Source organism: Leguminivora glycinivorella, chromosome 14 (genome assembly GCF_023078275.1).
Source record: "Leguminivora glycinivorella isolate SPB_JAAS2020 chromosome 14, LegGlyc_1.1, whole genome shotgun sequence".
Lineage (NCBI taxonomy): Eukaryota > Metazoa > Arthropoda > Insecta > Lepidoptera > Tortricidae > Leguminivora > Leguminivora glycinivorella.
The window spans coordinates 7,261,837-7,383,732 of NC_062984.1; the positions used below are offsets into that span (position 1 = coordinate 7,261,837).

A 121,896-nucleotide genomic window follows, 5' to 3' on the forward strand; every position below is an offset into this window, starting at 1 on the left:
TTTTTTCTACTCCCGTACTGTTATTCGTGAGTTACAAGGTCGTGCATAGAACTTTAAAACCCTACATAAAAGATGTCAGGACAAGTCTATCTAGTCTATTCCCTGAAAACATTTAGTAGCAGTAGCACGATATAGCTGTTACAGTTCAGTAAATACATTGCTACCAACTAAACAAACCAATTCGCAGAGTCGAGACTCCTTCGTTTTCTGCTGCGTTCATTGGCGACGCGTCGAATCGCATTCAAATGTATGAGAACTCGATTCAACTCGGCTCGATTCGTCTTAGTGGCCAGGCTTCAAAGAACCATACCATAGACAGTTTTATTTTCATGTTTGCACTCAAACTGCATATTCAAAATGGTAGGCGGTCCACTAGATAACTAAGATGACTGAAAGTAGGTATTTGTAGATTTATAATTTTCTTTCAAAATAAGTGCTTGGTCGTAGAAAAAGTATTGTATGCAACGGTGTTTAACTGAGTCAAAAAATGCTCGTGGCGTCTTTATTAACAATTTTCGGCTTCGCCTCAAATTGTTACCCACGCCACTCACCTTTTTTGACCTCTTTTAACCACCAGTTGCATAAAGTACTATATTGGCAGGGATGCAATTACGTATTTTTTCTACTCCCGTGTTGTTATTCGTCATTTACCGTGTCGTGCATAGATCGTTAAAACCCTACATAAAAGATGCCCGCCCCCGGCCGGCGCCCCGCGTACCCACGCATACGATATAGCTCTTACAGCATTGTTAGGTAGCCGTTAAGGGATATAGCGGGCCGCGGGGCGCCGGCCGGGGGCGGGCGGCGGCGCGGGGGAGTGCGAGCGACAGGTTGAGTGCAGAAACATTGCAGAGGACAAGTCAAAATACTTGTAGGAAACAGTGCGAATTTCACGAAAGTTATTCTAGAAAACTATTCAAAAGTATGTGCATGGTCGTAGAAAAAGTATTGTATGCAACGGTGTTTAACTGAGTCAAAAAATACTCGTGGCGTCTTAATAACAATTTTCGGCTTCGCCTCAAATTGTTACCCACGCCACTCGTCTTTTTTGACCTCCTTTAAACGCCTGTTGCATAAAATACTATTACTTACGTATATATTTTTTTAAATAGTTACCTACTTACTTTTTTCCAAGAATATTGTTTAATTTATTGTTATTACATTTCAAAACTTTTTTCCGGTTTGCTCACGGTCAACCTAACACGCTCCTCCTCGTTTCGCTCGTCGTCGCCCCTAACTGGACTCTGTCATATATGATTATACTGCCAACATAGTCTGTGAACAGAAAACTGCTACTTTGCTCCCTCTTAACAGGGAAGAAAAGTTAAAATTTGTTTGTAAAAAGTTGGCATTACTTTTTGTAACCATTTTTAATCCTTATAGCAATCTACATTCAATAAAAAATGTCATTAAAAGTGTAACAACGATGAAACGAAGGTACTACAATAAGTAGGTACATAAATAATGCTATCAACCAGACATGGCCTGCTTTTTTGGCACAACATTTGGGCATTCACTAGTTCACATTGAAAATTACAAATTTACTTACTAGTACTTAGTTTAACTTACTTAATATTTATGAAAAAAAATAAACCTCTAAGTAGGTATATTATACGTAGACAAACATCAGTCAATATTTTGATCTAAACATAAGTTGAAACTTAAAATAAACTTTGCGGTAACTAACAGTGAATAATTAAATACTATAAATACATTTTGAAATCTTCAGTAGTTTTATTACAACGCTTTAAGTTCTCGCGCTTTGTACAACGTTGGGAAAAAAGGTAAAATAATGTTAATCAATCGTACGAACGTTAAAACTACTTACGTTTTTGAAAAAACACACAATTGTAGCGAAATAGAATTATTTTGTGCTAAGCGGCCACGGGCTACGCGTGGGAACGCGGAACCGTTTTAAACATGACGTAAAATAAGTTTATTGAAGTTAATTACGAATTTTATTGCAGATTTTTTTATCTGCGGACCGCAGCGCTGGATCCAGCGCTGGCTGCTGGATCCAGCAGACCAAAAAATGCGCTGGATCCAGCTGGATTGCTGGATGCTGGATCCAGCAATTGCAATCCCTATATGCAACAATGATATGTATCCCACTACGTTTCCTCTTAATTTACACATACAAAACTTTTATATTACCTATCTCTGTGTATTGACAAATAAAGGTAAACTCCTAATGTTACAAAGAAATTTATCCAATATCTTTAAATTCAGAACAGAATCCAAACAAAAGATCTTCAAATTTGAATACAAAAATTTCTTCTTTACACTAAAATCCATAATCCTACGGACGAAATTGACAAGTGTGAACAAACGTTTGACGGCCGGTATGGCTCAGTTGGTTGGTAGTGACACTGCCTGCTAAGCCGCGGTCCCGGGTTCGAATCCCTGTAAGGGCATTTATTTGTTTGATGAGCACAGATATTTGAGGAGTGTCTTTTCAAAAGGGTTTATTTCCATTTTTTCTTTTTTTTCAACTATGAATGCAGTTCTTTTTAGTATAGAAAATTACGTGTTGTTTTGAGATTAAAGCTCAAAAAGTCTCGCCTTGATCTTTAAAAAAAAGGGTAACATCAAAGTTTAGAACACATTTTGAAAAATGTGTAATGATTATTTATGTGGTTAAACCAATGTATGTTATGTAGTACAACAACATTGATATCAACTAACTTAATACAAAATCCAAAAATAAAATACAACTTTTTTAAAATAATAACATTTACGCTTCAAGGCCACAATAAAAGGGCTTAATTCCCAAAAGTTCGCATCAAAAGTGCTTAATTCTCAAAAACATATGGTAATTACATATTTATTTAGGTACACATGTTACGTTTGGTGTAATCATAGCATTAACGTCAACTTACAATATTACAATTTTGCAAATTAAATATTAATTTCAAAATCAATACCGTTGAATTATGTTTTTCTCGATTTCCCAAAAAAAGTACAAAGTGGAAATAAGCCCTTTTGAAAAGACACTCCTCTTAACCTTGGTTGATTCCGTTTCGCGCTACTTAGATAGAGGGATGCAGGTGGACGTGCTGTACTTTGATTTCAAAAAAGCCTTTGATCGCGTAGATAACGACGTACTCTTAAGCAAATTATGCAGCATTGGTTTCTCGCCTGAACTGCTTTACCTTTTTGCTAGTTATCTACGTGATAGACGGCAATATGTGCAGCACGGATGCTTTGGTGTTATGGTCAATGATCTGGCCTTGGTGCCTAAGCATGCGCAATGCCTACTCTATGCTGACGACCTGAAATTAATTTACAGGGTCCAGGAAGATTCTGACTTACAATCTTTACAAAGTGATATTGATCGGGTTTATGAATTGAGTCTTGTAAACAAACTTCTGAAACTTCAGTTCAATGTTGACAACTGTGCGGTTATTACTTTTTGTAAAGCGTGTAGTCCCCTGTGTAGGCAGTATCTCCTGGGGTGGACTTGGGGGTTGTTTTAGATTCCCAGCTTAACTTTCATGAGCACATGACAATGCTTGCTGCAGACTGTTACCGCAGGCTTGGGTTTGTTGTCCGCAGCGCCAAAGAATTTGACGATCCCAGGGACATAAAGCTTCTTTATACTGCCCTTGTGAGAAGTAAGCTTGAGACAGCCTCAGCCGTTTGGAATCCCCATGAAGCGCCCTACATCCTGCTGCTCGAAAAGGTCCAAAAAACATTTATGCGTTTCTTTTACAAAAAAATGTACGGGTATTACCGATTCTTGTACCTAACAGAATTCCTTTTGGGGACGTTGGGTTTCTTCTCGTTAGAAGTCAGGCGTAATGTCGTGCTGATGTCTGTTGCATGTGGTATTTTGAAGGGGGAGTCAGATTGCCCGGTTTTAGTATCCCAGCTGGTACGTCTATTTGTTCCCCCTGTGACGAAATATGCTTTTCGTGAATGTAGGCACCCCCTACTGGCGGTGCCGGCCGCTCGAACCGTGTTTTGCCGCAAGTCACCGCTAGTTTGTGCACTGCAAATAGTGAATGAGTTTTTAGACGTGGCACCTAATGTTGATATTCTTGCGAGCAGATGGGCGTTTATACGTGACGAATGCATGAGGTTTTGTGTGTGATTGGATGCTAGGCCTTCATCTGTTATTTATTAGTTATGTTATGGTATGTAATGTTTTGATTTTGCTGTTTATTTAATATTTAATTTTGTGTTACTTGTTGTAATGTTTATTTAAAATTCACGGTGCTTTAGTTTTGTACACTGTCATACTGTGTAATTTTCTTTGTGTAAATAAATAAATAAATCTATTTAAATATTATTGATCCTAGCGAAAAAACGTACAAAACTTTTACTGTAGCAAATTTTATGTTTGTTATTCCCGTTAAAGATTGATTTAGCTGTGGACCACCGTTTTCGAATTATTTGCAAAAAACGGCTCGTGTAATCTATTTAAAATACTGTCCTACTAAAATATTGATCCTAACGAAAAATCTTACATAACGTTTCTTGTAGCAAATATTATATAGATTATTTCTGTTTAATATTATTTCCGGTAATGGGGCACCGTTTTTGATGTTATTAACAAAAAGCGGCCCATGTAATCTATTTCAAAATTTTTTCCAACTAAAATATTGATCCTAGCGAAAAAACGTATAGAACCTTGCTTACAGGAAATTTTATATAGATTTTATTCTCGTGAACATTTTATTTAGCTGTGGGCCGCCGTTTACGAGGTATGTATTTACAAAAAACGGCCCATGAAATCTATTTAAAAATATTTTCCAACAAAAATATTGATCCTAGCGAAAAATCATATAGAACCTTTCTTGTAGGAAATATTATGAAGATTAATTCTGTGTAACATTAGTTTTGACTGTGAGCCACCGATTTCGAGTTATTAACAAAAAACGGCCCATGTAATCTATTTAAAAATACTTTCCAACTAAAATATTTATTCTAGCGAAAAATGTTATAGAACCTTTCTTGTGGGAAATATTATGTAGATTAATTCTGTGTAACATTAGTTTTGGCTGTGAGCCACCGATTTCGAATTATTAACAAATCTATTTAAAAATACTTTCCAACTAAAATATTGATCCTAGCGAAAAATCTTATAGAACCTTTCTTGTAGGAAATATTATGTAGATTAATTCTGTCTAACATTATTTTTGGCTGTGAGCCACCGTTTTTGAGTTATCAACAAAAAACGGCCCAAATATCTATTTAAAAATACTTTCCAACTAAAAAATTGATCCTAGCGAAAAAACTTATATAACCTTTCTTATAGGAAATTTTATGTAGATATTTTCTGTTTAACATAATTTTTTGCTGTGGGCCACCGTTTACGAGATATTGACGAAAAACGGAGCATGTAATCGATTAAAAAAAACTTTCTTACTAAATTATCCATTTATATATTGATCCTATCGAAAAAACATACATAACCTTTCTTGTAGGAAATTTTATGTAGATATTTTCTGTTTAACATATTTTTTTGCTGTGGGCCACCGTTTACGAGTTATTTACGAAAAACTATAAAATTGACTTTCAAGATCGAATGGCAGGGTACGGACCCCACCTCATGTCATGGCACTATTTTTCCATGGCTATTTAGACCCTCATCTTTCACTGGTAAAAATGACAGACTGCCTCAAGAACCTTTTTTGGAATTATTTTTTTTACCACTTTGTACCGTTCTGGCACGGTGAAGGACCCGGCCAAATGATCTGGCATAAATACTATGCGACTTCTGAGGAACTCTATTTTCACTTTTTAATAATTCCAGGTTGCCTCAAACACCTTTTTTGGGCCTCAAAAAATTAAATCTTTAAAAATTCATAGCTCGATAAAGCCCCGCTCCCCAGCTGCCAGACTTGCAGACCTGATGTTGGCTATGATCAGAGAAGCATCTGAGCACCTTTCCAGGTTGCCTCAAGGACCTACTCCAAAATCCTGCCAGCTCTCCGTCTATTCTGTTGAGCAACGTTACGAGGCAAAAGTATTACTTTTTATCTTCCTGTTACAGCCAATGTTATCAACTTCTTATACATGCTTCTTGTGGTCAAGTTACATTTTGTTCCTAGTATTTTTCTTCCTGGGGTTAGTAACTGTCGGTGTCAATAGATGGAGCCAGCAACGATTGTTTTAAAATCTTATTGCGATTCATAGTACATATAAGTTAAGCTCTTCTTTTCTTCCAATAAGAATGTTCCTAGTATTTAAACATATTTCTTCCTTAAATTATTGGTATCGATGAGAATAATTTAGAATATTTGTTCAATGCTTCATATTACTCGTAACTTCATAAATTACTTCCTTATCTTCTTGTAATAATTATAAACATTTTTCAAGATAGTAAAACTGTATTTAGTTACTAATTCTAACTTTTCCCTACTGTCCAGTTTTCTAAAGACATAATCATATTTATCCAATAAGAATTTCTGTATTTATGTCTAGATTTCTTCCCTAATTTTCACCTCTTGAGGAATAGGTGTCCGTTTTTTCTTTATTGGAAGATTTCAGTAAAATTTGTAGCGGATATTGAAGCGTGTCAGCCCCACGATTATTATTAAAGGTAAGGCGCCCCCGTTGGCATTTAGTTCGCCCTATCGCTTTCAACGGAATAATACCCTGCGTGGAATGACAATATTCCGCACTTTCAACCTTTATCTCCTTAAACCGGGTTAGTACTCAATATTCTTATCTCTACATTATCGGACGAAACTCGCATGCTTCCAGTTTCTTAGCTGCATCTTGTTCCTCACCGTTTGCTTTCCGCATGCCGGCAACCGCCTTGCACCGCCAAAATCCTCGGCAAAAACAAAACACTCACACAAACCCACTTGCATACACACTAGGAAACACAGAGGACGTCTTGGGTAAATATTTAGAGAAGCACCATGTATTGGAAACACTTTTCTGGTGTTGATAAGGATGAAAACATAATATTGTTTATCGGGACGCGATCTACGCCTACACGTGTATTTGAGCGCGCGTCAACGCGTGACTGCAGTGTCGCCGGCTGACACTTGGGCGCTGCGCGCGGTGGTCATAATCGGAACTACAGTTTAGCGTCACGGGCGTATAGATGGCGCTATAGTTAATATAAATAGTGTTTACATTTCAGCGGCCTTTAGTATTTCATCTATAAATATATATGTATAAAAATATTCTATTAATCAACTCCAATAGATGTATAAACTAAAATAATAATTTATATCAATTGTTATGATAATTTATTAATTCATAGTACAATACGATGTGTAGCAGAACATACCTTTTACATACTATTAATATTTTTAATATTGAATAAAGTCAAATTAACTGCTTTTTTTAGGTGAACAAAATTATGGTTCATTTATATTGATGAGCCTGAATACCACTTTTTAGCACAGTAGTTATTATTTATCATTTTATACTTGATCCTTAATATATCTTAGTCTTAGTTTTTTGCTTAAATGTTTATAAAAAAACTTTTTCTTAAGATTTTATGTATACTGAAATAAATAAAGGTTAATTCATGGATATAATGACTATTAAAAAAAATCTATTGTAATATAACTCACCTTAAGTATTTTCAGGATCCCAAACACTCAGCGAAAACTGTGCACTGTAAATATATAAACATCACCTCACTTCAGCCAATTAATCTTCCAAATACAAAAATATAATTCAAAGTGTCTCGGCGTATTCACAGCGAAAATCCACATCGAACTATCTCACGTAAAACCACAACACACCCTTCGGAAAACGGTATCGGGTTTTCCACTAAAGCGATTTCTATGAAGAGGATTGAAGCATGTTTCACCGCGAATAACAAGCACCGATAACACTATCCATCACCCCATTAGAGCCGCGTGAAGTTAGCTGCGAGCGTTCACGTCAAAATATATCGTAAATAACCCTCAATGCAGTCTTTGCCAATGAAACGGCGACGGTTCCAAAAAAAAACAAATGAAACGCTAACTTCCGGTTCGAAATTCGAATTTTAAGAGAATTAAAATCGATGCCGGCCGGCGTTGCTTTGCTAGCGTGCGTGAACGGGCGACTATTCCGTTCCGTTGAGCTATGGTGTAGAGCCCCCGACTAAAGGGGGAGGCCGGGGTGGCGCCTCATATTACAATACGTTAAATCGCCTCCAGCCCTCGCAGACTGCGGTCGTAACGTTACCGGCGACATCCTCGAGTACTCTCTCGTACCTAGAGCCAATTAACTTCAAGTTTAATGACGCTCTCCCATTTGAGATGAGGCTTTTACAGTTTAAGCACTTAACCCTATTTTGTAATGAAACTTTTGCGCTACTGTAAATCTATTTTTATATTCATGGTAAAAATGTCATGATGCATACTATAGACCCAATTGCAACCTGAAGGAAAAAACGCGTTGAAAGGAAAAACCGACAAAGGGAATCGGGACGCGGATAAGACGCGTCGCGAAGAAAAAGACGACAATTTTTCCGGTTCATATCTTTCTGTACATTTCATTACTTCCGCTATGTATGAACGCTCGGGCTCCGTCGGGGGCGTTCGTGTGTGATCGGGCGCCTTCGTGTAATTCCGGAGCACTAATCGATAGCTGTCAGGCATGCTACGCTACGTAGTACCTACTACGCGAGTCTACAACTGTGTAGCTTACGCTACAACTACTACCCGGCTGAGTTACGGAGTTCCTGATTGATCTGTAGTTGGTGCCAACTTCAGTTGCTCTCATCCGGTTGTGCAGCCTCTTAATTGTTTCAGTCGATGTCGCGATGGAAGATAATAGGGTTTAGTTGGTTTAGTAAGATAGCGCGTACAATTTACTCAATTTTCTCGACGGATAGTTCACAATTCAATTGTTTGCAATTTCTCTTGTGAGAATGAGCTTTGAGCGTCGCTTTGTTTTGTATCTACCTACGTTCTTTATAGTTTACCTTCAAACATAGAAAAAAAAAATAGTTTTAAGTACAATATTTGGTTTAGTCGGTTTAAGTTTCTCAATAAAGAAGAAATACATCATGCGGGTTATACATGCAAGATGTATGTAACTCATGTATTTAGTGCACTGCTAAGCTACGGTCGTAGCACTCGTAGCACTCACGTATGTAATGTACGTATGTAGTGAATTCTTTCTCGGTCTTCTTCAACCTAGCCTTTTCCCGGCCTAGCGCCAGGGTCCGCTTTCCTGCTCAGTCTTCTCCACTTCGCCCGGTCTTCGGCATCCTTAGGCGTGAGATTGTTCTCTTGCATGTACGCTCCAAAGACCTTTACAGGGGACAGCGCAATCACATTTTTTGCCATACTAAATTGAACCTTATTACTGAGAAAGGTGATCGTATCAGACTAGCGAAAACGGTCCACATGAGAGGGCATTGTTTGGGCTGGTGTCCCTCTCGCACGTGTAGCCAGTGATAATGAGGTTACCATAGTAGTAGTATTTCTATCTGTATATAAGGTCCTAATTTATTAGTTGCAGATATTTTAACACATGATACTTTACATTAAAATAACTTTAAATTAACTTTAAAGCGCTAATGAAGGGTGACCTTAAATATATAAATTAAGAAATCTTTTCATGTAACTTTTTTGATTTCATTTTCCTAACAAAAAAATTAATTATAATTTCGTCTAAAAAAATCATCATGTGCATTATCATGTCATGTCACAATAACACTGTCTGTCATGTCAACAATTGCTTGTTGTAAATGTCGTAAAGGTTCGGCGGGAAAACTGAACATGTCATTGAAGTGGCCAGTTACAGTTAAGTGGTACGTAAAAGAGGTACTAGAATCTGTTCAATGAGTTTTCATTTAATAATCACATAAACAGGGTATTTTTACGTAGCAAATTTGTTTTTCCGTTTTCTCCAAAAAAACATCGTAAAAGCTATAATGTTTCACGGTTTAATATACTCCAGAGACCGAGTACTATCAGCTGTAAAAATATCTGCATCTAATAAATTAGGACCTTATATTACCTGACTTTATAACTTCTTATATTATTTTAGTGTTATATTCAAACTAGGGTTTCAATACTAATGAACACAAGTTAAATTATAATCTATTGCCAGCCTCAGGCACCAGAGGACTTGGTCACTTTTTCTTTCATATGTGTAATTTATTTCGGTTTTAATAGGGTTTCAATATATTTTAAAGAATTGGCAAATAAATATAATGTAATTATTTTGATGCCAGTAAATCAAAGATTTGTATAATTAAAAAATACCTTTAATTGGGTATTAGTAGATTTGGTAGTAACTTTGAAAATTGACTGGTATCCCCAATGTATGACAGTGATGACGTCACTGAATAATGTTGACACTGTCAGTAAGTGCGAGAGCGAGAGGGACACCATCCCAAACAATGCCCTCTCATGTGGACACACTTTTTGACCTAACTACTCATTCTGGCTTAACTATAATTCTGTGGTACGCTCTCACTCACGACGTCCAGCCAGCAGCGCTTCTTAAGGCCTACCGGGGCCGCGTGACTTAGGGCCTTGGACAGTGAGATTAAGGCATCTGTTTCCGTCGTAGCAAAAATGCTGCGTAGAAGCAAAATGACAAAGTTTCTCGAGTTAGCGATATAGTTATAATGCCAACTACTATTACGATATATACTGGTAGTAATGGAAATAGGAAATACATAAATAATCGTGTTTTGATATGTATTAATTTCTCGCACGTTTGTCAAAGGTAATAAATCAAATCTATCTAATACCTTTAAACGAGCGATCTCGGAAACAGCTCTAACCATTCCCTGTGTTATGTGGGAATTTTCGGGGTGAATAATCGATTTAGCTTTAGTATTAGGTCCGGGGAAACGCGAATTTTCGTGTGCGTGTGGATTGAGTGAGCACCTTCCGAAAATAAAAAAAAATATGCTGATCATTTAGTAAAAGTTCTAAAACAATTGTAAAACGAATCTCTGAATTTGTAAAAAGATAAATCAAAAGATACAGTCATTAACATGTGCTCACTCAGTTCTCACAAACTACCAACGAAAACAGTGAATGTATTCATTTAACATATAATATTTATATACTAACATTTAGTAAAAAATGTGCCAACTTACCTCTATAAATTTTAGATCACCTAGTGACGTATTTAATTTTTTGTGAATTTTTTACAAATAGTTTCTTATGCTCACTCAATCCTCACACTTTTGAAAAGCCGAATTTTGATGAAAAACATAAGATTTAGACCGCTATTATATGTGTATAGTTTAGTAAAAGTGAAATGGGAATTTGTAAAATACAAAACGAACCACTAACGTGTCAGGTTTTTTTATAATAATTTTTTGTAAGTGCTCACTCAGTCCACACGTTTTGAGAAAGTTAAAAATGTAAAAATCTTAAGATTTGTAGCACCACAGACACTCGAAAGTACTTCAACGTTTAGTAAACATTTTTACTAAATATCCACCATCTAATATTTTATATTCGTTGTCTGGTTTTAAAGATATTCAGACATAAGTTTTCTCAAAAGATATTTACATTTTTAACTTTCTCAAAACGTGTGGACTGAGTGAGCACTTACAAAAATGTATTATAAAAAAACCTGACACGTTAGTGGTTCGTTTTGTATTTTACAAATTCCCATTTCACTTTTACTAAACTATACACATATAATAGCGGTCTAAATCTTATGTTTTTCATCAAAATTCGGCTTTTCAAAAGTGTGAGAATTGAGTGAGCATAAGAAACTATTTGTAAAAAATTAAATACGTCACTAGGTGATCTAAAATTTATGGGTTCCCTCTATTTGGCATAACTTTAATTGTCCGAAACGATTTTCGCATAACAGACTTCGCATAATCGATTTTCGCCGAATGTTAATTTGGCAGAAAACATATTTGTCATAATCGAAAATAATACGAATAACACATTGTCCGAAAATAAGTTCGCATAATTCTGTTTACGCCGATTGTTTTTATGAATAAAATTAATTCGCATAATTGTATTTGGCATATTTCTTAAAATCAGGATATCCACCCATACTAAATGCTGTTAAGAGAGTCGGTTTGATTAGGTTAGAACTGCGACCTCAACAAATAAAACATTTTGTCAAGAATTTCGGTTAGGTTAGGTTAGAACTGCAACATTAATATAGTAGTATTACCTATGATAAACATTCTGCGTAGTAAATTTCCACTAAACCATGTTATGCAGAAATAATTTATGCATAAAAACCATTCGGCGAATAACCTTTATGCATGAAATATATTCGGACAAACAAAAATATGCCTAGACAAATTATGCGTAACTATACTATGCCATAACAGATTATGCGAAAGGTGAATTATGCCAATATAGATTATGCCAAAAAGAATTCTCGATTGTAAAATTATGCCAAAACAAGGGGAACCAAAATTTATAGAGGTAAGTTGGCATATTTTTTACTAAATGTTAGTATATAAATATATATGTTAAATGAATACATTTACTGTTTTCGTTGGTAGTTTGTGAGAACTGAGTGAGCACATGTTAATGACTGTATCTTTTGATTTATCTTTTTACAAATTCAGAGATTCGTTTTACAATTGTTTTAGAACTTTTACTAAATGATCAGCATATTTTTTTTTATTTTCGGAAGGTGCTCACTCAATCCACACGCACACGAATTTTCGAGTTTTCGTGCGTTTTTCTTCCGCATTACTAAACTATACGGTATATCATTGTATGGTATATCATCTAAAAACACGATATAATAAAATAATGATTCAGAGCGAAGCTCAGTCGCCTAAGTCACAAGTACTACTTAATTACTAAAGTGACATGTCCAATGTCCATCCATGGCAAGGTTTGAGGCATCAAACCGGCGTCTTCAGTAAAAGCGGTTAAAAATGGTATCTATATGTGGCTCTACTGAAATGTAATCTCTGGTAGTCAGAAGCGATTGAGCAGAACTATTATAGTAAAATTTCAAGATAAGATTATGGTGTTGGTGATGATGATGATAAGATGACAGAAGGTTTTAGAGATATTGGAAGAGGAAGACAGGCTGCACTGACCCCAAGTGACCGGGGCAAGAGAATGATGACGATTTAGTGAAAACTCAGCTTTGATCTATTTTCACTATATTAATTTCACCATTTTTAGGGTTCCGTACCAAAAAGGTACAACAGGAACCCTTATGGTGCGACTCTGTCCGTCTGTCTGTCCGTCTGTCACATTCCTAAATATCTCGAGAACTACTAATGCTATCAACTTGAAATTTGGAATAGTTATGAACATTGTAAACCTCTACAAATAGAAAGTATAATTTTTTTAAATATATTAATTTTAATTGTAGAAAATGGCCAAAATGAAAGGGGGGCAAACTGTAAATTTCAAGTTACTAGGTCAAGTGGGGTATCGTTGGAAAGAGCTCAAATTGAACGTAAATAAGCTATTTTTTATAATTTTTTTGTTGTGGAAAAAAAAAAAGAATTTTGAAGGAAAATGTAAAAAAAAATACCGTTCCCCCCCTTATCTCCGAAGTTTACCAACGAAAAATTATGAAAATTTTAGTAAACATTGGTTTTATGCTAAATATTACAGGAAAAATATAATCGTGTTTGTATTTTGAATACTTTTTTTTTAATTCACAAAAAACTTTTCAGATTTTTACTTTCAATTTACCCACCCTTGCGGATGTATATCGTACTTCAAATTAATACGAGATGTTACGTGAACCATCTTCTGTCCAATAAAGTAAAAACTGTTTAAATCGGTTAACATTATAAAGAATTATCCCTGAAAAACCAGGTCGCGCAAATTAGTTAGCAAATTGACCGGGAGATGGCGCTATACACAATAATACTCATTAGTGCCTATACTTTTGTCTTCTAGTCAAGTCATTAGAGTTATATGAAAATATGAGATTATTTTTACTAGGTAGTTTGAAAGAAAGTTTGTACGGAACCCTCGGTGGGCGAGTCCGACTCGCACTTGGCCGGTTTTTATTTTTATCCTATCGCTTATTTGTTTTTTCTTTAGTGTATGATATGATATCATTGATATCATCATTCATCAGAAACAGAGATAACCAGAATCCCACTTATTACTATTTTATGGGATTAGTACATCCATACTAATATTATAAATTGGAAAGTGTGTGTGTCTGTTTGTTTGTCCGTCTTTCATGGCAAAACGGAGCGACGAATTGACGTGATTTTTCAAGTGGAGATAGTTGAAGGGATGGAGAGTGATATAGGCTACTTTTTGTCTCTTTCTAACGCGAGCGAAGCCGCGGGCAAAAGCTAGTTACGATATATATTTCACTTTTTATAGCACTAGTTCGCAAAGTAGCACATTTCTTGTCAGGTCGAAACTTCAAAGTGCCATATGTACTGAAAAATGTCGATAGATCGTGCACGTTCTTTCCGCACTTGTATCGTAATGTAGGTACTATTCGAGGATAGCAATCATGTAGCACACCAATAGATACTTCGATTGCACTTCAAAAGTAAATAAAGGTTCCGAAAACCGTTTTCTGATTCAATAAATACTTTTAGAGACAATAACCCGTGGTTAGATAGCTACATGATTAAAATAATGTATTAGATAATTGTGTAGGTAATTAATAGTTATTTGTTTTACGGGGAAATGTTGAACCACACGCGCTAATATTAATAAACGAGCAAGTGAAAGATTTGGATATTGAACCACGAGCGTAGCGAGTACCTAATTACTAAAAGTGGAATCTTGAGCGTTGCGCGGGTTTCAAGTTCAAGCCACGAAGTTTAAACAAATTTTGCCACCGAGGGAACACATAATTTTTCCCCTCACTATCTCGGAAACACGTGTTTTGTCCTTTAATACCAGCGGGTAAAAACGCATTTTATCCACTAGTGGATAAAGTAATTTGACCTTGAATATAGTCATTTTTCTGCTTTAAAATTGATAAAAGTGAAGTGAATCTAGTGATGACGATGATTTACCACCTGTGGAACTACTGGAAGCAGTGATAAACGCGTTTTTTGCGTTGTACTTTCCTCGCTATAGTGAGGGGAAAAGTTTTGTGTTACACTCGGGTGCAATTGTATTTTACTTCTCGTGTGTTAAAAAACTCGCAAGTTCAGGATTCTATTCTCGAACCACTCGCTTCGCTCGTGGTTCAACTATAGAATCCTTTCACATGCTCGTTTTTCAATTCCACACTCGGCGTTAAAATACAACTTTGCCCCCTTGTATAACAAATAACTATTTAACTACATATCAACACGTAGATAATACTATACTAACTAGGTACTTATAAAACATCAAACTGAATGAAGTCATCAATTTTTAAACAAATATGATTCAACAAATCAACACTCATTTAAAGGTAAATTCTCCCATTCAGCTTAGGACATCAAGATAAAACTTGCATGAAATTACTTTGCTTTCTTTAAATTAGGTACTACTATTGTGGATATAACGGAACTTTCTTCTCCGTTTTTGAAGAGTCTTTAACAGTTGGTGCCGTGAAGTGAAATAGTTATTGTTTTACAAAGGGGCAAAGTTGTTTATCCGCACGTATGTTCACACTTGACCAAGCGAAAAATTCCAATATTGAACCGCGAGCGTAGCGAGTATTTAGAAAAGTGGAATCTTGAACGTTGCAAGAGTCTCAAGACACGAAGGTGAAACTAATTTTGCCACTGAGTGAAAGTAGTGAAACACGACATTTTTCACCACACAAACATCTGAAAAAATCTAATTTTAATTTAAAATATCATCATGATATTTAAAATTAAAATTAGAATTTTGTGGAAATTGTGGAATGTGGATAAAATGCAACCTTCTCATCCGCTTTCGAATAATCAAGAGAGCTTTTACGAGTTGCTGTGGAGAAAAATACACTGTGTGATATCAATGTCCAGGGAAGAATGTGGGGACTTTGTATGGAGAAGCCAACGTCCACTTACCTTTGAAGCCAAGTAATAAAATGCTAATTTAGTACATACCAATTTTATTTCTGTTGATGTTAAAAAGAAAATTGTGATTTTAGTGTAGGATATTCATTTTTATTACTGCACAAATACGCGGAACAATATATTAAAAAATAGTTATTAATATGTACGCTGCGTTTAGAGCACACGATCGGTAGAACTCATTTATTACTTTAGAAAGTAAGTAAGCAATATCTAACATAACCAATAAATTTTCTTGACACTTAATATTTTTCAACAGACGCGCGAAAAGTTGAAATAGTTTTTTTTTAACATGAGATTGTTGCCAGTCGTTGCAATAAAGGCGTCTCCAATCGCCCCAATCGGACACACAGAGTGCAATAGTTAGAGAGCGCGTACACGGGCAACTGTTGCCGGCGACTTTTTTGTCGCGACCATGGCCTAGTATGAAAGTGCGCACACGAGGCGACGCAACTTTTCATACAAATACGAAAGTCGCCGAGCACTGTTGCCCCCGTGGGCGCGCACCGTTAAAATGAGTATTATATTCTTTGAAGTGAGGCCATCAAAAACTATTAATAAAAAGATCTTAAGATCTGATTGAAGACCAATCTAGGGAAGATAACCTACTGATGATTGTCATGTTGAAAAGTAATGCTAATAAAATTTATATTACAAGTGAGCCTGATCAACCTAGATCGCAGTCTGGGACACCAGTCTGTTACGTCATTAATGTTTTTTTTTTAATTTTCACATTAAGGCAACACTGTACCTTTTTTGACAGACGTCATAAAAACAATTTTATTCTCCTGCGTTGTCGGTTGTCGGTGTAATTGCTTTGGTTATAAAATGAATTATTTTACAAATAAGTGTAATATTGTTAATAGTTCTCTTTTCTACCTATAGATAAGTTTAATACTGATGATATGGATAAGTTTAAGATGTTGTCGTAAGTATAAATAACTAACTTTATTCAGATTACAAGGAATACCAATTCGCAGAAATTGATAGCTGTTTTAATGTTTTCAGCGGTGATGAGCTCGTTATTCAGGGAGCTAAAAAGGTGAATAGTTCTTTACCTGAACTAGGCTTGAAGGATATAATCCCAAATGGTTCCTGGTTGGAACAGAAACAGATACAGAGCTCCTTGGAAGCTCGTAGACATATTGTTGAAGTCGAACGCATAGAGAAGTGGTAAGTTTTATTTTATTTGGTTACGGTGTTTGTAAATACGCTTCAGAAAATGGCAGTTTAGGTCAAATTTGAGCATTTACATCTTGAATCATTGTGTTGGCACTATTTATCAACATATTCATTTACTTTTTTTTCCTATTAACATAATCCATCATCATATCTGTTATGCTACTTGAGTGAATAATGTCAACATCCCTGATTTATGTACTTTTTGATAGAAGTGCTGTCTTATACAAATTTTGTGTATTGTCCTATATTCGTTTTGACATATAATGCTGTTTCATATATATATAGGGATGGAAGAGTTAAAATTCTTAATTCAGTGAATAAATCTTTACATGGTTCAAATTTGTTTCTGCCACACATTGAACGTATACATTTCTTTTGACTTATAAATGCTAAATCTCTGTCTGTTGAGTTTCCCCAGAAAATTAAACCATATCTTAAAGTTGACGTGACGTACGCGTGATAGGAGGTTAGGACAGCAGATTGGTTTACTACCTTTCTAAGGTGATAAAGCGCATATGAAAATTTACTAAGTTTCTTACATATATTGTCAATTTGATACTTCCATGTTAATTTATTATCTAAGCTTAATCCTAAGAATTTTGTTACGTCAGTTTCATCAATTATATGTCCCTTGTAGGATACGTTTAAATTAGGGCTCTGGATACACGTGATTCACGCCGAACCGTAGCTACGTGATCTTAACACCGGCGGTACTAAGATCACGAATTTCACGAACACGGCAAGGTACGTACCTCGTACGCACGTACGTACGTACTTGCCTTAGCGCCCGGATTCACGTGACACGCCGCGGGCCGTGACACGCCGCCGTCCGAACTACGTTCGTGTGCAGAGCTTCGGGTGGCGGTTTCGTTGGGTACTTATCGTACGTTTTGTAGATTCAACGCGCCCGGGAGAAAACCAAATCATGACTATTATTGAATTATCACTTAATACTGGACGAAAGTTTTTTTTAACATATGAATTAAACTTATATTTATGTTTTGCTTCGATTTTTATACAATACAATCAATACATATAACTAGCGGCCCTCCCCGGCTACGCACGGGGATTATGATAAAAATTGTTATAATAAGTTATCCGTAAAAGATAGACATACGCCATCGCGGACTTTTTAGTAGACCTATTAGAGATACACAATTTTTCAGTACATTATTTTAATACAGCTCAAACGGTTTCGGCAGCGTTTTCGATTAAAGCTCTCAGCCAGCGGGATTTTGTCCAACTCGATTAGAAAATATCGTCATATTTCAACCAATTCAAACAAAACTTTAACAAATTATATACCTAAACTTTCCTCAAGAATTACTCTATTCATAAGTGAAAACCATATGAAAACCCGTTCAGTAGTTTTTGAGTTTATCACGAACACACAGACAGACGCGGCTGGGAAGTTTATTTTATAAGAGAAGATTAAGTGATTTATGGCGTTATTCTGTTTCCGATTTTATTGAAATTAAAACTAGCAAACTGTCCGATGCCTTACACTATATACCTGTATGGTAAATGTCAACCTGTGTTACGTTACGTCCTAATATTGTTTATTTTTTGACATGTGCCGTCAGAATCCTCAAATACTCGACACTAACTTAAAACTGTATGTGGTGACAGTTTAGTATAGTATGGAGTAAATATTGTCCCGGAGGTGTAAGAAGTGTAAGAACCTCTTTTTCACACATGACAGCGTCCACAAAACCTAAAATCCTGTAATAATGGTTAAAAAAATCAAGTACTTAAAATAGTATTTTATACAATCGCGATATAATACAAAGCTTTTCAGTCGAGTACCATGTTTAGGCCACGAAGCTTTGCTGTGGCCTAATAGTACGGTACGAGAGTGAAAAGTTTAATTATATCACTATTGTATACAATACTTTTTCTACGAGTCATCATCTTCATCATCAATGGACGGAAATATCATCATTCTTGCAAGTTTAAATTAATGTTAATAGCGTCGTTCACCGTTGTATCAACATCGAATTACCTAGTAACCAATTGTTTGTAACAACCGTCTCTGATTGGCCGATAACGCGACAAATAAAAAAATGTATTTCAGATGCAGAAAAATTTGCCAGGTATCGCAAATTAGTATATAAATTGTATGATCTTTTATTTTTGAAATTATTACAGTTAACTTAAAGTCAACTATAATGAGATTACATATATTATTATAATTGAGTCGGAACTGCCATAGAGTATCCAACACTGAAAAGTTAGCACTTATAAGTTTAGTCTGTGGTGTCCTAATTGATAGATTACAGTCGACGAGTAGAAAAATAATATTTCGCTTACTTTAAACCAAAAATCATTGAATCACTACGTTTTACTTTAAACATAATCTAAAACATGTTACATTTTTGCGGATCTTCGTTAGTAATTATTTTACGATATTAATTTATAACGCAAGATGAAAAACAAGAGTTAGTAAACAAGACAAACAGCAGTGTAGGTGAACAAAAGAGCAAGTTTACGATTACTATTATACTCCAGGCAAAAAAATATGCACACACATGTGCGCGGGGCCACGGCTAAGACAAAAAAAACGACAGCTGCAGTTCTTATCAGTTTCGGTACATTCAATAATACTTTTAGATAGTATATTCCTTTAAAGCACTGTATTGTTTGACGAACGAGCTCAGCTATCTTACTGTGGTGGTATTTTGTAAATAATAAGTGCAGTTCCACCACGTGGTAATAAAGACAGTAAAATTTACGAGCAGCCTTTTGTACGTGAAGCTGAGTGAAGTGAGCGATGTGTTATTTTTACATTTTAGGATTTTTTTTATTTTAATCTGGATGGGGCAGTTTAGCATTTTAGTTTATTTCAATTAGTCACTTGTAAGATCCCAGTTGATCAACACTTGAAGGCCTTGACATTTTACTTTAGCGGTGAATTTCAAAGTTATTGTCGTTGTTGTTTTGTTAAGTTTTTGTATTGTTACTGTTAATGTTTGAAACTCTTAACAACGAAGAAAAGTTTGGTGTGGAGATGGAGATATGCCACCAGAGTCGGAGATTCAACTTTATGTAGTCTCTGCAAGGATCGGACAAACAATGAGTTTCCGTGTCGTCATGGTACTACAGGATCTATCGCGAGGCATTTGACGTCAGTTCATTTGAAATCTGCTGTTACTGTTACGACATCAAACGAGTAAGTTAAATAAAAATTTTTTAAATAGGTGTAATCCATAATAAGTAAATGAAAGCAGCAAAGGTCTAAGTTTAAATACCATGAAAAAATAATTTTAAAGTTATTGCATGTAAATAGTATAACGAAGCTCACTTTATTAAGCAATGCCTATTAAGCAATCAGTAATAAATGGCTTAGTTATTATATTAATTATTATTTTTGAAACAATATATCAGTCATAAAACAGTGTTTACATTTTAATAAAATGATAATCCTGCGCCTTGAACACTCTTAAAGTAGACTTTTTTTTTACTACCATCAATCTTATTACTATATAACGTAATTACCTAATTAAATAGTGGCTATAACAGTTAAGTAAGTTGGCGTAAAATGTATAACATAATTATTAACTAGGTATGTGTTAAAATTACGTTTCCGTGGATGTCATCCTATCGTCACATTCTTAATTTTTATACTAAATTGACAAATTTCTTACTCCGTGCATCAATAATTGAATGGTACCGTGGATACTTATCTACTTATTAAATCTTATTAATCAGAGGGTAACTAGAGAGTTTTTGTCAACGAATATTGCAGACACATAATAAGCAGATTCAAGGGTATCACGGTGCACGGTTAAGCCCATCCCATATTACCACGTTAACGCATGGTATTTTTCAGCCACAACCACTCAACAGATAAGCTTAACAAAGGATAAGGTATAGTCATGGTATAGTGCCATTTTACTAAACATAAAATAAAAGTAATATTTTAGTGAAAGTATAAGCATTTTTTGAATTTGTACTCGAAGCGGCGGTTGTAGCGTAGAGACAATGCTAACAGTGGTTATTCAATAATAAGTCGAATTTAGAATTACAACTGTTGAAAACCTTTGGATAGAGTAAAAAACTCAAATGACTGGAAGGAAACTTTATCTGAAACGGTTACCAAATCTAGCAGTTACCCTTACAAAAGGTTACCTACCCATATCGTTGGTATTTTAATAACCACTTCTAAATTAAGCCTATCGGAAACCCCGGATCGTTTATTTGGTTAAATTTATTTATTACTTACATATTAATATTTAAAAAACCAGTAGTGAATATAAATTTTAATTCAAAAGTAATTAATATATAACCTCACGATACCTACATTTTTATTCATAACTTATAGAGACTGCATCCGATCTTATCTTCTCTCATGAAACGCCGCTGGCGATGGCGGACCGAACGGGCGTGTCACGTGAATTCGTACGTACGTACGTACGGATCTACGAACGTACGTACTCTAATTTCACGTGATTTATTTTCACGTGACGAACGAACCAGAAATCCGTTGCCGTGTATCACGGCAACGTGCGTACGGCTACGTGTTCACGATACACGGTCACGACCGGGAGCCCTAGTTTAAATCCGTCACTTTGTCTGTTCTTTGTTTAAAGTGCATTATTTTTGTTTTGTCCAAATTAATACAAAGATTGTTACTGTTAAGCCAATGAATAAGGGATTTTAAACAATTGTTTATTTTTGTTTCGTATGTCAGTAAGTCTTCTCCAGTGAATATGACGGTACTATCATCGGCAAAGAGAATCATGGGTTCCTCGATAGCTAAAGGGAAATCATTTATATAAATGAGAAATAAGAGTGGTCCTAAAACACTACCTTGTGGGACGCCTGCTTTTATTTCCCTAAGATCGGATAGAGCAGTAATTTGGTTTTTTGACTTGACACATATATAGTCCAGTTGGGTAAATTGCTTTCTCCCGGATAGGTAAGATTCAATTAAACTATAAACGTTTCCTCGGATTCCATATCTGTATAATTTAGTCAATAGTATTTTATGATCAATAAAATCGAACGCTTTGGTCATATCCATGTAGAGAGCAGACACGGGTACCTTATTATCTATATTGCTCATGATAATGTTCAGTAAGTCATAGATTGCCATATTTATTGATTTGTGCTTTCGGAATCCTTTTTGTTCTTGTGCGAATAAATTTTTGGTTTCAAAATAATTATTTAGATTATTATATATAAATTTCTCGATCACTTTTGAAAACACAGGTAACAAAGCTATTGGTCTGTAATTATTCATTAATGATTTTTCACCCTTTTTGTGTAGTGGTCGTAAGATTGATAACTTGAGTTTATCTGGAAACCTACCATATTCTATACATAGATTTACTATGTGGCTTATTGGTGATGAAACTATATTCGCGACATTTTTTATTATTACTGTGTTTATGCCGTCATAACCGGTACTTTTAGAGTTTTTTAAGGAATTAATTAGTATTCTTATGTCATCAGGAGTCGATGGTTTCATAAACATAGAATTGGATGAGTTGTATGTCATTGTCATCTTGGGATTAATTACATTATCATTCAAATTATTTTCATCGCTTAGGTGTGTCCTATTCAATTGGTCTAGATCGCAAATGTCGGTAAAGTAGTCATTAAATTTCTGGGCAATTTGAGTAGGTTCTGTAATAGATACGTTGTCAACAATTATTTCAGCAATATTATCTTTAAGGCGTTTATTTTTTGACGATTGTATGATGTTCCAGGTGGCTTTGGACTTATTTGCTGAATTTTTTATGTAAAAATCGTTTTGTACTTTTTGTGTTGACAATATAATTTTCCGAAGTCGTTGAGAGTATACTTTAAGGTCGCTCTTGTTACTTTTGTTTGGCTCTAGTCTACATTTCCATAACATAGTCCTTTTTCTTTTACAACACTTTCGTATGCCTTTTGTAACCCACTTCGGCTTATTTAATGCTGAGATCTTAAGTCTAATATATGGAAAGCATAAGTTATAAAATAGTTCAAATTGGTCGCTAAAACAGTTATATGCTTCATTGGGGTCATTTGATTTGTATACATCGGCAAAGCTCAACTCTTTTAAACAGTTTATGAATTTTTGAACGTTGCTGTTGCTAAAATCTCTTTTTAGTATGAACCAGTGAGATAGTATACACGTAGGTTTCACAGGACACTTAAGAATCTGGGCAGTGTGGTCAGAGATCGCTAGATCTATTACATCAGATTTTACACCTCGAATATTATGGATAATATTATCGATGCAGTGTTGCTTTGTAATCGTGTAGGGGTAGATATTGCAAACTTAAGATTAAAACTAGATATCAGAGTGTTAAATTCAATACTTTGTCTCGTTCTGATCATTATATCTATGTTAAAGTCACCGCAAATTATTACATTTTTGCGGTTACAGTTTAATTTACACAGTAGGTCATTTAGTTTATTAAAAAAGATGTTAAATGACGCTTTATCATATTTAGGAACGCGATAGATACATATTATGATAATATTATGCTCGGTTAGTTCAATGGCTGAGCATTCTATTATATTACTTATAGATATACTATCTGATATGTCTGACAAACTTTTGTATTTATGTATATTTTTTACAAGTATACATGAACCGCCATTTCTATTTCCGCGGGAGAAGTGTGATGCAAGTGTATAGTTACTTAAAGCTAATTGAGTTTCATCGCCTTGGCTCATGTTGTGTTCTGTCACACAGAGTACATCAATCGGTTTGTTAGAGGACGATAGATCTTGTAGGTGAACAGTTAATACATTGGCTTTATTTATTAGGCCGTAGTAGAACTTACTTTTCATAATACACTGCTCAGAAAAGTCCTCCCATCACTTTTCAAATCTTTGTCAGTTCCTTTAATGATGCATGTTAATTAGCATTTGTACATACATACATACAATCACGCATGTATCCCATGAAGGGGTAGGCAGAGCACATGAAACTATTGAAGTTTCAGTGCCACCCTGGTTGAAAGAAAACACATACTAATTAAAAATAACTATATTACTTCCAGTGGTACTTTAAGTCAAGCAGATTGGAATGCCGAGCTGCAGCTAGCCGAGGTGACAAAGAATGCTGGTGGCCACTGGCAGTATGTCGGCCACAACATCGGCAGGCAGTTATACCTCTACCCAGAGGAAGCACTATATTTGATGGAAGTTGTAAGTACATACATACACACATTCACGCCTGTGTCCCATAAAGGGGTAGGCAGAGCACATGGAAACTACTAAAAGTCTCAGTGCCACTCTTGGCAATTAAGGGTTTAAATAAAACTAAAATTGTGAGAAGAAAACAAAAAGGGAAAAATTGAAAATTGTGAAAAGAAGTAGAAATTGTGAAACGAAGGATGAAAATAACTTAGTACAATACAATTCAAATATTCTGTAATGCTCACCAATATAACATGATTACATCAAAAAATTAAGCACATATAAATTTAACTATGTAGACAATAGACATTGTAGACAACAGGTGATCTTATCGCTAAAGACTTAGACAATCTTGGGTAGTGCTAATACATTAAAATCCTTGAAATAAATCAGTTTACATGACAATTTCTAGTTAGTGGAATTTTAAGTGGAGTCACCATACATTATCATTCTTTAAATCAAGAGTACACACATACATAATAAGAGCATAGTCATAAGTTAACTCCCAATAAATAGATACTTACTTACTTTGCTGGCTCAGCGACCCGAAGTGGATCTTGGCCTCCGACACTAGACTTCGCCATTTGCTCCCTTCCTGTGCGTTCTGATGCCATTCAGTCACTTGAAGGGCACACAGGTCTTTCTGACCTTGTTGATTTCTCAGTACCTAGGCCTTCTAGCCGAAATAGATACTGCCTTTTTATAAATCCCTATTTTTCATATTTATTTTTGTTTGTTACAGAGTTGTCTTCAGTTGAAGTATAATGGTGTCACAGTATCAATCCAGCAAGCATATTCCTTACTTTTGAAGGATAATAACTCACTAGTTCAATATAAAGTATATGCTTCACTAAGTAGACTGGGATACAAGGTGTTAAGACACTCTTATGTTAAAGCAAATGAAAATGAAAAAACTGAAGACAAAATGGAAGACTCTTTGAGTAGTGAGAAAATATGTGATATAACAGACACCAGTAATGAAAATATAGATATCAGTGAAGTAACAGACTTCCAAATGAGAAACAATTCTGATGATGAAAATGGTGACAGTACTAAAAAGTTAAAACAGAAGGTAGTGCAGGTGATTTAAAAAGTGTTGTTACAATTAAAGTAACTAATGTAACTTCTATCACTGGAGGTGGAGGAGGATGGAAATAATATAGACATAGATCAAGAAAAGCAAGAAGTTTCCGTAAAAGAGAGTGCTCGTATTACTGACTCTCAAATGAATAATGCTTCAAGTGAAAAAAGTGAAATTAATAAAACTACAAATCCCTCAGGTCAAGTATGTGAAGTAACTGATATTACAGGAGAGAGAATGGATAATATAGTATTAGATAACAACACTGATGAAAAATGTGCAAAACAAAGTGGCGAAATTACTGACTGCCATATGAAGGATATTTCAATCAATGACAGAGGTGATACTAATGAAGTACCTGTGGTATCAGATGAGAAACAAGAGAAAAGTAAAGAAATTGGTCAGAAAATGGAAGAAGATGCGAACATTGCAGAGGACAATGATATGATTGGATCTGATAAACAACAGCACAATATAGAAGATATAAAAATAGAATATAAGACTGAAGAATGTACTGTAAGCAAAGATATAGTTCAAAATGTTGAATATAGTGATGAACCAAGTTCATTAGACATTAAAGAAAACTCCAAAATGGATGACTGTGAAATTATATGTCTGGAAAATTATACAGTTGAAAATAAAGTCAGCTCAAGTATTGATTTGTGTGATGATGACTTTAAAGAAAGTAAAGAGGAAGATGCTGAATTACATAGAGAAATTGGTAATAGTAGTTCTGCAGTTATTATACAAAATAAAATAGAATTATTAACCTGCAGAGAGTTGACACCCAGTAACTCGGTTATGGTAGATCATTCCATTACTGAAAACTTGCCTGATTTTTATCAAAAACAAGTTGTTACCGTTAAAGCTCCAGATGAACAGCTCATACCCAGAAATGTGTTCCTAAACAATACTGCCTATGTTTTGAATTTAGAGAATTTGAAGCTAAAATCTGTCACTCCAGCACCATCATCTAGTACCAGAACATACAGTGTTTCTGACGAAGCTAATGAACAACATGTGAGGAGAATTGGGGGTGCCTTCCCTGAAAGCAACTTTCATTTTAATTCACAATTTTTCCCTAATATGAGATTCCCGCAACAACCACAGTTTCGACAATATACTTACTGGACTCCATACCAATGGACCTACCAAAGACCGTTTTTTACTAACATGCCTTTCAGGTTTCAATTCTTTCCAAGAATGCAACCCATGTTCAGGTGCATCCCTTTGCGTTCAATGATTCCTAACCCGATCGAAAATCCTGATTCAAGAAGAGCAAAGAAAAGGAAACGAGACAATCCCAAGATGTACCATTTGGAATCCATCAAAAAGCTGGCTTTAAAGTTGAAGTGTCTGGTAGCTTCAGGGAATAGGCAAGAGCAAAATATTCAGGCATTACAGAGACTGATACAAACCTACAATGTAAGATACAAAGCGAGAATAGAACTCACACCTCAACTGGATATAGTAGAAAATGAAATCATTCTGGAGACCATTGACTTGGATGATGACGATCAGTCTAGTCCAAGAAAGAAAAAGAGAGAAGATATGCAGTCATATGATGAGAACTTCAATGCATTGAAACAGTTTTCTGTGAAGATTAAAGATCTTGAAACTAAGAAATTGCTTACAACGCGGCATAAAAGAGCATTTTCGAATGTTGTCAAAACGTTTAACAAATCTTATAATGCTGATGTTTATGTTGACTCCAATTTCGATGTCATTGATAGAAGACGTATAGTTATTGCGTCATCATCTGACTCAGACTGTGCTGTGGAAGAAGTTCAGACCTCTAAGGAAGATGCTTCAAAACCAGGAAAAAGTAAAAAGCTAAGAAACCCGTTTTACATTCTGAAGCAACTGTCAGAGAAACAGAGTCCAGCCAAAAGTTCACAAGACGTGAGTGAATCTAGTCGAATTACTTTAAAAAAGAAGTTCGAATACACTGATCATTTGAAAAAGATGTTCAGTAAATATTGGTTGCCCAGTGAAGACGATTTTGGTAGAGCGGAAGTGCCTCTTAGAAGCAAGATTATGTATCAAATGGACCATAATGAAGAATTTCTTTACCAATTTATAAAAAGTCAACCAGTAAGGTTCAATAATTGGTTGGATGCTAAAATAGCCTATTGGCAGTCATGTAAAGAAGCAGCCCTAAAATATGAAGCCCACACCCAAAATGAGAGCATCCAATTAGACTCAATAATAAAACCCGAAGACTGTACAGATCTTCGTAATGTTTTGAAGAAGTTGAGCATCATAAAGACATCAACTGACGTGGAAGAAGAATGCAGACTTAGTGTACATTTTGATGTTTATAACAGAGATGTGGCGAACTTTAAGAAAACCAAGAAACCAACACCGCACTTCAGGGTTATCTGTATTGCGTGAGTATCTTAGTAACAGTATAGGGTCTCCCCAAATTCACTGACAGGATCTATCTATACAACCTAACCACACAATTAAAATCTTTAAAAAACCCCCGACCGCGACATAGTGGACCGATTTTCATGAAACATGGCTAAGAACACTCCCGACTAACTCAGCTTCCAAACAAAAAGAAAACTAAATCTAAATGTTTCAGGCGTTCATTATCCGATCCGATATAGGATGTCGGAAGGATTTCAAAGTCAAAAATCAAAGATGGCGGCTTAAATGTATGGGATATCAGTCCTACATCCGATATCTGATAGGATAATGTGAAAACGCACTTAGAGAGCGTATTCCGATATTTGTGAGAGCTTTGGCAGCTCCGATGTATCTGAAAGCAACTGTATTCTAGCTTTAAATCTAGGCATAAACTGACATCTTCTATTTCTTCCAGGGAGTCCTCTATATTTCCATCAGGCGTGGAATTCGCTTCGCTCCACTCCAAATTCGACGACGACGTAGTAATTCTCTTCGCCATAGTAGGAACGTCATCCATCTCATACCTTCAGATGAACCCAGTGGACTTACCTATTTACTTACCTAATAACGAACTACCATGAATTTTATAAGAGGGAATATAATAAAACTGTTGATTTTTATTAACTCTTTTATTTCAGTATACAGTAAAGGCAGTAACAGCGGGCTAGTTTATCGTTGAATGGGATAACTGCGAAATATATGGGGTGACTTTGACAACTCATAAAAGTTCTTAATCTGTAGATTTTTAATGAAGCAGATTGCGTATTTTTTGGCCAAAATATGTAATTCAAGTAAAAATAGTATGAAAAACATGCGAATTACTTTTCAAATGTACAGTCAACCAATTTGAATCCTAGGCCACTGTAGGACTTTTGCCACAGTAAACGTCAATGTGACTTCTATGGCAAATAGAACACGGTGTAAATAAGGTAGGGTTCTAGAGTGAGTGACACTGATAAAATTACATGTAGGTCTTATCCGCCTTGTCCGGGTGTACTTATAGCTTTTAAAATAAAGTAATGACATACATATCCCACTTTTCTACTACCCCGCTGTACCATGAATAACAAAAAAGATTAAAGCTTTTATTCTTAAATGGTAATCTATAAGCGACTATAATGGCACGTGTTTTCGGATGGCTTAGTGCAAGGTCCTAACTAAATGTGCTACTACTTACCTTACAAACTATAAAAGTTTACAAATTGTAATAATATTCATGTAGACACTTAAAAATAACTATTCTGCCTGCACAGTTACACTGAAACATACCCTTTTGAATAAAAGGCATGAAATCCAAATTGTACTAGCTATGGAAGAGGGGTCAAGTGTCTAGTCCGTTTTTTTTGAAATCAAGTTTGGCACATTTGTGGCCTATTTCACGACAGTGACACTTCGCCGTTCATTGCCTGTTCAACAAGAAAATATTGACGCTGAGTAAAAATTACTTTATCAAACCAGAAATAGGCACAAAATTGTCAAGTGGCAATGTCACTATGGTGTAATAACCCACTGGTATCCATGGCGCACTTGATGTTAGAAAATCGGACAGACTGTACTTATCAATGTCAGCCTAACTAATGCAGTGAAGATTGAAGAGATTATTATACTTTGCGCGTCGAATGATAATCCCTATTCCTTCCTCTCTTATGGATAGACTTAATTTAAATATTTGACAACCACTCCATCCATAAAAAAATATTCAAGAATGTGGCAGATTCGCTCCATATGGGTTTGTTTCTGTAGCTTTTGGTGCGGAACCCTAATAACTGCCATGGTGATAATCATTCGACGCACTAGGTATAAATATAGTTACCTACTTGTCTCGATCTTAAAACTAACATCAAATTTTCGTTGTAGTGAACAAGATTGTATAACTAGATAGATGGGAGTTTATTTCAAAATGGCACTAATACATATATTGTATGTTATGCAGAACCAAAATGAGTTTTAGATGGATATTCGATACAATTATATAAGTTGACAATATTTGAACTTTGTGATAATAATACAATCGACTTTTAGAGAACTGTCATATACAAATACTACTTTGGAAAGCTCGTTTCTCATATTGCTATTCAAAATTGAAACGCAATAACTTTTTGTATTTAATAGATATCTACATACAGTCACTAAATTTCTTTTGACAAAACAAGACAAGGTACAGCAGGGCAAATCTCGACTGGGGGGCATTGTAACTAATCCATTTTTTCCATTATTACACTATGATGTTGAGTTCTACATGTATCCACTGAACACGCCTACCATGAATGCAAACATTGTAAAACATGAAAAATGGACCAGTTACATTTGCCCCGCTGTACCTTACTTAAGAGTTTCACAAAGTGGCCAAATAAATTTATTACTATATATACTAATTATGAATCATTGCAGCTCAGGATACAATCACCCGCATAAAGAAGTGATAATTTCGGTACCTTGTTGCTTTCAATCGTTTGACAATTTCGTATGACAGAAATATGACATTTCAAACAAGACGTTAATATGACAAGGTACAGAAACCATCACTTCTTTATGCCGGTAACTGTACAAACGGTATTGCAAGTCATCAATATTTACCATAGCCAAAAAACAAAAACAAAACTTACATAGTAATCTAACAAACTACTTGATTTAACTAATGAGGCAGATCAATTAGAAGTAAAGCAAAGTTAGAAGCCTACTTATGTTATGTTATGTACTAGATATGGGCCGAATATTCGGTAAATATTCGGTATATTCGGCAAGATTTTTAATGTTCGTATTCGGCCGAATAATTCGGTTACATTGCCGAATATTTACCGAATAAACAAAGTAAATAAATAGCGTAACTTGTTTCGTAATTCATCGGATAATGACATCCTATTTCAGCATTCTAAGTCAATAATAGTGTAAAAAGGTAAAAATAACGTAGTTTAAGAAACAGAATCCAAAATTTTCTTATGCAGTAAATTATAAGAACATTAAGAGCCTTTAGTAGATAAATGTACCCATTACCAATCATTGAAAAGTTCTTAACTCAAAGAGTCTAAGCCAGAATTGAAAATATGGCGCAACCGGATATTCGGCCGAATGTTCGGTTCGGTAGGTAACAGCTGAACCGAATGTTCGTATTCGGCCCATCTCTATTATGTACTATAAAATGCCTTAAAATAAAAACACTAAAATTAATTGCATATGATGCATAACACTATATTAATACTGTAAATTTCAGGTAGGTATTGCACTTGAGGAACAAAATTGCTTTAGTTAGGTACTATTAGTACTTAAAATTTTAATACTGTGATATTTAAAAAATATAAAATTTTTAAATATTCATATTAGTGATTTGTGCTTTCTAAAACTAAATAAGTAATAGAGTATCAGAAAAAGTTGTCAGCGATATAGCTCGTATACTCAGAATTATAATTCGTATAAATAATACAAAAAAAATCGGGATGTTTTGCCCGCCGCAGACAGAAATGTGATCAGTAGGCAAATACTTGCGTGAATTACTTAAAATGGAAGAATAGGAATTCATCTATGACAACTAGGAACTGGTATACCTAAATACAGATTTATCAACTCTCCTACGGAAAAACAGTGTTAACTGTATTTTCCCTGTTTCTTGCTATATATGAGACTGATGTTTATCCTAATTTATTGCTAACCCATTCCATTACAAACCCTTACAAAATGGAAGTTTTTTTAATTACTAGACATTATAATTTCTAATAAGTATCTAATGCCAACAGGCTGAAACATTAGTCATTTAAAGCGTAACTTACTTTCATAAAATAATGTTTTTGTCGTTGCAACAATGACGCATATTTAGCGTGGTTTTAACTGTTTCCACAGGCACGTGGATTGACTAGTGGGAACTATAGGTATATAACAAGTCATATTAACCTATACTGTAACATGTCCAACGTAACCATGTGCAGATATTTGTGAACACCTTATAGCATAGCATACCCTTTTACCCTTAATCCACTTTCAAATTCGTTGTTTTGTTAAAGTAAAAATTCGCCCAAATTTTTCAATACAATAATAGTTTTGAGTACCTACTCTGTGGCTTTGATCCGTAATTGGAATAAAGCGAAGGTCACTCTTATTGCAGTTCCTTAAAAAATCTTACATAATCTCTATGTGTCCTTTAAATTTTAAAAGCTTACACAATCTGTAAGTGTTACTATGATAAAAAATAATTCCATTCCTACTATGTTTTTGCCAAGTTATACATTGAACCGTTCGAGGATAGGATCTTAGTGCTACTTACTGTGTAAAGTCCAAAAATTTAACTAACTATAGGTATAGTTACTAAAATGGGGCATTCAAAGCTAAAGCTAAAGATCGGTGGGCTCTGAGCTTACATTACTAATGACGTACCTAAATCCCTTAATTACTATTTAAGTACAGCTTTTGCATTTTTCAATCAAATCTTAAAACATTAGTTTATATGTAATGCACGATAGATGGCACTGTTTCATATGAGCGTATACGCTGATTCGCGCTACTGACATTTTGTGTGTAAGGTACTGGAAGGCGCCTAAGTTTTTCCGGTTTTTAAGCTTTCCCACTTTGAAAATGTCATACTTTGTGGTGTAAATGAGCTTAAATTGTTAGTACTTACCATCAAGGTTTTATATAGGATTGAAAATCTTTATACTAAGAATCGTACCTCAACTTTTTAGCGCCACTTATTACTATAGGTACTATCATAACTACACGGATGATTTTAACTATAAAACTCCCGTGAGACTCATACATATTTAAAAATATTTTAAGCGGGTTACTCACGTATTAAGTCGATATAGCGTTCAACATGTTTCGTTTCGGTCCAATTTCGAGAACCTTTCTCAAGAGTAGCGACCCCGCCTTTACTTGTCGAGAGCGCGACGCATACCCAACACAAACATGTCGAACGCTATATCGACTTAATACGTGAGTAACCCGCTTAAAATAATTTTAAATATACACTGATGATGCCTACAAATTTCTACAAACTACAGATGTAGAGTGCGAAAATATTTCCTTCGTAATTTTAGGGAAACGTTACGAAAGTGTCATGCTATTTCAGCCAGCCTCAGTACAAGACGTACTGACACTGTCTGAACTAGCATGACAAATACGAACGTTTCCGGAAAAATACGAAAGAAAAGCTTTCGCACTACATATGTACACTTTTTATGTCGCAAATTTTTATATCTACCTTCATCGTAGAATGATATAATTACTAAATTAGGAACAAACTACCTTACCCAGGCAATAGCCAATAATCACAACACATCAAGGCCACCCAAAATTGATACCAGATAATTCGTAAAACTTCTCATTGAACGGCCTATAGAATTCCCTCAGAGTCTGAATGGTGGCCGGGTTGATGTAAGGGTGGCTCCGGCCCTTGGTTTTGCCCAGACAGTGGGGGGTTGAGCGGCTTTCGGACTTTAGGAGACAGGGGAACCCTTTGGAGGAGTTGAAGTAGAAATGCTTCTCGGTGATCACTCGTTTGAGGCCGAGGAATTCCTGGAATTGAAAAGGATGCATTTTAATTCGTTTATATAAAAACTTGGCTGAGGAATCTACACATCTATAAAACCCACACTTGTTTACCAGTGGGTACTGTAGTAGTTCCAAATAGCTACTGTCTTTGCCATTTCCACAACAGGAATGTCTACCAGTTGCTTTTTGCCAGAAATGTATTTCGTACAAGTTTCTCATCCTTCATCATACTCAAAGCTGGTTTGTGCAGTAAAATAGACAGAAGTACCTGTACCCTCGCCATTTCAGCGCTTCGCGGTTCTGCGGGGAGCGCCGCAGCGGGCGCGCCACCGGCCACGAGGCGTCTCTAGTGCCACCACATACCTGCACCCTCGCCATCTCAGCGGCAGGATCCTCCACCAGCCTCTCCCCGCTGACGAGCAGCAGCCGGTCCCGCGGGAAGCGCCGCAGCGGGCGCGCCACCGGCCACGAGGCGTTAGTGCCACCACATACCTGCACCCTCGCCATCTCAGCGGCAGGATCCTCCACCAGCCTCTCCCCGCTGACGAGCAGCAGCCGGTCCCGCGGGAAGCGCCGCAGCGGGCGCGCCACCGGCCACGAGGCGTCTCTAGTGCCACCACATACCTGCACCCTCGCCATCTCAGCGGCAGGATCCTCCACCAGCCTCTCCCCGCTGACGAGCAGCAGCCGCTCCCGCGGGAAGCGCCGCAGCGGGCGCGCCACCGGCCACGAGGCGTCTCTAGTGCCACCACATACCTGCACCCTCGCCATCTCAGCGGCAGGATCCTCCACCAGCCTCTCCCCGCTGACGAGCAGCAGCCGCTCCCGCGGGAAGCGCCGCAGCGGGCGCGCCACCGGCCACGAGGCGTCTCTAGTGCCACCACATACCTGCACCCTCGCCATCTCAGCGGCAGGATCCTCCACCAGCCTCTCCCCGCTGACGAGCAGCAGCCGCTCCCGCGGGAAGCGCCGCAGCGGGCGCGCCACCGGCCACGAGGCGTCTCTAGTGCCACCACATACCTGCACCCTCGCCATCTCAGCGGCAGGATCCTCCACCAGCCTCTCCCCGCTGACGAGCAGCAGCCGCTCCCGCGGGAAGCGCCGCAGCGGGCGCGCCACCGGCCACGAGGCGTCTCTAGTGCCACCACATACCTGCACCCTCGCCATCTCAGCGGCAGGATCCTCCACCAGCCTCTCCCCGCTGACGAGCAGCAGCCGCTCCCGCGGGAAGCGCCGCAGCGGGCGCGCCACCGGCCACGAGGCGTCTCTAGTGCCACCACATACCTGCACCCTCGCCATCTCAGCGGCAGGATCCTCCACCAGCCTCTCCCCGCTGACGAGCAGCAGCCGCTCCCGCGGGAAGCGCCGCAGCGGGCGCGCCACCGGCCACGAGGCGTCTCTAGTGCCACCACATACCTGCACCCTCGCCATCTCAGCGGCAGGATCCTCCACCAGCCTCTCCCCGCTGACGAGCAGCAGCCGCTCCCGCGGGAAGCGCCGCAGCGGGCGCGCCACCGGCCACGAGGCGTCTCTAGTGCCACCACATACCTGCACCCTCGCCATCTCAGCGGCAGGATCCTCCACCAGCCTCTCCCCGCTGACGAGCAGCAGCCGCTCCCGCGGGAAGCGCCGCAGCGGGCGCGCCACCGGCCACGAGGCGTCTCTAGTGCCACCACATACCTGCACCCTCGCCATCTCAGCGGCAGGATCCTCCACCAGCCTCTCCCCGCTGACGAGCAGCAGCCGCTCCCGCGGGAAGCGCCGCAGCGGGCGCGCCACCGGCCACGAGGCGTCTCTAGTGCCACCACATACCTGCACCCTCGCCATCTCAGCGGCAGGATCCTCCACCAGCCTCTCCCCGCTGACGAGCAGCAGCCGCTCCCGCGGGAAGCGCCGCAGCGGGCGCGCCACCGGCCACGAGGCGTCTCTAGTGCCACCACATACCTGCACCCTCGCCATCTCAGCGGCAGGATCCTCCACCAGCCTCTCCCCGCTGACGAGCAGCAGCCGCTCCGCGGGAAGCGCCGCAGCGGGCGCGCCACCGGCCACGAGGCGTCTCTAGTGCCACCACATACCTGCACCCTCGCCATCTCAGCGGCAGGATCCTCCACCAGCCTCTCCCCGCTGACGAGCAGCAGCCGCTCCCGCGGGAAGCGCCGCAGCGGGCGCGCCACCGGCCACGAGGCGTCTCTAGTGCCACCACATACCTGCACCCTCGCCATCTCAGCGGCAGGATCCTCCACCAGCCTCTCCCCGCTGACGAGCAGCAGCCGCTCCCGCGGGAAGCGCCGCAGCCAGCGCCGCAGCGGGCGCGCGTAGACGCCGAGCCGCACGACCGGCCACGAAGCCGCCACCGCCCCGCCCCAGCTACCGTTCACTATGGCTAGCTCTTCGAATCGCGGGAGCGAAGGTGTTTTACTGGAAAAAAATCGTTCCTGTTACATACCTAGTAAATTAAGGAATGATCGAGCGGCCTGCTTCGGCCGAGGCATGTCTACATTACGTTTAACATTTGCCGTAGCCGTACAACGTGCCTCGATCTGCATGTGTGAACATCATTGTCAAAAATGTGACCAGCGACCAGCACACTAGAGTGGGATAAACTTTATTGCATTGGTGCATCCCTATTGTACTTACAAATAGTGCGAAAAGGACGGCCTGAGCCTGACATATCGTTTATTACGCGACTGTGCTTACCTGCTAAGTTTCCTAGTTTACTGATTTGTATTAGTACATTTAGTACACAGGAACAAGATTTATCAGTCAACTAAGTGTTTCAATTTAACTAGTGAGGGAATGAATAATTACCTTGCAGACTGTGTATAATCACTAATAGCTCTTGTGACGGGATCCCGGACAACTGCCAGCAGTTTCACCCCAGGGTTCATGGCATGCACTCGCTTAGGGGCTGTCCTTGTTACCCAGTATGATGGTGTTTTTTCCATCGTGATCTGACCTTCAAGGGTTGGTGGCATTCTGTCCCTGAAATTAGGAAATGTTTATTTAGCTTATTTAGAAATCTTCCAGGCTCAGCTTAGTTATCAAAAATTTTAATTTAAAACTGGACTTCATATTAGGACCAATTTATTCAAAGTTTGGATGGTGGAAGTGGTCTGGATTTTGTATGTTTTGTGTGGTTTCCACTCAGAATCGCGAGCTCTTTCGATCCTGATAGTAGAAAAAGTGTCCCAAGGTTTTTCCCATTCTGTTACAATTTTTTCATACATTTTGTATGGCAGTGGTAACTGAAATGGTTTGAAAAATGTATGGAAATCTTGTATGAATAGGGTAAAAAAAAATCCATGGGACAAAAAAGTGGGGTGGACAACTTTGAAAAAAAAAATGGCAAATTAAAAGTATTTGCCTTACTTTTAATTTGCCATTTTTTTTTCAAAGTTGTATCTTTTTAAAAATGCCTTGTTTAAACACTGACCTGTACCATTCAAAGCCTTTGTGATAAAATTTATCAAAAAAATGCACTTCAGAACCCGCTGCTCTCACATCGGGGTGTAACCTGCAATTAAAATGATATTTATGCATCAATTTTATTATGTATTGATTTTCGTTATGGAAGTCAAACATGCTCACTGACCCCAAAATTAATGGGATAAGGAAAATGATGATAAAAATAAGTGTTGCTGTTTAATGTTTTGATTAAAATTGCGCAAAATTATATAGGTTCCAATAAAGGAAAATAAAATCGGTTAGTAAGAATATTAATATCTATATTATATACATATCATTCACGTCCAACATTGCAGTGCAGGATTGCAGAGTTTGCAGTAAAAAATCCAGTAATAGGTCATTAGTATGCTGTGTCAGGCTTCTCTGCAGCAGGCACTATGGCAAGTTGCCAAAAACTCAACAATGCTGTGTTGTGGATAAGTTATTACCTGTCCATAGGTAGGTCACTGCCTAGATAACTTTAAAGTGCTTAAATCTGGGACTGACACACTTGATCTTGAACATCTATTTTAATGAACATCCGCTTTAAAAATATGGCGTAACCGAATATTCGGCCGTATGTTCGGTTCGGTAAGAGCTGAACCGAATGTTCTGCCGAATATTCGTATTCGGCAAAGTCCATATTCGGCCCATCTCTAATCTATAGTATATATTGAATGACAAATTAAATATTGACTAGAGATGGGCCGAATACGAATATTCGGCCGAACATTCGGTTCAGCTGTTACCAAACCGAACATTCGGTTGAGCCATATTTTAAATCCTGGCTTAGAGTTAAAAACGTTTCAATGATTGGTAATGGGTACACATTGTTCTTACTTAAGGCTTAATGTTCCTTTAATTTAGTGCTAAAGAAAATTTTGGTTTTTGTTTCTCAAGATACCTTATTTTACCTTTTTTACAAAATTATTGTAGTTTATATTTTAACACATTTTTAACTCCCTTTGGAGTTCCTTAGAATGCTGAAATAGGATGTCATTATTATTCGGTAAATATGTATATTCAATGTAACCAAACTATTCGGCCGAATACGAACATTGCCGAATTTGCCGAATACCGAATATTTACCGAATATTCCTATCCATCGCCACTTCCGTGCGCGTATTTCCCGGCCTACGGGTTTTTGTCCCGTCAACAAAATACTCTAATATTTACCTTAAAAATTCCAAGAGTGCCCTGGTTCCACATTTTTTAACGCCTATAATGAGTGCATCAGGCAATCTTTTCACTGGCATAACATTTTGATTTTTAAGTCTGCGGTATTTGTAATCAGTTGCATCTAATGTGTTGAAACCCAGTAGAGAAACAAACCGAACCGCTGCACTTTTATACTTGGAATAATGTTCCTTCAGCAGGAAACGTTTCAGGGAAAACTGCAATCAAACATGCATTTTTATGGAAGTTATTCAAGTTAATAAGAATTTTTTTTAAGTAATAAAATCACAGCAATGCTTACCTTTCTTTCGTCAACTAAACAAGTATTCAAAACATAGAATAAATATAATAGAAATAATAATATGAAATATATAAACAATGTTCGTTTCGAAAAAGCCGGAATCCATTTCATTGCTGTTTTTCGGTTTCATTCCTAGTTTTAGTGTTTAATGTAAACAAACTGTTCTCATGGTGCACATGATTTAAGCTGGAGCTTTTGTTTACTTTTAAAACTAATAAGATTAACCACAACACAGTTCTACGAGATTGCACGATTGTAATAAAATTATATCACAATATCCCCAAAATAACATAAAATCAATTCGGCGGACATCCGATCAGTCTGTTTTCCATTAAGAGATTTTATTTTCCTCTAATTTTCATTTATTTTTCTTTCCACAACGATTGACACAACTCAGCATGTTTAAGCAACAAATTAAAACGCTTAGAATAGTTAGAATATATACAGGATTTATTTGAATGGCAATATTATGTTTAAATTTTAAGGCTGGCTTACCTTAATATTACCTGAAAATGTTGCCATAGTAGTCTATTTACGGAACTCTCAAGATTTCTGCCAAAAAATACAACTTTTACGAATCAAGAAAGGTGGTTGAATTTAGCTATTCTGCTGTTGTCACTATTGTTTTTACTTTGGGAAAAACTATCTTCATAACAGCATTTTAAAAGAGCTGGTAAACGTATCAAACGAAGTAAAAAAATCAAGGCTATATTTGATACTTTTCTAGACTTAATAAAGAAGTTTAATCCGTAGTTAATGACAACACCAATCTATTTTTTTTAATCTATTCGAGCCACATAGCTTGGGTTGACGTATGACGATTATTTTATAATCACATAAGCACCAAACCAAGTACGCTACGCTACGCTATAATTTTGTCATAGTGTCATAATTAAGTAATTCTCTTTTGTTTCATTGCTTGTGTCGAACTGTCGATAATAAATTCTTCAATTTTACGTTGTTGTTCTTAAATGTTTTCATATGTGGTTAGAAGATAGCATTTCTAGTCATTATCTAAATTTCTGTACAAGTTAGAAGTCAAAAACAGGTGCAATGGCGGTGCTGGCTGCAGCTCAGTTGTTAGATGAGTTGATGGGCAGGCATCGGAACACCAATCCAAATGAGAAAATAAAGAAACCTAATTGGGAAGACCAGGAGGTAAGATTTTATACCGTGTTTCGATTTAAAAATATAATTGTGCAGTGCAGTTTATATTCAGGAACATTTTGAGGTTATGAATTTATTGAATTATGTACGCTGTCTCTAAGGAGATTGACCGGTTTGCAGTGATGCATGACTGCATTGCCTATTTTGAAATTAACTTAATTTACTACAATGACCGAGATTTCAACATGGATAATAAAATAAACCAATATTTTATTATATTGGTGGGAGTATTATATTATATACCAAATACTAAATGGTTCTACAGAAAAACTGTCCATGCGAACTATTGAATAGGTACTTTAGAAGTAGTCTAATTGTTGTTTCGGGTCTTGTTTCAGTACTGCAAGTATTACATGGTGAAGTTCTGTCCCCATGACCTCTTTGTGAACACGAGAGCTGACCTGGGCGTATGCCCCAAGGTCCATGACGATGAGGTCAAGGACCTCTTTGAGAAGGCTGACGCTTCTTACAAGAAGTCGCAATATGTGGAGGAATTTCTACGATTCTGTCGGCATATGATAAATGATGTTGAAAGTATGTATTTTAAAATTTTAATTTAATAATATCATGTCTATATTATAATAATGTTTTTAAGAAACTAAACTGAATATTAGAATAGCATTTCTCTATTTTCATGTATAAATTAAGGGCCAGTTGCATAAAGACTGTATCGTTAAGTATAAATACAAAAACCAATTGCTATATTTTTCGACTTTGTATTTTTATACATAAATATCTAATTGCCTATGAAGATAAATACCACACACCAAAATATGTTACAATGAAACAAAACTGATTAGTTTCTGGTCAGTTTTCTGACTTTTTGTCTTTTTTTTTTTTTTATTATAAATGGGCTTACTCTTGACCACAGACTAGCCAAAGGCAAAGACGTGGCCTACGATGGAGTGAGCTCGCCCAGAAGATGCCTGTTCACTCTTGATTTGAAGGTTGCCGGGTTATATGAGCTCGGAAATAGATCCGTAACAAGGAATTCCACTCCTTGGCAGCGCATAAGAACTATCATTAAAGATCCGGTAACCGCTTTAGCAAAAGTATAGGCTACCTTGGTCCAGTCTGATTGAAACTGCTGCTCTGTATGGGCTTTCATTATAGCCCAGTAGTGCTTGATGGGGCGAAGTTCGGGACAATTTGGATTCAGTTCTTTGGCCACAAAACGCACATTATTCCATTTGTACCATTTTAGTTTGATCTTTGTACCATTTTAGTACCTTCGCTGCATAATGGCAAGATGCTGTCAGGTCAAAATATAGTTTCACAGTCATGCTTTTTTATCATAGGCAACACTCAGCTTCTGGAGACACTCCTTCATGCACTCAATTTCAGTCCACATTCACAAATGACCTGCTGAATCATATTTATTTTTCCAAATTTCTCAATGCAAGTTGACTTTTCAGGATGTAAAACCTCTAATATTTCACAAACTGTGTAATATTGAGAACCTGGCAAAGACTTGTAGTCCAGTTTCATGTAAGTTTCGTCATCCATTATAACACAGGTGTGATTTTTAGACAAAATTGAGTAGTATAACTTCCAGACACGTTTCTTGACAGATGCATTGCGCTTATCGCTCCTTTTCAGTTACTTCTGTTTTTTGGATGTCTAAATTATTTCTCTTTGTAGCACGATGGACCATTCTGATACTCGTTCTCAATTTTTTTGCGATGTCTCGAACAGATAGATATATATTAGATGCAAACGCCTTTAGGGTCCCCCCACATCTAGCAACTCGCTAGCGTCGCGTCGGGCCAACTGTATGGGCAAAGCCTGACGCCGAATTTTTCCATACAGTTACCCCGACGCTACGCTCGCGAGACGCTAGATGTGGGGGGACCCTTACTATCTTTTGGTCCAGTTTTGGGTTGGATGGACCTGGTTTTTGCCCTGGTCGTTGTTGGTCATTGAAAGTACAGTATTCACCGTACTTACGAATTGCAGTTTGAACTGCCCCCACACTATCCCCTTCCGTTTGTGCTAGTTTTCGGTACGTGATACCGTTTACAGTTCACCATTTGTCCACAATCGATTCTAGCTGTTGCGTAGTAAGGCCTCGCATTTTTTTATGCACATAAAATGTGAACACCAAATTTATGAAATCAATTCTATTATTAATGTTATACAATTATGTCTAATCAGCTTTCTTTTTAAGGCTTTGGATCATTTATGATGCCAGAATTAAGTTGTATTTATACTTAACGATACAGTCTTTAAACCACAGTTAATAGACACGAATGTCACACACTAAAAGAGTATGGAAAAAACTTTTCCAATGCAAAATTTAGTAACAGACTGGTACAACCAACCCGAATCATAGTCTCTTGTATATCATATATGTATAGTCAGTAGAACAGATAACTAAACCTACACATGCTACTTTTAAAAAATCTGTATCTCACGCTGTTCCTGTATAAGTCTATATGCATTCCATACATACTACAATTTTCTTTTCATTGCAAGTTTTTTAAAAGTAGTGCCAGAAATGATACTTCTTTTTGGGAAAAAGTTATTTCACTACTTCTATAATTTTCTTGTTTTTAATAAATCCTGTTACCCACTGTTGGGAAGTCTTGGGCAACTTCTGTAGTATACTAATATTTTACTATTCTTAATTTTAGGGAAAATCCAAAAAGGAAAGCAAAGGTTGGAGTTGATGAACTCCAAACCAGAAGGTCCACCAATGACCCAGGCGCAAACTGAAAAGAATCAAGAGCAGGTACTATCAGCGGCAAAAGTGCATGGCGAATTTATCAATGAATTCATTCATAATTTCTCCATGCAATTTTGCACTTCACTGTACCACATTTAAATAAATATGTCAATGTGGGTGTCATAGAAGTCCACTGTGGGATATGGGTTAAATTGTGGCGTAGGCGAGAGGCTTGCAACCTGTCACTGCAATGTCACAATTTGGATTTCTTTCAACCCCTTTTTGTGAAGAGTGGCACTGAAACTTTGTAGTTCATGTGCTCTGCCTACCCCTTTATGGGATACAGGTGTGATTATATGTATGTATGTAATGGCAATGTACAAAATTCTTTGTGCTTAGCAATCTTACTTTTTCCAACAAAGGGGATGGATATAAAGGATTATTGCTGAAGTGAAATTTGTAGTCACAGTTTACTACTATCTCTCGACACAAGGTTAAAACCGTTTTACCGTTATTAAAGGGTTTTACAGATATGTATTAAAATCAAGAAAAGGTGTGGCATCACTTCAATGAACATATTTTTTTCTTGATGTTTCCATGATACCATTTTAGGGTTCCGTAGTCAACTAGGAACCCTTATAGTTTCGCCATGTCTGTCTGTCTGTCCGTCCGTCCGTCCGTCCGTCCGTCCGTCCGTCCGTCCGTCCGTCCGTCCGTCCGTCCGCGGATAATCTCAGTAACCGTAAGCACTAGAAAGCTGAAATTTGGTACCAATATGTATATCAATCACGCCAACAAAGTGCAAAAATAAAAAATAGAAAAAAATGTTTTATTAGGGTACCCCCCCTACATGTAAAGTGGGGGCTGATATTTTTTTTCATTCCAACCCCAACGTGTGATATATTGTTGGATAGGTATTTAAAAATTAATAAGGGTTTACTAAGATCGTTTTTGATAATATTAATATTTTCGGAAATAATCGCTCCTAAAGGAAAAAAAAGTGCGTCCCCCCCCTCTAACTTTTGAACCATACGTTTAAAAAATATGAAAAAAATCACAAAAGTAGAACTTCATAAAAACTTTCTAGGAAAATTGTTTTGAACTTGATAGATTCAGTAGTTTTTGAGAAAAATACGGAAAACTACGGAACCCTACACTGAGCGTGGCCCGACACGCTCTTGGCCGGTTTTTTCTTAGACTTTATCAAAGTATAATAAAGAGTACTATCATACAGTATGGTCACTCAAGCTCCCCGCTGAAAGTGCCGCACACTCTCTCAGTTATCTTACAGCTACCACCTGTCAAAAACGCGAACAGTCGTCCTGTCATATTTCACTTATACAAGCAATGCTTGTCAAGCATAGTACGCGTTCATCTACACAAGCTTAGACTGTGTGCTAGGAACGCGCCTCTTTATATATTCGATCGCCAGTGTCCGAGGTGTGACTTTGTTTATCTTATAACTTTTTTGTATCTTTAATACAACAAGATACAAAGTGTTGATGTTACCGATAGAGTGCATGTGTTAGGGCCTCTCCATATCTAGCGTCTTGTGAGCGTAGCGTCGGGCCAACTGTATGGAAAAAGACGCCGCGTAGACGTCGCGCCGACGCGGCGTCAGGCTTTGCCATACAGTTGGCCCGACGCTACGCTCGCGAGACGCTAGATGTGGGGGGGCTCTTAGTTACACAATTCTAAAAATCTCTTGACAGGTCCAACTTCTCTCCGAGAAGATACAAGCGTTAGTCCAAGAAGCAGAGGAGGCAGGTACCAGAGGCGATGTTGAACAAGCGCAAGGCCTCATGAAGCTGTGTGACCGGCTCAAAGAAGAGAAAGATACGCTACTGAAGCAACAGGAGAACAGGTAAATAGGACACTATGACGTAGACCAGTTTCAAGACCTGTACAAGCGCAATAATAACACCTGTCTGTGAGGGGTGTCCCTCTACATTCCTAAGAACGTTTGTTCTATTATCACTTGGCCTAACCGTTTTGGCCTAATGGGCTTGTAACATAATAATCAATTAGCATAACATCATACTTGGCATAGTGTAATGGATGGCCTAATCTTTATTTGTCCTATTTATTATTACTATATTACTTAATAGGCCTTATTTTATTAGCAATAAAATTGATGATCATAAAAACTCTTGATCTATACTAATATTCCATAACTCTTTTCGCCTCATATGTATTAGCCTAATAAATAATGGGCATAATAATGATGGGCCACATATTAATTGTTCTAAAACATGCCAGGCTTTATAATATGTGGCATAACTAACTAATCTTTTGTGTGCTGAATTGTTGCTTGCCCGAAATATAACCAGTATACTACCTATTTACTTGTTGTTGTTGTGTGTTTGTGGCCACAAAAGTGGGTTAAGTTAGGTTAGAACCGTGACCATTAAAGAAACAACTTGCTGCAAGAAAAGTGGGTTAGGTTAGGTTAGAACTGCGACAACCACAAAATCGACTGGTTGGCACAAAATTGGGTTAGTTTAGAACTGTGGCCATTAAAGAAACGACTTGTTGCAACAAAAGTCGGTTAGGTTAGGTTAGAACTGTGACCATTGAAGAAACGACTTATTCTCAGAAAAGTCGGTTAGGTTAGAATTGTGATCATTAAAAATTATAGTAGGAGCAAAAATATTAGGACACATAATATTAATTGGAATCGCTATAGGAGTAATAGTTATTAGGCCATACAATGCATTAGGGAGAAAAAGGATTATGACAATGAATTATTATGAAAAACAGTATTAGTATAACTAATGATTATGCAAATTAACATTAGAACACAAAATTTTAGGACATAAAATGTTAACGCAAAACTGAATAGGGCAACCACAATTAGGGAATATCATCGTTAGGCCAACTGATCATTATACCATAGAGTTTTAGGCGAAACAAAAATAGGAGAAAAAACTTTAGGAATCTAGATATACATCCGTCTGTGAGGCCACTAGTACAATAGGCTTGTGTAGGATATGCACTAATTGTACAACTACAAAAGACACGATTCCCTGCACTGTACTAGACCAAACTACTCCCAAATGATTCTGCTCTCTAGTACATTTAGTACACACACGCGCAACAGAATGGGAGCGAAAAAAATGAAGAGCCGAGAAGTGACAATGACAGCAAAGCGATCCGTGTGATCCGACCGCAACCGAACTAGAACCGACTGACTCGGACGGAGAGCGCGCGAAAACGGCCGATCAGCTCTCGGCTAGTATACGCGAGCGTTACTGTTACTCCATATGCTCAATTTGTCTCTTGCTCTCTCGGTGTACTACTGTATTAAATGTCCTAAAAGAAGGAACTAGTACACTTCGGAGATCGTACTGGTTGGGAGCGATCTTTTCAGTGAACGAGCAGGCACAACTCTACAGTACAAACTAGAGATGTTAGAGTTTTTAAATCTAAGCCAGGATTTAAAATACGGCAGAACCGAATATTCGGCCGAATGTTCGGTTCGGTAACAGCTGAACCGAATGTTCGGCCGAATATTCGTATTCGACAAAGTCCGTATTCGCCCATCTCTAGTACAAACTAATATCTGAACTGTCTAAAAACAAAATAATCAAGTACAACCGTGGACTTAAATTTCTGTCGGGTCATGACCCCTCCCCTCCCTGGAGCCTAGGCTGGCCATACAAATAGACCACGTGACCCCCCGCCGGGGGGCCTGGGCCTTTACCACGTGACACCCCCCCCCCCCCCCCTCTGGGCACGAAGCTGGATCCGCGCTTGGCCGTGTCTCTTTTATTTGCACGGGAGTGCTTATCTTTTGTTCGTTTTTATAGCCGATAGCTCATAGCTTACTAGCTCGCGGTGGGACCAGTGCCAAAGCCTATTGTCAAGCATCAATAACACGTTTAAAAAATTACACGGTGCAGTGCCTTTAAGATTTCTGATGTAGTTTGCACTACATTTGGTACCACTGACATTACCATGTTAAGATTTTAAATAAGTTAATGTTTTCAGCCATTGGTCCATGACCGCTGAGCTGGCTGCCGCCCAAGAGAAGCAGATGGAGGTGTGCCCGGTCTGTGGCGCCTTTCTCATCGTCGGAGATGCTCAGCAGCGCATCGATGACCATCTCTCGGGAAGCAGCATGTTGGGTAAGTTGTACTTTAACCAATCAGCTTGGAACAAATTACCCTCTGAAGTTGTGAACTACCAGTGCTAATCAATTTGAAAGTAGGCTAGACAAACTATCTAAGAAGTGAAATCGTGCAAAGTGAACTATGATTTAGACGTACCAGCATCAGCTGCCTGTCTAGAACGAAATAATAATTATTATTATCATTACGACATACCTAAACATTAATAGTAGTGTTACTACTTAAAATAACAAGTTAAAATATTTTCTATGAAAGTAATTTAATTTGTTCTTAGAGGGACGACATATAGTACGTTGCTTCTGGAAAGTTATGTATGAAAATATTGGCATAATTAATGAAAGATTTTTTTTGGTTGGGATATGTACATTATAGGCCGAAGTTATTTTTCATCAACCCTCCCCATCTCTCCCCCCTCTGCGTCACCCCTCTTCCCCCCCTTAAATAGCCGAAAATGTAGTTTTTCGCGATTTCTGACAAAACCGTTGAAGATACAGAAAAAGCGTGTAGGAACAAAGTAATCCTTAATAAATTTACTACAAATCATTCATTAACACTTTGGTTCTAGCACTTATAGTTTTCGCGTGATCCATCACGAAAGTTGGTCCTTTGCTGCAATTTTCTTTAGTGAATGTTAAGTTTTCTCCCAAATTGCTTACGAAATCTGTTTGATATTACTAAAATATTATAAACTGAAAATGAATTTCAGGGGGAAAAATCACTACCATGGGTGGAACTTGAACTCACGGCTTCTGGATTGAAACTCCAGGGCTCTACCAACAGCTACCAAAAGCTCATCCCCAGTCATCGATATACTATATGGATCAATGGTACTCCTAGCGACTACTACCGTGAAAATATTACCGTCTTAAATAGTTACTGGAATTCCAAGACATATTGGAAATTCCACCCATGGTAGTGATTTTTCCCCCTTAATTTTATTTTAGTCATGGGTTACAATATTTTAGTCATATCAGACAAATTTCGACGATTTCGTAAGCATTTTGGGCGAAAACTTAACATTCATTAAAGAAAATTGCAGCAAAGGACCAACTTTCGTGACGGATCACGCGAAAACTATAAGTGCTAGAACCAAAGTGTTAATGAATGATTTGTAGTAAATTTATTAAGGATTACTTCGTTCCTACGCGCTTTTTCTGTATCTTCAACGATTTTGTCAGAAATCGAGAAAAACCGCATTTTCGGCACTTTAAGGGAGGGTAAAGAGGTGACGCAGAGGGGGGAGGAGTGGGGAGGGTTGATGAAAAATAACTTCAGTCTATAACGTACATATTTCAATTAAAAAAAACCTTCCATTAATTATGCCGTAATTTTAGCTAATTTCCCCCTACTAATACCTATGTAGCTAAGAGGAAGGGGTATAGGTAATGATATTTAACAGGGTTTGTTCTTGTCGTTTGCCATTGCCATAGTGCATAGCGATTAGCGACAATGCTTTTTGCCGATTTTTAACCCCCGAATCAAAAACGAAGGGGTGTTATAAGTTTGACGTGTCTGTCTGTCTGTCTTTCTGTGTGTGTCTGTCTATGGCATCGTAGCTCCCGAACGGATGAACCGATTTTTGTTTGAAAGCTGAGTAGTCAGTGTTTTTAGCCATGTTTCATGAAAATCGGTCCACTATGTCGCGGTCGGGGATTTTTTCGAAATTTTAATAACTTAATTGATAATAAGTTGTTGATCAATAAATATTCCCTGTTGTTGACATGTAATATTTTAAGAATATTATGAATAAATGAGTATGAGTATGAGTATTCGGGTCCACACAGAGTGAGCAACGTCGCGAGGCAATTTCCTCGCGCGGCAAACGTGCTATGTAGATGTGCCTCGGCCGAGGCAGTGCGTCTACCGCCTGAGCACGTTGCCTCGCTGTGTGTGGACCCAGCTAATAATGTTTTAGGCGTAAAATACACACGGGCGGTGAGGGACGTGGGGCGTGGAGTGGACGCCAGCGCCGCGTCGCTTGAGTGTAATTGAAAACGTCTCCTCAGTACATTTTGTATAGGAAGGACGTAAGACGCGCCTGAGGCGCTTCTTACGTCTTACGACGTGCGTCGCCTGTGTGTAGATAGTCACTTAGGTCCTCGTATAGGTGACATAAACCATCGCGTGCGCTACGATAGCATTCGTTCATAACAAATAATTGATATTTTGTTCCTAAAATGTTTAATTAAATAGTCCTCTATCCCAACCTCTTGTTGCAGCTTTTTTTAGGTATCTTATCTTTTTTTTATTAAAAGTTTATTACATTTGCTATTGCTGATAATGGCAACATAAAATATACTTGTTACAGCTACTTCAAACTCCGCCAAGCCTACGAAGAAATGATGGAGTCCCGCGAGAAGGAACTACAGGAGAAAGAGAAGAAGCGTCGCGAAGAGCGAGACAGGGAGCGCAGCTCCCGCGGCGGCGGCCTCGGCTCCGACCGGCGAGACAGGGAGAGGATGGAGAGAGATAGAGAACGCGATCGTGGAGACAGGGATAAGAAGGATGATAAGAGCGACCGGGATAAGGAAAGGGAGCGTCATCGGTGAGGACACACTTTCACAGTATAAAAAAATACTACAAGAAATAATTCCCAACATCTAGCAATCTTTCTTAATAATCTCAATAATAAAATCCCTTTGATTCTTCAACATTGAAATGACAAAAAATGACCAAGGTTGAGTTTTTGGTGTAGATATAAAACTGGAAAAATGTTGACCACAAAGTAGAAAATTTACTTAACAAAATTTGTGACAAAATCTTAAAAACAATCTGGTTCCAAAGTTTATTGGTACTGTCATATTTCTTTATAAAATCGAGAAGTTTGTTATCGTCTCGTGTGCCGCATGTCAAATTTTATAGTTGAAAAAGTTACCGATCACAGATGGATCTCAGTCTTGATGTGGTGTTATAATGTTTTGGTCCAGGTCGAGCCGGGAGGAGAAGAGCAGCCGCCACGAAGAGCGTGACCGTGACCGCGAGCGGGACCGTGACCGTGACCGCAGATCGCGCAGGGAGAGAAGTAAGTACAAGAAAAAATGGGCCTTTATTTCAGTTATCTACCCCACTTTTTTTGGATACGGAACCTCTTTTTATGTGGCGTCCACAATCAAACTCGCACAACCTAATCTTTCATTCTGTAATAATATTTAGGAAAAAAAGTACTTAAAAACAATGTTTCGCTTACTTTAAACATAATCTAGCACATGTTACATTTTTGCGGATCTTCGTTACGATATTAATTTATCACGCAGGATTTACTTATCATGTCATTTATCATTCATTTTTATTTTTAAACTAGTGCTGTGGCAGTCTGTCATTTCGATTGAAATGACATTTCAGTAAATCTGATAGGAATCGTATATTTGTTTTTCCCTATTAGGGAATCGAAATTCAACGCTATTCTGAAATGAATCGTTGTGAAAAATACGTCATTACAAAAAAAGTGGGGTGGACTACTTTGAAAAAAATGGCCCAGGTACAAGAATAAATTGCTTTATGTACGGGATATCGGGATATTATAATAAGAAGGTTTGAGAAGGTTAGGAAGGCTTTGAGGTTGTTAAATGTTATAATCTGCGCTTAGGTACGCAAATTAAATTAAGTCATGGACACAGGAACTTAACCAACTGCCTATACCTTCTTACAAGTACATCTTTGGTTTCGACACGGTTATTTCCAGGCTTCCTTAGAACGTCACCGGCCGGGTTCGATTCGAATATCCCAAAGTTTACCAGTTTCTTGATTATACGGCTCTAAACAGAGCGAGGCAAACGTTCAACGCTGCCGGCCGAGCCAGATTGTTCCACCGAGGAAAAATTGCGCGCCGCCTCGGCATTACCCGTTTCACTTTGCTTCGTTCTGTATAGGTCCGCCTTCGGTTTATACATGGGTGAATCAACTTTTTCTTGCCTGTTATTGCCATGGTTACGGTCCCCTGAGTCACGCTTGTTTTATGCAAAATTATGAAATTTTTAAACTATGCAAACATGCATTTTTTTTTGCCCTTTCCTTAATTTGTCACCTACAAACATGGACTACATGCATGCTTGCATAATTTTTGCATAAAACCAGCTTGACCCGGGGGACCGTAACCATGGCAATAACAGGCAAGAAAAAGTTGACCTCATTCACCTACATAACTAAGTCGTAATCATCTTCTTCCAGGGTCATCCCACGATCGCTCGCGTCGCCGCTCCCGCGATCGCCACTAGCTTCTGACTGAGGTATCACAAATAGCGCCTCACAACGGTACGTATCTCCTCCTCCCCATATATTTCCCTCCACCTTACACCCACACCCACACGCCAGAACCACAGCCCATGCCCTAAACACAGTATTAGACCAGAATTAACTCTTCGAACAAACGTACGCCGCGCGGTATGTATGTGTGCGCGCCATGTTCGTACGCAACACATGTAAGCGGATGAGAATGAACGAGAATGAACCTTTCTCATACCCTTAAATGTGTTGCGTAAGTACGGCAGGCATACATACACTCCGCGCCACGTACGTTTGTTAGAAGAGCTATTACCGGTCTTATACTGTGCCTTGTAATAAACGAACATGTTGTTTTACAGCTTATTATAATACCAAAATATATGGCAAGAGTCATTTGTACTCTATTCGATAATTCGTCACACCGACGGACTTGGCAGGTATTTGATTGGTTATAATAGTTGCCGCGAGCTGGGAAACGCGTATTACTCGAGCGCCGTCCGTTCGTTTAACCTTTTCAACGCTTTACAAAGAAAAACTACACGCCAAGGTCATGTAAACCTTACTTGAAAATGTGAAGGTTCCAATGACGTACGCCGTGACTTTTACAGTTTGTGGCGTTTCGGGCGCTACTAATTTCAACGCCTTAGATGTTCTTGGCGTTCAAAAGGTTAAAAAGAATCCTAAGCGCTCGGGCAATAAGGTCGTTAAAGATAGCAGCACGGCTTCGTCGTCACTTGAGGTATTTCCAACATATTTCGCCGTTAAACAGAGTTGCCACGCGGATCGCGGATTGCGTATGCCATGCCAGGTATTTGTTAGGGCTCCCGGACCCTTTGCAGACCATAACTGACTGACTACACGACAGATAAAGTACCTACGTGTCTCTTGTCTTTTCGATGTTTTCTAAATTAGTGTGCTAGGGCATGATCATTGGCTGGTGTATTCAGTGTGACTGATTTGACTTGGATCGTTGATAAATGTTAACATGAAACTTGTGCTGTTAATAAAATAAATCGTGGATTTGAAGATTTTCTTTTTGGCGTGTTAATATACTACATAGTTCCGTTTTGTGATATTATGCAGGCAAAAATAATGATAGACTTTGCAGAATAGTTTATTTTAGAGAGTCACTTCGCAGAGTAAATCGATATTTAACTTTATACTGGTATTCTACTTTTACATAACCAGCAAGCTCCTCTGTTATCTTTTGGCATAAAAACCTAAGAGGTTAGTTTTTTCCCATAATTTCAAACCAACTGAAGAATAACATCAAATCTCAAATCATCACACTCCGAAAACCCCGCCATTGGCCATCATTTCGATGTGAACTGCTCCAGCATTCTGTCGCTAAATCTTGCCAACATACCGCCCGGATATATGCCTAGCCAATGCGAGGACGTTATACTACATCTACCGTGTACTTCCAGGTACCCAAAACTTGTAATGTGTGGTAGCAGGGTGTCACGTTTTAATTCATCGAATCTGGTTTGAAAACCTGCTGCCATAACATGAAATTTAACCCGTGCACCCCATTGGATGATGTCTATCAATGATTGAGTGTTTTTGACGAATATAACAAGGATTTTTAAAGAAAAAACTTTACATAAATAATCAGTAACCATATCAGGATCTTGTGTCCCATTTAGACGGTTTCAAAAACTTTCAGGTAATTTTCGTTACATTGCGGTATTGTTTTGAATGACTGTTTTTTTTTACTATAACTTTGATACGCGGCGAATGACAGTCCCTCGAATTTGAATTAGTAAGACTTAAAAAAAATTGTCACCATATTTTTATTATAAAAATTATATATTAAAAATGCGTCCCCACTCAAAAAAGTACCTGTTATACAACGTATCGAGCATTGAATTAAGTTCTTTAACAATCTAAATGAGACTAAAAGCTAAAAAATATGCTTCACCAAATTGGTTTGGATTGGATGAAATATAGTCTCCTTCATTGATAGACGCATCTATGTTAACATGATCAAGTTCTCTTTACTAGCTGGCTTGATGGACTTTTCAGTTGGCACCCTTAGACGAAGACGCCCTGGATCACAAAAAGAGGTACTTTTGAATTAAGCCATCTAACCACTGAAGAGAGAAGGCCGCAAGCAATCCAGGATCGAAGTCGAGAAATTCGAGAATACCCCCGCGTTCCGAGGTGACATAGATTTACCCGTAGTTTTAAGGTATGATTGGTCATTAGATTACAAAAAATCTACTAAAAGTAGTCAATAAAAATGTCATATTTTAAAATATGTAAGCAAGTCTTGGTATTAATGATCCAATTTCTATTAACTAGTATACATCTAGAGTGTTATACTTCTTCGAAACGTTATATCGTAGTCAGTCTTATGAAATAATCCCTATACTGGTACACTATGTCTTTTGGTTTCAGTGAATTCTCTAAAAACAAAACACAAAACGTAAAATGAGCGGAGTTTTCGTTCTTATACGATCTTCCTTTAAAGAAAAGAGTCAGTATGACTTATTTGTGGTAGATTTTTGTAATCTAATTATCAATCAGTTTAATAATAGTTTAGGCGTTGTTCAAGACGGTTTACACCAAGTAACGTCCTGCATAGGACCTGTTATTTTTACGCTTAGAGAATAATTGTAAAGTGTAGACCTCTGTTTCCTAGGAAGCTCTGTAATGTTAAATATACCAGTTGCCACTGAGGAGTGATTCAGGTATTTATGCAATTATTATTATTTCGTCATAATGATGTTTTTGTGATCGAATTTTGTTGGACGACTTGAATGTGTGAACTATGGGATATTTCAAAGGAATAAAAGATATAACCATCTCTTTGTTTTATTTATAATTAATTTACTTCCTCTTCTAATTGATTGATCTTTTTATTCACGAAGACTGGTGCTTTGTCTCGTATTATAATGCTATCATAGGTTAGATTGATAAATCTGCACGTCTTTGTGATCGTGAATGAATGACACTATCTATTTCTGCAAGAATTTTATAAATCTTATAAAAGTAGTCATCCTGATTGTGATTCCTCTTGTTTCTTACAAAAAATATGTATTATACCTTCAAGGCTTAGGTGTGTCTCCATCAAAGATATTTGAAGTGGAGTGAACAATATGTTTAAAATGAACAAGCTTTTTAGCGCCTTGAAAGACTGACAGAGAAGAGGCGTCATCCCAAAGAGCTAGGATGAAAATTATAAGTGCAAAAATATTGTATTCAGAACATAACACGAGAAAACGTTTTAGAACTACTTTCTTCAGTTGCATCATATTTCAAAAGATGTGCTCAACTACGGAGTACAGCAACTTTTCATTAATTAGATTCTGAATAGCTATTCACTGTAAAAGAAAAGTATCCAAGAAAATGAATGCGACGAGCCTCATTAATTAGACTAAACATAAGAGAAGTAGGTACCAGTCTTATAACTTGCGACGTGAACTTGCTTGAAATTTTATTTAAATAGAGGACGTGATCCGAACTTCAGACATGTAAGAACCGACAGTAAAATATTTTCAGCCTTGAAAATTTTAATAGTACATTGGCGGTAAGTGAAGGATTACGAACGAGAAGCTGTTTGAATGTTTTTATCACACGCGCATAGTCAGTGGCGTAGCGAGGGGGGGGCCGGGGGGGCCATGGCCCCGGGCGGCACATGACAAGGGGCGGCAAAATCGGCAATTAAAAATTATAACATACATAGAGACAGAGTCGCACCATAAGTGTTCCTTTGTACCTTTTTGTTACGGAACCCTACTAATAAATAAAATTTTATTATGAGACCAACATTTTTCAAATCGCGCTGAGAAACGCGCCAATTCTCTGTTTTGTGCTGGCGCCGAATGCACCACGGCTGCGAGGGCCGCGGGGCGGGGGCGCGAGCGGCCGCATGCTGCCGAGCAGCCGCCGAGCTTCCATGAACTATAGGCGAATGTTCGAAAAACTATGGCGAAAGAGCTTAAGCGGCACCTATATTACACGATAAAATACCTTATCTTCATACTGTTAAGCACTTTGTAATGAATGGAGTTTTATATTTTTATGTACTTACGACAGATGATTACTTGATTTTAGCAAACAAAATTCGTCATTTTGTTCCGAAGTTTAGTGCTAAGTTTAAATTATAATAGGAAAATATTACATTTGATTTTTGGATTGATATTCATTATTCAATCCACTTATTTTCAAATTGTGTAAGTGTCTATTTAAGTATTTTTGAATTTGAATTGAATGTTGAATTAGTTTTGTTCCAAGTTTGAAATATTTCTCGTATGTTATGTGAGTAAGTAAACAATACTTTAGCTTAGTGCTAAGGCCACCGAGTAATATTAGACGGTCAACCCAATTTTAGCACTAAAAAAACCGGCCAAGTGCGAGTCGAACTCGCCCACCGAGGGTTCCGTACAAACTTTCAATAGGTGAATCATCAAATATTATTCAATAACTCTACAAACTTGACTAAATCTCTCAAGACTCACTTCCCACATAAGTAATATTTTAATATACAATTTTATTGTTAGACAACGTCCAAAGAAAATCAAGACTCGACTTCAATAGTTTACGACATGTAAGTATGTCACTTCAGGACACTCCTGAAGCGACTTCATTATATCAGGAAAAACGCGATGTAGGAAATGAGCGTTCAACGTACAGCGATATCTTTCGGCAAATTAAGTAAACTAATGTGTGCGAGCTAGTATGGAGGATGATTTTTATGGAATAATTGTTTATTATGTGAACCGATTTCAACCATTTTTCCTCTCTTTGAAAGCAAAAACTTTCATTTTTATTTTGTAAAAAATACAGGTACAAGAAACACCCGCAAGAGTGTTCAAATTGAAAATGTAAATCTAGAAGGATTTTTCATAAAGTAAAAAAAGTTTACATTTTTTTCCACAACAAAAAAATTATGAAAAAAATAGTTTTGATATGTATAATTTGAGTTCTTTCTAACGATACCCCAATTGCCCTAGTAAATTTGAAATTTATAGTTTTCCCCCCTATCATTTTGGCCATTTTCTGTAATTAATATTAATATATTTAAAAAAAATATGCTTTCATTTTGTAGAGATTAACGATGTTCATAAGTATTGTAAATTTCAAATAAGGATGATAGCATAAGCGGTAAGTGCGTGCGACTTTCGTTCCGGAGGTCGCGGGTTCGAACCCCGGCTCGCACCAATGAGTTTTTCGGAACTTATGTGCGGAATGTCATTTGATATTTTCCAGTCGCTTTTCGGCGAAGGAAAACATCGTGAGGAAACCGGACTAATTCCAATAAGGTCTAGTTACCCTTCGGGTTGTAAGGTCAGGTGGCAATCGCTTTCGTAAAACTAGTGCCTACGCCAAATCTTGGGATTAGTTGTTAAAGCGGACCCCAGGCTCCCATGAGCCGTGGCAAATGCCGGGATAACGCAAGGAGGATGATGATGATGAGCATAAGTAGTTCTCGAGATATTAAATAATGTGACAGACAGACAGACAGACGGACAGAGTCGCACCATAAGGCCAATTTATTTGTACCTTTTTGGTAAGGAACCCTAAAAAGGCGCGAAATTTACATTTTCTAAACTACTGCACCGATTACCTTGAAATTTGGCACACATACCTATATTATGTCCTGTGACCCAAAGACGGACAAGTAATTTAAATTAGGAAAATTTAATTGTAGGGGTCACTTTTGGTTGGTAAAAATGAAAATTAAAACCGGCCAAGAGCGTGTCGGGCCACGCTCAGTGTAGGGTTCCGTAGTTTTCCGTATTTTTCTCAAAAACTACTGAACCTATCAAGTTCAAAACAATTTTCCTAGAAAGTTTTTATAAAGATCTACTATTGTGATTTTTTTCATATTTTTTGAACATAGGGTTCAAAAGTTAGAGGGGGACGCACTTTTTTTTCCTTTAGAAGCGATTATTTCCGAAAATATTGATATTATCAAAAAACGATCTTAGTAAACCCTTCTTTATTTTTAAATACCTATCCAACAATATATCACACGTTGGGGTTGGAATGAAAAAAAAAATATCCGCCCCCACTTTAGGTACATGTAGGGGGGGTACCCTAATAAAACATTTTTTTCCATGTTTTATTTTTGCACTTTGTTGGCGTGATTGATATACATATTGGTACCAAATTTCAGCTTTCTAGTGCTTACAGTTACTGAGATTATCCGCGGACGGACGGACGGACGGACGGACGGACAGACAGACATGGCGAAACTATAAGGGTTCCTAGTTGACTACGGAACCCTAAAAATGAAAGTTTTTTAAACTATATTGTGTTACAATATCAAATGAAAGAGCTTTTTATAAGTATTTCAAAAATATTTTCTCAAATATTTTTAGTCAAGTAATTTTAAAGTAATTTAAGAAAATAGGTATAAAATGCACAGAAAAATACACGAGATAGCCTACAATCTATGGATTACACAGGAAAGCCTATTATAAAACTACAGTCAAGCGTAAGTCAAACTTAAAAGAAAAAAAAACTCAAATTTCACTCTCTGCCGCTGAAAGGAGTTAATTAATTTCCGTTTCGTTTTTTTAGAAATTGTTCAGAATATCAATTATTCTCAAAAATGATTTAAGTGCCTTCAAAAAACGAGGCGCTTAAGCCCTTCTTGTGGTGTACGGAGCCCTTACAACGGTAGCACAACTCGCACTTATAATGACCAAATAATCTAGATATGTTGATCATAAGAGGGGCGGCATATCGGCAAAATTGGTGATCGGCCCCGGGCGGCAATCACAGACGCTACGCGGCTGCGCATAGTAATAATAACCAAATTTTAAACGAAATGTATTTAAATACCTACGCTGACATGTACAACATTCGTTCGCCATCTTGTAATTTTTGACAGGTCGTGGAAGGCCCCACCCAGGTATTCACTTTACCACCCTTGGCAGTAAAATAGCTCATTACGTGTCAGTATGTACTTAATAGGCATGCAATAACACCGTTTACGAGAGAGTGTGATGCTGATGAAACATATTTTCAGTAAGTACCTTAATCCGTAGAACAAATTTCACCTCTTCCGAAAGAGAAAAATAAAAAGGCATCAATTTTTAAATATTTGGCAGATTGATTCTTTATGATTACATTTATAAATCTGCCAGTTTGTGCTGCATAAGGCCGGCAACAGACAGTCTTAAAAATTCATTCAGATTATGAATTTTTAAGACTGTGGCGTGCCTTACCTGCCGAGTAGAAATGAGAAACTAAACGCAATATGTAGCATTGTCAAAATGACACTCAAGACGAGGCGGTATGGCCTATGGTCCTAGCCTGTCCAGAAGGACGAAAAAAAAAAAAAAAAAAAAAAAAAAAACATTGACAGTTAAACCACAACAAATGGCGAAATCAATTCGTACCTTAAATTTTAATTGTTTTTTATAAATATCTTTCATATTTTACTGGCTCATGGCTATGTCAAATAAGCTAGAAATATCTTCGGCGGAACAGGAGGCGCGAGCGAAGCTACGAGAGAAGTTTCTTCACGGGATCAGTGAGTTGCGTGGTAAGTTAAGGTTACCGGCTCATAGTCCGTAATAAAGTAAATAACAATTTCTGTGCAATTATTCTAGTCTAGTATAAAATAAATTAGGTTAAGCATGAGCGTAGATATTAGGAAAATATTATGGTTAGAAATAATATCGGGTTATATATTTATTTTGTTAACGTAAAAACGTTTCTTGTATGTTAACAATTCAGTATTTAATGCATTTGTCTCCTTTGTTGCGGTCTCCAATTTCAAAAAAGTCTAGATGTAGGCAGTTGGTACTATAAATAACAGAACATAAGTCATTAAATTCTGTTGATGTGTAATTACTGCAAATACTAAGTAGTGTGTACATGGAACAATTGAATTGCGTATGAGAGGAGCAAACATAAAAATAACACATGATCAGCACAATCTATTTCATATAATTTTGTTTCTTAGGCCAAAGCTGCACAATCCTTACATATGAGCAGACAGAGCTCAATGCGTCATTCACCGGATGGCAGCCAGATGGCACAGAACTGTTGGTCCAGGATTTGAAGACCCCGGCCAGTACCATTCCTAATGCTCGACTGAGAACTCCTGATGTGTTAGCGATACATTTTGATACTGATATACAGCTCCCTTAGTTTATAATTTTTAATAAAATATATAGGTTAATTTTGAGTACTTTTGTAATATGATATGTATTAGCTATTAAGCCGAGAATATAGTAGAATATAAAAAAAAAACTGAATTGTTTTCTTTACAGAGAAAGTAAAAGCAATGCTTTATTTAATATTTAGTACATAAGATATATCAGTGAACAACATCCACATTGTTCACAACTTCATTAGTACCAATACAAATAGGTAAACTATAGTCAAACAGTAAGAAATATCCATGCCATAATATATTATGGCTCAAATATTCCGCTGCCGTTTTGTATACACCATTATTTCAATGAAGATCTTCATGAATAATGTATAAGACAAATGAATTATGACGGATAAATAGACATAACAACATAATAGCATGCATGGCTCAATCAGTTCCAATACTAACTTTCTATGCAGTAGCCATAGACAACCAGCATAAGTATAATATACACTTGATCCCTCAAAGATCTGAATGAAGTAAGAAGATCATATTTTATATCACAGCAGTAGCGATATAATAACGTGAGTACAACCGTAGATTCATTAAATATATTTTTCACCACACCAACTGGTAAAGGCTTACTTTGCTATTCGAAAACAGATAGCAAAATTGCATTTTATTCACAAGAGTGCAAAGAAATTTCTTACAAATTTTAACTTGATGTCTTAAGCTGGCTGGTAGAATTTACCTATAAATGATGATTTTGAATCATAAATATTGAATAGATTAATGGATTTGATTTAGTTTGATATTTTATAGTCAGTATTTTGTTCGTGTCGGTGTGGTGAAAAATTTTGTGTTTCACTCAGTGGCAAAGTTTGTTTAACCGCACGTGCCAATATTGATACCCAAGCAAGCGAAAGATTCTAATATTGAACCGCGAGCGTAGCGAGAGGTTCTAAAAGTGGAATCTTATGCGTTGCGAGGGTTTCAAGGCACGAAGTTTTAAGTTTTCCAGTTTTAAGTTTCAAGTTTTTACTACAACTTTGCCCCCTTGTAAAACAAATAACTATATGGTTGGTTGTCTTTACTGAGTGATAGAATTAAGTGAACAGTGATTGGTTCGTGACTCGGATATTATCAAGTTAAGAATTATAAGCCTACTTAGGGTTATTTGCACCACCGAAAATGGAGTGTTAACCCGAGGTTAACCAACCATTTTATATGGATTTTGTGAGTTGACAGCCCACTAAACTTGAGTTAAGCGGGTGGTGCCCTTATTGTAAAAACTGAGGTTTAAAAGATTTAATCCCGTGTCGAGAGATTGCGGTATGCACTGTGACTACACATTTTACTTTGACTATCGATTCTCTTCTTTCTACTCTACTCTAAGACACCTAGATTACATATTCCACGAAATATAGGCTAATACAAAACACATCCGGCATTACCATAAAGAGATCCACCGAGCATTCGATCTGGATCCGAGTTAATCTAAATTCATCCGTGCGAGATTGCCAAGTAATCCCCGCTTGAGGAGTGCGAGGTTCCCGTGCGGAACTTTTCCTGCACAAACGATTGACAATAAGCGGCCGATTTGAAGATTAGGCACTTTCCTGCTACATATCGCCAAAGACCTTTACAGGGGACAGCTCAATCACATTTTTTGCCATACGAAATCAAACCTTATTACTGAAACAGAAAATCGATCGTATCAGACTAGCGAAAACGGTCCACATGAGAGGGCATTGTTTGGGCTGGTGTCCCTCTCGCACGTGTTGCCAGTGTTAATGAGGTTCCCATATTAGTAGTATTTTTATCTGTATATTACCTGACTTTATAACTTCTTATTTTATTTTAATGTTATATTCAAACTAGGGTTTCGATATATTTCAAAAAATTTGAAAATAATTATAATGTAATTATTTTGATGCCAGTAAATCAAAGATTTGTATAATTAAAAAATACTTTCAATTGGGTGTTAGTAGATTTAGTAGTAACTTTGAAAATTGACTGGTATCCCCAATTTATGACAGTGATGACGTCACTGAATAATGTTGACATTGTCAGTAAGTGCGAGAGGGACACCAGCCCAAACAATTACCTCTCATGTGGACACACTTTTTGACCTAACTAAACAATCTAGTTTAATAATTCTAAATCTATGCATATCGCACTATACCTTTCGGTTATACATAATAGGCAACTCGACTGTACTTAAAATAATAGTACATTACGATACAAGTGCGTAAAAAAGGAAGTTCGAAACGAGTGGCGATAAATTAAAACACGACCGAAGGGAGTGTTTTAAATCGACACGAGTTACGAATTTCCTTTCCGCACGTGTATCGTACGACGTTTTTCAGTACAGATGGCCATCTGAAGTTTTGACCTGGCATGTTATAATGAACCACTTTTCGCACTAGTGCGTAAAAAAACACCATCTGTATTCTGTACTGAAATAGTACATTACGATACAAGTGCGTAAAAAAGGAAGTTCGAAACGAGTGGCGATAAATTAAAACACGACCGAAAAAAAACCACCATCTGTACTCGGTGCTTTTTTTACGCACTAGTGCGAGAAGTGGTTCTTTATATGCCAGGTCGAAACTTCGGAGGCTCATCTGTACTGAAAATCGTCGTACGATACACATGCGAAAAGGAAATTCGTAACTCGTGTCGATTTAAAACACTCCCTTCGGTCGTGTTTTAATTTATCGCCACTCGTTTCGAACTTCCTTTTTTACGCACTTGTATCGTAATGTACAGTCAAGTGTAAAAATACGTATCGATTTTATCCGCTCAAAAATATGTACCGAGACCTTATTCCGCCGACATAAAGTGCTATGGGACATATTTTTGATAAGTTGTACGCACCCATATTTTTACACTTGACTGTACTATTATACCATGCACGAAATAAAGCATCAGATAAGTATAAGAAAAACAGGGACAGAAGGTTTTTTTAACTCCAATTTATATTTTATAATACAGATAGAAATATATAAAGTACTTAAATCAGTTGACCGTGACGTCACTCAATTCGATTTCATATTAATTCCATATTAGCAAGTCGTTCAAAATCGTTTTGACAGTTCTTTAAGAGAAGATTGACTAGGAGGAAAGTAGCCTATTATAGGGTTCTATTCTAAAGTCAAGTAATTGGGCTAATCAACTTTTTGATCGACAAAATAGGTAGAATCCGAAATAGCGTGGTAAGGGAATCAAGTGTGTTACACCCAGGAATATCTGAATACCAAATTCATGAAAGCACACACTTATTATTTTGATGAATCGACACTTTATTGCCATAAACATACCTACGTACGTACCTACCTACCTAATTTTAATTGCTAGGTATTAGGTACTTCACTGACATTACTTTGAAGTCTTAATTCTGTACTCTCTTTTGATTACTATCACTAAATTATTTCATATCACTTCCCTTCCCATGTTTTTTCACCTGGACACAACCTACACCAGCCACGTACTTATAACCATTCAGGCACTTCGTAGACCCAGGGCATGTGATACAGGCCACTACACTTAATCCTCTTCTTAGTCTTCCTGAAGAACCATTTGGGAAGGGACCTTGACTGCTGATTTCTTGAGGCCTTTCTTGAATATTTCTTGATTCGGGGGCAGGATGTGTAAGAGCGGTGGCTAGCGTTATCGCCACTACCAGTACGAACAGCCAACGCATTGTTCTGAAAAAAAAAAAAAACAAGAAATGAAGTAGGTATTTTGTATGAAATGGGCAAGTACCTAATACGTCAAAATTCAAATCTCCGTCTATGTTTCATCTATCGATTTCAATAAGAAATACTTATTTGGATCTTGCATCGTCTAGCTGTTTTTTGTCAAGTTTAGTTCCTCTCATTCTTCTTTTGTGAACCATTTTACACTGGTCAAGTGGTCACTTTAGTCATTATTCTTTGTCGTCTGTGACAGAATGGGACGGATTTAATAAGAACTTAACAAAAGACGAAGTGAGTCGATTATAAACTTAATTTGCTATTCGAAAGCAGATAACAAAATTGCATTTTATCCACAAGAAAAGTAATTACATACAAATTTTGATGTCTTAAGCTGGCTGATAGAATTTACCTATAAATGATGATTTTGAATCATAAATATTGAATAAATCGATGGATTTGATTTAGTTTGATGTTTTATAGTCGGTAGATATTTTGTTCATGTTGGTGTGGTGAAAAATTTCGTGTTACACTCGGTGGCAAAGTTTGTTTAACCTTCGTGCCTTGAAACGACTCGCGACGCTCAAGATTACACTTATGAACCACGCGCTACGCTCCCGGTTCAATATTGGAATCTTTCGCTTGCTCAGGTATCAATATTGGCACGTGCGGTTATACATGCAACAACTTGTAAAACAAAATAACTATTGTTTAGTGTTAATAATGGATAATTTTGGTGGATTTACGGATACTTAAGAAATCTACCACAAAAACCTAGACTAAATTGAATAGCTTCGGAACATAAGCTTTAATAATGTATTTAATAATGTAATGTTTTTAATTATAGCAATTTTATTTACTTACATTCTGTGGTGCGTGTTTTCCTTAAAAGCTCACAAGCGTTAATAAACTGGTTAAGCAAATATCTGCTATATAAGTACTGTCATCAATGAGTTATTCGTCGCAGGGGAAAACCGGGCAAAAAGGATTACGTACTCGTACTGGTTACATTAATAATTTCGATGGTATCCTTTTGGATCATCCCATAAGCGACGGGGTGTTATAAGTTTGACGTGTCTGGCTGTCTGTCTGTTTGTGTGCGAGTCTGTCTGTGGCATCGTAGCTCCCGAACGGATGAACCGATTTAGATTTAATTTTTTTTGTTTGAAAGCTGAATTAGTCGGGAGTGTTCTTAACCATGTTTCATGAAAATCGGTCCGCTATGTCGCAGTCGGGGCTTTTTTCAAAATTTTCATTTTGTGGTTATTTTCTTCTTATACCGGGTATCCCTAAAAGCAATGCCAAACAAAAAGGGGTGATAGGACATCTCATTAGCTAGTGGTATCACGTTAACCTATTTCTCTATGATTGTCCCCAACTTTCCCGTAATTAGATATATAAAATCAGTTTATGTCTAAGATACTTGCCACATACCAAGGATAATTTATATAGGATTTACAATCTTCATACTAAGAATCGTACCTCGATTTTTTACGCCACCTATTAAATACAACTAATATAAATATAACTAAACTGATGATACCTACAAAGATTGTTCTTTGTGTATTGACATGATATCATGATCATATCATGTCATGATATTAAAATAAAGAAATAATTGTCATTTGTTCTTCATTTAAAAAAATAAAAACACGCATAAATTTTTGACGAAAATATGATTTTGGCCACTTCCAGGCTGCGAAACAGCGCCATCTAGTTTAAAGCCTGAAAAACCCATACCCATCAGGGGTACGCATTTTTGTATGGGCTTGGTCAGTCCCGTATTATATCGTTCTTGCCACATACTTTGCATGTAGGTTGGTAAAACAAGACACATTAATGTATGCAAATATGGGGTACCTATAAGGAAAATCCCAGTATGGGTACTGGCTAAGAGCATGCGGTCACGTTGTCTTGATTTAATAAACTTCTTTACTATTGCGACGATAGAAAACAAGCACACACGGCCTGTCTAATGGTGAGCAGTCTCCGTAGTGTATGGACACGTACAGAATCCAAAGGTGTTACATTACAGGTTTAGTTGGCTACGGATTTCTGCAAGTCGGAGGTCGGAGGTACTTACCCAGGTTTGGTTCTGCCGTAGGTAGATATGGAATGACGTCGTCTGCTCTGCGGTGCCAAACGAAGCGAGATGATACACACCGTCAAGGGCGGACCTAGCTCCATCCTCAGGGGAGGGGGGAATGTCACCTAGGTTCAATGGTGGGGGGGGGGGGGGGGGTCATGACTTCCCTTCCTGGATCCGCGCATGCACAGTTGCACACCGTAACCATGTTTGAATGTTTACGAAAGGAGTTAGGTAGTCCCCTCTTTTAAACTGAGTGACCTCATACATTATTTTTCCCCTCACTAGCTCAGAAACACGTGTTTTGTCCTTTAATACCAGCGGGTAAAAACGCATTTTATCCACTAGTGGGTAAAGTAATTTGACCTTGAATAAAGTCAAATTAACTGCTTTAATATTGATAAAAGTAGGTGAATCTAGTAATAAAGATGATTTACCACCTGTGGAACTACTGGAAGCAGTGATAAACGCATTTTTTGCGTTGTAGTTTCCTCGCTATAGTGAGGGGAAAAGTTTTGTGTTACACTCGGGTGCAAATGTATTTTACTTCTCGTGTGTTAAAAAACTCGCTAAGTTCAGGATTCTATTCTCGAACCACTCGCTTCGCTCGTGGTTCAACTATAGAATCCTTTCACTTGCTCGTTTTTCAATTCCACACTCGGCGTTAAAATACAACTTTGCCCCCTTGTATAACAAATAACTATTCTCTTATAATAAGCGGCTTATTATAATAAGTTATCTTTGTTAAATAATAGTTAAGTCAATATTATAAGTATTTTACTTAGCGTTGACTGCGTTATGTACTTACAAAGGGCAAGTAAGCATTTTTCTTGTTAAGTACTTAGGGGAGTTGGAGACATCTTAGTAAGATTATTCGGGCTATATTTGGCATGAAATATAAGGACAAGGGCCGAAATTAATAAATTATTTCAGGAGAATTTGCTTCTTTTGGCTTCATCAACTTTTTTTAATGTTACGTCAAGGGTCATTTTGTAGCTTGAAAGCCGTTGTTCTCTGAGTGGGTAATATTAAAAGTAAGTATGGATTAGTAATTAGTACCTTTGGATTTTGATCCACGGACCAGAGTTAAAGACAGTATGAAGCATAAGTATGTTTTAGATTTTTGGAACTACTTATCATTTCCGAAAACATCCACAATTTAAATTTAATAGTGTTGAAAACTAAAATTAGTAGTTATACCTACAGAAACACTCGTATCGTACAGTATCGAGCATGTACGTGCCACAGCTACGTGTACTTAACACAGCAAAAGGGAATGTACAAGTTTCTAATGGGGTGGCAACGCGCATGTGACACTGTTTGAGTTGCAGGCGTCCATAGGTTACGGTGACCGCTTTACATCAGGCGGGCCGTATACTTGTTTGCCACCGACGTAGTAAAAAAAAAAACTTATAAAGTACCGGTTAAAGGCAGCGCCGGGCTGAATCGATTGAGCAACAGGTCCGCCGGGCGAGAGTGCTCGCCTAAAAACTGTGCTCCTATCACGAATTTATGGCGATACTTATAAACATTAGTTTACTCCAAGGACCATATAATACGGGCCCCACGGGTCCATATAATACAGACAAAGCCCATACAAAAAAGCGTACCTCTGAAATGTATGGGCCTTTTAGGCTTAAAACTAGATGGCGCTGTTTCGCAGCCTGGAAGTGGCCAAAATCATATTATGCCGAAATATTTTTGCGTGTTTTTATTTTTCTTCATTTTAATATCAAGATATCACGTCATTACACATTTTGAAAAAAAAAACGTCATGCTCTCCGGCAGAACCACATTGTCTTTCGGAAACATAAACATATCAGAAAATATCTATAAGATATCTATAAAATTCTAGGACCATTTGGAGAAATTCTATATGCCTAGTTTTTGAGTAAATCTAATTTCAAAGTGGTTCTGCTACAGAGCTTCTTCACAGCAGAACCACCAAGATATTCTTCTAACTACACATGCTATTTACACGTATATCACTATAATTCTATTTTAATTCTTTATTTATTTACCTTACTATATCACTCTTTTTTATTCTGAATACATAAATTAACGACATGTCAAACTTTAAAGAAAACTATGTGTGAAGCGCCTGTACAAATCATCGTAGCAACTAGCAAATAATGACTACTATATCTTTGCTAAGCTTTGCATCAAGGCGTTGTTCAGTCTATTTAATTTGACATGTCGTAATTTTGTGTCTTTAGAATAAACAGAGTGATTTAATAAACTAGATAAATATAGAATGAATATAGAATTATCTGATGTGGTATACGTGTAAATAGCATGTGTAGTTAGAAGAATATCTTGGTGGTTCTGCTGGGAGGAAGCTCTGTAGCAGAACCACTTTGAAATTAGATTTACACAAAAACTAGGTGTATAGAATTTTTCCAAATGATCTTAGAATTTTATAGATATCTTATAGATATTTTCTGACATGTTTATGTTTACGAAAGACGACGTGGTTCTGCCAGGGAGCATGACGTAAAAAAAAATGAATTTGTAGGCATCATCAGTGTAGTTCTGATAGTATTTAATAGGTGGCGCTAAAAAATGAGGTTCGTCTTAGTATGGAGACTGTAAATCCTATAAATTATCCTTGGTTTACTCTATGTTAACGTTGCAGACCTGGTATGTTTGATTTACTCTTCGGGTTGGAAGGTCACTTTAGGGTTCCTTTTGTACTTACCTTTTTGGTACGGAACCCTAAAAATGATCGCCATTTTTCGTGACGTTTACAATTTTGACCAAGTATCTAAAACTATAACGAGTGTAGTACTAAAAACACTCCCTAACATTTTGAACGCTTTGCCTCTCGCGTCAAAATGAGGTCTACACGCCAATATTGCGCCAATACGTGGTCATTTCTCAAAATTTTGCCACCCCCACCTGTCAGTACGTTTATGTTAGAACTTTTTTTTTAGTATACAATATCTTCATAAATAAATTATCAATACATATTAAAAGACAGTTTTTACATAGAGGCCTGATGCTTTGAAATCGATTTATTTTATATTAATGAAATAAATAATAATTGTAACTAAGTTTTGTCGTTCACCTTCCGTGTCCCAACGCGGAGTACTCATGTTTCGAGTTGTTAAAAGTACACAAATTATTGACTCTAATTACCTTTATTGCTGTATTTTATTTGCATATATCCTTAACTTTTAAAACTAGAGTATCTGATAATAATATTACACTTATGTTCCAAGTTATTTGGCTTTAAAGTTTGTCCACGGCCGTTTTTGTCGTTGACCTGTCGAGACAAACTCGCAAGCACTGTGCGATCCCTACTCCACCTCTGCCGCCCCACCCCGCATGAATCGAAGCCGCCAGTATCGGCCATCACCTGTAAGCAACGGCACGTACTCACTACGCCTTGATTAGAAAATAGAAATTTTTAATTACTTCGAACGGGAGTTTGTAACGGGTAAGTAGTCGTTATTCTATCAATCATAAACTGGTTATTGTTTGAGATAATGCATTAACTGTAACATATGTTTCGTATTTTGTTGCTTATTTTTAGGCACCTAAATATTTAGTTCGTTTGGCAAATACTTTTTGAGTTTTGGCGATTTAACTGGCATTTTGTCGGTCACCTGTGCATCGTTCACCTGGCTAAAATAGGCAAGTGAACGACATTTTGGGACAGGGTGACGACAAAAATGATAAATTTACCAATCGTAATAATACTTTTTTACACCTTCAATATTTGTTTTGTGCGTTAAATGAGAAAAGTATTACTGTTATATCGGTTTAGGCTGCATTTCTCAAAGGATTGTTGCTTTTTTGTGGTGTGTGTCCTTCACCTGTGCGATAAAGCCAGGTGAACGACTCAGTGACTGGAAACCGACACGTCGATCACTTGTCATATTTTAAGCCAGATGAACCATTACGAGGGGCGATCAATCGGATCAATAAGTAATGATAACGAGTATTAAAACATAATCTAGAATATGAGTATTATGATAATAATAATAATGAGTATCCTTATATTTTTATAATTAAAATTAACTCTTATGTGATTTATTTACATATTTTAATTTTTTCATTTGTTTTTTGCCCCCTTTAAAAAATGAAATATTAATTATAGTCTAAATACCGTGTAAGTATAAAAAAACCGGCCAAGTGCGAGTCGGACTCGCCCACCGAGGGTTCCGTACAAACTTTCAATGGTTAAAATAATCATACTACTCATACTCATATTCATTTATTCATTCAACGCCATTTTACACGTCAAGATTTGATTTAAAAAAATAATATTCATACAACAATAATACTTAGAGAATAAATAGACAGAAGATTGAAATTACAAAAAGTTAGGCAATATTCACATAAAAAATGCACAAAAATATTTTTCTAATTAGGTAATAAAAAAATTGTCATAAGTGTAGAACGGGTGCTCGACCAGCCAATTTTTTAAGCGATAGGTACTTAAAGTTCGACACACTTAGGCGCTTCAACCACATATTGCGGCAATTTATTATAGACGGCAGGGTCCATCACATGTGTTAATTTGACCGTAAATTGGATTTCGCCAATTTACGGTCGATACCTACTAACTTTCCGGCATTTCGAATGTTGTACTTGGAACACATGTTGTTAGTTTTGTCACAGAATATATGTATAATAGTACAAGTACAGAAGGCTCACTCCTTTGATGTTCACAAAATGACGCCATTCTAAATTCTTACCTACATTAACAAACGGACCGCACGCGAGCAGCCAACATTGAATTTTTCCCCTCACTAGCTCGGAAACACGTGTTTTGTCCTTTAATACCAGCGGGTAAAAACGCATTTTATCCACTAGTGCTTTAAAATTGATAAAAGTAGGTGAATCTAGTAATAAAGATCATTTACCACCTGTGGAACTACTGGAAGCAGTGATAAAAGAAAATCTTGCAGTACAAAAGGCGGACTTATGCTTTAAGGCATTCTCTACTATGTTGATCTTTCTTTTATGCGGGGGGCTTCGCCCCCGAGCCCTCCTTTATATGCTCTTAAGGGTCTCAAGAAAACCCTATCCCAACTTATTTTAAATACTACGTTGATCTTTCTTTTATGCGGGGGGCTTCGCCCCCGAGCCCCCCTTATTCATGCTCTTCAGGGTCACAAGAAAACCCTATCCCAACTTACTTTAAATACTACGTTGATGTTTATTTTATGCGGAGGGCTTCGCCCCCCGAGCCCCCCTTTATTTCCTCTTAAAGGTCTCAAGAAAACCCTATCCCAACTTATTTTAAATACTATGTTGATCTTTTTTTTGTGGGGGGCTTCGCCCCCCGAGCCCCTCTTTACTTGCTCTTAAGGGTCACAAGAAAACCCTATCCCAACTTATTTTAAATATTACGTTGATCTTTCTTTTTGCGGGGGCTTCGCCCCCGAGCCCCCCCCTTTATTTACTCTGAACGGTCACAAGAAAACCCTAACCCAACTTATTTTAAATACTACGTTGATCTTTTTTTTGCGGGGGCTTCGCCCCCGAGCCCCCCCTTTATTTCCTCTGGAGGGTCACAAGAAAACCTTAACCCAACTTATTTTAAATACTACGTTGATCTGTCTTTTTTGTGGGGGCTTCGATCGCCCCTGAGCCCCCTTTATTTGCTCTTAAGGGTCTCAAGAAAACCCTATCCCAACTTATTTTAAATACTACTTTGATCTTTTTAGTAGTTCCAGTTCATATCTTCCGGCTCCATCATCAGACCTTGAAACCTAATCGTAGTCAAAGTTCATTACAAGACTTTTCTAAGAAACCCAAAAACTACTATGATACGATGTTCTATCATGTAGTTCCAGTTCATATCTTCCGGCTCCATCATCAGACCTTGAAACCTAATCGTAGTCAAAGTTCATTACAAGACTTTTCTAAGAAACGCAAAAACAGCTATGATACGATGTTACATCATGTAGTTCCAGTTCATATCTTCCGGCTTCATCATCAGACCTTGAAACCTTATCGTAGTCAAAGTTCATTTCAAGACTTTTCTAAGAAACCCAAAAACTGCTATGATACGATGTTCCATCATGTAGTTCCAGTTCATATCTTCCGGCTCCATCATCAGACCTTGAAACCTAATCGTAGTCAAAGTTCATTACAAGACTTTTCTAAGAAACCCAAAAACAGCTATGATACGATGTTCCATCATGTAGTTCCAGTTCATATCTTCCGGCTCCATCATCAGACCTTGAAACCTAATCGTAGTCAAAGTTCATTACAAGACTTTTCTAAGAAACCCAAAAACAGCTATGATACGATGTTCCATCATGTAGTTCCAGTTCATATCTTCCGGCTCCATCATCAGATCAGTTCAACAGTACCATATTATTGTACTGTCATCAGAACTACATACAGCTGCCAATTATCATTACGCTACGATTCTTGGAAGATGGTTAAATTAGCCTCCGTAGATTCCATTACATAGTTAGTTACATACACGACGACCTAATAAAAGCGTGTTAATATTAATATTAGCGCCATCTAGCTGAGCCCTTCTTCTGTGTGGTACTGAGGTAAGTACGTTTTATTCTTAGACTTTATCTGTCTATACGGAGTTATATATGTCTTTGACTAGAAGTATAGGTACTCTAATGAGTATTATTGTATTTAGCGCCGTCTCTCGGCAAAATTTACTAAGTAATTTACGCGACTTGAGACTTGTGCGAACCTTTAGGCATGGAAAGTCACATGAAAAGTTGTCGAAACTAATAATAGATGGCGCTGCATTTAAATTTCTTGACTGATAACTCTAATACTAAATTGAACATACTCTAAGGTAGAGCAGAGTCTAATACCTCCGCTTTACAAAAGACCGCAATCAAGTAGCACTAGACTTTACTCATTGTTGTGTTCCTGCCGGTGAGTAAGGCAGCCAGAGCTCAACGAGGGTGCGGTACTCCTTCCTTCCTTCCCCCTCCTTCCTTCAGTCGTCGGCACCCAGGCCCCTTCTAAGTACAGGTTTGTACAAGTTTCTAATGAGTCGAGTCGGCAACGCACATGTGCCACTCCTTGAGTGGCAGGCGTCCATATGTAACAGTCACAGCTTTCCATCAGGCGGACCGTATGCATGTTTGCCACCTACGTGGTACTAAAAAAAACTCTCGACGAATTCACCTTAAACATTAAAAACTAAATCAAAATCGATTGATTCGTTCGGGAGCTATGATGCCAGACAGACATGTCAAGCGTCAAACCTATTATTATTATAATATTTTTGCGTTGGTGGTTAAAAACAAGAAACCTCCTTCAAAACTATAATAAAACACAACTTTCTATGAAAATCGGTAAAGTGCGAGTCGGATTTCGACATTTCCATACAAAAAGGTCATGAGCGCCTGACTACACTAGATTTGTACTTTAAAGATTTTGCGTATATTTTGGAAACTATAAGAGATAGAGCAAATAGACTTCAGATTTTGGTTGTCGGTGGCACAATTTTTTTGTTTTCGTATATATACACCATTTTTTGGACCTATTAGGGCAATATTATGGTCAGTGCAGTTCTAAACAGTCGTAAGCGCCTCTTTTTTAGTAGGAACTTAAGTCATTTTGGCAAATGCTTAAAATTTTTAACAATTTCTAAACAGAAATGAATTTCTTTCTACCTGTCCATGGCGCTCACAAAATTTCAAAACATTTAGTAAGTACTTGCAGCGGTAGTGAGTGAAAAATCTCAATTTGAGTTTTTTTCTCTTAAGTCCGACTTACGCTTGACTGTAGATTTCTAATAGGTTTTCCTGTAATCTACAGGTAGAGGGCTATCTCGTGTATTTTTTTGAAAATTTTCCGCTAAGTAGTTTCGGAGATAAGGGGGGGGGGGAATGGTAATTTTTTGCTTATTTTCTTAAATTACTTCTAAATTACCAAAATAAAAACTATAAAAAAAATATATTTGAGATGCTTATAAAATGCTCTTTCATTTGATATGTAGCACAATATAGTTCTAATAACTTTGATTTTTAATTTTCAATTTTACCCCCCAAAAGTGGCCCCTATGATTAAATTTCGTTTAATTTCATTTAATTATATTACATGTCCGTCTTTGGGCCACTTGTTTACATACGTGTGCCAAATTTCAAGTAAATCGGTCTAGTAGTTTCGGAGAAATCGGCTGTGACAGAGGGACAGACAGACACGCGAGTGATCCTATAAGGGTTCCGTTTTTCCTCTTTGAGGTACGGAACCCTAAAAAAGCAAATCTTTCACCTGTCGGTGCCAAAATTTTGAGAAATGGCCTTGAGTTGTTAGCGTCGTGGGCACGACAGCACACGACGCCTTTAGGCGTTCAATTTCAAATCGGCGATGTAAGATTAGCTTAGGCCGACTAAAATAACAGTTTACCTCAGACAGTAATATTTTATGACCTAGCCTAGAAGAACAAAGTCTCCGAACGTAGACCCTAATCTGAGGTCGTACGTAGAGCGTCGAGCGCAAACCACTAGATATTTCATATAACCGGTGACCGCTGCCCTAGACCGGGGGGGTCTGTTACCATTGCTAGAAGAGGATTTGCCTCAGATATCGAGGAGTGCGCTCATATTTTATTGGCTGCTATTTATTTGATGAGCACAGATATTTGTTCCTGAGTCATCAGATTTTAATGTATGGGCAGGGGCGGCTCACTCCGCGATTCTATCGCCGCGCTACAAGTACATGTCAGCGGCCGCGAGTTCGCGGCCCATTCATTGGCGACGACCTTCGCGCGGCGCAATAAAATTCAATGTTGGCTGCTCGCGTGCGGTCCGTTTGTTAATGTAGGTAAGAATTTAGATGGGCGGCATTTTGTGAACATCAAAGGAGTGAGCCTTCTGTACTTGTACTATTATATATTCTGTGGTATGGGTAATTGGTTATATCTCTCCTGTGGACATTACAAAAGTTAAGAAAATCTAGTGCTAATTTTTAGACTACATTCTAATGACAGGAAACATTTTTTTAGTTCTAGACACTCGAATAAGAAAAACGGGATAGAAATGTACCAGAGTCGTTAACTTTTATAATATTGTCCACAGAAGTGACGTTTTTACTAAATCTTTTTGACCCGGATGTTTTCTATGTATATAAGTATTTGTATATTAGGTATATATATCGTTGTCTGAGTACCTGCAACACAAGCCTTCTTGAGCTTACCGTGGGACTCGGTCAATCTGTGTTAGAATGTCCTATAATATTTATTTGATTTCAAATGAACCGGAAACCCGAGATCTGTCTCGGTTCTCGCCTTCTCTGCCAAAATGAGCAGAGATTTTCATTTTGTCATTGCAGGTTGTTCGATATATTCGAAGAAGTCTATCGCAACTCGTGGCGGGTCCTTTGTCGTGTTAATCAGCACTCATTGCACTCAACTTCAAATTTTGAATTCAATAAATATGAGGTAAAAGGTTCGTTAACTTTAAGCATGAAACAAGTACTCTCCAAGCGATAGGAATAACCACCTACGGTTCTTACGTTCTATTTGTCTTTGTCACACTAATTAATTGATGTCGATTTCAATCTGTGAAATTGGCTTTATTAATTTAAGAGCCGTTTGAAATTAGAAACGTCGAAATTAGTCTTAGTGTGAATTTATTGAATGAGATAAAAAAATCCGTAACAACATGTTTAACTTCACAATTTTACGAACACAATGTTTGAAGGTTTTTTTTTCAAATGGTTGAAGTTGATGTCAAGCTCCTTTAGGGCATCCGCTAACACGCGCACAGAGCGGGTAAGCGGGTTTTATTCCTGGAAAACTGAAAAACCAGATTCTCACAGATCCTTACATTTTTGGGTTCGTTGAGGTCAAAACAAATGCGGCAAGCAAAAAATGCCCTAAAATGTTCGTTAATTGTTACTAATGTTAATTGTTAATGCGAAAAAATTACATTTTACTAAAACGTGATGGAGTGGGACTGACATTTTAGGACATCTTTGGTTTGAGAGTGCTGTCGATTCTGACAGTAGAATCTGCCAAAAACACTAGGATTTGTAAGGATCCGCTACTAGGAACTGTTAGAGCTGCTGCTGGAGCTGCTAGGAACTTTTTGATAGGTTTCACCTACAATGTTACCCGCGTGCTTGCAGTTTCGTGCATCCATGTCCAGGGCCGGATCTAGGGAGGAGCGGGGCGATCATGCCCCGGGCGTCAATTCCAGGGTGCCCCAAATTCACGATTTTGTTTTTGCCCCTCCTCCGTCGAAAAAAGTCTACATCCGGCGCTGCCTGTGTCAGTGTCGCCCTTGCAAAGAACTGAGGTTATTTATCCACATCGAGGGCCGCAGCAGCTAGCGCAGAGTCCGCTGGTGCAGCCGCCGATGCAGCCGTGGCCGCAGCTGAAGTAGGAGCCGGCGCAGCCGCCTCGGGATCTGGGATAATAATTTGTTTCTTTAATTACAGAAACAAAAACAATAGTTATTTGTTATACAAGGGTGCAAAGTTGTATTTTAACGCCGAGTGTGGAATTGAAAAACGAGCAAGTGAAAGGATTCTATAGTTGAACCACGAGCGGAGCGAGTGGTTCGAGAATAGAATCCAGAACTTGCGAGTTTTTTAACACACGAGAAGTAAAATACACGAGTGTAACACAAAACTTTTCCCCTCACTATAGCGAGGAAACTACAACGCAAAAAATGCGTTTATCACTGCTTCCAGTAGTTCCACAGGTGGTAAAACATCTTCATCACTAGATTAACCCACTTTTATCAATTTTAAAGCAGAAAATTTGGCTATATTCAAGGTCAAATTACTTTATCCACTAGTGGATAAAATGCGTTTTTACCCGCTGATATTGAAGGACAAAACACGTGTTTCCGAGCTAGTGAGGGGAAAATCCTATGATTCATTAAAGAAACTTGGGAACGACTGAAACTAGTATTATTACAGTTAACATGACGTTAATACGTTAATAATTGATCTTTTAACTGTAGCCATTTATCACGATTTCAGCATTGATACCATAATAAAAGTTGTTTATTATGACTTCAACAGTCACAAGTTTGGCTTCCGGCTTATTTTACCGCTTCGCAGTTTAAAAATCGTATGATACCTATAATCCTTGGCTAGAGCTAATAAAACCACAGGTAAAACCCACACTAGCGTGAGTAGCGTGACTAGCGTCCCTCAAGCGTAGGCGTCTAATCAACTCTAGGGTTGCTGCTCAACGCTGACGCAACTAATACTACCTACGACGTTTTACATAGCTCTGATTAGGTGACAACGCTCAAAAGATGCTCGAGTCCGGCTCACTAACCCGTGTATAACGCCTCGGTCCCCGCACGGCGAGCTGCAGTTGGCCCCGTACGAGTGGATGCAACAGGGGCCCGTGCCACAGTCACAGCGGCCGCCGCAGCCGCCGCAGGGACCGCACATGTTGCCTTGGCAACCGAGACAGCAGTTTCGAACTGGCATGATGAAGTTACTGGTACTGGAAGAAAAAGAACGTTGGTAAAAAAAATTGTGCCGAAGAGTGTATTTTCAAGATTATTTTTGTATGGCTTCTGTGAAAAATAAGTCCTTACGAAAAAGCAGTCCTACAAATCAAAAACACACACGATATATCGTAAGTATATTTTTCAGTTGTTGAAGTGAATGAACCTTGACACCACTTTTTATTTCGGCAGGGAATTAAATATATATGTTGTAAGATATCATATTTTCTGGTAACTTACCTTGATTATTATTTAAAAACGACCTGAAAATTTCTTTAATTTTTTTTTAACTTTTTTTGTAGATTTTTACTGTGATTTTTATGTCTTGCTATAAAACAAATGACTTCAAATTGTCAAGTCATAGTTGACATTAAAGCATATAGAGACAAAACTAGAAGACTATATTTATAGCCAGTCACTTCAGGTATACAAAAAGGCGCGAATTTAAAATTTTCTATGGGACGAAAACTTAAGGTTGCTTAAAACTACAACGTTGCTTAAAAATCGGCGACAATACGGAATCGAGTGACGCATCGTATCAACAGAATATAATACTCACTGTAACAGCTGTAACAGCGCCTGAACAGCGCCCTGAGTGAGTATTATATTCTTTGCTCCTGACAATAGCATATATTATATGGTCATACTTTGTGGATAATGAAACTTATCTACTCATACTGGCCGAATTGTCAATAATCATCTTGACACTGAATCACTTCATTCAGTTTAAATAATATCAAAATCCAAAAAAACGTCAAAATCAAAAACTATATAAAAAATTATTAAATTTGAGCAAACTACCGTTTTAGAAACAATTTCACGATGCCTACACAGTACGGTTGTTACCGTGACTTCAATATTGGGACCTTCGCCCGTTGCCCCGGCGGTTGCGACAGAGTGTGCTGTAGGGGCTGCGCCCCCTGTGTAGGGGGCTGCTGTTGCTGCCCTGTGGGGCCTTGCTGCAACTTCCATACTGGAGAAGTTCCTTGAAGACACTTCCAGCATCTACATATTACTGCTGTTCTTGTCTGTTCTGTATTTGTGTGCAAAATCTCAAGATGCGTACTCAGCATGGATGTTACCGTGACTTCAACAGTGGGGCCTAACTGCAACTTACATACTAAGTAAAGGAGTTCCTTGAAGGCACCAGTTCACTCATTGGTATATAATGGCTGTATTTGATCTATTCTGTATTTGCGTTAATAAAGTTTGGGTAAAGATACGTGAGCACTTTCATTTTTGTTTGACAGATAGTCTTCGTCCAACTGTCATTGAATATTCGAGAGGTAGCATAATTTTATTAATATTATGTTGACCGTCTCGTCGTCCTAAAAAACCTACTTGTTGGGTAAGTCAATAGTTGTGTCACGAGGGACTTCCAATAGGTAGAACTGTTATCTTGGCTAAAGCAAAGATCTATGATCAAATGATACACTAAGGTGACATAAAAGCAAATTATAGTGAGCCGGGGGGCGGTATTTAATAGATTACAGATTCCTTTTATTTATAATATATACATACATACAATCACGCCTGTTTCCCAGAGGGGTAGGCAGAGATCACGGATTTCCATTTACTACGATCCTGGAACTCCAGCAGGGTTAGCACATGATTGCCGCGGGAGTATGTCGCCGCGAGATAGACTGCCCGTCCTTATGTCATTTATACAGTTAGAAGAAGACGCGTGATCTATCTCGCGGCGACATACTCTCGCGGCCATTATGTGCTAGGCCTACTGAAATGTTACCTAATACCTATTTATGTATAGTAAGTACCCTTTACTATAGTACCTACGGATGTAGTGCAATATTTACTTTTGCAACAAGAGGACAAAGTCGATTTACCCTATTACTCATTCCGATCATCCGATGTAAAGTCATCTATGATAAATAAGTAAAACATTCAAATAAGTCATCTAAATATGATCGACTTATTTGAATGTTTAGAGAAAATTATAATTTGTAAATAAAGTTACTAAAACAAAGTTACTACAAAATAAAGTTACTTAAACAGAAAAATTGAAAACGGTTCATCCCTTTGGGAGTTAAAATGTTTCAAAGAAAGCATCAAACTTACATAAAAATATGACGCCCTTATTTATTGCGTTGGGGGTTAAGGCCTGATTTAGACGGCGTGCGAACTCGCATGCGATTTTAGTTACATTGCGGGCTGTTTAAGTTTACAATTTTGCTGCAGCCGTCAATACCGCAATGTAATAAAACTCGTATGCGAGTTCTCGTACTGTCTAAAATGGGCCCTAAGAGTAAGTAGGTAGATATGCTAGGATTTTATTGTTTTTTTTTTATCTTCTGGGAGTCTTTGAAGCAACTTTGGAGGCCACTACAAATAATAACACAATTTCATAACTTTTAACTTTAGTATTTATTTTATAAAATTATTTGTAGGTACATGTATGTATTATAATAAGGGCATTTTCAGAATTTGGGACCCCTAATTAGCGTAATTTGTTAACAAAAATTAACTCGCTGTCAGTTTTGTGACGATAATTAAGCATGACATTTCAATAAAAATATTGTTTTTGTGTTAAATACAAACTTTAAGCGATAATCTACATTCAGAATGTGAAAAAAGTAAATGTTGAGACAGATTTTGTGCTTAATTGTCGTCACAAAACTGACAGCGAGTTGATTTTTGTTAACAACTTACGCTAATTGGGGGGACCCAAAAATTCTGAAAATGCTCACAAACGTGATTAATTAGTCGCAAGATAATTAAAAAAATCCCAAATTTGCCCAATCAGCGACCATGTCGTTGACAGTTTGTTTGTATTCTTCTGTCACAACATATGTTTCAGGGGAAGAGAGCTTTTCTTGTAAAGTCAACTCAGGATTTTTGAATAATGGTGCAGCCGTCATGAATGCGAGAATGCTTGTCAACACCATACACTTCAGTTCCTCGTTGAATTGTTCGTAGGAACAGAACTTGTTGACATCGTACCCACAGAGCGTCAGAAAGCCTTTGAGTTCTGCATAGTATACGTCTACCAGCTGGTGGAAATGGTTTCTTCGCAAATTCCCGGTATCCGATAAGAACAGATACATAAAATCGTAAGCTATCGAACCGTATCGTGCCCACTGGAAGTCGATTGGTATTCCTTCTATTGGCTTGCCGTTCTAAAAAAAAAACACCAGGATTATAGCTTTGACCGTCGAAGACAATTCTTCACATTGTTGGATTAAACTAGACAGACACTAGTGAATCGCTGAAAACAATTAACTTATATGCGAGAAAATTATCTACAATATGATGATATTAATATTTAAATATAAAACCATTAGAAAAAAGGTATCGAATTTGGGGAGATACTTAATGTTTTATCCACATCATCCTACAAGGGTTTTTAGAGTTTAAGGCAGTTACGATATATTCAAAATGAGATACAACAACATTTTATGCGATTCGTTTTTTTTTGCGTTTACGAATGACTAGCATTTGCCCGCGGCTTCGCTCGTGTTAGAAAGAGACAAAGAGTAGCCTATGTCACTCTCCATCCCTTCAACTATCTCCACTTAAAAAATCACGTCAATTCGTCGCACCGTTTTGCCGTGAAAGAAGACGGACAAACAAACAGACACACACACTTTCCCAATTATAATATTAGTATGGATGATCTTACTTTATATTTGAACATGTGGTTATTATGCCAATTATCACCGTGTAAAATAACCATAATATTTCCGTCTTTCAAAGTTTCAATATGTTTATCACACGAATTTGTTCCTGAGACTGTCTCAAATCGTTTCCGTAATGATTCTTCTGTAATGGCATTTAAGAATGCTTTCATAGCCTTTTCTCCATGTTGGTGTAAGTATATGTAAGTGAATTCTTCGTCATGTAAAGGATCAAGCGAGGTGCGACTTATTTGGTTCGCCATTTCTTTAAATCTTTTCGGATAGCGCTGCTCGTATATAAAGGACAGAGCGTGCAACTTCGCTACAGTTTGGAGCATGATTACTGCATGATCGTAGTCCACACTCTTTATGAGTGCGACACAGAATCCTTTCTTAGTGAGGTCTTCGAGAACGAACATTTCCTGTCTGAAGTCGTCGCATACTCCATAACATTTCGGGAGAAAGCATCTCATTTCCGGCGGCACACATAACTCGAATTGATCCTGCAAATTGTCGTATATTGGGACAATTTTGTTGTAATACAAAGCTTCTCTAAAATAGAAGTTTCTGATTGGCATAGACTTGCGAACTGCCAGGTTCGTAGGAGCGCACTTGATAACCGTTTCGAATACCTGAGGGGCTCCATCTTTGTTGACAGCGTTGATGGTGGCGTGAAATATCTCACCATGAATCCCGTCACCTTTGGCGGGTCCCGTTTCGAACTGGATATTAACATCAGAGAACCCTTTGCTGTAAAACATGTCGATCACCCTCCTTCCTAGCACGTAGATGCTTTTAGTGTCCATTGTTCCACTTGATTGTGTTTATTGCGATTAAATTATTTACGTTCTTGTTCGTTGCTGGAGATTGTAACAATGGAGTCTGTTAACAGATTTATTTAACTTTGTTATCTTAGCAAGAGTAAATAGAGTGTAATCATATGATACAAGGTGACATAACAGCAAATTACAATGAACCCATGGGTATCATCAATTTGAATTATTCAGTGTATCTAATGCTTTTCGGCCGTGCTAGTTTAAAATAGTATTCATATAGGTATTGTTACATAATATTCTCTTAAATAGGGCCCCCCCACATCAAGCGTCTCGCGAGCGTAGCGTCGGGCCAACTGTATGGAAAAAGACGCTACGTCGACGTCGACGCGCGCCAGGCTTTGCCATGCAGTTGGCCCGACGCTACGCTTGCGAGTCGATAGATAGATGTGGGGGGCTAAGAAAACCGACCTGGCCCCGTAGCCGAATGGCATTTCTCCGACGCCAAACGAAAGCGATACGCCGCTGACTCTGTCGCGCCAATACGCAAGCGCGATAGAGATAGATATCTACTAGCGCTTCGTTTCGTGAGCGTTTCGTGAGCGATTGTGCCATTCGGCTAGCCACCCAGGGGACCGATTTTTGAATCTTGAACGCATGAATTCGCCGTTCGAAAGTCGTAGCATTACGAGCAAAGAATTCTGTAATAGCTATAAGTGGAAACTGTTTTGGCTCATGAGTTAACTATGTTTGTTTACTTTAATGTATTATTATGTGCTGTATGTTTCCCAAATAAATAAATAAATAAATAAATAAATAAATTACGTCGTTTTCCGCGTTCGAGATTCAAAAATCGGTTCCGATTCGGGACTCCCGAAGTGCGAGTCGTGCTCGCGTTGCAAGGATTACTTAGGTAAGTACATCATTTGATTTTATACAATTGTATTTTTAACTTCCAAATTTGTTTAGATAGATAAGATAATTTGCAAGAGCATCAAGGTAGGTACATACGAGTACATATTACAACATGGTGATCATTTACATTGATTTGACGGTTTCCAATTTCCACTTACCAACACGCCACCCATTTTTGGCGTGCAAAATTATGGAATGTCGTATTTCATACAAAAGTAAATACGATTACGAAAATAACAATTAACTGCCGTCTCACAGCTCTTTTACTATATACGCGCTCATACAAAAAAAAACACAAACGTGGCATTTTATTGTACTATTAGTGCGTTTTTACATTATCCTATCGGATGTCGGACCGATATCTTATACATTTAAGACGCTACGGTAGGGGTCAATTCTCCATACAAACGCTCTCGACTATTTCCTCCCTGGTTTTTGAAGATAGAGCAATGATTTTTTCAACACAGATTGTTATTATTTTTATCTGTGTCGGACCGTTTTGATTTTTTTGATATTCTGCTTTTTAAAGACTCTAGAGCCAATCAAAAATTTCCATAAACGGCCTTTTTCATTGTGGCGCAAAAAAAAGGTGTGATACTCAAGATTGGTAACAATTAACCAAAAAAGCTAAACGGTCCAACATAGATTATTTCATTGTTATTCAGATTCTCAAATTTCGTTCCGATTGATTAAGTTTTGAAGGAGAAAAGAGTCGAGAGCGGAACCTCGATTTTAAAGATTTTTTTGAAATATATTTTGACTGAGTTGTTCTTAATGGACATTTTTTTTCGATAAATCTAGTTAATTACACTTACAATAACACTTACAAGGGGGGAGAATCATTTTGGACGCCGTCCCGAGCGGTCGTGCCCGGAGCGAACAAATAAGCCTCATAAACAACTAAAAAGTCCAGCGAAAACAATAGATAGACCCATCGACAGATGGTAATGCTCTCGCCGCCGCGCCTACACCCAAGAGCTATCCCGCGTCGAACCGTAACACCCGCGACGCTGCCTATCTATCTATTTCCGAAACCCTGTGTTTGAAAGTGTTTATAGTGAAGTCTGACAGTGAATAGTTATAATATCTTTTTACGTGTACCTATACGTTCGATGTGTGTTGGTGCGCGACCCGCGACGTGAGGACCGTACCCTGCGACGGTACCAGCGGCCTGGTACGGAGCTGTGGCAGCGACGGCCCTTACCATCAACACCGCAGCAAACTTGGTGAGCCCGTTCCAACTCTGCTACGCCAAAGATCTAGGCCTATTCCAAGTGCAAAGAGACTCAGTACCTAAGTACCTACTAGGGACAGCACAGGACTGCAGTACGAACTTACCTTTAATCTCACTTATTTTCAGGAAAAAAAGGGTTACTAGATTTTAGAAGTAGATTAGTAACAGTCCCGCTCTGATCCTATATCTCAAGACTTTAGTAAGGGGCACGCACTGCATGCTATCAGCAACCACACACATGATAGAAATAGACCCACAGGCCACGCACCCCCTAACGTTCCAGGCAACACCACGTAAGGAAAACCAACAGGGCACAAGTTACATACTCATATAGATACACAAAACACATCGTATTTACAAACACACATACGCCACACACAGTTAATACACATACGACCGAACGCTATTATACAAATTCCTAACCACAAACCCCGCCCAAATACACTCACCACTCATATCAACACCATTCATATTAATATTTATTTACCTACATCAAAAGGAATACTCCCATATTATACTCGTAGGTTAGCCCTAAACTTACGCGAACCTAAACAAGCCCTATCTAACAATCAATTCCGCGGTAATTATTCAGCCTGGGGTCAAAATCACTTTAGCTACAGAGCACAGTATTTTCTTTATCTTTTGCTATATCCATTCTTCATTAAACCAGTAGGTTATTGCTGCCATTTCCATAATCTTAAGACACTCTATACTATAGTAAGTTTACTAGATTATCACATATTGAAATTTTATACACATATACTGAAACGTATCCTGCGCGCTAAGTACTTAGTGTCCATTTTGGTAGCCTTAACTTGCAACATCAACCAATAAGTAGATTACGGTGCTTAGTACATAAGACTGTCTTTTTCTCTCTTCATCAAATCGCGGGGCAATTGCTAAGTGAGTTCTGGAATTAGGGCTCTCTCACCCTTTCAACTTAAGCAAAGTCAAACCTTCTAGAACACATACCTACGCGTCTCTCTTTTTTTCTTACATTCTACGTTTTTGTTTGGGAAATAAGATAGTGCCGCCCGGCAAGTAAAAACAAAAATAATAGCATAAAACTGTTTTTAATTCAAACGTATTTTACCCTATTATACATAACCGAAAAAAAAGGTACACATTTGGTGTGTACTTACAATGCAATACTAGTAAAGGAATTAGGCACTGCCATTAAAGCTCTTTTTTTTTTTAATGTAAGGGCGCTTTCTACTTGCCGGTACCATTATCAATAGTCGTAAATATCGGCTAGTTTAAAACTAAAAAACGCATCATAAAACATGTGTTCGGTGTAAACAACGTAGAGAGATCAGCTTTGCACAACCATAGGGCTGCACATTGAAAACCCCGAACCATTGTCAGATACCCGGACAAAAAATAAAAAGCGAAACGGAATACCCCCGGAAGGATAAAAGAAAAGCTGTTGTTTTATGGCACATACCTACAGCTGCTAAACACCGGACACGTTCCGCAATTGGGCAATATAACCACGACAAAGACAACAAGCTTTGCTAATTTTGTTGTTGCCCCAAAGGGCAGAGACCCCCGTATTTTTCTTTAGATAATTGCTCATTTGTCTAATTAGGCTTTAGGCTCATCAAAATATCTTTTCTTTTTCTAATTACGATTTATCATGACCACCATACAAGTAATACCCATGGAAAGAGATGGTAATTGTCTATATAGATCCATAGCAGACCAACTTAACAGGGTACTAGCCTCATCACCCGACCAATACGACCATCAAATAATTCGGAGCGAATTGGCTAGCTATGTTTCTGTTAATAGAGAGGATCCCAGAATTAAGCAGGCCCTATTATATAGCGTCACCGAAGCACATAGCAATAATGCCTATTCATTACAAGCGAGTAAGGATGAGATTGACACATACATTCGCAAGCAGTTCCACGATGGTTTTTGGGGTGGGGAAGATATTATTATTGCCGCATCAGAGTTTTTCGTCTTAGATGTGTACATCCACGGTATTTATCCAAACCAACCACTAGTCTACAAGGCACCGCCATGTCTTACAGCCCCGGCCAAGCCTATTCACTTATACTTTCAAAACCATCACTACGATAGCGTAATATTTAGTAACAACAGCGCAATCGCAAACAGTTCGATGCCAACCGCCAGCTCACTTGAAAACGCGGAGGGTATTCCTAGCTCCCAATCAACGCTGAGTATTAATAACTCCATAGAACAACAAGAAGCGGATGCCACAGGCCTTAGATTAATAAGACAAACGGTAACCAAAGCAGAGCCACGAGTTAACACATATAGTAACTTATCTGTTGCAACGTGGAATGTAAGAGGATGTGCCTCGCAAAATGACAGACTGAATATAGATCAAGAATTAGCCGGGCACCAAATTACCATTGCTGGTCTCCAGGAAACACACCTTGCCCGGGGAACTTTCTCCTCGAATAATTATGACTGGATTCTGAGCGGGGGGAAACGCGCACGTGAAAGACGAGGCATAGCAATACTTATTAGCAAAGCAGCTAGGTACGAAATTATAAACACATACAATAGACATGAGAACATACTAGCTATACATATTAGACTACAACTCGGAAATCAAAAAGATCAAGACATACTGTTTATTAACACACACGTACCACCCGACTCTACGACATGTTTAAGTACAATAGGGACGATACTAAGACGCTGCCCAAAAAAAGTAACGCCCATTCTATTAGGGGATTTCAATGCCCGCATTGGCAAGAATGATGTCACGCACCAGTCGCCATATATATGCAAGAAAAACTTAATTCACGGACGGTAAGAGACCGGATGGGATGTCGTTGGTTCCGTGGAATATGGGACGGGTGCTGGTTTGGGACGCAACTTGCGTTGACACACTGGCCCCGTCTCATCTCCACCGAACCTCTGTGAGGGCAGCGGCAGCAGCAGAGGCGGCCGAGAAAATAAAGGTAGGAAAATACAGCGGTCTCGGCGCCGAATATATTTTTATTCCATTCGGCGTCGAGACCCTTGGTCCGTGGGGCCCTGGCGCTCTGAGTCTCTTCAAGGACTTATCGAAGAGACTAAGAGACGCCACCGGCGACCGAAGAGCTGGCAGCTTCCTCGCTCAGCGTATTAGCTTGACAATCCAGCGAGGAAATGCTGCCAGCGTCTTCGGTACTATGCCACAGGGGCCGTTTTTAGATTTACTTTAGTTTAATTTTAGATTTATTTAGTTTAATTTAATTTTAATATTATTTTAAGTTTAATTTTAGATTTAATAGTTTAGTTTTATTGTAAGATAATTTTATGTTTTACAAACACATGTATTTCAGAAATAAATTTCCATATTGTATTCACGAGATATCTAACTTTAACGGCACTCTTCTAACGAATTTTGTCGAGCAACACAATTTAGTGGTTAAAAGCTTATGGGGCCGACCATCGAGTAAAGTAACGTGGAGAATGGGACCTAAAGTCTCCCAAATAGATCACATAATATGCAGTCGAGCTAGCGCAACCATGTTTACATCCATCCAAGGTAAGTGGTCCAACAAGATCAAAACAGACCACAAACTTATTTGGGGAACGATCGGAAATCTAAACCCTACTCGCAACACACCACGACAGGGGACCCAACCCAAGAATCCACTAAAAAACGAGCTAGACACTCGATTCAACTATAAAGAAGTTAATTATGAGGCACTTCAAAGCAAGAAACATCTCATAACTTTCCAAAAAGAAGTAAGTAAAAATCTCATATCTTGCTTAGATGCGATCGCGCAGGATAGCGGGAAAACTAACAAGAACCCCACCTGGGAGGACCTTAACAAGATTCTAATTAGATCAACAAAGGTCATTCCGCAGGATTGCAAAATAAGATCCGAACGAAGCAAGATGGCCCAAGAGCAACTACAAAAGGCCCTTTTTCTAAAAAACAAATTTCCGAATGTACATTTGTATACAAAAAACCTCAGCCTAGCAAGAAAACGGTTTCGCAAGGCAATAGAACAGGACGACGAAGAAGAATGCGCCTACTTCTTCCGAAACCTCAGTGACCAACATAGGGCAGTACGAATGAAAATAACGTACAAATACTTGCAAAAACACCGCACAAAACTGTCGCGATCGCAGCAGAAATACTTTATCCCGATGGCCCAGTGGATTTCTGATCTTAGAAAATGTGAAGGCCCGATTGTGACGCCCATCGATTGCCACAATAGTACATTGCCGGACTCGGACAGCCCCGACAGTGAGACAATAAGCCGTATAATCAGGCGCATGAGAAACGGAACAGTCCCTGGCACAGACCAAATTGTCCCAGAACTGTACAAAGCGGCCCCCCAGACTTTATCTCACATGTCACAAACATCATGAAAGATGCCTGGATTAACAACAAGGTTCCAGCAGAATGGGCACTCACCAAACAAGTTCCTATACCAAAAAAAAAGCCATCCCAAAGCTATAGGCGATTTTCGAAAAATATCAATTTGCAATGTAGGCTACAGAATCTATGCTAGTTTCTTATTAGAAAAACTGGATGCTACAATAAAACCACTTGGAAGTTATCAAGCCGCTTTCCTGGCTAATAGATCCACCGAGGATCACATCTTTACCCTTCGCCGGGTGTTAGATATAAACTGGAGGGAAGGAACGAAACTGTTTATAACGGCATTAGATATCGAGAAAGCATTTGACACCGTTGATCTAAATGCACTTAGGGACATTATATACTCTCGCACGAACGCCCCTCTCACCAATAGGATTGTAGAAGCATGCATGAACGAAAAAACATTTGTTTCCTGGTGCGGACAATGCTCGGACACGGTTCAGAAAGGTAAAGGGGTAAAACAGGGCTGCCCATTGTCTCCCCGTTTGTTCACCATTCTAATGGACGACGTACTTCGTACGCTCGAAGAAGAAGACGAAGACGTCAGACTAGACCAAGACAAAGAAATCCGACTGCCAATCATTCTGTCTTATGCAGATGATCTAATTATACTAGGCCAGTGTATAAACGTCATCGACCGTTTACTTGGTAAGCTTACAACCCTATTGGACTCCGTAGGACTCAAAATAAACGCAGGTAAAACCAAATTAATAATAAGAGACCCAACAGCAGGTTCGACAATCGATCAACAGATAAGATACCTTGGCGAGGTACCTATACAGCCATTAAAGGAAATGAAATATCTTGGCACATACATCACCTCAGGTCATAACAGGAGAGCCACAATTAAGACTAGATGCGATCAGGCCGTAAGAAATTCAAAAATCTTGACAAAATTCATCAAGGAAAAGAAAGTTGAGTGGAAAATAGCGCGACTTATGTATAAAATGGTCATCTCCCCCGCCATGACGTACGGGTTAAACGTAACCGCCCTGACGAAAGCCAATAGAGCCCGCCTAAGACGGTACGAAAGGCACATACTCAAGGAAATGCTACTTGTAGCCAGGGATAGCCCGAAACAAAAGATACACGACATCCTAGAAGGTAAAACGATTACCAAAATCATTAAAGTCCGCCGACTCTCATTCTACGGGCATGTCCTTAGACGAGAAAGCCCCCACCTTCTACACGCAGCGTTAAAATATAAAGAAAATACGAGGAAGGAGGGACGCCCAATATACACTTGGGAAGACTCCCTAAACCACGACATTCGTCACTACACTAACAGACCCAGATGCTATTGGGAACAAATTTCAGAAAATAGAAGTAGACTAAAGAAAGAAGCTGAGAGAATTTACAGGCAACCGGAAACGGACACGGAGTCAGAGCCAGAAGAAACAGAAACCGGCTGCAGCACCAGCACCACTAACACTCCCCAGGTGACCTAATACGCCGGAGATTGAATTAGATACCACCTAATAAAAACGATATATTGCTACCCCGACACACAACGAAGGGGAAGAAATAATTCTTGTTATAACAATTAAAGCAGTCACCTATCCTCACATACCTACTATTTATCACACACCAAGTATAGTATCTATTCACCCCACGCTGACTTTACGATGCCTTGTATTCGGGTCGGCTCCAAACTCCCGTCTCTCCTACTATCCTGACTGCAAACCCTACACTCCCCACCCTATCTACTGGGTGCTCCGGTGTCTTGGACAGGCTGCGGGGGCCTACGGCGGGGCAGCAGGGGTTGTTGCGCAATGAGCCGGTATGAAAACGTACTCTGTCTGATTCTGCGTTCGAGTCTTAGTCGGTGAGATGTGACGCAGACATATCCAACGACTCGCTGCCTCTTAGGCTCAATCATCAGAGTCACGTGAGCCTACAGTGCTATTTCGTAACAAAATCTCCTCCCCCTGTAATCTTCCCTTCCTAGTCCTTGCAGCAGGATCTGCTGGCTGGAGTTACCCCCTGAATCTGAATCTGAATCTGAATCTTACAAGGGGGCTCCTTACATTTTAGCATTTTCGCTACCGTATCCACTTAAGCCGCTTTCTTTCATTTCTGCCTTTGAAATCCTTCCTACATCCGATATTGGATCGGATAATGTGAAAACGCACTTAGGTCCAATGCAGCCAACTGAAACGTCGGCGTGCAGCTTGTTTCAGAGCAAATTCAATTTTAACCAATATTACCACTGATAGAGATGGCGTTTGAGGCATTGATGGAGCTCCTCAAACCATAGTATACCTGACGTTTTTTTATTTCAATAAAACACTAACACTACAATTAAATAAAAAAATAGATACTATATAAATGGCGTTACTTTTCCACGCTATAATATTTTAAAAGTCCCGTGTGGTACCGGTCGGACCATGCTACGCTACGGAGCCTAAGAGATTGTGCCATTGCACGTTGGCTAGGTACTTTGGCATGCATGTCTGATGATGATGACAACTGTAATGAGTGGAATTTTGTTGTTGAATACAAATCATCCTTTAATGTAAATAACGTAATTATATATACAGATTTAAACAATAAACACATGGTTAAATAAAATATACAATTGGATTATCTTACAAATCGACATAAGTAGATAAGATGGTGTCTTAATAATGGCTTATATAATTTATAATTGCCTGTCTGTCAAGGTCAAGGGTGGATCGGGTCCACGTGCAAGTAATAATTAGCGACCGGTCGCTTCTTGCGGTTAGTCTGTCTCTATGTCAGCTGCCTGTATAGTTGGCATGGTGAATGGTCTCGGGATTAGCACAGGTTACAGAGATTTCCAAGGCAAAGCTGGTTGTGAAGGATCCCGAGGTTACCGTAGGAACAGGCAGAAAGGAAAGAAACAGTTGAATCATCGTAGGGCGAGTTTTGCAACGGAGCGGAACAAGGATCGAAGCGCCAAGTGAACCAGTGTAAAACAGCATTCTTGTAATCCCAACCTATCCTAAACCCACGGATGGGTCTGTAAATGTGATAAATTAAAACACGACCGAAGGGAGTCGCACTCTCTCTTTTCCTCACTTGTCTTAATACTAAATGAAACCTAAATTGGCCCAAGCAGTGATCATGTCGTTCACAAAACTTTTATACTCTTCAGTCACCGCGTATGCTGAAGGGGAAACGAGCATATCTGGAAGAGTAACACCAGGATTTTTGAAAAAAGGGGTAGCGATCATCGAAACCAGGCAACTTATCAAGGCCTGTCCCTTGATCTCATCTTTGAGCTGTTCATAAGAACAGAATTTCTTAACGTCATACCCACAAACGGCAAGAAAACTTTTGAGCTCTGCGTAATATTCGTCGACCAGATGATAAAATTTACTATTTCTGAGTTCTTCGGAAACTGCGAAGGTATACAAGTAAATGAAATCGTAGCCGATTGAAGAGTACATTGACCACTGGAAATCCATGGGCATCCCTTCAGTTGGTTTGCCGTCCTGAAAAAAAATGGAAGTATAAGTATGAAATATTCATGTATTTTTTTAATGCGGCATTAGGCAAACGAGCAGACATGTCACCTATTGGTAAGCGATCTCTGCCGCCCCGCCCATGGACAACCGAGTTGGAGGTGCGAAATATGGAATTTCTAAAATAAGTTAAAACTTTATTATTTGATCAGTTTAAAATAAAGTTAACGTTAATCTCGAAAACAGAAGTACTTACAAAGCGGTTGCTTATTATTACTAATTGCGTAGGCTTCATCTTACCCACGTCTCTTGAATAACCCTGTATTTCTCCATACTCCGTTATACAGTATTATACATGAAAACAAAACTTACCTCATATTTAAACATATGGTTGCATAGCCAGTTGTCACCATGTAGTATAGCCTTAATTTTTCCAAGTTTCGATAGTTGTTTACATTTTTCTATCGCATTGGTCCCTGCTGCTACCTGAAAGCGCTGTCTTAGTGATGCATCCGTTATTGCTCTTGTGAATTGATCCATAGTCTTTTCTGCATGTTCAAGTATATATTTTTCATCATATTCTCTTTTGAGTACCAATAAAATATAAATGCAATCGTCCGCCATTTCTCTAAATACTTTCGGGTTGCGTTCTTCGTTAATGAAAGATAAAGCGTGAAGTTTTGCGATGTTTCTGACCATGATAGCAGCGTGATCATAATCTAAAATGTGGAGCGGCGAGACACAAAACCCTCTTTTAGTGAGGTCTTCTAGTATGATGAATTCCTCTTGGGATTTATTACAGGATCCATAGTATTTTGGGAAAAAGCACCTGATTTTGTTCGTCACACTCAACTCATCCTGAAGTTTCGCGTACACGGGAGCGATTTTGTCGTAATAATATACTTCTCTAAGGAACCAATTCCTTACTGGCATGGTCTTTCTGTATGTTAAGTCATTGGGGGCACTTTTTATTACTACGTCGATCTCCTGTGGAACTCCGTCTTTAACCGCGCAAATTTTCGCATGAGATATGTTGCCAACAACGCCCAATCCTTTTTCAGGACCTATTTCATGTTGTATAGAAACTTCAGAAAACCCTCTATTCTCGAAAATACTTTTCACTCGATTTTCAAAAACGTTTTTAGTTTCCATTTCAAATAAATTTATTATTGTTTAATCGGCTTCACAACTACGTACTGCCTCCGCTAGTTGACTTGTTACGATGACAATTTCCTAGCCTTATGCATTATTTTATCTACTTACTATGTTATCTTGCCTTTACTGAATTAAATCGATGGCAAAAAGCGAAAACGTAGTAACCGACACCTGACAAAAAAAAAATTCATTGAATATTCGGAATCAGCGAATTCATGATTAGATGAATTTAAAAACTCTCTACTCTCTTAGTTGCTTGCCAATTCAATTGTACATGTCAGGTGAAATTATGCTTAATTACCTACTGCTAGGTTTTAATACAAGCAGTTATTTACGTTACTGGAGCATAATGAGACGTATTAAAGATATGTTTCGCCTTTCGGCTTGTTTCATAATAAGATAACAAGAGTGTTTTAATGCCTAATTATACTTAGTAATTATGTACAGTTGCATATATTTCATTTCACCTAATGGCCATGTGTCTATTCGATGGCCATAGTAAAAGCTTGCAGTTTAGTTTTAACTAAATATCTACCGACATATCAATATGTCTAATCTTTTATTATTCTTTAATCGGCTTAGGTATTTTTTACAACATTTTTATAAATATGAAATATTGGCACGTAATTTTGTAAAAAAAAAATATTTTTACAAAAGTAATATCTAACCATTTTTATGAAATAAAAACCGCCGCTTTTGGGATTCTGGTGAAAGGTACTTGCGAATGTTGGATTATGTAGAAATGTGTAGGTTTTTTTTAAACTGCTTTTAATATAAATCTTTAATAATTATATCGGTAAGGTTTGAGGAGTTTCCTCAATTCCTCGTGAATCCGATATCCGATTACATAAAAGGAATCGAGCTTGACAGAATTTGACTTGATAACTCAATAACAAATCTCCTAACAAATAATTTTTTTTTTTTTTTTTTTTTTAAATGTCACGATTCTGAACTTGAATGCATGCTATTATTATAAAAATAAGTGTGCCATTCAGATTTGAGAAGTTCCGTTCTTATCATCATTAGAAGTTCCACTGCACCAAATATCACTGTTCTGGACGTAAGTGCATGCTGTTCTTATAAAAATACCAAAGTCACTATAAGTGTGCCGTTCAGATTTGAGGAGTTCGGTTCTGACCATCATCAGCGGTTCCACTGCACCAAATGTCACTGTTCTGGACGTAAGTGCATGCTGTTCTTATAAAAATACCAAAGTCACTATAAGTGTGCCGTTCAGATTTTCAGATTTGAAAAGTTCCGTTCTGACCATCATCAGCAGTTCCACTGCACCTAATGTCACTGTTCCGTACGTAAATGCTTGCTGTTCTTATAAAAACAAAAATCACCATATGTATGCCTTTCAGATTTGAGGAGTTCCCTCCCTCGGTCTAAAAGCTTCTTTCAATGAGAAAACAGAAGAAATTCCGCAAGATACTTTATGTAGGCCAATCTCTCAAAGGCTCCTAGATTTATTTAATCGTAATGTTACCAAACGATTATGTTGTCTTTCATGTACGCAAGAAAACCCCAATTGTTTGAGTTCTGATTTATTTAACTGCATTAAAAATGAATTTGATGTCTGTTTCACTAAAAAGAAAGTAAAAAGCAGGACCAAGACTAAATTTAGCGACTGGGCTACGCCGGATATTCATAAGACAAGACGCCAACTCTACGACTTATACGATTTAAAAGCCACTGATAAAAGGCCGGAATTTCTGGAGCATGTTCGGAATTTTTCAAAATCTTTTAAGATGATGTGTGTCGCCGCGAAAGCTAATCACTTGTCTAAAAAGATCCTAAATTCTAGTGATAAGGTTAAAACTGCCTGGCAGGTGATCGGCAATGAAACTGGGAAACGTAAAATGAAGGATCCGCACTACAAGCTACGAATTGGTGACGCTTTAGTAAGTTCCGACCGTGAAGTGGCAGATCATTTTGAGCAGTTTTTCTCGAATATACCGGTAGAAACAACAAAGTCTCTTAATTCGTCGCCAGATGTCGCTGAAGAAATTTTGAAGAGAAATGTAGCGGAATGTACAGAATTCTTCAAATTTTCGTATATCACTCCGAACATAGTTCTTAAGACTTTTAGATCACTGAATTTAAAGAAAACTGAAGATCTATGGGGCCTGTCAGTCAAAGTTTTGCATTCCATTATTGAATCTATTGCACCATATTTAGCTGAGATTTTCAACAGATGCATTGATGTTGGCACTTTTCCAGATATTATGAAACATAGCAAAATTATCCCGTTGTTTAAATCAGGAACGAAGACAGATCCTACGAACTTTAGGCCGATTTCAATACTACCTGCATTAAGCAAAGTGTTTGAGAAACTTATTTTAAATCAACTGCTGTCGCATTTCAACAGAAATAAACTGCTTGATAGCAATCAATTTGGTTTTACCAAAGGTCGATCAACCACTGACGCTGGTGCGGTACTCCTAAAGCACATCTTTGACGCTTGGGAAAAAGCTCAAGATGCTGTTGGAATTTTCTGTGATCTGTCCAAGGCATTTGATTGCGTAGATCACGAAAATTTAAAACGAAAATTAAGCCACTACGGGATAAAAGCCGGTGCCCTCGACTTAGTCTCATCATATCTGTCGGATAGGACTCAGAGAGTAGTTATTAATGGAACTCATTCGGCGGGGTCCCCGGTAGCCCTCGGAGTGCCTCAAGGTTCAATTCTTGGTCCCTTCCTCTTTTTAGTATATATTAATGACCTACCCACTCTTGTTAAAGGCAGACATGATATAGTGTTATTTGCGGATGACACTTCTCTTATATTCAAAGTGGACAGGAAGGAAAATAGCTTCGACAGTATTAATGATGCCCTATCAACTATAGTTAACTGGTTTACGGCAAACAATCTACTTTTGAACGCCAAGAAAACCAAATGCATCAAGTTTGCGTTACCTAACGTCAAGCAGATAAATAACAGCAAAATCCAAATAAAAGGTGATACGCTGGAGTTTGAAGACCAAACTGTTTTCCTGGGAGTCACTTTAGACTCAAAACTGCAATGGCACGCACATATTGCTACTTTAGCTAACAAACTTAGTTCAGCTGCCTACGCAGTAAGGAGAATCAGACAGCTAACAAACGTAGAGACGGCCAGGCTGGTATACTTTGGTTACTTCCATAGTGTTATGTCGTATGGAATTCTGTTATGGGGTAAAGCCGCAGATATTCAGACGATATTTGTGCTGCAAAAGCGAGCTGTACGTTCCATATATGGACTGGGCGCTCGAGCTTCCCTAAGAGAGAAATTCAAAGAGGTGAACATTCTTACCGTTGCCTCTCAGTACATACTTGAGAATGTTATGTATGCTAGGAAAAACATCCATGAATACAAGCTTAACAGTGATATCCATAACTATAACACTAGAAACAAACATAAACTTGCCGTGCCCTTCCACCGTCTCCGTAAGGTTAGTACGTCTTTCGTTGGGAACTGTACACGTTTTTATAACAAAATCCCCATTGATGTAGTGAACTTGCCACTCGGCAAATTTAAGTCACATGTTAAGCGCTGTTTGCTAGGTAAAGCTTACTATACGGTAAATGATTTTATAAATGATAAAAATGCCTTTAAGCCAGTAGCTTGATTATGGTAGCAGAAGTTTGTAATACAACCGTACTAGTATCCAGTAAAAATGACACAGCGTAATTTTTCTCATGTGATTGTATTGTATCATTAGTTATGTTAGTAGGACGCTTAGAGACCTTATACACCTCTAAGATTTTTGTTTTCATTATATAGCGTAGTTATATAAAATTTATTTAAAGTATGATAGTACACTGACCCTTAGAGACCTTTACATCTCTAAGTCACGTTGAGCATGTAATTAGTTATGTATAGCTATACTAGGCATTGTTGCCCTCTTTAATGTCACCTACAAGCTTAATGTCGTGTTTCACTGTGTCGATTTTTCTTTTGTCAATTTGCTGTTAGCTTGAACATGTCATGCTCGCTTAAAAGTCTTTGCTTACGGTGGCGTGTTGATCGGGTCGCCACCTTCCCGAATGGAGGTTGAGGGAGGCGATGGCTGAGATACGCGTCATACTCGTGAACGGGTGCTGTTTGTGGAGACTGGTCTGTTCAAGCTTACCTGGGCCACATGTTTTGTTAGATTATTTAACTTTACTTTTGAGCGGATTGCGAGACACTACATTCGGTTCTTGTAAGAATTAAACTTAAGTAAGTAATGTCTTAAGGATGACACTAGAGACCATCACGTTGTCGTTTAATTTAGTTAATTTTAGCTTTTGGACACTTAGAGACTTTATACATCTCTGAGATTTTGATTATATTTTATTTTAAAATAGACTCCTTACTTTAATGACCTTGTTGTCGTTTGATTAAGTTAATGTTAGTTTTTTGGACACTTAGAGACCTTATACATCTCTGAGATTTTGATTATATTTTTAAACTTAATTTGTAACCTTGATTGGCCCTTATTTGTAAACTTGATTTGTTCTTTAATGATTGACAACTAGAGACTTGTACATCTCTTGAAATGTGTAATTTAGCTGTTCATTTTCTGTATTTTTTATTTTTATTTGTATTATTTGACAAAGGTTTTTACTTTTAAATATTTTAATTTTATAAAATTTGACTCTTGGAGACGCTATACATCTCCATGGATTATTTGATTAAGTATAATATTTTTACTTGTAATATTCAGTCTTTTACAACTATTGAAGTATTATAGATTTCTTTTATCTTTGTATCTGTTTGCACTTTCTTTATGTATTGATTATAGTTAGTAATAATATGACATTTAGAGACTTTATACATCTCTAATTCTATATCAGTGTATAGCTACTTTGCTTATGATTAATATTTTTAGTTAATATTTCTATTAATTTCATTTGTTTAACTTTAATGAATACTCTGTAATGTTGACATGTAAAAGTGCCCCCGTGGCCTATTTGCTGAATAAATGATTTTGTATTTTGTATTTTGATTTCTCCAGGACCCCATCATAAGAACTGGGTTCTGATAAAAATGGGACCAAACTGTATGCATATACATTCTATCAAAAAAAAAATTCAAAATCGGTCCAGTAACGACGGAGATATCGTGGAACAAACATTAAAAAAAAAATTGGGGTCATCTTACACAAATCAACTTAGCCCCAATCTAAGCAAAACTATGGGTGCTAAGCGACGATATACATACTTAAATAGATAAATACATACATATATACATAGAAAATATTCATGACTCAGGCACAAATATCTGTGCTCATCACACAAATAAATGCCCTTACCGGGATTCGAACCCAGGACCGCGGCATAGCAGGCAGGGTCACTCACTACCGACTGAGCCAGACCGGTCGTAAAAAAAAAAAAAAAAAAACAGACGAATTGAAAACCATCTTTCTTGAGACTTGGGTGCGGCGGTTAAAACATAAAAAGGAGTTGACTGTGTTATAGCAAGGGGGGGGCCCCCTAACTAACTATTTTGGCTCAATGATCCAAAGTGAATCTTGGCCTCCGAAATGAGAGATAAATACATAGGTATTATTATTATCTATAAAATTTCAAATGGTGTATCCCAAGCCTTGTTTCTGGTATACATACCAACATACGCCATTGATTGACTTAATACGTTGGCGTTGCCTATAAATAAATACAATATACATAAATAATCAAAGTGGATAGAGTTGTTACGAAGTTATATAGGTCTCTGATATAATTTAACACAGCGGTCTCTTACATATAAATATTACAATTCCATAACTTTTATCTAAAATGTTGTATGTATATGTATAGGCGAAGGGCTTATGAGGATTACGCAGTAGTGAGAAAATCTAAGAAAAATAAGGAAAAAGCCTTTATCAAACCTAGTAACTTGACATTTACGGTTTGCCCCCCTTTCATTTTGGACATTTTCTATAATTAATATGAATTAATTTAAAAAATATATAGGTATTCAATTTGTAGAGGTTAACAATGTTCATTACTATTCCAAGTTTCAAATTGATACCATCATAAGTAGTTTCGAGATATTTAATAATGCGACAGACAGACAGACAGACAGACAGACAGACGGACAGAGCGGCACCAAAAGGGTTCCTTTTTGTGCGTTCCCTTTTGGTACGGAACCCTAAAAACGAAATCTTAGTCGGTTCATCCGTTTTATTTTTTTTTGTTTGAAAGCAGAATTATTCGGGTGTGTTCTTAGCCATGTTTCATTAAAATCGGTTCATTATGTCAGGGTTTTTTTTTCAAATTTAAATTTTGTGGTTGGGCCATTTTTTTCAAAGTTGTCCACCCCACTTTTTTTTTGGATTTGGAATTTTTTATGTGTTTTCCACTCAGAATCGCGAGCTCTTTCAATCCTAATGGGAGAAAAAACCGGCCAAGAGCGTGTCGGGCCACGCTCAGTGTAGGGTTCCGTAGTTTTCGTATTTTTCTCAAAAACTCGTTATAAAGTTCTACTTTTGTGATTTTTTTCATATTTTTTAAACATATGGTTCAAAAGTTAGAGGGGGGGGGGACGCAGTTTTTTTTCCTTTAGGAGCGATTATCTCCGAAAATATTAATATTATCAAAAAACGATCTTCGTAAACCCTTATTCATTTTTAAATATCTATCCAACAATATATCACACGTTGGGGTTGGAATGAAAAAAAATATCAGCCCCCACTTTACATGTAGGGGGGGTACCCTAATAAAACATTTTTTTCCATTTTTTATTTTTGCACTTTGTTGGCGTGATTGATATACATATTGGTACCAAATTTCAGCTTTCTAGTGCTAACGGTTACTGAGATTATCCGCGGACGGACGGACAGACAGACAGACATGGCGAAACTATAAGGGTTCCTAGTTGACTACGGAACCCTAAAAAAGTGTCCAAAGGTTTTTTTCCCATTCCGTTACCATTTTTTCATACATTTTGTATGGCGGTAACGGAATGGAAGGTTCGAAAAATGTATGGAAATCTTGGGACATTTTTTTTCTCCTATCAGGATCGAAAGACTTCGCGATTCTAAGAATGAATAGCGTAAAAAATACCCATGTTACAAAAAAAGTGGGGTGGACAACTTTGGAAAAAAATGACCCGGTTACGTTATTACATCGGGGGGTAAAAATCGGCGTGAGTTACTAATGTATGTGTATGCATTGAAATAAGATGGTACGTATAGTTTTACCCTCTTATTCATTAAACGTTCACTAAAGTTATCAAGCCGATAAAGTTCGTTTGTCCCTTTCCGACGTAGTAGTTTTACGACGTAGTGTGATAGAAAGGGACAAACGAACTTTATCGGCTTGATAACTTTAGTGAACGCTTATGAGTAAGGGGGTAATCCGAAGCAGGTATAAGGTAGATGTGGAGCATTTGGCACATTTACGCCGGGAAATATCAAACGCCAGACGCAAAACGCAACTTGCACGCTTTGATATCAGTGTTAGTACTAGGCTTATAGGCTTATGCATCAGGTTACTACAGTAACTCGATTAACTCGATTTACTGTATGTAGCCGGGGCTAAGCAGATGTGCCTCGATCGGGGCTTACTCCGCGAAATTATCGCCGCGCTACAAGTACATCCCGGGTGCCGCGAGTTCGCGGCCCATTCAGTAGTGACGACCTTCCTGCGGCGCAATAGAATTTAATGTCGGCTGCTCGCGTGCGGTTCGTTTGTTTATGTAGGTAAGAATTTAGAATGAATTCTAAATTCTAAATTCCTTCTGTACCTACTTGTACTGGTATTTTTTTTATGTAACCTTAGGTTACTAAACTGTATAATCAATTAATCATGGACCAACAATTCCGAAGAAAAATGTTAATTGATAAGATTTGATTTTGACGAGTTTTACTGGTAACCCACAACCTAGATATGATAATACAGGCCCGCTGCTGCCAATCGTTGGCTGCACATTTCAGCCGCCTATGTTACACGATACACATACGAGAGTGTAACGGCCCAGCCACGACATTGGTCTAAGCGCGGCAGCGGTGAGCGGCAGCCATACGTGCGAATGAAAAGTCCCATCGCTGTGTCTCGCTCCAATGTATGGCCGCCGCTCACCGTTGTCGCGCTTAGACTAATGTCGTGGCTGAGCCGTAAGGCCTGAGTGGACGCTCGGAGCGGAGCGTTCAGCGGGGCGTGCAGCGGGGCGGGCGAGCATGCGTCCTATGCAGCGTCGACTGAGGACACTTGCATGAGCTTCAATCCTTTGGACGCCCAATATTAGCGTGCACTCACGGCCTAAGGTATAAATAAGGCCTTACACACATGCGCGGATCCAGGGGGGGGACCCCCATCATGACCCCCCCCCCCCCTGGAGCCTAGGTTGGCCATACAAATAGACCACGTGATCCCCCCTCTGGGGCCTGGGCTTTTACCACGTGACCCCCCCCCCCCCCCCCCGCCCTGGGCACGAAGCTGGATCCGCGCTTGCTTTTACACATATGATTTTTCATGCTGTTGGTATGCCTAAATAAACTAAATAGGTATAAATATAAAAGTCTTGGCAAAATAATACCTTTTTGTACCTTTTGGCGTAGAAAATCTAGGTCCATGAGGTCCCAGCGCGAACAAGTTGTTCACAGAAATCGCGAAGCGTCTGGTGACCGAGGATCTGGCGACTTCCTCGCACAACGTATCAGCATTGCAATACAGCGAGGAAATGTCGCCAGTATCCTTGGTACAATTGCCTCAAGGGTTTTAGACAGCTGGCTTTCAAGTTTGGTCTTATAGTTTCTTACTCAGCTTTCAGAAAAAAAAACTAAATCAAAATCGGTTCATCCGTTCGAGAGCTACAATGCCACAGACAGACACACACACACACACACACACACACACAGACAGACAGACAGACAAACAGACAGACAGACAGACATACACACAGACAGACACGTCAAACTTATAACACCCCTTCGTTTTTGCGTCGGGGGTTAAAAATAACTGGAACATAATTGCACAGAAATATTATAAGTCAATTTGCGTTTATTACAATTTCCACTATGCACCCATCGACACCACAAAAGTTCCAAATTAAGAATCAAGAAGAAAAATCTATTTGGGTGCGTTCCGTTTCACGCGTTTTTTGATTGCAATGTTACTTAAGGTGCGTTCTGAATAAGTACAGTGGAAAAGTCAAAAATACAATTTTTTGTACGATTTCAAGTGTTTTATGGTAAAATCATGTTACAAAATTGTTTGAATTTAGTGTTTTTAGTCGAATACAATTCGATATGAAATTATTTTTACGTTCACATCACATGATTTGTTAAGACAATTTAAGCACAGGGAGAAAATTGTCCCGTCTGGGACATGCCTTTACAAGAAATTATATTTAAAAAAGTAACTAATGACACGTTCGGATTTCAAATATTCTTTGCACTCTTGTGGATAAAATGCGATTTTGCTATCTGTTTTTAAAGAATAAAAAAGTCCTTTCTGAGCTAGTGAGGTGAAAAACTTATTACTTACCTACTGAGTTTGAGAGTTCGCTGGAGGGACTTTGTATGAAATTGAGTTACTTATCTTGTCACACCTGACAGGTTTCCGATCATTTTGTTAACCGCCGCCTCAAATCTCTCAAGGAAGGTGGTTTTCAAGTCGTCTGTATGTTTTTTTTTTTAATGTTTATTCTACGATATCTCCGTTGTTACTGGACCGATTTTGAAATTGTTTTTTGATTGAATGTATATGCATACAGATTAGTCCCATTTTTCTCAGAACCCAGTTCTGATGATGGGATCCTGGAGAAATCGAGGGAACTCCTCAAATCTGAAAGGCATACATATGGTTATTTTTGTGTTTTTTAAGGAACAGCATGCATTTACGTACGGAACAGTGACTTTTGGTGCAGTGGAACTGCTGATGATGGTCAGAATGGAACTCCTCAAATCTGAACGGCACGCTCATAGTAACTTTGGTATTTTTATAAGAACAGCATGCACTTCCGTCCAGAACAGTGACATTTGGTGCAGTGGAACTGCTGATGATGGTCAGAACGGAACTCCTCAAATCTGAACGGCACACTTATAGCGACTTTGATATTTTTATAAGAACAACATGCACTTACGTCCAGAACAGTGACATTTGGTGCAGTGGAACTGCTGATGAAGATCAGAACGGTACTTCTCAAATCTGGACGGCACACTTATAGTGACTTCGGTATTTTTATAAGAACAGCATGCTCTTACGTCCAGAACAATGACATTAAATTTTGGTGCAGTGGAACTTCTGATGATGATCAGAACGGAACTCCCTCAAATCTGAACGGCACACTTATAGTGACTTTCGTATTTTTATAGGAACAGCATGCATTTAAGATCAGAACAGTCACATTTATTTGTTAGGAGATTTGTTCTCTTTGTTATGCTTACATATTGAGTTTTCAAATTTTGTCAAGCTCGATTTCTTATAATCGGATATCGGATTCATGAGGAATTGAGGAAACTCTGCAAATCTTAACGGTATACGTATATTCATTTGTGTTTCCATTAAAAAATCAAAGATTTATATTCAAAGCAATTTTAAAATATAAGTCCACATTTCTACATAATCCAACATTTGCAAGTACTCGTACCTTTCACCAGAACCCCAAAAGCGGCGGTTTTGTATTCTTAAAAATTATGTTATTATTTTGTTTGTTGCATGCATTAGTTAAGTTTATTATTGTACGCCCGAAATGGGCAAGCTGATGAACTTTGTAAATATTTAAAACACCTATGTACCTACACAGTTTTGACAATAAATATTATCTTATCTTATCTTATCTGATATAAATACTTACTTATGTTTTTTTCGTCCAAAGGATGTGGTATTCAGGCTGGTAGATTAATTACCGAAGTCCAAATTCTATAATTGTGTCATAATTATGTGACAACTTGTGGGAACCTACGGCTTTTTTAAGAATTCGGTAACTGTGTAAATAGGGCGTCGAAATACAGAAGAATAATTGTCCAATTTATTTATAAAAAAAAATGAAACATAAACCCTGAGCAAATTACCAAAATCTGTTGGATTTTTATTTGCAATATATAATTTTTATTACTGGCGTATTAACTTCACTAGCCCAAAAAATATTTTCATTTTTAAGTCTCATAGTTACAATTAATTAAGGCGGAGTTTACAATGCTCATTTAAAGTTTCCGGGTCGACGGGTTCAAACCGAGAAGGAAATTAAGTCGCTCGTGAGCACTGGCCTTAAACTACAATTGTAAAACGGGGTCTTAGCCAACGTCATAGTCGCTTGCGATTTGTAAAAGTAGGTAGTACCGAAGTCGAAGCTAGCTCTTCCTATTGCTTTTTTGTAGTAGGTAGCGTGACAGAGACAGACTGCGTTAAGTCACTACGATTGTTACTTGACTTCGGCTGGTCTCCTCGCCAAGTGATTTCTAGCGCATCGTAGTCATCTCTCTCTGTATGTCTTTAGCTGGCTGGTGGAATTTATCTTTATTTTGAACCTGAAACGTTAAAAAAAATGACGGATTTCGTTTAGTTTGATGTTTAAAAGTTGGTAGGTTGTATTTTTCTTGTGTAAGTGCGTATTCACATTATCCGATACGATATCGGATGGCGGGCCGAAATCCCATACATTAAAGGCACCATCTTGGATTTTTTCCATTGAAATCCTTCCGAAATTCGATATCGGATCGGATAATGTGAAAACGTCCTTAGAATTTGCACGAAGCGCTTTGCTTCTTCTTTTCTTATGCGCACTGCCAAGGAGTGGAATTCCTTACCGGCGGCTATATTTCCGAGCTCATATAACCCGGCAACCTTCAAATCAAGAGTGAACAGGCATCTTCTGGGCGAGCTCACTCCATCGTAGGCCACGTCTGTGCCTTTGGCTAGTCTGTGGCCAAGAGTAAGCCCATTTATAATTAAAAAAAAGTGGTGAAAAATTCTGTGTTTCTCTCGGACACAAAAGGACCATGCATCCATTATTTATTAAAAATTTTGTCTTTTCACTGAACTTGTTTAGCTAAACGATAAAACTAGTTGACTTTATAAACCCGTTTCGTCAACTTACTGTCGTGGTTCAGGGATTTTATCAAAATAAATAAGTAAATAAATATTATAGGACATTCTTACACAGATTGACTGAGGCCCACGGTAAGCTCAAGAAGGCTTGTGTTGTGGGTACTCAGACAACGATATACAGTGTGTGTCTACAACCCTGGCTTTTTTTAAAGGAGGTTAATATAACGTATATTTATAATGTAACCATGATATTAATTTTATTTATAAACTAAATTTTAGACTTTGTTAACTTTCTAACAAAATTTTAATTGCCAGCAATGTAAAGCACAGTAATTTGACAAGTACCTAGGTGTAAATGTCAGTCAACAGATACTTTGATTATTATGTAGAGTAGGTACCTATTTCAAGAGTTAGCGATACAAGTATAACTGCACTTAAGATAACTACGGCAAAGTAAAAGCACTTGTACATTTTCGATAAAAACTTTATTATCTACAAATTCAACAAAACTTAAATACTAACCTATCATTTAAATTTAATTCAGCTAAACTCAGTTTATTCTGCCTAAAGTGACTCAGAATCCTTTCTTCAATTTGCACTGGCTCAATTGCGTTCATAGCCCCTTCAGGCTGACCAGGAACTATCGGCTTATTATCACGCACTCGCTGTAGAGCCGCTGTTATTACTCGAGCGTTGTGTGGATGTTCTCTGTTTGGGAAGTCTTAAGGCGTGAGCTGCATTTCCGCGTGTTTCGCCGTAAATTAGAAGCTTATCGGATAATTCCCGTGCATCGTAAACCATTTTGCAGAAAAACGAATAACACATAATTTGACATAATTTACTTTTGTAGTTTGACAACCCGACGTAAAGACTTTTGAAATTGTAACGTCAATAATTAATAAAAAACTGTTCAGCTAATTTAAAACCTCCATACTCAAACGCATTGAAAAGGACAACAATACATTCTACGCTAGCTATCACAGTTTTTCACCCCCGTACCACGACATGCCTTGTACCAAGTGAATAAACGATATGAATTACGACAATTACACAGTACGTCTACTACATTTAAGTTGAGGATTTAGAAAATTTAATTGTGGCGTTAATTAACATAATTATGATTTACTAATACGGGCAAACGATTGTTAACGAAGCATATTATCATCAGTTTTTATAAAAGCCCGGGTCGTAGACACACACTGTATTGTATTTAATATATAAATACTTATATACATAGAAAACATCCATGACTCAGGAACAAATATCTGTGCTCATCACACAAATAAATGCCCTTACCGGGATTCGAACCCGAGACCGCGGCGCAGCAGGCAGGGTCACTACTGACTGCGCCAGACCGGTCGTCAAATCGCTAAACAAATCTAGTGAAATGACGAAACGCGGCGTGTCTATTTGGCGATTTTGTGATTTAACTAAACAGAGTCAGGGATTTAGTCAAATGACTGAAATTTTCTAGAGAAATGATGAAATGGATTCGCCATTTTGACATCATGCGTGATTTGATCCCTTAGAGATTTGATCAAATCTCCGTTTTGGCCATTTCCCTGCGACATATACAAATAATTGTCTTTATTGAGTACTTATAAATCAACACAAGTGAACGAAAACATTATGCATTATTCGAAGAGAAAGAGTACTTAACAACAAATCGACGTCATGGAAACGCGGGGCCATAAACCTTCACCGTAAACTGTATCTAGTGTAATTCTATTATTATCTTTGTACTCACATATGGGTGCCTTTCTATCAGAGATGTGACCGATGTCGTACATTAATAGGGTTGCGACAATTGTATAGAAATATAATTATGTGAAGAATAACGAATGTGGTAAACTTCAGTTGCGTGGAATAAATATTGTGTGAAATCGCGACTAGGTAGAGTCAAGATCGTGTAGAAGTAATAAGAATAAGAATAAGAATAAGAATAATTTATTGAAAAAACCTTATTGCTAATGTTACATTTATGCGTTTACTTATAGTACGTGCAGTGTTACGTGCGCCCGAACTAGGAAAATAATCCTGTATCTCGGGCAAAGAGATAATGTCCTAGTTTAAAACACAATTTAATGTAAACAAATTAAAATCATGAGAACATGTACATAAATAGGTATTAAAAATAAAATTAATTACACTTGGAAAACATGTGTTGCTGCGTCAGCGTTTATAACATCTAAAAAAATAGATCGATCGTGTATATTTTATATTTTTACATTGTTATTCAAATTCATAAATTGCAAGAACTGCATTTTAAAAGTATGTAACTTTACGGTTAGTAGGACAAATTTATTTTTTTGCTAAATAGACAAAGTATATCTACCTATTGATTATAAAGTTATACAAAACATGAAACGCTTGTGAAAAAGTTAAAAAAAAAAAAAAAGTTAAAAAATGATTGATCAGTAAAATGACAAAAACTGGCAATAACTACAATCAAAACTATTATTAATTCAAAGTTGGCAAAAAAATAATAATAATCAAAGTATCAGTAATTTAGTCTAATCTGTTCGTGTACTTAAATCTCACCATAATCAATTGAGTTTATGTATCGTCGTTCAGCCGTTTTCCTGACGGGACAGTCAGGGTCCCCAGTTTGATGGTTGCTTGGTTTTTTGAAGAGACTGCATGTGGCACATTTCGGGTCTTCTGCTTTATTGGGGCATTCCTTGTCCGAGTGGCCTAGATTACTGCAATGTCCACACGTCAGTTCTGGCTGTCTACATGTTTTCGCAGCGTGGCCATAGAAATGACACTTCAGACATCTGGTAAGGGTTGTAAAGTCTTTCACGAGACACGATGACCAGTTAATGAAAGCTCGGTTCTGAGATACGAGAGCTCTTCGTATATTGGCTGGGACTTCAATTATAAAATTACAAGTTTCTAAATCTTTTTTACCTGACTTGTGGCTTAATTTAATAGAAGCTAGGAATTTTTCCCTAGTTAAGTTTGGAAACTTATCGGTTATATTCTGCTCGTATAAACAACTGTAGACCTCTTGTTCCCGCATAGTAGACGGTACACCTAGTAGAATGATCCTGGGCCTGCGCTTGAGGGGTTCATCGATGGTCAGATTCGGGGATGTGTTTTTAAATGTTAATTTCAATTTTTCTATGTCGTCCTTTGTATCGGTGCTAATAATAACCCCGCCATTTTTGACTTTGCGCACCGCTCTTACGTGCAGTTTCATTTCTTCTGGATTAATAATTTTTTGCACCAGGTTTTTCGTTTCCTCACTAGACTTTGACTGGTCTTTAGGGTAAATTGCGACTGAGCTCAAATTTACAGGGCGGACTTCTTTTTTATTACTAGTTTTCACCATATCAGCAAAAGACAGAGCGTTTGTAGTTGGAGTAGTAGCGCTAACGATGCTGTTCTTGAGGGCTCGGAAACTTTCTGACAGGTCGAGTTTTTCTTCCAGAGATTGAAGGTCGTGGTGGTTTTGGATAGCCTTTTGTTTGAGGCTTTGGTAGAGGACTGCCATGTTTGCGGAACCATGGGAAACTTTTCGGCAGAGGCTTTGGATCCTGAGCTTCTGGTCGGCGTTCAATTTGCCTTCCGTCGAGATGCTGCTAATTTCAGAAAGATATTTTTCTATGGTGCTCATCCAGTTCTGAAGGTCTGATGTTGATACCACGTCAAGGGTTGTCTGGTCTGGTCTTGTTTGTTGAACATTTTCATTCCTGGTGTCCGAGTGCAATGGTGTTGATGGTGGACTTCGCTGAGTTTTGGAGCTACGGCCGAATGGACTATTATTACCACTCATTTTGTATAAAGTTATTGATAACTAAACACTGACGTCATAACTACTTGCACAGCACAAGGCACATCGCATGACACAGTTTTTCAATATCGAGGTCAATGCATATTGCACATGATTTTAATTCGTAAATTAATAAAATATTGCAACGTCTTACACGTCTGCTCACACCGATCGCTAGGTATGATTTAGGTATGGTAATGACTGTGATGAATAACTAATGTGGTAATCTTCAGTTGTATGGAAATAATATTGCGTAGAATCGCGACTAGGTAGAGTCAAGATCGTGTAGAAGTAATGACTGTGATGAATAAAGAATGTGGTAATCTTCAGTTGTGTGGAAACAATATTGCGTAGAATCGCGACTAGGTAGAGTCAAGATTGTGTAGAAATAATGACTGTGAAAAATAACGCATGTGATAAACTTCAGCTGCGTGGAATAAATATTGTGCGAAACCGCGACTATGAAGAATATTGGGTAAACTTCAGCTGCGTGAATAAATATTGTCTAGAATCGCGACACAAAAAATAGATGTAAGTTATGTACATGATTGCAGGATTCTTCGTGGCAAACAAGGATATGCTAGGGCTATACTAGAAAAATCGGTCCTTTAGAGAGAAAACAGTTATACCTAGGGAGACTTCTGTGCCCATATTATGACCTGGTTTTTGGGACATGCCAACTTTCACCAAAACATTTGCACTCCGTCTAATAAGCATGACAATATATTCCCTGTTCTAGAAACAAGTTCAGAGGATATATATCAATTTCATTTAGTATCTATTTAGAAAACGTCAAGAAACTTCACATTTTCAAGCAGATTTGATGGTACTATTTAATTGTACCATAACTAAGTCAAAGACTGATTTTTAAGGACAATGTCTTATAGCGGCATGCATAACTTGATAATATCTACACTTTACTATAAGTGTCATCTCTGTTCGCTCGTGGCCCAAAATGCCCATCCTCCTTTGCTTACTTTGAAACCCTCGCAGCGCTCATAATTCCACATTCTGAACCACTCGCTACGTTCGCGGTTCAGTATTGGCATTTTTCGCTTGCTCAGTATCGATATTGGCACGTGCGGTAGCAACAACTTTGCTCCCTTGTAAAACAAATAACCATTAAATTCAATCTTTCTGTCAATAAGCTTCGTGGAAGGTCGCCACTGTAACGATGCAATAGCGAGTATACTACTATGTTACGCGCCGTCACGTAACATACGTGCCGAGTACGTAGCACTTACCCGATAACTTAACATTGTATTGTGGACATAGATTTACATTTAAAGACTCCGCTTTGTAAAGTTTTCTAGAAGATTTATAAAAAGAGGCGGCAATCTCTTACAGAAAGAAATTGAATAAATAATATTTTTTAATACGATAGGAGGCAAACGAGCAGACAGATTGCCTGATGGTAAGCGGTCACTGCCAGCCATGGACACCCGAAACACCAGGCCCCGTAGCCGAATGGCAAATGTAGTCTGGCTCTGTGCGCCAATACGCAAGAGCGATAGAGATAGATAGCTACGAAAGAGATATTATCGTGAGCGTTTGTGCATTAGTGTGCGTAGCCACGCACACAGATGTGTTGGAGGTCCGTTGCCGGACTTTAAGATGTGTGTACGCTCGTTTCTTGAAGGTTTATAGGTAATATCTTACCAAACAGCTTCTACTATGGGACCTATTTAGAAATCGCGAAATGTTGTGTTTGTGTTTTTCTCGACTCTCGTTTATTTTGTTGTCTAATAATTTTCTGTCTTATAATCTCTCTGTCTTGTCTAAAAATCGTGTAGGTTCACTATTTAAACTAATATCCAACTTCGGACAGGACGGAGTTGTCCCCGTGGTCTCGGAGAAGACTGGCTTGAAGTGACATCAACATCTCATCTAGATGGTAAATGATCAGTCCTCTCAACATTGTTCCTTGCTATTTACTTACTTTTAACTGAGTCCTTACTCGGAGGGTAATAAAACGAAACGAAAGTACTGAGTAGGTGCTTACTTCTTCAATTTCTTTCAATGTTGGCCAATTTGGAACCATTTACAATAGAAATCAGCTGTTTAACTCAATAAATACAAAAAGTAACATTTTGTAGTACGTAGCGTTTTTTAACGTATTTATTGTAGGGTCCCAATGCGAACGACTTTTTTTTAGAAATCACACAGCGTCCAGTTGAAGTAGGTAACTGGTGAACTGAGAGGCTGGCGATTTCCTTGCACAACGTATCAGCATTGCGAATTTGCGATACAGAGAGGAAATGTCGCCAGTGTCCTTGATAAGGTCCTGTCCTGTCCTGTCCTTCAAGGTTAAATTTCAGATTTAAGCTAGTTAATTTGGCGTAGCACGTCATTTGCGAATATGATGCGTAGTATCTTGTACAAGTTGTACATAATAAGGGCGCACATTATAATAATTTATCTTCGTTCATTATATTGCCACTTTTTCGAAACCTACGTATAAAAATTATTAGAAGTTTTTAAATACAAGTAATTTCGAAAGTCGCATAAAAATCACCATTATTTCAATCATATCAAGATTCCCCTTTTAGAATTACCCGAGAAATTCTGTCATTCAGAATTACCCTAATGCACCTTAGATGATACACGTTTGCGTCCGTGGCCAACAAATGGTCTCGCCGGAAGACCAGCGCTAACCATAAGGTTAGCAATATGCTGAGGCCATTACGTGATAAACATTATTTATACTGTTTTTTTTAACCATTTGTTTGTATTTTTATGACTGTTTATCATGAATAAATGCTTTGTATTGTATTGTAATAAGTTATTATTAAGATATCGGGATAAACAGAAAACAACAACAGCCAACTTTACCCGAAGCTGGTATTGCTGAAAATGCTTTCTGGTCACGAGTTTGTGGACTCAGTTTTAGAACCGGTTTATACCGGGGCTAACCGGCCACGTCCAGTCTAGCTTATTCTATCCGCTTACATAGTAGATACAGCAAACTAACCAGCATAAGTATCCTCTCCGAATAAGAAGAGTTGATGGGTAGTTGAGATACTTTACCTGTAAGAGTTTTGAATGATTCACGGTTATTTTCATTAGACTTATATCGATGAACCCGTATGTTTTGTAATGCGGACTGGACAAAGGAATGAAATGCGCTCCCACCATTGGTGTTCCCAGAAAAATACGACCTCGGTGTCTTTAAACGTAGAGTGAATTGAATAGGCTATTACTGAATCGGTGAGCTCCATCTTAGACTCTGTCTTCACTTCCCATCAGGTGTGACTAGGGTCAATCGCCGATCAGTCCATAATAATAAAAAAAAATGCAACTGCGTTGAAATATCGGGAGCTCGACAAAAATCGAAAAGGTAATCACGGTCTATATCCCGGCCAATATACCTAAGTCTAATACTTTACCTGCGATTCTCTAAAGACTATCTGCGTTGCCTACGGTGTCTCTGCTGTCAGGCAAGGCAAGGGTACACGCTGACCATTCTGACCAACCTAGCGTTTTTTTGTCCATTTTTACTAACCCTTGGTCTTGCTTGAAATGGTTTCTATCGAAATCATCATTCACCTGCACTTATCTCAGTCATTTGGTGTCGGCGCAGCATGTCCTTCTATTCCGTACCTCTCTATCACCCGTCATCTCATCATTCACTTGTTTCCGTTTCATATCATCTTTCACACAGTCCATCCACCTTTTCCTCGGTTTTCTCTCCCGTTACTTCCTTCGACATTCGTTCTACAATATACATAAGTAAACTAGCAAATGTATATTGGTTGGAAACTCCGCTACCAATTGTTTTTCAGGCGTTTTTTATTAAAAATTACCCGTACTCGTCAGGCAATAACATTCTTCTCGGTCCAGGGTATTTTCTTCGAATACCAAGCGTGTCGCCTCATTGAACCATTATTAGTAAGAACTGAGCGTGCGTGGAAAAGCTATGTGTTTCCAGTTCTATATAAATTGGTTCTCTTAGCTTACCTCGAGGAATAACCTAGGTCTAGAAAACAGGAAACAGTTGGGAAAATGTTAGTTCCATTTATCTGGATACCTGTGCTAAGTGAGGTCTGTTAGGGAGAGATAATTATACATAACAAGGGTAGCCGTCGGCTATCTCTTTAGTGTGTTGTTAACTTTATTTTGTTTTAAAAAACTTCACATGCAGCGATGTTAATTCAGTCCAAGGTAAGTTAGCAACGATATTGTCGGCCTCGCTGGTGCTGTTATTTTAAGCTTCAAACTTCGATGAAGTTCTGACGTTTAAATCAAAATTGATGTTAACATTGCTAACTTATCTTAGCCTGACTATAATTCTGTGCTTTTTTATGTGACACAGGAATTATTACATAGTTTTATTATAATTTAATCACCATTATTCCTCAGTAATTTTATTTAGTGTATCTATCTATTTTTTACACGGTTAAAGTGTTTTCACATTATCTGATCCGATATCGGATGTGTACCTTCTATATATACCTAATAGCTTTTGCCCGCGGCTTCGCTCTCGTTGAATTCGAAAATTGCCAAATGCTCCATACAAAAACTAAAGTTCTAAGTTGCCTATAACATGCGGAATTCCTCAGGGCTCCATTATAGGATCTCTCCTGTTTCTAATATACATCAATAATGTACACGATATATGATTAAAAAAGACTCCGGAATGGAACTCGAGATCTTCTGCTTCATAGTCAATGCGTTTGACCGAGACGCCATTTCGATTTACACTAGCAGTGTCGAAATACACGATATGTATCTTTATTGACAAAATGCGTCATTATTTCTGAGTCTGCTTGAGTTAAGTAAACCAATATCTTTAAATAATTACTTGTCAAGAGTCAAGTGTCACTGATGACAATGTCAACTAAAAATGCGCGAAATATGACGGCTCTGTGTCTGTACACAAAATTTGGCACGCACATTTTCGTAAAATAAATAAAAAATTCACATGGATTTGTCCATGATTTCTGTATGAAACAATGTATTTCGTTCAATACTGCGACGATGGATAATGTATAGTAGATGTATGCGCATATTTTTATTTAGTTGTAGTGTGCGGTGACTAAATAAATGGTAGATGTTTTTTGTATGGAAAGCGAGCCACCTTAAAGAAATCACGTCAATTCGTCGCTCCGCTTTACCGTGAAAGACGGACAAACAAACAGATACACAAGTGTGTGTGAGACACACAAGTCCCACTTATAAATCTTATAATATTATAGTGTGGAAAAATCGAATGCCACATCAATGGCAAGTACCTTAAATATTGTAAATAGCACATTTTGTGTCAAAAAATAACGTGCCGTATTTTATGATGCAGATTGAAAGGGTTACTGATAAGGTTCATTTTTCTCTAAATAACAAATACAATCAGAATAACGGAAGGCCATGAAAATTTGGCACATTATTTGGCACGTTATTTTTTGTCACATTTGACCGGTTCGAGTCCCGACTGAGGCAAGCGATTTTTCATAAATCCTTAAATGCAGAATTTATTGTTTTTAAAAACAAAGGAAGGTCTCCCTTGCATAAAATGTGCTATTTACAATATTTAAGGTAGTTGCCATCCATGTGGCATGGCATGTGGCATTCGATTTATCCACCCTGTATATTATATATAATATATTTTTCTCAAACATGGTATGAAATATTGATGTTATGTGCCTTATAATTGGCAGCGAAGTATGACGTTGCAGGTGCGGCTAGGACGATTGATAGATAATGGAATTTCATACAAACCTTGCAGGCCAAGGCCGGCAAAGTCCTCTTTTTTAATTTCCAAACACAGATAATTGTGACATAACATCCAGGTATTTAGCCAATTAAAAAAAAAACTATAAGGGGCTTTATAGACGTGCCGACTGCAACTGGTACGGGCCTTAGACAATATTTGATTTTGGGTGCGTTTTCATACAAAAAAAATTTTTTCGTTTTTTTTTGAATTTTTTTTTATTTTTTTGTTTGTCTATGTGTGTCTATATGTCTTCGGCCGGCAACCCCCTTTGTCCCGGCCTCTGTAGTAATGTACTATATATAGTAAGTAAGTATGCAATATGAAATGGATACCTATCAAAGGCGTTATCTTTGACATTTGCCTTTGACATCCTTCCTACATCCGATATATATTTTTTTCCCTACTGATAATCTTGTTAGCTCTAAGACAATATTGAACTAAATTATTATAAAGTTTATTCACTTAAACGCCTTGAATCATTTAATTGAAGTTTTCCGGACGAGATCTCAGAACTTTGATCTTAAACGAATCAAAAGATTAGAAATAAGTACATTTTAAATCAGTTATGAAGCAACTAACCTTTTACATTTCCTTCCTATGTATTGAAATAAAAAAAAATGCGACATTGTCAGTGTCAGTGTCAGACAAAATTTCGCGTACACGACTCGCCAAATTTTAAAGTAATAAAAGTTAGTAAATTTTTCGGTAAAATGGAAGTTTTGAGATCTTCAAGGCAAACTAAAATAATCATGGATCATTTGTATTACAATATATTGTTTTAACGGATAGGAATAAAGTTTCTGTGAACAAAAGTGCGAATGTTTTTTGTGTAACTTGAGTGTAAAATTTGGTAAAAACTTAATAAATTGTGATTATGTGTAGATAAATCTAAGTTGACTGACAACGTTTCTTGTAGGTTTAAAGTGGATATCAACATACGTTTAACACATGGAATGTGATTGATAAATTGTGTGTCTGTGTGTGTTCTGTGATCTTCTGTGGATTACTGTCTTTCAACTTCATTTACTGACAAGGTAAGCTTCTAGCTGTATTTATTGAATCCTAAGCAATATTTTCATATCTATGGTGGGCAGTATTAAATTATATAAAAAAAAATCGCACGTAGGTACATAAACCCTCGCCTGTAACAGCGCAGGCAGATCACCTGAAACTACTCAACTTTCGGTGCCATTTTTATCAATTCAGGTCCCTTAGCCGAATGGAATTTCTACGACACGAAACGAAAACGAAACGCCGCGAAAGATAGTCTGGCTCTGTCGCGCCAATACGCAAGAGCGATAGAGATAGATATCTACGATCGTTTCATTTCGTGAGCGTTTGTGCATTCGGCTACGCACGCAGGGTTTTCAAGAAAATGAAATTGTGATTTTTCAGTCCCGCCCACATACGCTAAAAATGACCTCACATTCCGCAGTCCGTCTGCGTTCGGGACATATACCATGTAATAAATTTTATCACCTCATGAAGAAAAAGGATACAAACCTCTGTGAGTATTGCAACAAAATAGAAGACTTAGTCCACATATTTATAGAATGCACCGGATGTCTAGTTGAGCGAAGAAACATTTTAGGTGATATGTTAGATAGTGCCTTATCCCTAAATATCTGGCTTTCACAGCCTTTGTCAAAAGAGGCTGAGAAAATAGTTACGTATTTAAAAAAAATATCTCGCACTAAGATCTGAGTGTTAGGTACACATGTGAAATCTCCTATGAGGCTGGCATCGTCACCACGAGTGTACGGAAGCCTCTATAAAATAAAAGATTAAAAAAAAAAAACCCGCAGTCGACATCTACGACACCCACGGGAGGAAAGGGAGAGTTATGAAACCGTGACTAGGTAATAGGTATTTTTAAAAAGCTTACAACCGCTAAAGGCGGAAGGGTCTTCTGACATTGACGACTAACATTTATTTTAGGCCCTGAATTAGGTACCTATTAATTTGTATATTAATTGTGTAACTTTTTGTTTAAAAGTACTCTTAACTGTGAATATAAATACCAATTAAATAATTTGACTACGAGTAGAACAGCAGTTGCCGAGATCGTTTGAGTGACTCCACAGATGTCATATAAACCATAGATCAAGCAAACGTATCTACTTAGCGTGTCAAATGAACTCAGTGAAATCCACTGAGTTGTCCGTCTTTAATCGCAGCTTGCAGCTTTCGGGCGTCAATTTTTGTAAGTTGAAGTCAACAAAAACATTAAAAATGCCTCGTTACATGATATTTAATTGCAACAACATAAAACTTATCAACACTCAAGGGCCTAAGACATATTTAAAATCACAGGCAAGTAACAACTTCAGTACAAAATCTGACACGCTCGGCCGCCATACAAATAAATGAACTCGTTTCTTCTATCTAAATCTAATTCTGTGAGTGACCCTTTACGAAATTAATTTCAACATGGCTATCTTCCGCGGTCATCAAAATGCTCTAAAACGAAGTTGTAATTTGCAATGAAAAAGACATAACTTTAGAATGATGACCGGTCTGCCTTAGTGGGTTGTCTACCTTGTCTGAGAGATTGATGGTTCTGAGTTCGAATCCTGGTAAGGGCATTTATTTGTTTAAAGAACACATATATTTGTTGTTTTCTATTGTATAACTATATCTATACATATACCTAGTTAAATATAGGTAAGCCAATTAGTCGGCGATTACTTAATCATGTATTTATTAGCTTGATTGAATATTCAACACAAACATTATATAAACCAGCCTCATAATAAGAATAAGCCTTCTGAGTGGCTTTACTTGAATATTAAAAAAAAAAGTCATAACATTTCTCCTTTTCGGAATTGTCGTTTAATTTGATTGAAAAATGCTTTCAAACGTTTTCTCTATCAATATTCAGAATCCCGATTTGTTTCGCTCATAACCCTATTTAAAGTACAAATTGATGACTTTTGTGTCATTTATTAATATCTCGGCTTATCGAAAATGTCCCAAGGATGGTAACAATGTTTTATTATTGAAATTGTCCGTAATGATAGGCGATAAGCGAGCGCTCGCAGAAATGGGCCGATGGGACGACATTATATCGGTTCAGTTCGTCATTTATTGCAAACGGGTTATTGATTACAGAGGCTCTTAAATCATTTGTTACACTGTTTTGTTATAATGGATTTGTTTAGATAAGTTGTGTTTCCAAAACACCCCGCTTGGTGCGCTGTTAAAATTCGCATACAAAACAAGGATTACTTTTACCACAGATATTATGTAGAAGGAAGCAGATCGGACATGCAGATGGGCATGATTTGTTTTGAATACGCCTGCCGAAACTTTTTGAACTCACACACTTGTAGATGGACGCCCCTATTGCGCAATACACGTGCATAATTCCATGGCTATGTACATGCGAACGACCAGCGAGTCGTGTCATCACGCACACGACAACTGTATGCTCAATCATAGATAACAACTCCGCTATCTAGTATGATTACTATGCTCTGGGGGGATTACTAAAAATTATACATTAGAGGTACATCAACACATTGATATAAATAAATAAATATTGTATGGACACCAACAAAGACCCAAAAGCAAAGCCCCAAAAGCAAAGCCGATAAACATACTTATATAGTAAAATACATTCTTATATACATAGAAAACATCCATGACTTAGGAACAAAATTAAATATCCGTGTTCATCACACAAATAAATGCCCTTACCGGGATTCGAACCCAGGACTGGGGCTTAGCAGAAGCCGTCGTCAAAAGATTAAAGGTAAAAAAATACATTTTTGTCATATAAAATCGTTTATTGCTAAATCTAAATTTAAGTTATGGTAATACTCCATAAAATTATATAAATTATCTAAAATGGAACTAAACAATTTACTTACAGAATTGTTGCCATGTTTAAATATTTTGTCAAAATTATGACAGTAACGCAGTGGCGCCCTCATTTATTTCCTGCTATTCTATGTCACACGTAGTCTACGTATTTTTTTATTAATGGCGATTCCAAACGCAGCAGCAGTTAGCTTTGTACACCAGGTTCTTCCTTTGCTTCTCAAAACGTCTAGAAGAATAAAATATTCAATTCAAATTCAGATAATATTGAATCAAGTTGAATAGTCGATCATCTAACTTACTAAATTTTACACTGACAAAAGTTTATCATAAACAAAAGTCATAATCGTAAAGCTGCTTTTTACTTTGAACCCAATATTTCATCTATATCTACATAATTTGAACATCTATCTATTAGGAAATGGTGCCCTACTGTCCAATGTCCATAACATACTCAAGAAATACTTTTAGTAACTGCATTTTTCCAGAGGTCGGGAATTATACAATTGTTGATAGAAGAAAAACAATCTAGCCGAAACTACAATGAGTGACGTGTTTGTCATCCTCATAAATTTTCTCGCATCTTTTGACGCTTGCTTGAAATACGATTAGCATGTTTAAATAGTAGGTCAAACACAGCATATCATACTCTACGAAATAATAAAAAAGTGAACTTACATATTAAATACGAAGCCTCGAACTGGCCTATTCTCCTCATCAGTACAGTCGGCTACCTCATTAATATCAGCGACGGTCGTCGGATCGTTAGAATTGATTTGATTGATCGTCTTCAAATTCTTCACAAATACATCGTACCGCTTATTATACTCATCAGTCCCTGAATATTCTTTCTTATGTTCTAGAATGAATTTATCGAATAAGGACCTGGCTTCTGATATGTCGTATATTGGTATTATTGGACCTTGTGCGGACACTAATACGCTGAACAATGCCAGCGAAGATATTGTCAGAATAACTGTTTTCATTGCGAGTTTAATTGGAATGTAATTGAAATCGATTAAGAGGTGCTTATATAACTTGGTTCACCTTTGAAGGAAACAATTTGTAAATTATACGCTTGACAATTCCTGTTATTTTGGAGTAGGTACTGTTCGTACAACCTTTCGAAAAAGGTTTTTCTTCTCCGCTAGGAGGGATTAAAGTGGTATTTTTCATATCTAATTCTAGATTCTTTTATTAGGTATTATTTTGGCGAAATAATAACTAGCAAAGTTATTATTTTATAGATCTTGTAAGGCTCACAGATAGTGTCAAAATTATGAATCGAAATAAAAATCAACATCGAAATCAAATTAAAAGCGCTACCATGCTTAAGAGGATACGATACCGAAGCACGAATTCAAATTTGAGATTTTTAGGTCTTTATCGCCGTCGCGCTGACGGGGGCGGCACCCACAGAGAGGCCCTGTGTGCGTGGCGCACGCACACACCCGCGTCCACCGCCGCGCGCCGGCACAAGTGTTTACGCATAATGTTTTGGACTCCGTGAAGATATTAAGTGTACTGATTTGACTAAAATGCAAATTTGTAATGTTTTAAGGAATGGTAGATACAATTCCTTATCTTATACATAATGTGATTATCTTAAAAGATGATTTCTTTTAAGAGTCACATTGTTAGCGAAATAAAGTTTTTCGGTATGTAAAAAGCTAAAACCTTTTCGATTTCAAAGAGAAGCCATATTATAGGAGTAGGTACGTACAATCAACCAATTAATCTGAATCCTAGGTCATTGGCCAATCTAGACCCTTTCACAGTAAAAGTAAAACTGACTTCTGTAGCAAATAAATGACGGTGTCAATACGACAGGGTTCTAGAGTGGCCTAGGATTCTACATAATTGGTTGACAGTATCTACCTACCAAAAATGTATGTGAATCTTATTCTTTTTTTTGCACATGTTTGACAGAAGTGACAGCGTAGGAAAATTTAACTAGGTAACAATTTGGTACCTATTATATTACCAGACACCGGATTATGTTCCAAGGTAATTAGAACTTTTTAGCAGAATTCTAACAAAAAATCTGCCAAACAAAATCTTATTGCATATGAAGCATAAGGACCTTTTTCAGATGGAAAGCTACATATGCATCTTATATTTCTAATTTTCTAGGGTTGTGTATACATATTACCTACCTAGCATTAGAAATACAAGGCTTAGCACAGAACAAGACCAACCATAAAAATGCTTAACTAATTTGCCAGCTAAATTTAAACCTAGGTATCGGTACTTAAACGTATAGATACTTTTGATATTTTTATTATTTAAAACTTATTTATACTTACATATCAGCATTTCTGTTACCATAGAATTAAAACGTATATAACACTCATTTCATCTACCAACTAAGGGCATCTGTAATCTACATACAAATAAGGCCCGGTTAAAAGTCTCGAAATGTTATGTACATTTTATAATTAGATAAGTGTAAATGGGTCAAAAATTGGGTCCATGTGCAATTGTGCATTAAGTAGGTGCACTTTTCCCAAATTGCTGCATGTATGAAATAAGGCCCATCAGTAACTTAACAAAAAATAAGGTATTTCTTACATACCGAATTAAGCGTAATTGTGTCGCTTAACTTCAAACCTGGATAAATCCATTCTGCTACAAGGTTAATATATATTTTTAATATATTCAATCTTAAAGCAGAATGGATTTAAGTACCCAAGTTTGAAACTAAGCGACACAATTGATAGTATGTATCTAGGAGATATTTTCTTTACAAAATCGTATTATTCAAGAGCGCTATGATAAACGCACGTCGAAATAAAGTAAAATTGTCAATATTTACCGATGAGATTGTGCTCTGTGTGTAATGGTAAACATTAATAATATGAAAAGTAATTGTTTCAGTCAGAGAATCTTCACTCGTCAATTTCGTCTTACTCTTTAGTTGTGAAACATGGGTGACAAAGGACGGTCGCCAGAAGGAAAAGAATAAAAATATATGGATACCTATATATATTATAATATTTTCAGTACAGATGGTGTTTTTTACGCACTAGTGCGAGAAGTGGTTCATTATATGTACTGTACTCATCTGTACTGAAAAACGTCGTACGATACACGTGCGAAAAGGAAATTCGTAACTCGTGTCGATTTAAAACACTCCCTTCGGTCGTGTTTTAATTTATCGCCACTCGTTTCGAACTTCCTTTTTACGCACAAGTAGGCGGAAGTGAAATACTATTATCCCGTAGGACAACAGGTTAATATCAAAGTACTTTAATTAACTACCTAATTTTAATGTTGTCTTGATTCCCGTCGTCGTTCGTCGTTCGTCGAAATTCTGGTCCTAGAGTATTTAAATTAATGGCACAGATATTTGTTCCTGAGTCATGGATGTTTTCTATGTATATAAGTATGTATTTATCTATTTAAGTATGGTTTTGTATTTATCTATGGGATATGGGTTAAATTGTGGCGTAGGCGAGAGGCTGGCAACCTGTCACTGCAATGTCACAGTTTCGTTTCTTTCAACCCCTTATTTGCCAAGATTGAAGCTTTAGTAGTTTCATGTGTTCTGCCTACCCCTTTATGGGATACAGGCGTGATTGTATGTATCCCAAAGATTTATTATTTATTATTTATTAGTAAAAACATGTTTACATGACATTACAGTAAAACCAATGCGTCACGAAACTTAGATAACAAAAAAAAAAAAAAACAGTAAGTAAGAACATGAAAAAAAAAACAAACAATAAAGTTTAAAACCAAACAATTTATTTGGGCGATGACGTAACAGCGTGGCTCCGTTGCATCGTTTGCCCCGGTGTAGGCTTCGGCAAGTTGCCCCGGAATCGCCGAAAAACCACACCTTTCGGCCAGAAGTCTGCGCTCGCGATGGTGTCCTGCGCTATATCGTCGCCTAGCACCCATAGTACAAGTACAAGAGGCGGAAGTGAAATACCTTCTCCCCTGTTGTGGTGCAATGGGGTTTAAATATCAAAAAAATATGTAAAAGAAGAAACTGACTGACTGACTGACTGACATATCAACGCACAGCCGAAACTGCTGGTCCTAGAGATTTCAAATTTGGCACATATGTTCCTCATATAGTGTAGAGGAGCATTAAGAAAGGATTTTTCAAAATTCTCCTCTTAAAAGGGTGAAATGGGGGTTCAAAGTTTGTATCGGGAAACAAGTTTAGTTTGACTATTTTATTAGAAACTTCACAGGAGGATTCCTAAAGACATGTTTCAGGTTTTTTGAAAATTTGACCCCTAAAGGGGTGCAAAGGGGGTAAAGTCAAAAACACAATATGGGTATCGTTTTTATGGTTTATCGGGTCGCTGATCACGATAAATATTTAAAATTGAATGAGGTGGAAAAGAAATTTTCTCCCCTGTTGTTGTGCAATGGGGTTAAAATATCCAAAATAGGCATAAGTATAGGTTTAGTTTTTATCTTTACTTCTGGTTCAAGAGATTTCAAATTGAAGTTCCTTAGAGGAGCACTAAGAAAGGATTTTTCAAAGTTCACCTCCTAGCATGATAATTTGACAGGGGCAAGGACAGGGACAGGGACAGGGACAGGTACAGGGACAGGGTCAGGGACAGGAACGGGATAGGGTTAGGGTTAGGGATAGGGAAGGGATAGGGGTAGGGGTAGGGGGTAGGGGGTAGGGGTAGGGGTAGGGAAGGGGTAGGGGTAGGGGTAGGGAAGGGGTAGGGGTAGGGATAGGGATAGGGATAGGGATAGGGATAGGGATAGGGGGGATAGGGATAGGGATAGGGATAGGGATAGGGATAGGGATAGGGATAGGGATAGGGATAGGGATAGGGATGCGGATGCGGATGCGGATGCGGATAGGGATAGGGATAGGGATAGGGATAGGGATAGGGATAGGGATAGGGGACGGGGATAGGGATAGGGGAGGGACAGGGGCAGGGACGGGACGGGGACGGGGACAAGGATAGAGATAGGGACGGGGATAAGAATAGGGATTGGGGTCGGAATAATCGGTCGGCAATCGATATCTAGGCAGTGTAAAATGCAGGTGGCTCAGTGGGAAGGGATTAGTAAGTATGCATCGGCGAGTATCCTGCATCCGTAATAACTATTACATTCAATGTGCTGTAAGAAGATCGTTGTTTGCTTGCCTTCTATAAGTTTACGTTTGCAATAAGTATAAGCAAAATGGAAAAAATTGTAAGCGATAATGCAAGGAAGTACTTTTTACCCTACCGACCATAGCGTCGAGATACTGGCTATGTGGGTTGTATGAAGTTTCCCCAGTATAAATATTTATATAGGTAAAATACATACATATTCGTACCTACTACCTACGCTGTGGTCGCTGTGTAACAATTCTACAATCATTGCAAGAATTTCTTTTAAAACAATAGTAATATGTGTAAGGTACAGTCAGCCAAAAAAGTGGTTTACCACTTTTTGATCAATAGAGTCGAAAAGTGGGAAACCACTTTCATGGCTGACCGTACAGCAAATAGATCAGTTACAATGGCCCCCCAGTCGAGAATTGCCCCGCTTTACCTTAATCGAAATAATCGCGGACAGATGTACCTACAAAGAAACCTACGGATCCAAATGAAAATCTTATTTTTGTAAACGTTTCAATAAGAATACTTTTATTACGCGGGCGAAGCCGC

General features: G+C 37.9%; 9 protein-coding genes and 1 long non-coding RNA gene across 12 annotated transcripts; 4 read left to right on the forward strand and 6 right to left on the reverse strand.

Annotated features, from left to right (window-relative positions):
- The first annotated feature begins 16,644 nt into the window (after nt 1-16,644).
- On the forward strand, nt 16,645-25,275 carry LOC125233301 (tRNA-splicing endonuclease subunit Sen54). Its single transcript, XM_048139262.1, has 4 exons — nt 16,645-16,775; nt 16,856-17,020; nt 24,028-24,175; nt 24,909-25,275. Exons 1-4 carry the CDS (start codon nt 16,753-16,755, stop codon nt 25,254-25,256), a joined length of 684 nt encoding a protein of 227 aa, XP_047995219.1. The 5' UTR covers nt 16,645-16,752; the 3' UTR covers nt 25,257-25,275.
- A 116-nt stretch (nt 25,276-25,391) lies between these two features.
- On the forward strand, nt 25,392-28,279 carry LOC125233300. The gene is made up of 2 exons (XM_048139261.1): nt 25,392-27,637; nt 28,075-28,279. The coding sequence occupies exons 1-2, from the start codon at nt 25,392-25,394 to the stop codon at nt 28,238-28,240; spliced, it is 2,412 nt and encodes an 803-aa protein (XP_047995218.1). The 3' UTR covers nt 28,241-28,279.
- Nucleotides 28,280-32,626: 4,347 nt separating this feature from the next.
- LOC125233452 (heparan sulfate glucosamine 3-O-sulfotransferase 3A1) lies at nt 32,627-38,429 on the reverse strand. Its single transcript, XM_048139484.1, has 6 exons — nt 38,059-38,429; nt 37,758-37,975; nt 36,571-36,651; nt 35,946-36,119; nt 35,345-35,555; nt 32,627-33,161 (listed from the first exon to the last, which is right to left on the reverse strand). Exons 1-6 carry the CDS (start codon nt 38,167-38,169, stop codon nt 32,925-32,927), a joined length of 1,032 nt encoding a protein of 343 aa, XP_047995441.1. The 5' UTR covers nt 38,170-38,429; the 3' UTR covers nt 32,627-32,924.
- A 464-nt stretch (nt 38,430-38,893) lies between these two features.
- On the forward strand, nt 38,894-53,049 carry LOC125233453 (luc7-like protein 3). Its single transcript, XM_048139485.1, is given in 10 exon segments — nt 38,894-39,216; nt 39,564-39,759; nt 41,859-41,956; nt 43,603-43,754; nt 45,881-45,996; nt 45,999-46,017; nt 48,329-48,565; nt 48,948-49,042; nt 50,188-50,271; nt 52,267-53,049. Coding segments are annotated over 9 exon segments (1,065 nt in total). The 5' UTR covers nt 38,894-39,111; the 3' UTR covers nt 50,235-50,271; nt 52,267-53,049.
- Nucleotides 53,050-57,580: 4,531 nt separating this feature from the next.
- On the forward strand, nt 57,581-58,976 carry LOC125233611 (gem-associated protein 7-like). The gene is made up of 2 exons (XM_048139672.1): nt 57,581-57,742; nt 58,166-58,976. The coding sequence occupies exons 1-2, from the start codon at nt 57,646-57,648 to the stop codon at nt 58,351-58,353; spliced, it is 285 nt and encodes a 94-aa protein (XP_047995629.1). The 5' UTR covers nt 57,581-57,645; the 3' UTR covers nt 58,354-58,976.
- A 2,772-nt stretch (nt 58,977-61,748) lies between these two features.
- LOC125233608 lies at nt 61,749-62,893 on the reverse strand. Its single transcript, XR_007177870.1, has 2 exons — nt 62,863-62,893; nt 61,749-62,010 (listed from the first exon to the last, which is right to left on the reverse strand). It is a non-coding gene; the product is annotated as an uncharacterized LOC125233608 (long non-coding RNA).
- Nucleotides 62,894-73,674: 10,781 nt separating this feature from the next.
- LOC125233702 (small cysteine and glycine repeat-containing protein 10-like) lies at nt 73,675-75,621 on the reverse strand. The gene is made up of 2 exons (XM_048139799.1): nt 75,321-75,621; nt 73,675-74,436 (listed from the first exon to the last, which is right to left on the reverse strand). The coding sequence occupies exons 1-2, from the start codon at nt 75,476-75,478 to the stop codon at nt 74,331-74,333; spliced, it is 264 nt and encodes an 87-aa protein (XP_047995756.1). The 5' UTR covers nt 75,479-75,621; the 3' UTR covers nt 73,675-74,330.
- A 2,458-nt stretch (nt 75,622-78,079) lies between these two features.
- Nucleotides 78,080-80,191, reverse strand: LOC125233359. Of its 3 annotated transcripts, XM_048139346.1 has the most exons (3): nt 79,763-80,190; nt 79,136-79,633; nt 78,080-78,632 (listed from the first exon to the last, which is right to left on the reverse strand). In XM_048139346.1, exons 1-3 carry the CDS (start codon nt 79,934-79,936, stop codon nt 78,231-78,233), a joined length of 1,074 nt encoding a protein of 357 aa, XP_047995303.1. In that variant the 5' UTR covers nt 79,937-80,190; the 3' UTR covers nt 78,080-78,230. The 3 variants fall into 3 exon arrangements, with proteins under 3 accessions (XP_047995303.1, XP_047995304.1, XP_047995301.1); XM_048139347.1 differs by lacking the exon at nt 79,136-79,633 and having other exon boundaries at nt 79,763-80,191; XM_048139344.1 differs by having other exon boundaries at nt 79,136-80,188.
- An 8,729-nt stretch (nt 80,192-88,920) lies between these two features.
- Nucleotides 88,921-91,038, reverse strand: LOC125233196. Its single transcript, XM_048139100.1, has 2 exons — nt 90,213-91,038; nt 88,921-89,870 (listed from the first exon to the last, which is right to left on the reverse strand). Exons 1-2 carry the CDS (start codon nt 90,990-90,992, stop codon nt 89,466-89,468), a joined length of 1,185 nt encoding a protein of 394 aa, XP_047995057.1. The 5' UTR covers nt 90,993-91,038; the 3' UTR covers nt 88,921-89,465.
- Nucleotides 91,039-116,205: 25,167 nt separating this feature from the next.
- Nucleotides 116,206-117,246, reverse strand: LOC125233197 (probable cysteine protease RD21C). Its single transcript, XM_048139101.1, has 2 exons — nt 116,939-117,246; nt 116,206-116,489 (listed from the first exon to the last, which is right to left on the reverse strand). The coding sequence occupies exons 1-2, from the start codon at nt 117,244-117,246 to the stop codon at nt 116,420-116,422; spliced, it is 378 nt and encodes a 125-aa protein (XP_047995058.1). The 3' UTR covers nt 116,206-116,419.
- Nucleotides 117,247-121,896: the final 4,650 nt, after the last annotated feature.

Coding starts and splice junctions, on each gene's coding strand:
- LOC125233301 (XM_048139262.1), top strand. CDS start 16,753: ATGGATAAGTTTAAGATGTTGTC. Junction 16,776..16,855: donor GATAAGTTTAAGATGTTGTC/GTAAGTATAAAT, acceptor TAATGTTTTCAG/CGGTGATGAGCTCGTTATTC. Junction 24,176..24,908: donor CACTATATTTGATGGAAGTT/GTAAGTACATAC, acceptor TGTTTGTTACAG/AGTTGTCTTCAGTTGAAGTA.
- LOC125233300 (XM_048139261.1), top strand. CDS start 25,392: ATGAATAATGCTTCAAGTGAAAAAAGTGAAATTAATAAAACTACAAAT. Junction 27,638..28,074: donor TTCAGGGTTATCTGTATTGC/GTGAGTATCTTA, acceptor TATTTCTTCCAG/GGAGTCCTCTATATTTCCAT.
- LOC125233452 (XM_048139484.1), bottom strand. CDS start 38,169: ATGAAATGGATTCCGGCTTTTTCGAAACGAACATTGTTTATATATTTC. Junction 36,652..37,757: donor GCACTCTTGGAATTTTTAAG/GTAAATATTAGA, acceptor TTTTAATTGCAG/GTTACACCCCGATGTGAGAG. Junction 33,162..35,344: donor CTGAGATGGCGAGGGTGCAG/GTATGTGGTGGC, acceptor TTTCAATTCCAG/GAATTCCTCGGCCTCAAACG.
- LOC125233611 (XM_048139672.1), top strand. CDS start 57,646: ATGGCTATGTCAAATAAGCTAGAAATATCTTCGGCGGAACAGGAGGCG. Junction 57,743..58,165: donor CGGGATCAGTGAGTTGCGTG/GTAAGTTAAGGT, acceptor TTTGTTTCTTAG/GCCAAAGCTGCACAATCCTT.
- LOC125233702 (XM_048139799.1), bottom strand. CDS start 75,478: ATGCCAGTTCGAAACTGCTGTCTCGGTTGCCAAGGCAACATGTGCGGT. Junction 74,437..75,320: donor GACCGAGGCGTTATACACGG/GTTAGTGAGCCG, acceptor TTATTATCCCAG/ATCCCGAGGCGGCTGCGCCG.
- LOC125233359 (XM_048139344.1), bottom strand. CDS start 79,936: ATGGACACTAAAAGCATCTACGTGCTAGGAAGGAGGGTGATCGACATG. Junction 78,633..79,135: donor ACCACATGTTCAAATATAAA/GTAAGATCATCC, acceptor TTTTTTTTTTAG/AACGGCAAGCCAATAGAAGG.
- LOC125233196 (XM_048139100.1), bottom strand. CDS start 90,992: ATGGAAACTAAAAACGTTTTTGAAAATCGAGTGAAAAGTATTTTCGAG. Junction 89,871..90,212: donor ACCATATGTTTAAATATGAG/GTAAGTTTTGTT, acceptor ATTTTTTTTCAG/GACGGCAAACCAACTGAAGG.
- LOC125233197 (XM_048139101.1), bottom strand. CDS start 117,246: ATGAAAACAGTTATTCTGACAATATCTTCGCTGGCATTGTTCAGCGTA. Junction 116,490..116,938: donor CGAGGCTTCGTATTTAATAT/GTAAGTTCACTT, acceptor TTATTCTTCTAG/ACGTTTTGAGAAGCAAAGGA.